This window comes from Centruroides vittatus, unplaced genomic scaffold (assembly GCF_030686945.1).
Source record: "Centruroides vittatus isolate TY-2023 unplaced genomic scaffold, ASM3068694v2 contig_979, whole genome shotgun sequence".
In the NCBI taxonomy this organism is placed as follows: Eukaryota; Metazoa; Arthropoda; class Arachnida; order Scorpiones; family Buthidae; genus Centruroides; species Centruroides vittatus.
This window is the reverse complement of record NW_027122650.1, coordinates 2,100,623-2,239,180: the sequence shown is the minus strand read 5'-3', so window position 1 is coordinate 2,239,180 and position 138,558 is coordinate 2,100,623. Positions and strand designations below refer to the sequence as shown.

Genomic DNA, 138,558 nt, shown 5'->3' with positions numbered 1-138,558 from the left:
ACTGTACACTTACAGGACTGACGTATTTTAGAGTCATGTTTCTGTTTACTGACCTTTATTGATCTTTTTTAAAATCACGCGCGTTTGGAAACGAATAACTTTATAGTTTTTATTATTAATCTATGTTAATTAATAGACAGAAACTAAAAAATCTCATATCAATACAGGGGTGAATCTAGGTTTTTCGAGGCCTAGGGCTTATGGAAGTCGGATGGGACCCCATTATTTGTTATATTAAGAATCTTTAAATTGGGGTTTAAAATTCATTTTTACTAACATCAAAATCAGAGTTGAAATATATTATAATGAAAAACTATTAAAAATTTATGATGATAATTTAATTTTTATGGGCCTTGGTACTTGGGGCCCAGGGCTTAAGCCCTATTAGTCCCTGTGTAGATCCGTCCAAGGATCGATAACTTACAAACTAAAATTAATAAATGAAATAGAGTTGAACACATTTGTCTGATTCGTCAATAGATTTGAAATGATGAATCAAACAATGGGCTTAAAATACCAATAGTACGATTGTGTTTTAAACGAATGCTATACATTTAATAATCGGTTTTTTAAAGAACAGGGTTTGTCAACTACATTTAAATTAGACGCCCAGTGCTAAGTACGTTAGCTTGGCGTTGTAAGGATCCACATTCGAATCTGACTTGTGAGCTAATCCCCATAATTTATCGTGCTGGTTAACCCATTAGAGAACAGATAAAATCATGGCTAGCCTTAATAACATTAATGATAATTGTAATCTCTTTGGTTATGGAAGCATGTGGCCCGCGAGCCGCATGCTTCCATTTGGAGTTTTCCCGCGGCCCTTCCGAAATGTGCAGTTACCTATGTATTTTACATTTTGTTATTCATAAAATTAAAAGAAAAATCTTATTGAACGCAAGTGGATTTAGCTAGTAAAACGCCGTGAGCGAGTAGGTCATGAGTGTGTCCGATATCAACCAATGACAAATGACTGAAGATAAGTCCTATGTATGTCAAGGCGAACTGCTTCCACTCTGCTCTAGTTGGATCTTCCGCTTGGATCAGCTCATTCCACAGTTTTTCGAAGTAGCAAGCATTATAAACTTGATTTCCGATTGATGGATATCAAATTCCATGAAGAGACCAAACTACTGGCCGATTCAGTGCGCGCTAACTCTGCTCATTCGTGTCAATTGTTTCTGTGCTAGTCCGATCTCAGTGTGCGTGCTACTTTATTAACTGAAGCATTGTAGTTCAGTTTCATCTATAAGAGGCGTATTTTTAATAGTAACAAATATATCGTGCATGAGCGAAGCCAGCAAAAGCACGTTACAAATTAGTAGGTCAATATGAGAACGATGGACCATAAATACATATATACGAGTAAATAAGATTTTAAAAAAAGCTTTATTTTGTGTGATCGTATCTGCTCGAACTATGGATTTTTCGTCAGGCACGCCAATCGTTACTGCAATCAATTCATTGAAGCATTGTCAGTTTCAAAAATGTCGTCGCGAACTCGAATTTGATTTACTATTTTACGCTAAAATTCGGTGGCGAACAATAACTTCTAGATTTATGTTTTCTAAGGCATATAACAATGAAATTAAACGAACTAAATCAAAAACTTCAAGGTAAAAATAAATTGAATACAGACTGTTATAAAAGCGTTCATATTGAAAATCAAGCTTTAGGAAAGTCAATTGAGGTCAAATAATGTTATCCATTTCACGCTATTAAATGACTTTAATAGTGACCATAAAGATTTTTTCGAAATATGCAAGCGAAGTCACAAAATTTGCCAAAGGATTTCCAAGATAGATTCTCAAATGTGCAAAAGTATACGGAAATTTTCAAAATATTCTTAAGTCCATTTAATGTTGATGCAATTAGCATATTCAAATTTACAAATGGAATTAATAGACCTCCCAACGACATATTACTAGTAAAATCGGATAAAAGTTAACGTAGAAACTAGCGCCGCCCTCTGAAGCCAAAGTAAGTAGGTGCCGTCATGACAGTCTAAGGCAGTGATTTTCAAACTGGTGTCTTGCGAGATCATAGGTGTGCCGCGAAAATTTTTGAGTTATTAAATAAATTATTTTCGAAAGAAACCCAAACAATAATAAATGTACATGTCAAAATTAAAACCTCTTTAAATTGATTATACGAGTGTTTCATTGTTAAATAAATAAATGTATACATATTTATTCGTATACATATTAAAAATATATATTCGTACGCAAAATTATATGTGCATAACATTGGATTATTTCATTAAAAATGAAATTGTCTTTAAATCAAAAATGTATCTATAATTGTCCATATTTGTTTCAAATTATTTTAACTTAGTTATAGTAGGTTTTGGACAGGGTTCTAAAGGCAATTATCATGCCATTTTTAAAAGAAAATTAAGACTTAATTGCTTTTCTTATGTAAATGAAAATTATTAATTTAAATAACTATTGTTGTAACCTGTAGCTATTTTAAGAAACAACAATACTGTATTGTTTTATTTAATTCACAAAAATTATAGACAAAAAAGAATAAAGTTAAGCAGCAAGTAATATCACAACAGAATGTTTACAAACAACTTCAAATCCTTTGTGCCATCTAAGGACACCATAAATGATATATAGAGCTCTTGAATACTGGAAAAAAATCTAAACATTTTAACAAAACTTGAAAACATAATACTTCAGTTTATTAAATTCATTCTTCATTCATTTCTATCTACATAATTTTATCTTACTGTTCAAAATATTACAAAAGTATTTAATTTTATATATAATTTAATAAGAAGACAACTTTTTAAAATCATACAACATAAACAATATCACAAAGAACTCATTTATTATTTAGATGAAGCTTAAGTTCTTCTATCAATCTTTCTCTTGAAATTTCAACCTAATTTATAAAAATTTAATTATTATCTATTTTAATGTAATGTAATTTACATAATATTTGAATTATTTTTATTAATTAGTATACAGTAATTCTCCTATTTACATTATTAATCGGTTCCACAAAAACAGCATGTAAATAAAAATCACATAAATGGAACCAATGAAAGCTGTTTAAAATAGTAATCTGCTTCATACTCTCAAATACAGTATTTACCCTTATTGGGGAAGAAAAGTTTTAATTCAAGTTTTTTTAAGTATACTGTACATCTATATAAGAGGTCACTGATAGTAAAAAAACACACTTTTAGATGTAACTATCATTTATTTCCATAAAGCTGATACTTAAAATGTAAAAATTTTTCAACTGCATTAATGTAAATTTCTGTAAATGGAAAGCACATAAATGGAGGAATTACTGTATTTTATTTATACTTAAAATTATGCACTATGCATACATCACTAATGATATATTGTAATTTCTCAGCAGAATCTCTGCTAGTTTGAAATTCTGATTATTATATATATTTAAACAAGTTGATATGAATGTAGCTTTATTTATTCATTAGTTGTCATCTATGATTTATATTTACCATCAAAAATCTCAAATTTAAACAGTGAATTTCATAAAATGAAAACAAAATTTATAGTTAACCAATAATAAAAATTTTAATGTGATCAAGAAAGCTTTTAGAAATGATACTACTAGGGATTGCAATCCAGCAGTGTTTTCAATCCAGCTGGATTTTTGCTGGATTGAAATCATTCCAGCTGGATCCAGCGCGGATGTATTTTTGGTGCAATAAAGTGTTATCTGTCTATCTAGAACTCTACTAATACACTTATTTGGAAAGAACACCTCTTACGGTATACTCTGCTTCAAGACTCAAGTTCTTGAATTCAAGAAACCCTTTTACATCTATATCTAAGGACTCAACTAGTTTGTGAGCCTTACTCGAATGTTTCCCAAGAAAATGCTATCCGGATCTTTGTAACTTTGGAACACCCACTTTACAATCGTTGCAAGAACTTTTGGACAACTAAATGAAATGAACTATGCTAGTCAACAATCGACATCTCCTGGCATATATTAATTTGCAGTGCAGAATGCACCATACTATGCACTGCCTTTCTACGACAACCATTCCAAGTGTTCTCTGTATTACGGCATCTCACAATGCCATCGCCATACGGCCACGTGCATTCAATATATCACCATCTGTACTACGTATCCTGGAATTATAATACGTACAGTAATCTAGCGCTATTCATACTTGGCTCATTAACTTTCTTTGGTTGTCATGCTTTAATTTTTTTTTTTTAGGTTAAGTTTAATTTATTTTTAATTTAACTATTCTTAATGTAATATTGTATCATCTTATCCTAAAGTCTAGTTGGAATGAAATGTCTACTGGAAATACCCTATATTGTAACCTTGCCTTCTGGCAGGGTACCCAAACCTCATGCCACTACCATGTATCGTAACAATCTTCACCATCTATTCTACTCTGTCCATCTGTAAACAAATACCAGCAATTCAATCTGTCTTTTTGTATAAATTATGCCTTATGTAACTACTCACTCTCATCTTCTGTAATTCCATTACTTATTACAACTCATGTAACAACTATGGTACAACCATTTCATCTAGGTGTTAATTCTTTCTTTATATTTATATACCATAAATACTGTAAAAATGTTACACTCAGCTATGTTTTGACGGTGCGTTAATAAAAATTGAATGAATGAATGAATGTCTATCTATCTATCCAGCAATTTATGTTTTTTTTAAAGAAATAAAACATTTTTAAAAAATACATAAGAAGCTTTTATTATTTAGACTGGTCACTATAAATCAGTAAAACTTCTTACACATTTAGGTAGAAAAATTAACTTTGGTGGTTCGGTTTAACACTTGAGATAGAGATAGTTAACTTTAAATGTTTAGTTAGATTATAATTATAATGTAATCTTTAAGTTAAATAATAGCAAAGGTTCTTACTAATTAATTTGTATTAACATATTATAATAATGTAAAGACGGATAATCAGTGGCTAAGTGGCTATCAGTCTTACCAATTTTCTTATATAGGCTCTACATATCGGTCTGTAGTTATTTATAAGTATATAAAAAACTATGTACTGGAAGTAGAATAAGTTAAATAAACTACGCCTTTATCAATCCAGCAAAATTTAATAAAATAATAACGTTTTCAATTGTTTTTAACGATCTTCCTCGGTTACAAAAAAAATAGAACATAAAATGTGTTCGGAATAAATATAAAAATTAACGGAAAACTCCCAAAGGGACAAAATATAGATAAATAAACAAAATAAATAGCGGAAAAAAAATATATATATAAGATATAACAACGAAACCAGCATTTGTCCGTTAATAACATTAATTAATGTAAAAGGATCTCCACATGGTAGACAATGAGTCCGCATCTCTATGGTTTATACAACCAGTTGTCGTGTGCGCCTTGCAGATTTCCAATCTCTCAAGATGTTTGACCGTTTGCCTATTCGTCGTTGTTTTTATAATTGCCTCTTGATTCCATTGAACGTTAACATCCTTCTGTCTTGCATATGATGCCAGCGCAGTGTTATCAAGGTTCTTACTGATTGTATATTTGTGCTCTTGAGCCTTTGTTTTAAACTGCTCATTGTTACACCCACATAAACAAGCTTGGAATTGAAACATTGGTTGTGTAAAGGCACCGAATACATACCCGTTGTTGAATTCCGATCCTCTTTCTTTTTATCGTTTCTTAAAAGTTTGAAAACAGTGGGATTACGTCGATATACAATACGAAAATTATTAGACCTGGCAGTACATGTATGTATCTTGTTTAAAAATGGAATGTAATTAAGCACTATTCTTTTTACATTTATTCCCAACACATTTTACGTTCTATAGTTAAAGTTGTATTCTTTTGTAACTGAGGAAGATCATTAAAAGCGATTGAATACGTTATTATTTTATTAAATTTTGCTGGATTGATTAAGGTATAGTTTATTTATAAGTAATTTAATTATTAGTGTTAGTAAAGTAGTGAGAAAGTAATTAGTAGCAGTCTAGTAGTTAGCAAAGCGACAACGCGACGACTTGGACTTTTGTGCCATTATTTAGAAAGTTAATTGAGTATTTGCGGATCCAGCAGGCCGAAGAATGCGCTGGATCCAGCAATTGCAATCCCTAGATACTACATATTTTGTGTATGTTTTTAGATGACAAATAGTTTTTCAAGAAAATCAAAATAGAGAAAAGACATTTATTTGGGAAATCTTTGATTTTGACACAAGAAAATTATAAAATCAACAAATTGATATATTACTGTAATTTCATGCAGATAATCTGCAGGTTACTTATTTTTAAAAGTCAATTTGAAAGCAAATGTCAGTTATCTGCTGTTTTTAATTAGAACTCATACCCAAGTTTTCTTTGTCTAAACTTACCAATAGTACAGGAGCTTGATTATGTGCAAAGGATTTTTCATACTAAAGATTTTTTAATCAACCATCACAATTTTTCTTGAAACATCAAAGACATATATATTTCACCTTTAGTTCTCTCCCATTTATTTTCTGTACATCAATCTATACTTTAATTGAAATTATTGGACATTTGAAATTAAACTTGTGTGAAAGCTGTCATGTTTTTGTTTATTTTGCCTCTCTATATATAATTCTCAGAAAACTATGGTCAGTCCCCAAGTTACAATACACTGTATTTATAATGGTCAAAACTAGTATATTAAAAAATTATTGTCAAGTCCTAACCAAGAGCCACACTCACCGATATTGGCATGGTATAACAATTAAACATATATTGTATAACAATAACTTGTAAGTTTATTCATATTTAACGGCAACTCACATTTGGGCCATTAGCTCTCAAAAAGCAAAACTAAAACAAGCTTTCTTTGGAGATACTTGATCAAATATCATCAGATTAATTTCAATTTTATAACAACATTAAAATAAATTAATAATAAATTAAATAAAGAAAAATTGCAATTAAAAACCATTTCTTTGGCAAAAATAAGTTGTTGTATGTGATTTTAAGAAAAATTAACAATAAAAAATAAAATCAATTCTACACAAAATTAAAATACTTCTTCAGTATGATTTTTGATTCACTTCAAACATTGTCATCTCTAACATTTTTCTGTAAATGTGTGTGTTAATTAATAATTGTGGTATTATTAATAATTGATTAAAAATACCATATTTATATTCAGAATCCAATTTTAGTTTCATATTAAGTTCAAGCAATAATCAAGTAATTGGCAAATTCAAGTTTGGGCAATCAGACCCAAAAAATTTCTTGGAGTTGCGAGTCAGTCACATTAAAAATTTCTTGGAATGTAAAAATTTAATAATAAATTGAATTTACTGGAAATTCATTTGAAAATAATGAAAACCAAAACAATTCATAAATTCTAATTATATTGTAATATTTAATATTGTTTAAATAATATTCTAAATTATAAATTTATTGAAAAACAAACCTCCTTTCTAGTATGAATATGTCGTAATTTTAGAAAACCTCTCTGCAATTCATTTTCTCCAATAATAATCATCCAAGGCACATTATGTTCTTCACAATACTGAACTTGATGCATAAATTTTGGATTTTCTTTATAAGATTGTTCTGTCTAAATAACAAAAGGAAAGTAAATAACTGTGTGAATCAGTGATTAAAAATGCATTGAATACAATCAATAATTTCAATTTAACAAAGCAAAAAATACTAGATATAAATTAATTTTATTAAGATGAAAGAATTTCATTAATTTGAATTATTTATAGAATGTTCACTTTAACATTTATGTAGTGCAAGAGAGATTTTTCTAGCATAGCATGAGTATATGCATATGGTGCATTAGTTACAGTATAATAAATTAAAATTAATTCATTCATCGTACTTCACTGCAATATGCATGTTTTCCAAATGTGAGAACAAGATAGAAATAGTTTAATTAAAAGAAAACTACTAAGGGAGGGTGCCTTGTACAATCTGTCTACATAACAGTTTAAAATGATTTTTAAAAAAATGAAAAATAGAACAAAGGAGTTTGATTTAGGAAAACATAAAAGAAAGATTCTCCCAGTGACAAAAAGTTTTCTGACTGATAAGAAGTTTCCTCCCAAAAACATTTAAATTGAGGGAGAATTGGAGATAACAAAAGTGGAAGGTAAAGCTCAGAGCTGATAGCACTAGGATCTCTGATACTTGGCAAGCCTACTGATGAGAGAGAGAGATAGAGATGAGAGAGAGAGAGAGAGAGAGAGAGAGAGATATTATACTCTTCTGGGAAAGATGCTCAGGTAGAAGTGAGGTGGAATTCATAGTGTAGAGATTCTCAAGGAGATATCCAATTCCTGAAAATCATCCTGGATTGCCCAGAGCATTAGTGTATTACATGTTACACGTCATGATGTACTAAGTGCTGTATATTCTGTATAAATAAATTGTACATACAGAACTAACATGAGTATAGAGGTGTATTTCCATGAACCTGCATACAAACATTTCAAAGCTATGCTTACTCAGCTAATCAGCTTGAAGAGGAAACTTTCATTTCATATACAGGGTGGGGCATAAGTAACACCTTTTTTAATTTCTATTAGTTTCTACTGCAAAAATTTATGTGTTTTAATTTTATATGAAATTATTTTAGATATATCTTATAATGTATCTTTTCTTTATTATTTAAATTTCCTTTTAAAAGAAAAAAAATTTATTTCAAAGAGTTATTATATTTCAGTCATTATTAATTATTATATATTTCAAGGAGTTATTCAAGGAGTTCAATTTATTTCAAGGAGTTATTTCAAAGGAATTTATAAAAGAAATTTATTTCAGACATTTGATATGGCCATGAGATTAACAAAGAAACAGAGAGTGAAAGCAGTTCAACTTTATTACCAGAATAATAAAAACGGTGCTAAAGCTGCTTGATTGTTATTAGCTGAATTTAACATTTTGCAGATTCAGAGCCAAAATATTACAAGCTTAGTTAGAAAATTTGAAACCACAGGAAGTGTAAGTGATGCTTGGAGATCAGGCAGGCCAGCTTCTGCAACAAGTGTAGAAAAGTCCAATGAACTACAAGAATCATTGTTGCATACTCCTCAAAAATCTAGTAGACATCTTTCTTCAGAGTTAGGTATCAGTAAAAGGAGTGTTTGCAGAATATTGAAGAAACTTAAGATGAGATCTTACATCCCACATGTGCTTCAAAGTTTATATGATGGAGATCAAGATAGGCTATTAGAGTTTCACCAGATCACCAGACTTTTCTTTTTGTGAGGTGTATTGAAGGATCAGGTTTATAGCCTCAAATCAAAAACAATTCCTGAATTAAAACAAGTAATTGCAGAGAAATTTTCTGTAATTACCATGGAAATGTGTCAAAGTTTGTAGAAGTGTTGCTAGTAGAGTTTAGCATTGTATTGAATATGAAGGGGAACATTTTGAGCAAGTTCATTAATATTAAATCATTATATTTTTGTTGTATTTTTTGTTATTGTATTTATGTAATTTTTGTTCAATAAAATTTAAGATTTTTTAAAATTTCAAAAGGGCATTACTTATGCTTCACCCTGTATATTAAATCATTTATTATTAATAGCTTGAAAAATAATTTTTTGACAAAAATGTCAAAACCTGTATCTTCATTGAGGTTACATATAACTTATATTGCTTAAATAATATAAAGTAATGAAACTTTTCTTATAGTAGCTCTCAGACTGAAGAAAATATAATACCTAGCAGTGCTCTTTACATTCTGTTATCTTCATGTCTGCATAAAGTTTTCAATTAGTGATGAAATAAGTTTAATAAAGTAATAGTGGTGGCAGCAATGCACAGCTATAATATTGCCATACAATGCTGCCAATACAAGTAAACATTAAAAAATATTTTCAAATTTCATATATTTTGGGGGTAAGCAACTATTTGTAATTATATTTTATAAAATCTAATATTAAACAAGCTACTACAAGCATGCAAAACGTTCAGATATAATGAGTTTTTGTGAAAAATATCAGCAAAATAAATCTTTTTTAAAATATAAATCTAGGATCTACATATGACAATTCTGAATGCAATATGTTGTTGATGTAAAGAAGTAGCACAGTCAGAATTCATGCATGGATCCAGATTGCAACATCAAAGTATGTAAGTCCACATGTGATGCAGCAAGATAAAGTAGACTGAAATAGACACAAATGTATTTAAAAATATTGACTAATGTTGCCATGATATTTACCAATTCAACTGCTATCTGCAACTGGTACAATATTCAGAGGATGATGCACAATGATTAGTCTGATGTAATGCTAAATTTCTACCAGATTGAAAAAATGCTTAAGCACATTGTGATTGTTGATATATGAAATACATGACACCAGGTGGTTTTACGCTAAATATCTGGTATGACATTTGAAGTGAGCATCATCTTGGTTCCATACTCATTCATGGCATCTTGACTGGTAACTGCTATCTTAATATACAACACCAGACAGTAGATGAATGGAGCAACTGCAACATATTTGGTACAGCACAATGTTATACCAGCTCATTTCCAGGTAGACATGCATCAGTAGCTCACAGAGATTTGACAACTGATGGATAGGACAATGTGGCCCTATTCCTCAGACTTGACTCTACTGCTTTTAAGTGATCTTTCAGGTCATCTAAAAGCATCAGTGTATGATATATGCTCAGCAGACAGAAGCGATATAGACAAGCAAAAGAGACAAATACAAAAGACTTGTAGACAGATGATGCCACTATTAGCAAGTCTATATCTTTATTGAATGAAAGTATATTTTTTGTTTGAACACAACTACAACTCATTTTGAATTTTGCATTTAAATCTTCTATTCCATTTAAATTTGAATGTAATTCTGTTCAAACTCAACTGCTCAACCTTTGGAAAAAAGTCATTTAATGTTGCAATATGGATGCCTGAGGATGATAGAATTGATTCCTGTTATGTGCTTGTATTTTTTTTGTAAGTTGTTGTTTCAAAATATCGCAATTTATCATCAGAATCAGAGTTTTCTTTCAACAAACCTCTTTGATGTGAAGTACTATTGGATTTTTTCTATAATTTTATATTGCTGCTGAACTCAGTCATTTTGAACATGCACTAAAGCAAAATAAAAGCTAACTTTTTATGCAATATTGGTTTTTATCTTTACATTCAGAGATTCTTTGTACATTAAGCTAAATCTTCTTAAAATGACTTCCTTCCATTATTGTTGCACTCAGGAGAGGTGGGAAAATTTACATATTGCCTTGGAATTACAATTTTCAAATCCCTGTTTTGAATGAATTAATTTATTTTACTGTAAACATGCTATGGAATAAGGATTGCATTATTAGTAATCAGGTAAAAAAATGCATCAATAAATATACTGATAATTTCATATATTTTTATTAATAAATTTGGTAAAAAAAAGTAGATAGATAAGTAATAATTTTTTAAAGTCAAATATTTATTTGTGTACACTTTCTTATATATTTATATATCAAAGATATAGAAGCAATCAATGTTTTAATTTAAATCATAAAATTAGTTTAATAAACACTTACAGCATATTAGTGATTTTATTTGACAAAATAGAATATATTTATTTGAATATGAGTGTAACATTGGCCACATTTTAACCATGACAACTAAAAAATTATAAGTTTTTCTATTCACTTTCTTTATTACTAGTATATTTACTTGTGTAGTAGTTTTTTGAAAGCCATATAAAAAATTTTAACATGTTCAATTTTTTAAGCAACAAAACTTTTGCTTTCCAAAATAGGTAAAAGGAAATTCAATTGGTCACAGAGCATTAAAGAGTGTTTAGTTGGCAACTCATTGGAGAGTTAGCAATTAAACAATCACTAGTGCACTAATTTTTGCATTTGCAGTCAAAATTTAAAAATTACTGGTAGCTTACCAATAAACTGGGTAATGCTTTAAAAATTTATCATTTTACTGGTAACAAAAAAGTAAATTTGCAACCTGTACAGTGGAACTAATGCACCAATGCACATTCTACTGGAAAAACTGGAAAGATCTCTTTTGTGCCAGGATAAATGTTAAAATGAATACCTAATATATTTTTTTTCCTAATAGAAAAGATATTCTAAAAATATATTATAAGAATTTAATTCAAACAAAATGAATATATTTTATAAATATAAAATCTAAAATAATTACCTTAATGTTGTTATCCCAAAGTTCTTTACAAATTTTCATTCTTTCTTGAAGCATATTTTTTTGGGCAGATGCAACATAAACATCTGCACATGTGTATGCTTTTCGAATATGTTGATTATTATACTAAAATTAAAACTGGTTAAAATTAGAAAGTCTATAGCATTTTCATTTTTCAAAATACAGTCAAACTTCAGGTTTCAAATGTCTTGGTTTTCAAACAATTCGGTTCACAAACAAACTTTTGAACCCCTACACTTGGCGGTTGCCTTACAATAACTCAGTTGCCAAACAAGCTGCTTGCAAGAGCTAGCCACAGATTAGAGCATCTCCCTATAATTCCTGTATTAAAGACAGTTGACAGCCTGACCAATCAACAACAGGACTACCAATTCAAAAATTAGTGGCACCAGATTGCCTGGCATCATTATACATCACAACTCAAACCATCAATGACTGTTATTCAAATTAGATTTCAATGCACATCTGGTAAGATAGTACTTTCATTTTTTGGTATGGACCACGATTGAATTTAAATGAAATTAATTAATGAAAACTATGTTATTGGGTTGTTCGGAAAGTAATTTCATTTTTTCCATAGAAAAATAAATGCAATATTCTTATAATAAATAAATATTTTATTGAATTATATATTGACCATTTTGGTCAAATACCTGTTGTCATTGTTTCTGGTAGTAGCATAATTTCACATTCATAAAAATTTTGATCGTTGTTTACAAAAAACTGATCCAAGTGATTTTTGACATTGTCATTTCAAGTAAATGTCTTACAGTTAAAAAAAATTTGTATAGACCAGAACAAGTAATAATCTGAGTGTGCCCGATCTGGCGAATATGGTTGGTGTGATAACACATCCCATCTAAGCTATAACGGTTTCTGATGAGTTACCAAACTTGTGTGAAATTTGGCATCATCATGGTAAAACACTACACTTTGTTTGTTGATCAATTCTGGCCTTTTCTGTTTGATTATATTACTCAATTTGTTTACTTGATGGCAGTACACTTTTGAATCAATTGTTAAATTGTCTGGTAAAAGCTCAAAAACAAATTTCTTTAAAATCTCACCACAGAGAGCATCTCTCTTTAATAATGTGTGGAACCCATTTATCGAGCTTTGAAACGAAACCAATTCATTTTAAGTAATAATAAATGGTTCAATTTAACAGATTTAATCTCGTAGTGATTTCACGTGTTGTTATACGGCAGATTGCTTCAATCAGTACCTTTATTTTGTTTTCACTGGCTTCGAATGGCCATCCAGAATGTGGTGTATCTTCGTTATTAAAATTGCCAGAACGCAATTTTGTAAACCAGTTTTGGCACTGTCTTTCTCTCAACATACCTTCTCCAAACATGTACCACAATTTTTTTCTTGTTTGAATGGCATTTTGATTTTTTAGTTATAAAATAGCAAAATATGCCGAAAATGATGCTTTCGATTTTCCATATTTGATGGGTCACCGAAAAAAAAACAATTGTACAGAATCAAACAAAATTTTTTCACAAATAAGCCTTAAAATGTCAGCTGTCGAAGTATATAATGAAAATGTGGTTTAAAATAAAATTGGCTGGTAAAAATACATCTAATTCTTCTAGTAATAAAAAAACCAAAATTACTTTCCGAACAACCCAATAATTGCATTCATGTAATATAAATGACATCCAAAGATTCATGTTTAAAGGCATTTAACTCAAATTAAATAACAAAAACTTATTAATAAAATATTGTTTATAATAATATTAATATTTATTAATACTAGGTAGCCAGTTAATTAAAACTCTGGTCTTTATACTCAAAATAAAACTAAAGCTAAAATTAAAATTGAAATCAATTAATTGAAACATAATATTTCAGAAAGTATGGATAAAATACTTGTAGCCTGTCTTGACTGATTTATTATATTTCATCTAGGAAGTCAGAGTTGAATCTCTATTTATAGCACTTGTTTGTAAAGTATTAGTTTTAGTTTCAGTTGGCATTGATGGAACACTACTTTTAATACATATATTGCAGAAATACAGCTAAAAAGTTAAGAAAATGCTTTGTTTGGGGGTCAGGAATGGATTAATTTATTTTATATTGTTTTTTAAGGGAAAATTTGTTTCAGATTTAAAACAAATCAGTTTTCAAGCAACTTTTAAGAATGAATTAAGTTCGAAAACTGAGTTTGACCGTAAATGAATTAATAAAATATCAAAATATAAGATTTTAAAAATTAAAAAAAAATAATCTTTTTTTTACAATGTGTTAAGAAGTTTCCAAACTATTATTAATTTTTTCCAAGATCCAAAAATAACAATTCAATGATATTTTTCTTGTCAAAGGAAGATTAATTTTATGAAAAATATATTGAAAAAAAAAAAAACAGATTGGCTAATGCACAGGCAATATCAATGTTCAATAATAATAATAATAATAATAATATCATTAACAATGATGATTGAATAAAGACACTCAAGATTTCAAAACAATTTAATAACAAAACTAAAATCTAACCACTGAAACAGAATAGTATATTTTTACTGATTCCATTATGTAACTTTTCCTTAAGTGTTTTATGTAGAATATCAAGCATTATTTTGCATTGAAGATCTCTATTTGGTGCTCTTTTCTATTATTTAAATGGCCTTTTAGGCTGTTAGTGTTAAAAATTCAACTCTAGTAATTACTATAAACTAAATTAAATTTTTTATAATAGAACACATTTGTAATGATTAATCAATGTACAAAGTTTGTGATTTAAGCTCAGAAATAGCATTGTTGTCAAACAACATGTACTTTTGTATTTTATTTTAACACAATCTATTTGATAATGAAAACTTTTTTATATTCATATTCATAAGACATGAATACAAATATAAAAAAGTATCATGTCTTTGGAAGTTTTTATTTTTATTTATTCATGTTTCACTGAATGTAATCAAAATAAGAACTACAACATTATTTTATATTTTTTAAGTAAATCATTGATAAAATCTGGATATATCATTCACTATTAGTTTTCCTTTTTTAAAATTACATTAAATTTCTTATTAAGAATTAAAAAAAAATCTTTAAGATTGTAAAAAGTAGTTTTTTTAAAATCCATCTTAAGAAATGAAGCAATAACAAATATGTCTACTCTAATAACCTTAAATAGCTTCGCAAAGTATAGTTATCCACAAACGTTTTCGGTTCCTTGGGACCTTCTTCAGATGAGTTTAGAACATAAGGTCACTCTCTACTCAGATCCCACCTGAAAAAGGTCCTAAGGGACCGAAAACGTTTGTGGATAACTACGCTTTGCGAAGCTATTTAAGGTTATTAGAGTAGACATATTTGTAGTTTTTTTAAATCAGAAACAACATTTTTTTGTTTTAAAAAAGCATTGCTTTTTATCTTTGGTTTTAAATAGTGTTTTAAAATATGTGAACTGTGTTTATGATTAATTTTGCAATGTTTAAATATTTAATAGTTTACTTTTGTAGAAAATACCTGAGTATTCTAGATATAGCATATACAGTATTCAGTGTGCCCAGACCTGCAATTCAGCACTGGGCTCCATGATACTTTTGTTGTACACATGTATTCACAGAAAAAAGTTCTGTTTTTTTGAGCAGTGCAGAATTAAGCTAATTTTGGTTTTTACCAAAATTAGCTTAATTCTGTATTATTCAAAGCATGTTGTTTTCTGTTGTCTAAAACAAACAATTCTGGAAACCACTTAACTAAATTAATATTCTATAGATAACAATTATATATAAATAATATATTAATATAAAATTTATAAATTTGCATTTACTTGTTCTGTAGCATCCATTATTGAAAATAATCGCTCTAAACCAATGCTAATGCCCACACAAGGAACATTGTTCGTGTTTGAATCCAGCGTAGCTATCAAATTATCATATCGTCCTCCTCCAGCAACACTTCCCACTGTAGTTTCATCTTCATTAATATAATTTTGTTCTAAACATAAATTAATAAATTAATTTTATAAAGTTAAATTTCTATAAAATAAAATTAATATAATTTGTAATATTTATAATGGCACATATTTTATATATTTGTAAATAAGACTTAATCAAATATATTTTGTTATTTTTCTTAAAGAAATTAGAAAGTATCAGTTAGGAAGAAAAATGAAACATGAAAAAATAACATTCTTTTATTATTTAATGAAGTGATAAAAATATTATTTACAGACATATGTATTTATTTAGTAAAAACTTGATTTTTACAAGAATATAGAAATCAAGAATGAATAGAATTTAAAATAATATAAAGTTCATAGTAACACAAAAATAATATAATTTTTATAATATGATTGATATTGTAAAAATTTAATGATAAATCAAAAATCTGATCAATTTTCTGTTTTATATTTATTAATTTACATAAATATTTGAATATTTAAAAAAAACCAATTAATTAGAAAAATATAAATAAATTATTTGAAATACTGTTTATATAAACATTTACATCTATAATTTATTTCTATTAATATAAAAAATAATTCAGTAAAAATAAAGAAAACAATTTTAGTCAATAATACCTGTAAGTATAGCTTCACATATAATTCCTGTATAGTAATCTAGACCTCTTGCTAAACTAAGATCAAATGATATCTAAGAGAATATTAAAATATTGTATATATGTACATATAATAAGTTTTTAAATATTTAAAATTATACAAAATTTCAAATAATTTAAATTCATTGAAAAAATATTATACATTTGACCAATAAACAAATTCTAAAAAATTGTACCATTAATTAATCATGTAGGTAATGTGGATAATCAGCCTGGATTATTTTTAATTTATTAATCTTAATTTTAACGATAATAATTATTGTGATTAACAAATTCATTTTCCCATGAATAAAAGTTTTTAATTTTAATTTTAAATGTAACCAATTTCTGAGGTCAAGGAATGAAATTTGAAATATAATATTAATAATATATATAAAATTTGAAATATAATAATATAATATTAAAATTTCTATTTTCTTTAAAGTATGCATAAATATCTCGTCTTTTTGCAGATTATAAATAGTATTAAAGTGTTAAATCTGAACTTGTATCATGATTTTTGGCTTCTCTAACAATTCCAAATTGCATCAATATTAATAAATTAATATTCATTCAAAAGCAAATTCTTTTTGTATTACCTAAACTTTATCTTTAAATTAGAAATTCACAAGATTCACTATAAATAGTACAAATTAGAATATTCTAGCAGATCATCTTTTTCTAGAGTTCTGCATAAATAATATTCTATATTCAACTTACTAATTTCCTCAAAACAATCTTTGAAAATGATTAACAATATCTACAGACAAACTAAATATTAATACATATTGCATTATTTTTTACTCAATAACTTCAAAATATAAATATTACTTCATTTTTTAACACAATTCATTTGTTTTTAATTTTTATTTAACATTTATTGTAGTTATAACATTTATTTTTATACTCACACTATACAATAAATAAATATTAAACTATACACCTGAAATTCAATTATTGTAATTTTCTAAAATCTGAAAAAAACATGTAATTTTCCATTCTGAATTTGTTCTAAATAGCTTTGAATAATCACAAAATGTATTGTTTGTTCATTAATTTAAGATTTGTATAGTAGTAAAAGTTTAATTTATATGATATATGACTATGACTAATTTTGGCTCTATGGAGGACTTAACACACATTATTGACGTAGTTGGAGTAATCATACAGAGTTCGGTAAACACAGGTTTCTTATAATGATGGTATGCATTTTGGACAGATTGTCTGTTCCTCTTCAGCTGTATTTGCTACAATACTCCTAAAAGTTAACTTATAGGAGAAAACGGAACATTTTCTGGCTCTTATCTAATGCAAAAGACAGGTCTGATGACAAGAAAGCATCAGGGGTGTACCACATTCCATTGCATGACGAACATTTTAATAGATGTATAATATACATCGGATCCATGTACAGATCACTTGAGGCTAGAATACGGGACCACAAATATGATATGTCCAAGAGGAAATATATAGTAACACTGCACTAGCCAGTATGCTACCAAACCCAGGGTTTCTCCTTGTTGTGATGAAGTTATTCTTTTACACAGAGCTTTCGACTGACACGACTTACATTTGTTGGAGGCTCTTGAAATTTATATAGGCGGGCATGAAGGGAGGTTGCATTAACTCTGACTATATTCTGGTTCCACAATTGTGGAAGTATTATTTACAATGCCACAAAGCATAACGATAATTTTTGACATCCTTTATATGTTAAAACATCTGGCTAACTTTTACAATGCCATATATTGTATTATTAATAATTTATTTATAGCTTTATTTAAAAAATAATTTATTTATATGTTGTAATACGTAACGATCTTTGTTTTGATCATCGTTTGAAACATTTAAAAAATTGGAACACAGCTATGTTCGAAAACTAAGGCTTTTCAAACAACAGAACTGTTTTTTTTTTTTTTTTTTTTTTTGTTTTTGCATTTTTTCCTGATGAGGGCCTCTGAAAGACGACTGAAAATGTTTGGAACATTAAAGATTATATGCTGGAATTAGCATTTAGGTGTTAGTGTTCTGTTTAGTATAGGAGATAGGACAAGTCAGCCAATAAAAATTTTTATAATATATATGTGCTTTTACCCTCATTCCTTTGTATAGGCTTAACAGTACAAAATTTTTGTATTTGCTGGAGGCTATGAGGATGGGAAATAAGGGCAGTTGTTAATTTTGATGCTTCTATAGCACTTTAGTAAGTTCCTTAGTGTCATACTGAGTAGAGTTAACTGCAAAACTGTGAGATGGCAAGAAAAAATAACAGTTTTACCACACAGTATAAAATTAAAGTAATCTTCTTTGTGAAACAGAACAGAAATTGACAGGCTTATGAAAATTTGGTGTCAGTGAGGCACTTGTTCACTACTGGCACAAAAAAAAAGAAGCTCTATGCAACACAAAGTCCAATGTGAGGGCATTTCATGATCCCAAGACAGGAAAGTATCCCCAATTTGAAAAAGAACTGTTATGGTATGTTGAAGAAACATGCAATGACAGCTGTGCTATAACATGTGATAGGTTCGCAATCATGGGTTCACAATATTGCTCAGACACAAAATATTTCTTCCCTCAAGTTTAAGGCTAGTAAAAGATGGATCAGTAGATTTATGAAGAAGAAAAATCTTTACACATCTATCAAAACGGTTGCTTGCTGTTTGATTTGAGAGTTCAAAATATTCAGAATATGTATGCAAAGATTTTAAGATATTAAAACTATCTTATATAATCATAACTTCCATTAATTAATTAAGATTTCTTGTAAGAATAAATACTGATTTAGTCTACTTTCAAAAATAATTTGCATATTTTTTGCATCTCAATTTTTGATTAGTAAAAAATGGAAAAAAGTGCAAAAAATACACATGGAAATATGGTGTCTTAATATTAGTTTATTGAAAAATAAATTCTTACTTTATTAGTTGTATTATATATATCACTATAAATAAAAAACTTCTTCATAGCATCCAAAGCTAGTTTTACTTCTTCAATTTTTAGCAATCTTTCATCACTTAATAATTCCTCTAATACTTCCAGACTACCTAAAACATAATTGATTGTATTTATTTGCTGTTTTCTGAAAAAGTATACAATTTGATAATTTTTTATAGTGAAAATAAGTACTGACCATACTGAATGTTAAAATATGAATATTGATTTAAATATAATTTACGAAAAGTTTCTTAACTAATTTAAGATACTGTTCAAGAATTTAACAGTAATAATTCATGATGTATCTATAAAATACATTCTTTGACAAAAACTTACACATCCAGATAAAATTGACTGTTTATTGCAAACTCAACATACAGATACTGTATATAAAAGATAGGTTAATAAATGATTACATTTGCAGTCCAATTGTATGTGAGATAATGCCACCAGAGTGCCTTAAAATTGTTATCTGTGTGAGCCAAATGTGGTGTAGGGCCCTTTTGTTTGATGTTTGTTTTCTACAAAAATTTTAGAAAGAGACAAAATGGAAAAATTTAGTCGAAGACAATTAAAATTGTTTCCCATGGACTTGTTTCCCTCTTGAAAATGACACATTCAATGTGTCACCCAGAACCTATGAGTGAAATTTCAACTATTGGTCCCAATGTACTAAAATTCTAGTAAAGTCATGAGAAAACCCAAGAAAAGCCACCCCTAATAAAAGGGAGGAGGAGGTGATAATATAATATTGGTTATGTAATTAAACTAATATAAATATAAAACTAAATATGGTATATATAATTTCTCAATTGAAATATTTTCACTATTTAAGAAATAAAATTTTTGTTATTAATTATATTAGATATTTAAACTTATGAGAACCTGGACTTCAACCAAATTATAACATGATTCTGTCACATTATTTTGATAATTATTGTTCAATAATTATCAATTACCACCTGAGAACATCTCAATTTACATGTTCTTGACAACAAAAGTGACACTTTCCTGTGATCTCTTAACCTCCCAGCCTTGCACTACCAATTGTACCAATATCAGAACTGATAGCCCAATGAGTCAGGCATCACTAGTCCCTCACCCGATAACATTAACTTTATTGCCTTCAAAACGGATTATACTATCGGCTCTAACCCGGAACATTAGTGTCTTTAAAATGGAATACTTTGTCATTGCCAAATTGGAATACTTTATTACCTCCGAATTGGAATAACTTCATCTTCAAAACTTGAATCAATCCTAGATTCCATCAACTGCAAATTTACTCCCAGAACGGGACATTTACCATGTATAATACATCATCCAGAACTCTTCTAAAAATCCAACCTTCTCGCTTATTCAACCTTGTAAGGGACAGACCAAAACCTCTTCTGCATCAGGTCTACAAGCAAATCCTCCAAACCCCAGATATTTATGTCTACGCGAGATTTCATGCAAGCTCTCTCTCTTTTGCAACTACCTACGGTTTACCAGTCTGTTTATTTTGCTATAGCACAATAAATATATATATCTTTTCCTTCTCAAATAAACAGGTATTTGTTTGTTTAACTGGTATCCAAGCTAGCCTCTTCCACCTCACTGTCTAGCCAACTGCCTCCATCTGGAATCTGGTCGCTAATACACGTGACTGCTCACATGACCTAGTTAGTAACAAAAACCAAGTTGCTGTCACGTCTGTGTCAACAGGACACAGTGATGTCATCCTGATGTGGTATCAAAATGGTGCTGACTCTCTGGTCAAACTTATTTACCAAAAATTAAAAGCTATGATTATAATTCTAATTTTAAATGTTTAAAAATTTATATATATTTCTTGAAACACTCAATTCTTCACAGAAAATTTTCACATTGAAAATGTACTTATTATACTGAAATCTATAAAAACAAGATTAACAAAATTTAACAACAGCCTAGATCTATTCATGAAGATTGATATCTTTAGAATGTTTTGAAATACAGTGGAACCTCGATATACGACCTTAATCTGTTTCTGATGTTTGGACTTATACCGAATAGGACGTATACCAAACCAACCTTTCTCATAAGAAGTAATGTAAAAATGATTAATCCGTTCTCATGTAAAAAAAAACCCTCTTGGTATTATATATTAATGGGGTTGTAAAATAATTTAAACACTGAGCACATTAATAAAAAATTAAATTTTATTATAGATTTTGATAGATAGTATATTGTATTATATTATTTAAATCATTAAATCAAATCAAATCAAACTCTCCTTAATACTAATAATATGTTTAGAAATTGATTAAACTCCTTTCGCAACATTAGCAGATTTAATATTGTCTTTATTTTTCATGATTGTCGAGGTACGGTATGCAACAGTTAAATCTCGAACACCCATGCCACCTTCATATTTCTCAACAATCTCTTTTTTCAGTTCCATTGTGATTCTAGTCATTTTTTTAGTTTTCTGTTGCTTTTCATTTGCCTTTTTGTAATTCATGATTAATAAAAATAATAAAATTTTACTTACAGATTAAAATCAGAAGAAATTTAACAAAGTTATAAACCGTGGGACTGCGAACATCTAGTCTGGTCTAGTACACCGATAGTGCTACTTGTTCATAGATGGCGCGTATAATTGAATTAAGTTGTATACCGAGCAAAATTTGTTTTGTCGAAACAGGACGTATTCCGAATTGGACATATTCTAAAGCAAACGTATACTGAGGTTCCACTGTAATTTCTATGGATTCTGAACAAAAAACTTCTCTTTGAAACTATAGAAAAATCCTTTATGAACAAATAATTTTTTTATAAAGAATTTTATGCTATCTACTGAATATATTACCTAAAATTTATTATATGAAAAATATTTAACAAAAGTTTTAAATATACCATTTTTTCTTACATAACTACCAATCATATCAACTGTTTCATAACTAAGTTGTCTTTCTTCAATTAATTCTTTTCTAATGTCATCCCAGGAAATCTATAAATAATGTATACAATATGTTTCAATATAACAAATATAAAATATATATAATTAAACACTGAATAAAATCTTTATTTATGTAAATATATTTATTTTATGAAGTTAGAAACAAAACAGATCATGCTTTCTATATAACTTATGTTTTAATAAATATAGCATTTTTTTTAAATATTTCATAATAATTCAACAACTTAAAATTTATAGTTATTAACTTTAGTAAAAACTCAAAAATAAATAGCATTTCAGTAAACACTCTTAAAAAAATCCTAATCTAAATAAATTTAAATTAAGCTGAAAGTGGAAATTAGAAAGCAAATGAGGACTTTTTTGCAAACATTTCAATTTCTTATAATTTTGTTTGGATTTTAATGTTTAAAAAAATGCAATGTCAAAAAATTTTCATGTTAAATCAGAGTTGTCAATCTGAGAAAAGGGCCATCAATAGCAAAGGATCATATATCATGGTTGGAGAGTGAAAAAGGGAATAAATGAGGGAGCATTTCCTCATCCCCCATGATATGACATGATATGTCTGATATGACATTATTGCTCCAATTTTATGATATTCATAAACTATTTTAATTTTATTATAAGTACGTTCTAATGTTATCAAATAATTATCTGAAACAAGCTATGTTACTTTGAGGGGCTTTGCACCCTTGTTAAAAAATTTTTATGATTATTCATTGATTCCTCATGCCACTATTTCTATTTTTTTTCTTTAATAATGAAAAGACATATTGTAATAATTTTAATCTAAGTGTTTTATATATATAAAATATATAATTCTAATATAATCACTACATAATCTTTTTGCTTGGGTTTGTCTAGTGTGCCTGACCTAGAGTTGGAGCTGTTTTGGAGGATTTTTTCTTATCTAAAAGTGAATTTGGAGATGAGTTAAATTTAGAGGTGTTTTTAGAGGTTTGTTTCTAAGTACAATTATTTCTGTATGTTATAAAAAACTTTTGTTGTTAATTAATAAAATTCAAAACCAAAAGTAAAACTTATTCTCTTTGGTATAATTTTACTTTATTGTCATTGGTTAAGAGAACAGTGAACAGATTATAATCAGAATTGCCAGGGTTTTAGGGTCATTTAGGGTTTTCTCCAAATTTATTAAATTTAGTGCAAGTTAATGAAGAAAAAAACCTATTTTTTAATGTTATGTACAAATTGAAATTAAGAATCAAAATCTGCTATAATTTTGTTCCTTCATAATGAAAAACAAAAAAATTTAGCAGCACCAGAGTCAAGAGCATGTAAATGGAAAAACTGACAATTTTAGCATTGAAATGTTAATAGAAAATGACATCTTAATTATTCAATTAAAATGTTTGATATTTTGAATAGTACATAGTTGCAGTTACTGTTATTATTTAAGTTGTTTATAATTTTTTGAAACTCAGAATAATTTAGAAAATACCTCTAAAAAGGCCTCCGTCATATTCAGAGATTTTTGGAGACCAAAAAATAACCTTATTTTTACACCAGCAACTAATTTTGATGAATATACAAACATTTGACAAGGCCTATTTATAGATCAAAAACATTTGTATATTCTTTAAAGTTATTTTCTGGTGTGAAAATAGATTAATTTTTGTCTCAACAATCCAGTTTTTGAGTAATTTTTCAGATTCTTGGAGGGAGTATGTTCCATGTTTGGAAATAAGATTTTACACAAAATGGCAACATGGCCTCACCATGATGTCATAAATGCACATCATTTTTAGATGCAAACTTGAGTAATTTTTTGACAAGGTTTTAGCACATCTGTACAACTCTGTTGTGCACAAGAGTAATTTTTAGACAGACCCTTAGTTAGCCACTTGAAAACTGGAAGCATTCCATATTATTGGTATAAATTGCTGATTGGTTTGAGATTCAGCATATTGGTGATTCTATGTAGACAAAGAACTAACTAGCACCTACAAATGTTATATTAGCATGATTATTTGAGAGTATAAAAGATCATTTCATAGTTTTCAGAGAGTTAGCTATGAATCTATAATTTACATGTGACTATTTTAGAAAGTAAGGAAGATCTATAGTGGTTGGCATCTTGCCTAAAAAATAATGTTTTAAATAAATTTTTATTAAAAACAAATGTTTGATCTAAATTTGCATTCTTATTTATTTGTTTTCTTTACAATTTTAACTCAATTACTTCAACTAGTATTGTTCTTTATAATTAAAAAATATATTTACTTAAGAACAAATAAATTCAATTTTTTCTTACCTTATCAAGTTTATCAATAGTTGAGCAAACTTTTTTAAATTTATCAGAAGGAACTCCACAAAGGGTTAATATACCATCAAGTATCTTACGATGATTTACCTTTAAAAATAAATTTTTAAATAACTCTTAAGGATAAATATTTACAATTTAAATTTTAAATATGAAATTTCTTAACATTAACAGTGATATTTAATTTAAATTATTATTATTAAATACTGTAAATGATTTTTTAGAGCAATAAAAAAGTAGTAAAACGAAGTTTCCACATTAAAAATGTGATTATTGTTTATTTCCTGAAAATAATTCTTATTTGATTTTCAATTGTCTAATTTATATAAATCAAGTAAAGCTGAAAATTTAAATACATTTTATATTGCAATTTGAAAAATAAAAATAAAAAACCTATATATTTAAAAATTAATATTGTTTAATTTGTTTCATTTTAATGATTATACATAGCAAATTAGCAATTCTCAGCAAAAATATTTTGAGATAATTGTTTCTTAAATCTTGAAAAATAATAAAAACATAAATGCAGAGTTTGTTTTAAAAATTTAAAGAAGTTGCAGAAAATAAAATTAATCTGGACTTTTTCGTCGATTCTGGTATTACACTATTCTTAAAGATTAAATTCCATTCTATACATAACAAAAACTTTGATTAGGAAAAATTTTATGTTATAAATAATATACTGAATTTTTTCTCTTTTGATAACATTTTAACCTAAACTTTATGCAAATAAAATCTAAGTATAAATCAGATTGATATTAAGACTGCACTTTAAATAAATGTTCTTTACAAGCACATTATGAATAAAAATATAGTTGTAAGCTTCTTGCCTCTAATAAACTAAATTAAATGATTATCTCAAATAATCAATTGATGGAGATATATGAGGTTTATCAAATTGTAATGGAGTCAAGGAAATAGATTTTTTATGTGATCTTGATTTCCTTGGTTCCATTACAGTTTGATAAGCCTCAGGTATCTCCACTAATTGTTTATTTGGGATAATTATTTAACATTGAAAATAATTAGATCATTTATATTATAAAAATGTATGTAATCTTACTTTTATTATGAAGTGTTTAAAATTCAGTTCATTTAAAATCTCAGCAATTACTACAATACATTCAGCATCAGGCAACATGAGATCATATTTACCAGCTATATCAAAATCCTGAAATAAAATACATTATCTCTAATATATACTTTATATCAGATCTTTTAAATCTTAAAAAAGATTGCCATAGAACAATCTAAAAATGTAAACTCACACATTGATAAAATTCTCGATATCGCCCTTTAGCAGCATGAGGACTATCACGTCTATAAACTTTTCCAACGTGATAACATTTGTAATTTGATATTTTATTCATTGCAAGAAACCTTGCAAATGGAACAGTCAAATCATATCGTAGAGAAAGATTTTCATCTCCTTGATCTGTAAGGTGATAAATTAATTTGTTTTCTTCACCATATTTTTCAGTCAATATTTCCTAAGAAAAATTTTATTTATTGTTTAACAATTCATTAAAGTATAATTCAATATATTAAAATTGTTATAACAACCTAAAAATTAATCATATTACAAAGGATATTTTAATTATTCAATATAAATGATATAAATAATAATAATCTAAAATGATTGTTATTTATATTAACTCTAAAAACTGTAGGAAGAAATGAAATGAATGATTAACATAAGGAAGGGCAGTCTAAATTAAATCAAAACATTTTCTTTGTAAAAAAATTGATAAAGATTTTGGCCACTGTGATAGATTTTAAACAATCTATCACAGGGGCCTCTCATATTGAAAGCAGCAAAACAAATCTGTTTTCTTTCTCATCTATATTATGCAGCTTTTTGAATATTATCTATTTTGAAGTGCCAAACAACCAAAAACTGAAAGTCACTAGGAGTATGGTCCAGGATGTAATTAACATGAAAAAACATTTAATATATTTTATGCTACTGCTATGTGACTTGCTATGTAAATTTTAATTTCAAATGTGCTTCCTGTTCTATTCATTAATACCATTCTAGAACCTGAAGATGGCTATTGTACATGTCAAAAACATTTGCTCTGTTAATAAATGTTCTATTTTTACTGGAGTTAAGGTTTTTTTTATATTAATTTTATTAATTAATAATATAACTACAAGAAAAACTTTCATATAAAAAAAATCATATTTTTTACATTTAAAACTTACTGATCATAACTTAAACTACAATTACTGATAAAATTTTTTTGTTAATATCTATTGGTATTTTTCTATTTTGACTTTAATACAAGACAACATAACAGTTTGATTCAGAAAACTTTCATTCATTTCATTGAAACACTTAAATTCTTTGAAAAATATATAATCATTCGACATGATGAAAATAATGAGTTATTTTGTAACACAATATCTAAACATTGCAAAAATCATTGTAGAATTCATGAAAAGTAATATAAATGATGTTAATGCTTTTAAACAAATTTGTAATGCCTTTATGTCTATTAGCTCTTGTTCTATATTTTTAATTCTTGCTTGTATTAATTGCTTTAATTAATACCTTGTATTCTATGTTCCATTCTGTTAACTATTCAATCCTAAGATGGCAACCCAGTCAGCTGAAAACATTTGATAAATAAAAATATTTCTACTGGAAGAGATTAGAACTGTTATCATACTTTCCAAATATACAAAATTTTATTTTTTCAATTTTTTAGGTATTTCAACAAACAGAAAATCTAATCAATTTCTATTATGCTTACATATCAAAAAATAACTTTCAAATTACAGCTGACCCTTGATAATCCGACAGATATGGGACCAAAGGGGTGTCGGATTACCAAAAGTGTCTGGATTACCGAAAGTGATTACATATTTGGCATTGTTTTGGTAGCAGTAGCCTACAATATTCCTACATTTTATGAGTAAAATGCTGCCTAGGTTAATATGGAAATAAAACACCAATTTCGGTTAACTAAAACATGTTTATTAAAAGAAATATGGAAGCCAATAAATGTACATACAGTATGTATAGGTATAAATAATAAAGTACGTACAGAACTGCTCACGGAAAACACAAGAAATGTGTGTCATTGTGTAGGAATTGGGTGGGGAGATTCATGTCATGACATCCTTCTGTGCAAGCAAACACGTAACAGGACGGGGACTACGGTGACCTTGACGGGAGATGTGTTGGATTATCAAGGGTCAGCTGTATATTTGTTTTATATTGATAACTAGTGTTTTATCTAACAAGTCCAATATTCAAAAACATTACCAAGATTTTTAAATTATTTGTAAAGCATTTGACATGTAAAACTATTAATACTCCCATCTCTATTATAAAATCTGAAATTAATAGGTGAAATGAAAATGGTCTAATTCTCTCCAATACTGAAATTAAATTAACAGTGCTGTATTAAATATACTGTCTCTAAATAGAATGAAAGATTAATAGAGTTCTGATTAAGTATTGATAGAAACAAAACAAGTAAAACAGCAGAATATGAAAAATTAGCATACATCATCTTTATAGTACAATATCTAAACTTTTTAAGAGACAGGATCATATCATTGTTGCTCTCAGTTTTTCAATTTGAATCATCAATAATAAAATTAATATATTAAGTATCAACAAAAAAGAAGAATTATACAATAAATTATTAAAATACACACATTGTAAACAACCTTTAAATTCCAGTAACAAAAATATTTTAATAAAAAACTTTTTTCTACTTCAACCAAGTCTGCATCAGGTCATTAAATTAATGAAATTTCAAATTAAAATGCATAAAACAAATTTTAAAATATTATTTTTACAAAACTGGAACAAAACATAATGCATATATAACAATAAAAAAATTTAAACAGCAGTAAATTTCAAATTTAACACACATATAAAGCTACTGCATATATAAAAAAAATTTTTTTAAAGATATAACTTAATACCAAATTAATAAAAATGAATTTATGTTGGCCTTGGGCAGTATTTTTGTAAAAGTTGTGCCATGCATATGATACTGTTTTACTGTCCTTAAAGTTAATACATTTGCAAGTCAGGCCAACCTTGTATATTCCCAAGGCTCTTAATATGACCAGTTTGAAATGACTGCCTTATTAACCTGGCATTTTTGAGGTCGGCTCGCACGTCAGGCTCAGTGGTGTAAGTGGTTTGTGATTCGTTCCAGTATTAAAAAGGTAATTTTAATATTAAAACAGATAATAATAAATTAGTTTTTCTTATTAATTCTGATTAAATGAAATATATATATATTTATATAACTGGAGAGAAGAATCATGAATCACTTTAAGAAAAATGATTGTAATTTGAAACTTCACACAAATAGAAAGTTTATATAAGATTTTATCACTATCAGGTTTCATAACATAAGATTACTAAAATCTAGTATAGTGTTTCAAAATAAAACAAGTAAAACGGCAAGGCCATATTTGGGACAAGATTATATCTGGGAGACTCATTACTAAGCAGGATCACTTCGATGCTCATGGCAGGTCTCATTCTCATTCTCCAATCTTCTTTGGTATCACTGGTTTTGAGTGCGATCGTTCAAACTGCACTGGTCTCAGCCACAGCCACAAGGTTGTCCATAATGCATTTTTGGTGAAATTAGCCTATCCAATGTTAAAATTTCTCTCCATTGCACGTTGCCTCGGGTTGGAATTTTGTCGATGCCTAACAAAAATTTCCCATTCTTGAAAAAATAATCATGGCTATTGTAACGTCCGAAATTATTTTTTTATTTTTTATTTTACAAACAAAATATATATATTAATGAATGTAAAAAGAAAAAAATATTTCGGAAGTTGGTTTTAATATAAAATTATAACTACTAGCGCCATCTACTTTCAAAAACGTTCTGATGTTGAAATGAGACATCTCAGGTCAGCCTGTCAAGGTCAGCACATCCAACCAGAGATATGTCAGGTATAACATGAGATAGGTAAATGGGTTTTTTCAAAGATTCGTTTGTTAAAATTTGATTTTGCAACATTCGCATTTCCAACTTTCCAATTAACAATGCATGTGCAATCTCATACTAGTGCCTGTTTGTAGAAAGAGTATCACCATTTTGTATTTTATTTTGACTCAGTTCTTGGTCCCTTGAGTACCTACAAGTCCAACTTTTTTTATGCATGCATGATTTGGGCACCAAATACTCTGTGCCAAATTGCAACTCCTGACATGTACTCCTTCATACCTCTAAGCTGGTAAGCCAGGACGGCAACACGATTTTATAAACAAGACGTAGTCTTGGCAATTAAACAAACAGATTTGAAAATAAAAATTAATTTATATCAATAAATTTTTAATTAATTTTACCTTTAATTCAAAAACAGGAGTATCTATAGCTCCAGCACCATGATTTTTAAAACAATTAATTACTTTTTTAAGAGCAGTTTCTCTTCTTTCCATCTGCTCAGGAGTAAAATCTTTTGTTCCCTAATAGAAAAAAAATATATATATTTTTTTTGTAAAAGATTAATTATAATAAAATTATACTTTGTTTCAATATTTTGATTTACTATCTTAGTAACATTTAAATTAGTTCAAGTGATTTAATGGAGTCAAATTGCCCAGCCTTACAGTCATGCAAATTAATACATCTATTCAGTGTTAAAATGTTATAGAATTTTCTCAACAGACATTTATTTTCTAAAAGAATAAAATTTTTTAAATTAAGAAATTATATTTGATACATATTTATAATTATATTCCTGACAGTTGATAGTCCTTTTTAATTCCTGTCTATAAATGTATATTTAACACATTATTGGACTGCAATTTGAAAAAATTGTAGACCTATAAATTCCCATTGTCATCTGTTCGTCCATCATTCCTTAATCTTGAGAATGGAATTAGATACATGAAATTTCATTAATGAAAATTAAGACTATACAAACAATGAGTCTTTTTTGCCTATTTTTATCCTTTTTATTACAGTCCAGGAATCACAAAAACAGTCAGCCACTTTAAGAAAAACTTCTAAAAATAACAGATGAATACAATCAAAAAACTTACAATTAAAAATGATCTCGATGTTAACCCTTTTTTGTAGGCTATGATATCTAAAAATATTAAAAACTGTTAAAATTCTTCATGACAGCATTCATGTTATATAATCGCATTTAAGTTAAGAGTCCTCTGATGGATTTTCGAGCAGCCTAGAATGATTTACATAATTGCACATAGAAGCCCAGGATTATATTGACTAATTTCAGGGGTCAACATCGAGATCATTTTTAACTGTGTATAAGTTTTTTGATTGTATTCGTCTGTTATTTTTAGAAGTTTTACTTCAAGTCGTCAGCTGTTTTTGTAGTTCTTGGACTGGAATAAAAAGGATAAAAAAAGGCAAAAAAGGACTCAAACATTGTTTGTATAGTCTTAATTTTCATTAATGAAATTAGTTGATATAATCCTGGGTTCCTATGTACAATTAGATACATGAAAGTCAAGACCAGATATAGAAAGCTTAGAGGCAAGAGGCCCCAATTAACTACATATGAACTTCTGATGCAAACTGGAAGTCATGTTATTACAGTTCAAAAACTTTTTCCTGAAAGAAGTTATAGATAGATGACCAGCATGACTCCATTGCTAACAGAAAAGTATGATGTACAGGGGCAACATGCTACAGTACTAATTTGAGATGAAGAGCATATATTTTAAATTTAAACAAATTAAAAACATGATTAAAAATTGCAGCCCAGCATTGTGACAATGTCACAATAAATAATTGCTCATTACATAATGTATACATATTTTTTCAAAATTCATTTGATGTTTAAATTACTATTACTATATGTACTGTACAAATATATACTATATGTAATTAAATTTAAAATGCTCATTTGATTAATTTTCATTCACAAAATCTTTGCCATAATAAAAGTAAAAATAGATACTTAAATAATTTTTTGTTAATATTAACTTTGTGTGTTAAATAAGTTTGTTACCAAATTTAAATTTAATTAATTCTTCTAAATTATTACATAAAAAATATTAATAACGAATAGTAATGTGACTAACTGTGGAGTATTTTCATTAATGAATTATCTGGCTATCAATAATAATTTGTAAATAAATTTAATTAGAAATAAGACAAACTATCTTATTAATTGACAAATATACACCCAGAAATAAAAAGAAAATTACATTAAATTAATTGAAGTTAATTAAGAAGTGTTTTTGCAAGTATTTTATTCTATAACTTAAAAGCATCTTAATGATTTATCATAACAACAAATAATAATATATAATTGAGAAAACAAAACATACTTTTGGAGTTCTAAGAGTAAATTTATGTTGCCCATCTTTTTTATTTTCTGATATATTTTTCTTTGGTAGTTTCACCTATTGAAAAAAAAATCAGTTACTTCATTTGGAATTCATTTACATTTCAAAAAGCAAATGTTACAGATTAAAATCCACTTTCAAAACAGAATATACACAAACACTAAAAAATAAACTCCAAACAGAAAGCATCCAAATATCTGAAATGGTCATGAACTAACCCCTCCCTATCTTGTACTTTAAAATTTTGTCAAACTAATAGAAATATATCACAGATTTATTCAACAGCCAGAAATTATCTTTAAGCATAAAAAAGCTTTTCATTTATAATAATATCTGGTCTAATAATTTATAATAAATATCTATAATATTTAATAATTTCTGACTGTTTGACTGCTCAATATATGTATCAAGCTAGGATTTGTTACATATTTAATTTATTCAAACTCTAATTATAATACCTTAGTTAAGAAACTAATTAAAATTATAGCATATAAAATTAAGACAGTATTAACTCTAAACATGAAATTGACTGAAATTGGCTTAATCCATTCAAGACAAAGTCAGATGAAGTTGTTTGCCTGGTTTTTGCAATACAAATTCTTGTAGCCTGAGGGGTAAAAACAATTTCATCTCTGGGTATACAGGGGAAAAAATATATTTTTTTTCTTAATTCTATATGCTATAATTTTGAATAGTTAAACCACTAATACATATAAGTTGAAGTTTTAAACCTGAAAAAAATTTCTGCAAAATTGAAATTCACCTTATTAATAGCATAAAATGCAAACTATCAGAAAGTGGCAAACAACTAACAACATACCTAATAATTACCATAATTTCAGCAGGCAACCCAACACAGTTGTTTGCAAGTAAAGCTCATTTGATGAACTTAATTAGCTTTTTAAACATACATAGTAATACAATAATAAAACTGCAGTATAAATAAACACTATACTACACACTGATTTCAACAGTTGATGCACAACAATGCATAACTGACATCATGTACTTAATGTAATAATATCATCAGTAAACATAATCAAGTCAAAATTGACAATTTCAATAAAATATTAATATACACAGCATATCACACTATATATACTATTAATATTTTGACTTGAATGTGTTTACTGATAGACGTGACATACAATAGAATCCTTATTAAGATAACTTCAGATTTTTAATACAGTAATACCTTGGTTTTCATTGACTTCGGTTATCGGCAATTTTTTTGCGAAAAATTTGTCTCGGTTTTTGTCGATTGCCTCGGATTTCGTCAGAGTGCCCAAGTGACCTCGCTGCTAATTTTGCGAAAACAAAGGGCAACCCACGCGTTTTCTGGCTCAGTGTGGCATTATTTCTTGTTCTGTGAGCATTACCCTGCGACGGCCTACCATTGGCCAACGGTTCTGTTCCCTGAACACTGGGAGTTTGGTTGTGGGTTTGCGCTTCGCCAGGGTGGGCTGGCCTCGTGAAGTTTTCTGGGTTTTCTCCACGTCTGTAATGTCTGAATAGGGCCAGTTACCCTTAAACAAATTTCCCGAAAGGCATTATTCCCCTCAATATGACTATCATAAATGCATACAACTATTATTATATGATAATTATGTCACACTTTACCACGGCACGATATAGGCTAGAAGCTCATGTCCAACTAACTTCTACAAGACAAGACATTACCCCACGCGTCTAGCCAAACAATTTCATTGTTTTCCTTTAAATTAGTTTTTTTTCTGTTAACTTCTTATTGCTTTTAGTATTTAATGCTATATTAATTCTCTATAAAATGTGTTTTTGGTATGTATTTTGGAGTGTCTAGAACGAATTAATTGGATTTACATTGATTCATATGGAAATAATTGCCTTGGTTTTTGTCAGTTTCAGATTTTGTCTATTGTTTTCGGACGAATTATCGACGAAAACCGAGGTATCACTGTAATTGCTTTTTGCCCTACATAGCTCCTTTTGCATATATTCCTTTTAGTATGAGTTCTATCAAAAAACTGTATGTGTAAAAGTCTATACTCTCTTCATCTTTACATTCAATATGAACCTAAAATTTGATCCTTGAATAAATGCAATAAATCCTTTCCTTTTTTTGCTCTTTACATTTATTCTTCAAATTATTGAGAATTCTGCTTGTTTCATCTGGAATTGGAGAAAATTGTTTATGTATTTTCTGGAAATCATTGAAGTTTACACCATAGCTTAGAAAAGAAAACAAAGTCCATTGATGTAGATTTTTTTCTTAATAAAATGCATTTTATTCTGTCCAGTACTGGGTGATCCATATTATCTGGTATTGAGAAAGTAACATGTTACAATATACTATATATTCCCACTCTGTAATAATACTTTCTTTAATTTTCTATTTCTTATTGTATCTGCTACATCATATAATAAAATATGTAAAATATAATAAAATGTTAATTTATCCCTCTGTAAAACCAGAACAAAAAGCAAAACTTTAAACACTGCATGGATGCAACACAAAATGCACCTTCACACACCAATATCTTCTTCCAGATTGCCTTGACTACAAGTCAAAACCTGTTGTCTTGCATACCAGTGGCGTGCCGTCATTGGAAGCGATGGAAGCGCCGATTCCACCTTCCAATGACTTTCCCTTGAATTTTATAAAATATAAATTTTCATATTTTAACGTACTTTGAATTAATTAAAATTAATATTTTATTATAACTGCATTATGTATCTTTTACAAATTTCTATACTACATGTGAAAAAAAACGATAAGATTGCTATTGTATATTCGAATAATTCGGTGGCGGAAGGAATGTCGAAACCGGGTCAGTCTCCAATCAGCCAGATTATATAGGCATTAGCACATGCGGTTTACAGTGCACCAACCTCACCCGGCTAAACCGGGTAAGCGACACACTCGTAAAGAGTACAGCTTTATATCCCGGAGCGGTTGTGGGCTGTTAGCCACCTGCCTGTCAACTTCCAAGCAGCCAGATTATAGGCATTGGCGCATGCGCTTTACAGAGCACCAACGTCACCCGGTTTAGCTGGTGGATGCTTCACACATAAAGCTTCTAACTTTATATCCCGGACCGGTTGTGGGCTGTTTAGCTGCCTGCCTGCTAGATATTCGGCCGCTCTCGCGCGATTACGTGAATCACGAGTAGACTAGATCAACGGCGGGCAACCCCGGCCCGCGGGCCAGCTACGGCTCGCGAAAAGTTTCTATCCGGCCCGCGAGATCTTTAATAGATTATTAAATTGGAAAAATAACTAATTAATAGTTAATTTTCCAATTCTTTGTAATTTTCGAAAACGATAAGAGAAATAAATGTAGTAATTAACTTTTTATTTATTTATTTCATATTTGCAGACTAAAAAAATTACGAGTCACAAAAAGGCGTCAATTAACTACTACGGCCCGCGGAAAAACGTAAAATTTATTCTGGCCCGTGTTATAAAAAAGGTTGCCCACCCTAGACTAGATTTATAACTTAACCCAACCGATAGGAGTTTACTGGCATGTTTTTATGATAGTTCTGTATAGTTGACGGGAGTTTAAAAAAATCCATTAAAATATTTGATATATTTATTCCGCTCTCCCATCTTATATTACTTACGGGTTTCAATGTTAAACCGGTGATATTACGATTATAGTATGTCCCATCTGTAAGGGAATGCAGAAAAAACGTGTACAATTCTTGTATAATGTTAAAAAATTAACTGTTACTTTGGCATCATCATTTACAACCAAATTTAATGAATGAGACGTACAATGGTACAAAAAAAGCTCTAGAATTTATTTTCCTTAAATGTACGATCTAAGTATCGGTTGTCATAAAAATTTCTTTCCACTTTTTTCCCAAGACTACAGATATTCGAGTACAAAGTAACTGGTTTCGAGTTATTTCTACTAAGAAGTAGTTAAATAATTAAGAGATTAGGGAATGGTGACATAAGTAAAACCCTGCTGACTTAAACAAAAGCTTAACCGAAGCAATTACTAGCTCAGTACAGTGGGGAACTGATTTCCGTGTACACCTGGTACTAAAACGAATTGCAGTAGTTAGAAAACAAATGACTATTAAGTTTAACATATTTACATCTATGGTGAGAAACGTTTAAAATTTACAACGGCCCTGTCGCGTCCTTTGAGATATACTAGTGATGCGACAAAAGAGGCATTTGACATTGACCGGTATCGGCACCCTCGGGATTTGTCATGCATGCATTCACTGTACACCTACCAAAATCGTCTCTGTTTCCATTCGTGAGCCACTCGCAGGGAGCAATTTTAACTCAGTGGATTGTTTAAATATTTAAAAATAAACAATATTTTATGTTATTTTTATATACGTTTCTTCGCAAAAGTATATTCATACAATTGAATATTTTGTACCAGGTATGTATAATTGTATATCCATTACAAATTTTATTTTACCAAGTAAGTTTTAATAATTTTATTTTTAATTTTAGCCCTTATATCATGGCTAGCGATTTAAACTGTAATTGTGATATTGAAAATTTACTTAAAAAAAGTTTTGGCTCAAGACAATATAATGAAAAAGAAGCCATAAAGAAGCCAACGCCTAAATTAAATATAAGTACTTCGACAAAAAAATTTGTTCGACATTTTCACGATAAAATTTATCAAGACGTAAACTGGCTTTGTGGATGCATAAAAATGCAAAAATTGTTTTGTTGGCCTTGCCTATTATTTTCAAATGAAATTAGTGTGTGGAATAAGAATGCTTGAATTTAAATAATTTGAGTAAAGCTAGAAAAAGACACGAAAATCGTAAATGTCACATCGATTCTTTCGTAAAATTGAAGCAATTTGGAAATCAAAATAGAATAGAATTTAACATTAGTAAACAATATAAAATTAATATTGAAAATTATAACAAGATAGTTACGGCTAATAGATATATTGTATCTAAATTAATAGATATTACATGCTTTTTAGCAAAGCAAGAATTGGCATTTAGAGGGCATAGGGAATGTATTGAATCTAATAACAGAGGTAATTATATTGAACTCGTTTCTTTATTAAGTACGTCAGATAATCAATTAAAAATGCATTTAGAGAAGTCTACAGTTTTTACTGGCTTATCGAACAAAATTCAAAATGAGCTCGTCAATTCGTTAGGAAACGTTTTATTGCAAGAAATTAAAAAAGAAATTGAAAACGCAAAATTTGTTGCTATAATTGTAGATGAAACAACGGACATTAGCCACAGAGCCCAGATGTCGACTGTATTTCGTTACGTGAAAGAAAACGGTAACGTCGAAGAAAGATTTGTGGGCTTTACTGATGCGAGTGAGAACAGAGACGCAAATTCGTTATTCACTCACATTAAGAGTTACTTAGACGAATTTCGATGCACTAAAAAATTAGTGGCACAAACATACGACGGTGCTGCCGTAACGGCCGGACAACATAATGGTGTCCGAGCTAAAATTAAAGAAATATCCAAACATGCTATTTTCGTACACTGTTATGCTCACAGATTGAACCTAGTTTTCTCTCAATCTGTTGGATATATAAAAGAATGTAAAATATTTTTTCAAACTATGACAGGATTTTCTTCATTTTTTTCTAAATCTTCTAAAAGATCTCACGCCTTAGATCTAGAAGTCAATAAGCGTTTTCCTTCAGCCACACCTATTAGATGGAATTACAATAGCAGGATTGTAAACTGCGTTATGGAGTATAAAGAAGAATTAAAACTTTTGTTGTTGAATATGGTTGAAAGTCCAGAACAATGGGATTCTGATACTACAATTGCCGCAAGAGGATTATACCATTATTTAATAGATTTTGATTTTCACTTTTTATTACTAGTTTTTCATCAAATATTTGCACATTCAGATATCCTTTTTGATATATTACAAAAAAAATTTTAATATAGCATATTGTATTACTAGAATAAATCACTTTATTGATTTTTTACGACAGAAAAGAAATGATTTTGATTTGATTTGGGACGCTTTGAAAAAAGATGAAACTTTTTTAGAAATTCAACCAAAAAGAGGAATGAGACATACTGATATTGAGTCTAAAAAGGATTTATATAGACGTCTGTTTTATGAAATAATGGATACATTGATACAAAATTGTATTGACAGATTTGCCGACATAAAATCTCTAGAATTTTTATCACTTTTAGATTTTAATAATTTTAAATATTATGAAAAACAATTTCCCGAAGAGAGTTTTAATGCTTTACGTAAATTTTATGGAGAATTTTTTAATTTATGTAAATTACGTAGTGAATTGCAATATTTATATTCGTGTCCGGACTATATTGGCAAGTCACTCTTAGACATAAAAAATATTATAATTAATGATGACCTAAACAAAGACGTACTAATAGAATTATATGGTTTAATATCATTAATTTTTACAATACCATCTACCAGTGCGTCTGTTGAGCGTAGTTTTTCAACAATGAAGCGAATTCATACATTCGCCAGGAACACTCGGTCGGAGGAAAGATTGTCGTCGCTAGCGTTGCTTTCTATAGAAAAAGAACTTTTAAATACGTTGATGGAATCAACGACGAGTGACTTTTATGATAAAGTAATTAACGACTTTGCGGGAAAACATCGCCGAATAGAGTTAATTTATAGAAAATAAAAAAAAGAAACAAGTTTTTCTATAATTGTATTATGTATGTATTATTTGTATTTTAGAATTAAAGTACATAAATTGTTTATTTTTGTCATTCGCACGTACGAATGGACCCTAGACCATCACTGACGCGCAATTAACTGATTGCCCCTGAAAGTCGGCTTCTTACAGAAACACAGCTTCCCTATCATCAAATGTCACGGCACGCCACTGTTATCGTGTAAAAGTTCCCCGTTGTTGTAAAAGTTAATGGGAGAAGGAGAGATATGTGGTCTGAAGATCACGTGTTCTATTGCGTAACCAACTCCTTGGGAGGGCTACAGGTAAAGAAGGGATATGCATTCTCGATGACAACCGAAAAACCCGGATCAAGGAGGAAAGGAGGTGGATCGCGCAAGCTCAAGGGAAGAAGAGGGACTTTTTCGGAAGAAAGAAAGGGAGTGAGGACGTGTAGACGAGAGAGTCGCGAGATTGTTTTTTTTTTGTGTCTATTATAGTGGAAGGACAGAGTAGTGATTGGAAGGACTAAAATAAACCTTAAGTTCCTTGCATTGGAGTCATGGAATGTATAATTTATTTCTGTTTCTTTTTGTTTTGTTCCTGCACGGGAATACTCTCAAGATCGGATATTTCCCCACAGTACTTATGATTCACATAATCGGGCGAGGGCGGCTAACAGCCCAAAACCGGTCCGGGATAGAATCATTGGAAGCGTTATACGTGTGTAGCTTCCACCAGCTAAACCGTGTGAGGTTGATGCTCTGTAAAGCGCATGCGCGAATGAGTATAATCTGGCTGCTTGGAAACTGACCCGGTTTTCGACAATACAGCGCTTCCATTCCGCCACTGATATTCGAATATACAATAACAATCTTATCGTTTATTTCAGATGTAGTATAGAAATTTGTAATAAGATACATAATGCAATTATAATAAAATATTAATTTTAATTAATTCAAACTGCGTTAAAATATGAAAATTTATATTTTAGAAAATACAAGGGAAGCGGCGCTTCCCTTGCTTCCAATGACGGCACGCCACTGCACGATAAGGGCCCATCCCTCCTTTATTACGTGAACCACCCAAGAGGCTGGTTACGCGCCGGTTACGCAACAGAACACGTGGTCTTCAGACCACAGTATATTTATAACTTAACCCAACCGATAGGAATTTACTGGTATGTTTTTATGATAGTTCTGTATAGTTGACAAAAGTTATAAAAAAAAATCCATTAAAATATTTGATATTTTTATTCTGCTCTCCCATCTTATATTACTTACGGATTTCAATGTTAAACCAGTGATATTACGATTTCGTATGTCCCATCTCTAAGAGTATGTAGAAAAAAACAAGTACAATTCTTGTACAATGTTAAAAAATTAACTGTTACTTCGGCAGCATCATTTACAACCAAATTTAATGAACGGGACGCACAAGGTACAAAAAGCTTCAGAATTTTTTTCTTTAAATTTACGATTTATGTATCCTTTGTCATAAAAAATTTGTCTTTCCACTTTTTTCCCACGAATAAAAATATTTAGATACAAAGTAACCGGTTTCGACTTATTTCTACTTAAGAAGTAATTAAATAATTAAAAAATTAGGGAATTGGGGACATAAATAAAATCCTGCCGAAAGAGTCAAAATTTTACTTAAACAAAAGTTTAACCGAACCAATCTTTAGCCGAGTACAGTGGGGACTGATTTCTTCGTAATATTAGATAATGAAGACAGAAATTTTTCCAGTTCAATGTTCAATGAGAGTGATTAGTTAAGTGATATAAATCTACATTATTTCATCTCGAATTTCTCTCTTTTCTATTTTTCTTTTAATTATTATAAAGACAGATCAGAGTTTAAGCTTGTATGTGTAGTACTTAACCCTCAATATACCAATATTTTTATAATGTAAGTGTGTTCCAACTCTTGAAAGAGCTTTACTCTCAGCCATATGATTGAATAATTATACTGTCCTCAGGCCACTCTGATCCGTATAATACTCAGTAAGTTGTTGATTTTTTTCGGAGTGTTTTTTTTTTATTTTGCAGAATATAAGTAGTGTTTTTGTGTTTTTATTATACAGTAATTATAGTTTATTTGTGAAAATATTTTGTTCATCACATATTTTGTTTTACCAAGTAAGTTTTTCTGATAATTTTAATTTTAGCCCTTATATCGTGGCTAGTGATTCAAAAATTTATTTTAAAAAGTTTTGGCTCAAGACCATATAATAAAAAAGAAAACATTATTAAAAGAGAAAGACCAATGCCTAAATTAAATATAAATACGTCAACAAAAAATTTCGACATTTTGACGATAAAATTTATGACGAATGGCGATTCTTTCGTAAAATTGAAGCAATTTGGAAATCAAAGAGGAATAGAATTTAACATTGGTAGACAATATAAAATAAATATTGAAAATTATAACAAGATAATTACGATCAATAGATGTATCTAAATTAATAGATGTTATATGTTTTTTCTCAAAGCAAAAATTGGCATTTAGAGGGCATAGGGAATTTATTGAATCTAATAACGGAGGTAATTATATTGAACTTTCTTATTTTTCTTATTTATTACGTACGTCAAATAATCTGTTAAAAATACATTTAAAGAAGTATACGGTTTTTACTGGCTTATCGAACAAACGAATACGAACGGGCCCTGACGCGCAATTGATTGATTGTCCCTGTAAGTCGGCTTCTTACAGAAACACAGCTTCCCTATCATCAAATGTCACGGCACGCCACTGTTGCATACCTTACTTAAACTATCTTGACAAAAACTGATATCTATCTGCCATCAAAATTACATGAACAGAGCCTTGTCCAGTACTAGGAAGAATCTGGTACTGAGTGAACTTCACCTAATATTTTTTAATGAATTATTATTTCAAAAAATTTATTTGAAAACTCAATTATGTTAGTTAAATTAATTCATAATTCAATAATTCATTGCTAACATTTTTTATTCGTAATATTTAAAATAATTAATAAATAATTGTTTTTAAATTGTTTTTAAGTATATGATGTTAATAAACATCTCAGAAATATTTTCAGTGAAAAAATAATAAAATATTTTTAGTATATACAAAAAATATATTTAATAATGACAAATATAAAATAATTATTTTTAATTTAAAAAAAAATACAGTTAAAATACTTAAATATGCTTATAAATTAATATGAGATTTTTTTAATTAATTAAATTATTTAAAGTATAAATTTGAAGTTAAAATTGGATTTATCACAAAGCAATTATACCTGCGATTTAGTTGTGCAATATCTGAATGTTTCATTCAAATATAAGACATTTCTGGATTTACACAAAATTTTAATAAAACAGCATGTTGTTGAGAATTGAAATACCATTACTTCTTACATCTGTACTATTTTTCAGATAGCCTAGAAGGAAAATAATAATATAAACTATTCAGAATATAAACTCAATGTTAAAGCAAGAATATTTAAACAAACAAATTAAATATGAATAATTATAAGAGTGCAATAAATACAATTAGCTGAATAAATTATAAGTAAATTGTATATATGTTATTGTATAATTATAAAATTAATCATGCTAATCAAAAAGTTTTGCTTTATAAATTAAAACTGGTCAGATAAACCAAGCTTTTTAAAGAACTATTTTAAGAACTTTCTATTATATTTCACAAATCCATATTATATATTATGAATGAATAAAATTTTACAACTTCAGCAACTTCTGCAGATGATATAATGTATAAAATCCAATTGAATCTAAATATAATTATTAGAATTTCAAACCAGTTCTACAATAGAGGGATGCACATTGAAAATAATAATAATTATAAACCAGCAATGAGTTGCTCAACTTTCCCAGCAACATTTAAAACTTTGGTGGCATCATCTGTTATCATACTTTGTTAAAAACTTTTAATATTTTTAATTATTATAAAATGGCAACAAGCTTAATTTTGACGGGATGGGTTTTATAAAAAATTGTAAATGCTAATGAGTAAAATTATTATTAAGTCTGACTCTACTCTGCAAAATTTCAGAAATTTTTGACAAAAAGCACAGGAGTTATTAAACTTCAAAGAGGGTGAACAAAATAATGCCCCCCACACACACACAAACAGAAATTATCCCCAAAATTTTTGCATTTCTCAATGTTTCAAGGTGTAAGAGATCATTTAAATCACTTCTTCAGCAAAATACATTACTGTAGAAAATTTTGCTATAATTGGTACTGCAATCAGTTATAGCAAAAACTTTTCAGAATAACAGTTTGATGATTTTTCTCTAAATGTAATTGTATTTTTTAAGATTTCCACATTTTACATCTTGTTATATTACTACTACTATTAGTAATTAAATGACACTAGAGTAGGGTGACAGATGTCCCCAATTTCTGGAGCCTGTCCTCGGTTTTGCCTGCTTTCAATAAGTGTTTGTAGAATCAATCTTTGAATATAACAATTTTATTAACATGCTAATATAATAACACTAATTTATAAATTAATATATTACTTAATTTAAAAAAATAACCGAAGTTCAATAAGTTTTAAACCCCATTTCCTCTGATTCTAAAATGTGTCCCAGTTGGATTCTAATTTTATGGTCAGCCTAACTAGAGGAAAGCATTAGGCACCATCTCTTGGTAAATTTAATAATTATAATTAATATTTTAATAATTAATTTGGTCTAACTGTCAATGTGACTGAACAGTAAAAGAAGTTGTGAATTTGAGTTCTGCTTTGAGCCAATTCTTTTAATAAATTATTAAAATATTAATTTAATTATAATTATTAAATTTACCAAGAGATGGCACCTAATGCCTTCCTCTAATGCCAAATTACTTTTACATCTTGTACTAATATAAGACAACTGTGACCTAATATGTTTTTTTTAGGTACATATTTGTTCAGAAAAATGTCTTTTCTGCAACAACACTGTCCTTTAAACCTCTGAAACCCAAATGCACCCTTTATTAGCTCACAAAGTAATCCATCTAAAATACTGAACACAATAAATTACAGTATTTAAATTTTGGAATATTAACAACTGCTGCACTATAGCACTCCAGAAGTGTACAATGGCTGCAAATTTAACTCAGCACTGAGATCAAAATGCGTAAAAATCGTTGTAGGTTTGGACCTGAAGGTTGAGTAATACACCTTGTTATGCAAATTTATATACTGCTCTATCTACAATAACCATTTAAATCAAAAAAGAACTTATATACTTCATAACTCAGAGTACCAAAAATTTAAATGGCATATCATATAAAATAAATAAAAGAATTTCTATATGCTTTTAAATCTGAATAACACACACGATGATGTATCCATTTCATCAAAAATTTTATATTTTATTATATATGCATATATAATATTTATCATCCGTTTTCGAATATTAGCCCATTGTGTTATAACATCACTCTAAAATTCAATTTTATGTTTAAATTGAGAAGAAATCTTACAAAATGTACAGGTACGTTCAGCTTAAAGTTCCCGGTAAATATTCCTATTTTGTTTACATGTGAGGTTATTCTAAACTGGGTTGCCAGGTGTAATGCAGAAGCAAAAAGTTGGCTCGGAAGTAGTCCGAAGTCGCCCAAAAATATTACATAAAGAGTCTTTATTAATTAAAAATTTTTTATGACAACCAAATATTCCAAGTAATAAATTTTCATAAAGAAAAAACAATTTTTAATTAATGTTAGTTAAATTATTGGTAGCATGGTTTTAAGCATTTTCAATGAAAATGTCAAAACTTCAAAATGTTATAAAAGAGTAAATCATAAAAAATGCATGTTATATATTGGCAACCAGTAAACATTAGTTAATATTTCAATTGATACTTCTAACAACATATAACTACTAGACTCCGAATAGGATAATAGTTAACGTAGGAACTAGCGCCGCCATCTGTAGTCAAAGAAACTAGGCGCCGCGGCGCCTTAGACTTTCATAGCGGTCCAAAAAGTGCATATGCCGAAAAAGGAACAGATTCAAGATGACTACTCGCTAACGATTATACGTGAGCGACTGGCGCGATTTTCAATTCGTATCGTAAAGTTCTTCACCGTTTGAGTGTGATTCTCTGATTAATCGTGATCTTGAGTGTTAGACGTAACAGCGATCTGTTTTACGTACAGTACTTATCTATTGAGTTTCGTTGGTTTTTGGAGTTTTGGCGCAAAACGTGCTCTGAGGCCGGTGGTCCCGCAGCGTTGGCGTTTTTCTGGATTCATAACCAACTCATTACTCTCAGATAGGAGCATTTTTCGGCTATCCGGTGTAGTGGTTCCTCCACGCTCGGAGATGACGACCTCTCTGCTCAGACGTCCTCAGCCGCGTCTACCGGAAACGGCGGCGGGCTCGTTCTCGGAGGAGTTTCAATTCATCTCCCCTATCACGGAACTGGAGAAACTGGACTCCATCCGTCAATCTCTTCCCTCTGACCAAATATACACGGTCTTTTGGAGGGTCAGGACCCCTCCACCGTCTACGTCCGGCGGAACTTCATAAGGCCCTCCACCCGCACTTCTCCAATCCAAACCGGATTCTGACATTCGTTACTCCCGGGCTGGATTTCTTATAGTGAAATTCCGGGACTCTCTGACGGCAGAAGAGACTCTCCGCATTACAACCATAGCCGGGATTCCGGTACGGGACCGTTTGGCGCCAGATTGCGCCCTTTCCGCTTATCTCCTGCGCGGCGTGGACATGTCCATCTCAGCTAAGGAGATACACGATATTCTCTCCGACAACATACCGGTGATCGAAATACGTCGATTCACTCGGAAGGAAGGAGACATAGTTGTCCCTAGTTCCACTGTCTACTTCTCGGTGGCTAGTGCGGCCCCTTTGGAGACTGTTATCCTCTACTACCAGAGATATCGCTGCGAACGTTACATTCCCCGCCCGCGTCAGTGTGGCCGGTGCCTTTCTTTCAGCCATACGGCACAGTCGTGTCGAGGCCGACGCAAATGTATCAAATGTGGCGCGGACCACGAATCAGCTAACTGTGATGCCGAGTATCGTGGCTGCGTTCATTGTGAGGGGACCTCAAAGCGGACTCCCTCACTGCTCGGATTACCAGAGAGAGGCTCGATTGTTAAAACAATGCATCAACCTCCGATATTCCTATCAGGACGCAAAGGGATCGCAAAGCGGCCAACCCACGTCATATGCGAAAGTGGCTTCACTACCAAAGCCGATACAAAATGAGTTGGCTTCTCGCCAGCCCCCTCGGCAGGGACAAAAGTCTACCCGCGTCCCCTCAAAGTCAACAGACGATTTCCCGACCTTGTCAAAAAGAATCTCTCAACTAGAATCCACAGTTGAGGCGTTGCGTGTGGAGATTTGTCACCTCCACGAAGTACTTCGATCTTACCCTGCAATTCCAGACCAGGAAGCCTACACATCTGAACGCGAGCCGAGCACAGACAAGTCGATGGCGGCACCATTGCCATTCAAACGGCCATCTCAACAGTCGGGATTGACTGCACAAGCCCATCATCCGAAAAAGAAAAAAGGTCCAAAACCTCGTCAAGCGGCCGCTTCGGCTACATCAGACACAGACGGTCCGCAATCTGATATAGACCTACCTTATCCCGCTGGCCCATCTAGAGCAACCACTTTGAACGATTTAGACATTACTTCCCCGGCCGAACAGGCCAAAATACATAGACATCAGTCAAAAACTCAATCAACAAACGTCTAACATGGCTAGAAGTCAGAATAACTTCCGTATAGTGCAATGGAACGCGAGAGATATACGTCCTAAACGAGATCTCCTCCTGGCGTCGCCATGGCTGCGTGAGACCGATGTATTACTTATCCAGGAAACGTGGCAGACGCCGGAGTCGACCTTCTCTCTCCCGGGGTTCTCGTTGTTCCGTCGGGATCGCCCCTCAACCCAGGGGGAAGTCTCCTGACAGCTATAGCCAATCGGTGGCAGCCCGCCACAACCCGCCCACCTCCGTCATCACAGGTATAGAGTACCTGTGAGGTTCAGGAGACCCAAGTGTTCATAACAGGGTCCCCCCTAACTTTAGTCAACGTTTATGCTCCTCATGGAGTAAATCCAGGGATTTCGCTGGATGACCTCTTACCAGTTGATCGTCACCTCTGCCTATGTGGGGATTAAAATGCACACCATCCTCATTGAGATGCCTCGTGCATCCGCCCTTACGCTTCAGGTCAGGCATTATTCGATTGGCTCTCCTCAGCGAACGTATGCTGCTGGAACACAGGGGAGCCGACCCACTTCCATCCCAACGGCTCATTGGCCATTGACATATCTTTTGGCTCCCCAGACTTACTGGGCTCAACAACAGTGGCGTGCCGTGACATTTGATGATAGGGAAGCTGTGTTTCTGTAAGAAGCCGACTTACAGGGACAATCAATTAATTGCGCGTCAGGGCCCGTTCGTATTCGTTTGTTCGATAAGCCAGTAAAAACCGTATACTTCTTTAAATGTATTTTTAACAGATTATTTGACGTACGTAATAAATAAGAAAAATAAGAAAGTTCAATATAATTACCTCCGTTATTAGATTCAATAAATTCCCTATGCCCTCTAAATGCCAATTTTTGCTTTGAGAAAAAACATATAACATCTATTAATTTAGATACATCTATTGATCGTAATTATCTTGTTATAATTTTCAATATTTATTTTATATTGTCTACCAATGTTAAATTCTATTCCTCTTTGATTTCCAAATTGCTTCAATTTTACGAAAGAATCGCCATTCGTCATAAATTTTATCGTCAAAATGTCGAAATTTTTTGTTGACGTATTTATATTTAATTTAGGCATTGGTCTTTCTCTTTTAATAATGTTTTCTTTTTATTATATGGTCTTGAGCCAAAACTTTTTAAAATAAATTTTTGAATCACTAGCCACGATATAAGGGCTAAAATTAAAATTATCAGAAAAACTTACTTGGTAAAACAAAATATGTGATGAACAAAATATTTTCACAAATAAACTATAATTACTGTATAATAAAAACACAAGAACACTACTTATATTCGGCAAAATAAAAAAAACACTCCGAAAAAAATCAACAACTTACTGAGTATTATACGGATCAGAGTGGCCAGAGGACAGTATAATTATTCAATCATATGGCTGAGAGTAAAGCTCTTTCAAGAGTTGGAACACACTTACATTATAAAAATATTGGTATATTGAGGGTTAAGTACTACACATACAAGCTTAAACTCTGATCTGTCTTTATAATAATTAAAAGAAAAATAGAAAAGAGAGGAATTCGAGATGAAATAATGTAGATTTATATCACTTAACTAATCACTCTCATTGAACATTGAACTGGAAAAATTTCTGTCTTCATTATCTAATATTACGAAGAAATCAGTCCCCACTGTACTCGGCTAAAGATTGGTTCGGTTAAACTTTTGTTTAAGTAAAATTTTGGCTCTTTCGGCAGGATTTTATTTGTCCCCAATTCCCTAATTTTTTAATTATTTAATTACTTCTTAAGTAGAAATAAGTCGAAACCGGTTACTTTGTATCTAAATAATTTTATTCGTGGGAAAAAAGTGGAAAGACAAATTTTTTATGACAAAGGATACATAAATCGTAAATTTAAAGAAAAAAATTCTGAAGCTTTTTGTACCTTGTGCGTCCCGTTCATTAAATTTGGTTGTAAATGATGCTGCCGAAGTAACAGTTAATTTTTTAACATTGTACAAGAATTGTACTTGTTTTTTTCTACATACTCTTAGAGATGGGACATACGAAATCGTAATATCACTGGTTTAACATTGAAATCCGTAAGTAATATAAGATGGGAGAGCAGAATAAAAATATCAAATATTTTAATGGATTTTTTTTTATAACTTTTGTCAACTATACAGAACTATCATAAAAACATACCAGTAAATTCCTATCGGTTGGGTTAAGTTATAAATATACTGTGGTCTGAAGACCACGTGTTCTGTTGCGTAACCGGCTCGTAACCAGCCTCTTGGGTGGTTCACGTAATAAAGGAGGGATGGGCCCTTATCGTGTAAAAGTTCCCCGTTGTTATAAAAGTTAATGGGAGAAGGAGAGATATGTGGTCTGAAGATCACGTGTTCTATTGCGTAACCAACTTTTTGGGTGGGCTACAGGTAAAGAAGGGATATGCATTCTCGATGACAACCGAAAAACCCGGATCAAGGAGGAAAGGAGGTGGATCGCGCAAGCTCAAGGGAAGAAGAGGGACTTTTTCGGAAGAAAGAAAGGGAGTGAGGACGTGTAGACGAGAGAGTCGCGAGATTGTTTTTTTTTTTTTTTTTGTGTCTATTATAGTGGAAGGACAGAGTAGTGATTGGAAGGACTAAAATAAACCTTAAGTTCCTTGCATTGGAGTCATTGAATGTATAATTTATTTCTGTTTCTTTTTGTTTTGTTCCTGCACGGGAATACTCTCAAGATCGGATACTTCCCCACAGTACTTATGATTCACATAATCGGGCGAGGGCGGCTAACAGCCCAAAACCGGTCCGGGATAGAATCATTGGAAGCGTTATACGTGTGTAGCTTCCACCAGCTAAACCGTGTGAGGTTGATGCTCTGTAAAGCGCATGCGCGAATGAGTATAATCTGGCTGCTTGGAAACTGACCCGGTTTTCGACAATACAGCGCTTCCATTCCGCCACTGATATTCGAATATACAATAACAATCTTATCGTTTATTTCAGATGTAGTATAGAAATTTGTAATAAGATACATAATGCAATTATAATAAAATATTAATTTTAATTAATTCAAACTGCGTTAAAATATGAACATTTATATTTTAGAAAATACAAGGGAAGCGGCGCTTCCATTGCTTCCAATGACGGCACGCCACTGGTGTCTCGGGGAGAAGTTAGAACGGAAGTGGAGAGAGGACGGGGAAGAAGCAAAGTAGTGGTGGTGCGTGAGTTTGTGGGGAAAATATTCGGGAAGTGAAAAAAGTAGACTGTGAACTAAGTCACTGTGGAGATTTTGAAATTCGAACTGTTTTCTGCCCAATGTAAAGAAAAGGAAGAGGTACACTTCAAAATCATTTGTCGGTATGTTATATCCTCTCGTTACGGGAATTTTGAGCAGTATATTGTCGGGAGATTTGATGTTAACGATATTTGGTATATTGGATTGTCGGGCTCCGTACGTTTCTGTGATAATTTTTCCTAGAAGTACTGTATGTTCTCAGGAAAATTAAAGGGTTATCTTGTCAATTTGGATAGTTGTCTTTGTCAAGTCCCTGCTGACATGCGTGGATTCCCCTGCTAAGCGTCTGCTCTATCAAGCACGCTTGTTCTAAATTTGTCCTTTCGAAGAAATCACTGAAGTTCTACGTGTCGACTTGTTCTCACGTTTTATACTCTCACAAGGTATTTCCTGCAGGTGCACAGCTTTCTGCCTTAAAGTGTTATAACTGACGCACTTTCAATTCGCTTCAAAGATGGCGACTCGTTGGGGTCTAGTCGTAATATGTTGTTGCTTCTAACAGAAAATAAATTAAGATTGCGCTATATAGTGTGTGATATTTCATACCAAAAGAAGGAGTAAAGGTTAAACTATTGGACTTCAGGCGAAACGTCAGAAATGTTAACTACAAGTTTGTTCTCGGTTTTCAAAAAATTTATTTTTTCAAAAAAAAAAAAATCGCATTTTGTTGCGATAACTACAATACAAATTCTGGCGTGAAAAATGTATTTTGTTATTTAAAAAAGAGATTGGCAGAAATATTGTGGGCATAGATTGTGGAGCACACCAACATCCATAATTGTCTTCGGTCTTTTTTTTTTTTTTTTTTTTTTTTTTTTTTTTTTTTTTTAACTCTTTCCGCCCTGTGGGCACTAAGAGGGCCTCTTTTAGAAGGCCCATTATGGGTTCGGCCAGGCCCACAATGGGGCGACCGGGTGGTGAGGGACGGGGCCCGACATATCCGAACGGACCACCCCCCGAAAAATTCCTGGGGATTATTCGACCCGTTCGGATTCGATCCCGGGTCCCCAGAGCGGTAGGCTGCCACCTTTACCGCTCGGCCATCCGGCCTATAGTTGATGTTTACCTATTGAACCTATGAGTATACAGTTGATGAACCTATTGAAATCGAATCTCTTGTTGAAATATATAAACATTTTTACAATTATTCCGTTCGTGTAACTCAGTTAGAAGCATTTTGCGATTCTGTAAATGTCGAGTACAAAACATTTACAACATGGCAATACTCTTTCTTTCATTGCCTTCAACTATTGAGAATTATCCAGATCTACGACGGACAAAAGTCTTACTTTTTTATCTCAAGAGCAATGTCCGAAAGTTATACAAGATTTTTCCGAGTGATTACAGCGAAAGGAATTTGTAGTTTGTCCACGGCCAACTCGCTCTGTTCAATAAAAAATTTTATCAACGAAAGAAAGTGCAAGAGATGTTGCTGTTGAAATGAAGAAATTAAAAATAATATCGAAGAAAGATGCATTAATAAGTTTATGCCACAAAGAGCCAAAAAAATATTTAAAGTCTTCGAAGAAAATAATAAAATAAATGCTGATGTGATAATACAAGAATTTACAAATTTGTATGATCGATGTCTCTCTTACATTAACCTTTAAAACAATGCATTCGATGGAACCGAATAATTTCAATGTTTTCAATTAAAACGTAAAGTAATTTGAAACATTATGAACGCATGCCAATGTGAATGAATATAATGCAAAACAATAGCAATTGCGTTTTAAAATAAATTTATTCTTATGAATGAATTTATTTTAAAACGCAAACGCCAATAATGCATGGTCTGAAATTGAAACAACCGGGGAAAAATAAATGAAGTATTTGGAAATGCTAATATAAATTTAGATGAAATGTTCGATGAGGTGGTAATGCCCAAAAATTTAGGACAATGAACTGCGAAACATGAAAGGATTTATCTAGAGAAAATAATGGATCCAGCTTTTTAAATATTTCAATGATCAAAACATTTCGGTAGGAAATCTGAGCCGAATTATGGAATATATTTTCTGCCAGCCGGACACTTCTCCCATTGAATGAGTGTTCTCGGTGATAATTAATGTTTGGTCACAGGAAAGAGACAGAATGAATTCACAGTTAAAACTTTAATTATGTGTAAAACGAATATACAAATAAAGTGTGCGGATTTTTTTTTTTTTTGAATTTAAAACGATAGGCCGTTACTAAAAAAAATTGCGCTAGTGATAAATATGATTGCTTCAGCAAATAATTAAAAATGTTCTTTTTTATTTTTTTCAATTTTTTTATATCTTTTGTAATAACTGCGATTAATAAATTGAATTATTATCTAATCATTTTTTGTCCCGATTTGAAAAAAATAAATATGGTCAGCCAGTGTATATGTAAACTAAATTAATAATTATCAATAAAGGCATCAAAAATTTCGAACGTTTATGGTATTAAAAGAATAAATAATAGTTAACATTCCTTAACCTATAAGTTAAAAACAATCTCGAAATTAAAAACATAACTACTAGACCCCGAACCGGGCCGCCATCTTTGCGTCTGCCATGACACTTTAAGACGGTGTGGCCGTTGGCCATATTAATGTATATTTTTGTATTTGATAAATTTATAAATTTAAGTTAGGTTTAAGATTTCTTTTGTTTCTCTCCCTTTCCTGTTGACAAAAAAAAAGACTTCCTTCTTAATCACTTTACTATCTAATTGTTTTCTACCTGATGGGGAGTGATGCCTCCGATGAAAAACAGCGTTGTTAAAAACAAAGTAATAAAAAACAGAGAGGAGAGGAAAAGAAGAGAAAAAAGACAGAAGGGATCTCGGCTCTTGACGAGAAAGGTCGTGGAGCACGGGTTGTAAGTCGGAACGACATAGGATAAGAATTGGAGCTCGACGAGTGAGGTCGAGACGGTGAAGCTATCTAGTGTTAAAGTAGACAAAGACCTTCCTGGTGAACTGCCAATCTTATTGGACGGATTTTACAGTGGATTATCGACAAAGTGAACGAGAGGTACCTACTGAAATAGATGATCAGAGGCATCAGTAACCCCGCCCAGTGTCACGGAGCACCCAGAGTAAAAATCCCGGGTATTTCCACCTTCCCCTTTTTCTGTACCTATCAGTGGCGTAGCGTAGTGGGGGCGGCAGGGGCGGCACTTTTAGGGGGCGGCAAAATTTCACAATAAATACACAATACACAATAATGATGATTGTTCTTGCCGAAAAGTTCTTTAGAATTACTATATATTTTAGTATTTTAAATTGAGATACCTAAGTAAGGGGCGGCGAAATTTTCCTTCGCCCCGGGCGGCTGATACCCACGCTACGCCACTGGTACCTATATTCTCTTTTTCCTTCCATTCTTATAGTCTGTAAGTAGGTTTAAGATAGATAAGGACCCTTGTAATATTAGTAGGATTGTTTTATGTATCCTGGACGTTGTAATTTCACCGCCTACACGTTGGGATCCAGTGTAAAAGAACCCTGTAGCGTAGCGAATAAAAGTGTAGTTTTGTAAATTAACAAAGTGTGTTTGTTAATCCTCGCTTACCATTCGCTGTCGGTTATAACAACAGAAAGCTCTGCACCTACAGGAAATATCTAATACAGATACTACGACTGTTTATCACATAAATACTGTATACAATTTTCATGACTAATTTGCAAAACTAAAAATAATAAATAAAATAGTAAAAATGTTCTGAAAATTATTAAACTAATCTTAAATCGTAAATACCACAAAATTATTATTATAACAATAATTTAAATTATTATTCATGTCGGCTGAACATTTCGCAAAATTAAGGAATACATAATACAAAAAATACATAGACGCTCCTCGACTTACGAACATGATTGGTTCCTGGAGTTTTGTTGTAAATCGATGAGTATATTCACTGGATAATATACAAACGTTCATATGAATATTTGCAAATGTAGTAACCCGTCAATAAAGGTAATTTATTGACCTTTAAAAGGAACAAATTTTTTGTACATTTGTCTTACAGAAACACCATTATGAGACTGATTATTGAGTTTGATGATGTAATCGAATAGTGAAGAAATGTTAGAGCAATTTTATTAACAAACATAATAGGTTTCATTACCAAACTCAACACTTTCGTAAAGATGATCTTGTTGGTAAGAAACGTAGTTCCTTTGCCAGAATTAGCGTTTCAACCTCCAACTGACGCAGAAGATTGCTTCGTCTTTTCAAATTTCCTTCACACAGATATCTGAGCACTTGTTCACTGCAACAGAGCAAGTTGGATTATATCTTTGCTGACATACATATGCACAGATCCGACTGACTTGAACAAGCAGATTCGGCGGCATCACTATCACCTACAGACCATTGAAAGGATTGCAACTAGGATGTGTGGTTAAAGATATTTCAGATTTCTAGATTGTACGAAGAGGTGTTGGCAGATTCCTGTGAATGAAAGGGTCAAGAAATACCTCGCAGCCAGCACCTCTTACTACACATTCAATCGATTGCTATTTGGCATTGTTTTCGCACCAGAAGTGTTCCAACAAAAGCAATTTCTGAATGAAGACAAGTGTGCGAACTCCATTGTCAATATTTTGATATAAGTAGAAACGCCGAAGGAACTATTAGCCAATGTTTTTGTCGCAAGCTTAGCAACCCTTCTATTTAAAATTAATTCAAACTCGGCGTTTGCGTTTCTGCTGCGTGCTATTGTTTCGCGTTGCATTCATTCACATATTGATATGCGTTCATAATGTTTCAAATCACTTTACGTTTTAATTGAAAATCAAAAAATTAATTGAATTGGTATGAAAAACTTTAAAAATTTTTATTTTTTCGGAAAGTATTGTTTATATATATAATAGCTTGTATTCAGTGGCGTAGCGTGGGTATCAGCCGCCCGGGGCAGAAGAAAATTTTGCCACTTCCTTATTTAGGTATAAGTAATGAAAAATTCCATGCTCATTTCAATCGGTCCGAATCATATGTGCGACAAAAATATGAAATGAAATGGTTCAAATTTTTACAAGATATTACTATTTATTGTGAAATTTTTTTTTTTTTTTTTTTTTAACTCTTTCCGCCCTGTGGGCACTAAGAGGGCCTCTTTTAGTAGGCCCATTATGGGTTCGGCCAGGCCCACAATGGGGCGACCGGGTGGTGAGGGACGGGGCCCGACATATCCGAACGGACCACCCCCCGAAAAATTCCTGGGGATTATTCGACCCGTTCGGATTCGATCCCGGGTCCCCCAGAGCGGTAAGCTGCCACCTTTACCGCTCGGCCATCCGGCCTTATTGTGAAATTTTGCCGCCCCCTAAAAGTGCCTCCCGGGGCGGGCCGCCCCTGCCGCCCCACTACGCTACGCCACTGCTTGTATTAGTTCATCAAGAATATCTACTATATAAAGCTGAAAAAATGGTTTCTTTCTGTCATTGTATGCCAAAAACAGCCACTAGGGGCGCCTCCAGCTATTATTTAAATTAACAATATAAATTATTTTATATTTATTTTATATTTTTACAGTATAAAACTCAGTATATTATTATTTTTATTTGTAATTTAGTATGCCCCGATGCAGGCATGCATCGGGCCTTTCGACTTGTTTAGTAATGAATAACATTCATTCTACTTTGAAAACGTATTAACACAAACATAAAAAAGATTCCTAGCTGCAAATGTAGTTACGCGCTCAACTTTGATCACAAGCATCAACGCCCAGGATTTTTCTTACAGTGGACAAATGTACACGATCGCTCCCGTGGGAATCTCTCAGACTTCAATATTTTTTTCGAAAAGTACTTGCACAGTGAATAAAATGTCGAGTGCATGTCATCCTGGTTGAAGAGTTAGGAAAGTAGAAATTTTTCAAATTTTTATGGAATTTTAAACATAAAAAAAGTTGAAAAATGTGCGCTCTGTGACCTCACACATCTTCCGGGGGTTTTAATTAATAAAATTAATAACAGTAAAAATAATTATGAAAAGGCAATCGAAAGTGATTTATAGGGTATAAAGCGACTACGACGGACTGAACTACAAAACATTTTATGAAAAAAAAACGGGAGTCTAGAGAAATCCGAAATGGAATATACTTGAATTTTCGAAATTAAGAAAATACCAATCTCTATTTTTTTAAATTAATTTATTTTTCACTCATAATTAAAAATTCGTCTAACTTCTTAAACTAAATTTCAGCATGGACGTAACGAAAAAAAGGGGCGCTTTTCTTTTAAAATAACTGGCAACGTTGTTTTAAATCCCATATTCTAATTAAATAAAAAGTGATACCGGTCTATTAAGGAATTTTTAAATATTTCAATACGATAAATATAAATTAATTATAAACACAATAAAAATTACTTAAGTTAATTTTCTAATTAAATTTCTAACAATTACCAACCAATAATCGGAACGAAGGAACATTGCCTCCGTTTATTACTTAATTCCGTTTCGAAACATCTGGTTCTTCGGCTGTCCGTATTTAGTCTGTTGTCGGATGAAAAAAATTTAATTCCCGAAAGAAATTTTAGTAAATAAAAGAGAAAAGCATTTTATGGAGACTATTGAGAAATGGCGAACATAGCCGTTCAAAGAATTAAACGGGAATTTAAAGAAGTTGTTAAAAGTGAAGAGGTACTGTATAGGTTGTTTTCAATGCATTACGTCAACCAACGTAATGACCCTGTTTAAAGGCCCTTTGTTGTTTAAAATAACTAGTTCAATTAGAATATTTTACGATTATTTCAAAAATAAACCCTTTTATTTACCGATTTTTATTAACAACTTTATAACGAGAAATTAAACGTTATTTTAAAAACAATTTTTCGATAATGAAATAATTGTTCAATTATAGTAATTTTCGTGTAGATTTCATTCAGGTTTTAATGTATTTATATATTTAAATTTTTATAAAATCAATTTCAGATTTTAAAATTAATGATTGCTGAATATATTGGTAATTTTCCTTATTTTATATGGGTTTTTTTCATATAATACTTAAAATATTGCAGTTTAAATTAATTTCATTTGCTTGGTAATTACATAAATCTGCAATATTTTACTGAATTTGATTCATTTAATAAGAAAAACAATTGTACATTAACAAATTTCTTAACTAAATCTTTCTGAAATTTCCCTATTAGAATACACATTTTTAGAGAGTATGATGTTTTAAATAGGTAATTAAATAAACTATTAATAATTGGTTTATTTTTGTTTTAATTGTTATACATTTCTGTTATTTTAATTACTATAATTTTAACATTTAGTTTATTAATTTACTGAATGATGATTTTTTTTTACAGTCTTACCAAAATTTAACAGTTTATTAACAAATGTGTAATTAATTAATTTGGTTTTATATTCATATGTCCTGTTAATATTAACAGGATGATTTTTTTGCATTTATTAATGAATCATTAAATTAACAGATAAATTTTGTTTTATTTATGAAATTTATAACAAATTAATTCATCAGTCTTAAAAGTGTCCCTATATTTTACAATTTTTTTTAGTTCTTTATATTTTTTCTGTATGTTTAATTTTTGGTATGATTACTTTGTCTTAAGTCAATAAATTCAATAAGATTTCTTGAAAGTTAATTAAATATTTTGTAAAAACATATTTTAGAAACATTTCATTTCATTTGCTTCTATGTTTGTTTTTCAAAACCTTTGTTTTAATTTCATCACATATAAAATATTTTAAATTTATAATTTTATGTGAAGATGCCACTAGCATAATAAATTCATACAATATATTACATGTAATTGATATATTAATTAAAACTCAAAAATTAAAATTTTTAGATTATTTACAATGTCTTTAACAATTATACACTATAAACATATGTCAACATTAAAGGAAATTGTGCTTATAACTTCATGATAACTATTGTGTTCATATATTATTCTCCTAGTTATTACTATAAACTTTAAACTTGTTTTAACATGATTTTGATAATCATGATTCATTTTTGAAATCATCTCTGTTTATATTTTTTATGTAAAGATTATTTTTAGGAATGTGCCTTATTTTTAAGGTCTTTATATATTTTCATAATTGATATTTGTTTCATTTTATCTGGTTAGTACTACAGTATATCGTTTTTAGTTTGTTTTTAATAAATAGAGCATAGGTTTTTAAACTATGGCCTCTGGGCTCCTGATTTGTGAAATTTTTAGGAATGCACAAGTTATGTATGTTTATTTATTTCATATTTCAATTAAAAAAAAAGAATGAAAAATATTTACTCATCTTATGAAGTGATGTATTATTATTTAATATGTAATAATTAATAATTAATTTAAAACAAAGCTGTATCATCATATTATTCTTATTGTATTTATTGAACATAATCTGTATTAATTTCTACTTTAAAAGAAATAAAAATATCCTATAAAATATATTATAAAGCACTATTTTCAAAATTTATTCCAATGATAGACTTTTTTGCATTTATATTATTTCAAATTTGTGTGTGTCTAATAATCTTTATGTATCGGTTTTATTACTGAGAAATTTTAATATTGTAGCAAGTCTTGCACATTACATTCAAGACATGCATCATATTATATACAGTATATGCATCCACCTATCCATGATGAAAAAGTCAAAATCACTAAATCAGAAACCAATAGTTTCTTATTTATCTATTATATAATAGGTCTGATCAAGAAATGAAAACTTTTAATTTTTGTATTTAGATGAAACTAGCATCAAATTAATTACTTGTCAATCATAAGGAGAACTGAATCTAAGACTTTGATCTTGACATTACTGTTCTTTGAATTTGAATTGCAGAATTTTGAGAGATAATGATGATGTTCAAAATAAACTGAAATCATTATATTCATAATTTAATGTCTTTTTATTCCCAATATAGTTATTTATGGTTCTTATTCTCATTTCTAACAACTGTTTACTAAAATTTAAAGTTTTGATCTTATGATAATACATTTATTAATTTTTGATTCTGTCATTTTAAAATTGTCCACTGCTGGTCTATAAGAAATACATGAATGACATTGCTAACTAACAGAATCTTTATGATTTTTATTATTATTATTTATAGATTGTATGCATGATATTAACTGTCTTTTTTGTACAGTATTCAATTTTCAATCTTTTTTCTTGCAAGCTATGTTTATTTTACATTATAAACATACAGCTTAGAATAATCTCAAACATTTAGATTTATAACTACACCAGAGTAATGTAAAATGCACGTACCTATAAGCCTTTTACTGGTGTGCGTCTCTGCACAAAATGTAAAATAATATAAAATAAAAGTCCGTTACAAACATTTTCAAACCATTGTGGTTCTTCTTCAGGTAACTTGGATTAGGAAGTTCAAGTTACTTGAAGAAGAACTGCAACGGTTTGAAAATGTTTGTAACGGACTTTTATTTTATATTATTTTACATTTTGTGCAGAGACGCACACCAGTAAAAGGCTTATAGGTACATGAATTTTACATTTAGATCTGATGACTCAATAGAAACTTCCTTTTTTAATCTATGCATTTACAAAATATCTGTTTTTTCATAGAACATTAAAATATTTTTTTATATTGTAATTTTGATTAACTTTGCTTATAATAGACTCATTAGTTTAGCATTCACTTTTTATTTAAACAAATAAATGATTTACCAATTTTTATTCAAATGAATAAAGATATTTAACATTTCTTTTATAGTTAAACAACAATATTTTTGACCTATTTTGATCTATATTTGAACAAATGCTTTTGGCTATTTAGTTTGATCTTTGGAACCCAAAGACTGCTGTTTACACAGCTGAAAACATTCATTTGAACATGAAGTTTTAACAGCTCAAAGATTGCTTCTTTATAATTTATTTTGCTTAGAATAATCTCAAAAATTTTTCTGTCACCAAAAAAAAAAAAAAATCATTTTAAACAGTGGCAACTACAATCAATGAATTATCATGAAATTCTTGTGAGTAGTATATGTTGGGATTAAGGGTCAAAGCCTGTGACACAAGTAGGAGTTGAGACACCTAGAGCAGCCAGGGGAAAAATAGAAATACAGTAGTAGCACTGAGAATCAACAAATTGTTGCAAAATTTTTGAACAAGTAGCTGAAGTCCAGCAAAGCTAATAGGGAGTCAAAGTTTCCTTGTGTATATTTGTTTCAGGGATATGATAAAAGTGGGGATTTGGTCAAATCCCTAAGGGAGATGATCAATTTACTGAAAATGTTAAAGTGACAATTCTATAGAGTCATTTCCCTAAAAAAATAAGTGGTTTGGTCAAATCCCTGTACTATTTTGGTGAAAAGATAAAATAAACAAGTCAGGACTTGCATAGCACTGTTTGTGCTAGTTACCCTTGTCCCTTCAACAGGTTAGTTGCTGGCGACCTCTGGCGCACACAGTTGCACAAATCATTGTCATGATAGTCGTGCACATTTATATTTTATTTTCCTTGTAATTTGTACGATTATCAAAATAATGGCTTTGAATACAGGACAAAATCAGACTCAAACTGAATTTGTGTGTGAAGAACAGTTCAATGAAACTATCAGGACGTGTTTGAGCGAGTGGCATGATAAAGAAAAACTGTTGTGGTCTCATGAAAGAATAGAAGCAGCTATCACAGCCATTGAAAAATTTAAATTAGCACCAGTACTTAGGTTTTAACAGACAAATAAACAGTATTACTACAGAAAAAAATACGATCTAATGGAAGTAGGTACTAAAAAATCTTTGATTTTGAAGAGAAAGTCTAACTCCAATCCAGTTGTGAAAATAGTGCCTGCAGAAGAATTTTTTCATATACTTCAGGAAACTCATCAGTCAATTGGCCACAGAGGCAGAGATAAAATGCTGTATAGTTTGAAATCCACGATACTTTATACCCACTTCGGTTGTTCTGGAGTTTTTGAAACTGTGTCAGTCTAAAAAAAAATTTCCAAAAAGAGGAATCGTCGTTTGCCCAATTGTGTCCTGTGACTTTAACCATCGTGGCCAAGTGGATTTAGTTGACTTGCAGTCCACCCCAGACAGGAATTACAAATGGCTATTACATTACCAGGATCACGTGACAAAATTCAGCTTTCTGCAGTCATTGACTTTGAAAAGAGCAGCTGAAGTAGCAATGGATCTATTAAAAATCTTTCTGGAAGTAGGTTGTCCTCATATATTGCAAAGTGACAATGGCCGTGAGTTTATGGCTGCTGTCATACGAGAATTGACATCCCTGTGGCCAACATGTAAAATTGTAAATGGTAGGCCTAGAAATCCAGCAAGCCAAGGATCTGTTGAGCAATCAAATCAAGATGTCGAAGCTATGTTATGTGCTTGGCTTATTGACAATGACACAAATAATTGGGCTACAGGTTGTTACTTTGTTCAGTTTCAGAAGAATTCCTCCTTTCATTGTATGATTCAACGATCACCTTACAAAGTCTTATTTGGAACAGAACCAAAAACAGAACTCCAATCTACTCATATTTCAAAGGAGTTGCTTGAAAAACTTGTTACTGAAGAGGACTTGGATCAGCTTCTTAAACAGCAACATAATGACAACACTTTGACATCAAAGAATTTACCAGCAACTCAATTAATGAACAATGATGACTCCAACTTCAGAAGTTAATCCAGAAGCTGAATTAATAATTTACTACAATGCTTCAACTTCAAATTTAGAGGATCTACTAGCAACTGAATCAATAACACAGCTCGAACCAGTTTGCAACTCTACAATACCTGTACTGCCAATTAAAACATCTGTACTGTTAATATTGTAGAATCAAAAACAGAAGCAGTTGACAGCGAAGTAAAACTACATTGTGTTGTTTGTGGAACAGAATCTACTGGAGCCCATTCATGCGACATTTGTAAAATGCCAGTACACGCAATATGTGGAAATAGCGTAGGAGAAGAAGGATATGGATTGAAAATTTTATGCTACTTATGCCAAAAAGAAAATAAAATTATAAATCAAAGGGAACATGCCACAAAATACCTAAAAATATTAGCTGAAAAAAACGGAAGATTTTTCATTGAAGAAATTTAAGGACATGTTAGTGAATTTCACAGTTTTGGTTGATGTACCTAAGGTAAATAGAGGTCCATTAGATGGAAATAATATTATGGGGATAGTATCAGATAAGAAAAATGGTTTATATCAAATTGGTACTTCAGCTGGCATTATAAAAGATTAGCTTTCTAGAAATGTTCTTCAAATAGCTACAACCACATATAACCATGGTGTTATCTCTCTCTTTTTATATAAGTACTTCTTACTTTGTTGATTTGTTTTTTTGTCATTTTACGAAACCAGTTTAGAGATTTAATTAGGGAAATGTCAATATCAAACCTTTATTTTAACATCTTCAGTAAATTGATCATCTTCCCTAGGGATTTTATCAAATCCCTGCGACATATACACAGTTGAATCCAGCTAAGAGAGTTTCCTTGGGATTGTTGTTTCATACTCCCTTATCATATAATAAGATCATCGTGGGTATCATGTAATAGTATTTCATTCTCTTCATTTTTTTTTATGCCTTAGGAGTTCTATATAACTTAAAACACACTTGGAACATTAAAATTCATTATCACATAATTTTACTATACTTACATATTGGTTCCATTCTTATATTGTCTATTTTATTGTTCTTTCAAATAATCAGTATATTTACTAATCACATTACTTTTACTTCTCAGAAATATAGTAGCCTAGCTAAAAAGATGTGAATATCAGCTTTCTAAAATTTCTGAATGCTCTCTATGGAACATACAGTATAAAAACAAATAAGTACTGTACTAATATGCCTTAAAGTAAAATCATGTGATCTCAAAATGCTGGTTACTAATCACTTCTTGCCTTATCCACTTAAGGTGAAGATGTACACGTGATCTGCTGCACTGTTTATATATATTTTTTGGTTAATGTTACCTTAGGTTCCAAGATGGCGGCTCGCCTCTGATTCCAGCAAGGAAACAGTGGGGACGCACATTTTCCTAAACCTAACCTATTCTAATAAATTACCATAATTATTAGCAACCAAATTATTAGAATAGGTTAGGTTTAGGAAAATGTGCGTCTCCACTGTTTCCTTGCTGGAATCAGAGACGAGCCGCCATCTCGGAACCTAAGGTAACATTAACCTATTTTTTATACCTTTTTAATATGTAATTGCTTCTCAGTGTGCATCCAGTAAAAGCTGTTAAGATCCTACAAGAAATCTTTTGACTCTGTGTATTAGAGAACTGACCAATGAATTTTTTCCACCAAATCTCCACATAACTTAACGAATCATCAAACACCTGATGCTGAGAAATGTTTATTAAACAAACTAATGTTTTCGACCAAATATGATAAGCATTGATTTTCTCCACATAACATATAGTGTGCTATAGAGCAGTGATTCTCAAAGTGGGGGTCACGACCCCCTTGGGGGTCGTGAAAAATATTTGGGGGGGTCGCTGAAAAATTGATGCAGATCAATTTTTTTCAAATATTTTATAAATTTACTATGGATTCATGTTTAGAAATAATAGAAATAAAAAGTATATAAAATAATTTTTACTTAATAGATTGCACATATAAATAATAAAAACAATATAAATATTTAAATACGAGCCTAACCCCCTCCCTCCGGGATGTTTTTTCGACACATACTCATTCTTCGGGGTCCTTTGAAATTTTAAGTGCAGAAGGGGGGTCGTGGTCCAAAAAGTTTGAGAAACACTGCTATAGAGAACCTTATTGCCATGCACCCAACATGATGATTTATTGTAAGATTAAAGACAGACCCAGAAATCTTCCTGAGAATAGTGCTCCCTTATTCAGACTGCTGCTCTAAAAGTGCTGTTGACACTGCTCATTTAGACTACTCTATTATCTGATGCTTTATTAACAGAAGTCCCTGCTATTGTAAAACAGAATAGAGGGGAAAAAATGAGAACGTGAGAGAGAGCTCTCTCTTAAGCAGACTGCTCCCTTATCTGTTGCTCTATTAAATGAACTAAAGATATTACTTATATAATTTTAGAATCATTAAATTGTGGTTGTTTGTACTGAGAGATAGTAATGCCCGCGAACAAACATTACTAAGAGGAATACTTAAAAAAGATGTACAAACAAAATATCCTTTATTTCTCTCTGAACTGGTTCTTTTAGTACAGATCCCAACTTTACAGATATTAATATTACTAATTAACAAAAGGGTGGTCTATTGTCCTCTCATAAGCATATAGGTAATGCATGCATATACATACAGTGTGGTGATACACCAATATATTTTGTATATTTTTTAGATATATATATATGTTTGTCTATCCTTCCTTCTTTCTTTGTTCTGTGTTCCTTTGTCTATACTTTCTGGAACTTTCCTCCAAGTGTGGGTGGTTGGTGACCTAATTAGGGACAAAGATTAAGAAAAAGCCCAGAGGGCAAGTGAGAGAGGAGTAGAAATAATAAAAGTTAACTCATGCCAAAGTTGCATATACTTCTGATAAGTAGCACTGAGTTCAGCGTTAACGTAGATTCTTCTTTTTATTGCAAGTACTTTCGACAAAAAATTACGATTGTCATCTTCAGGCGAATGTGGAAAGAACAAATTTGAAAGAGGCACGTGCCGAACGTTCCAAACCGATAACGGAAGATTTTCGTTGGTGAATTTTTAAAAATAATGTATTCTTTTAGCGTTCGGTAACTTTGCCGGTTCGAAAGAGATTTTAAAACGGCACGATTGACGGTGCATGCGCTGAAAAGCACACACGCTACGTGTGCGCTTGTCGGCGTGTTTGAGTGTTTATGCGCTTGTAAAGAGTGACCCAAATTTCGGGCAAGTCCAGGATGGGGACGTTGCATGCCTCTGCTGTTATTGTGAGGATCGCTTCCCAGATGAATATTATTTTTCTATTGTTGGAGCTTTTTAGGAGCGCTGTTTCTGACCAAAGCGGAGTGTAACCTTGTTGTAGAACTTTTCTGGTCAGCTCTATTGTTTGCCTTCCTTTATTTATATCATCCTGGTGTTCTGCGATATGGCAGGTGATCATTCTTGCTGTTGCCCCTATATATTTCTCTATTTCTCCTGTTGTTGGATTTTCTAGTGGCACCGCGTAGACCCCCGATTTTTCTAATGCGCTGATTTTGTCTCGGTCGTTGCATATGCTTCTGCGTAGGCTGGGTAGAGGGGTCAAGGGGAGCACGAAGCCGTACCGCCGGAATATACGGCTAATGAGTATGGACTGTGCTCCTAGATATGGTAATGTTGATGGTACTATTGCCATTTCTTTTTTGTTGTGTAGCGTTGTGAACGGGTGGATGGAGTCGTTCACTCTACGCAGTACATGCGTAAATTTGGCGCCTGTAAACCCAGCGTGATGTACTGCCGTTCGTATGATTTCCAATTCATCGTTTATTAGGTCCTGCAATGAGGGAAGCAGTATCGCCCTTCTGATGAGGGCTGCTATGGCGGCATTGATATACTGTGATGGTTGGAAGGCGTCAGCTGGAGTGATGTGGGGAATCGTGTCGGACTTGTGGTATACCGCAAACCGTGGTCCTTCCGGCGATTTCTATATCCACATATCCAGAAATGTTATTGTCTGGTTCCGCTCCTTTTCCCAAGTGAATTTGATGGTGGGATAAACGCTTGATAGTCGCTGCATAAATCGGATGAATTCTTCCTCTGAATTTCCCCATACTACTAAGATGTCGTCAACATAGCGTAGGTATAATAGAGGGTAGCAAATAGTGAGCGGTGCGTTGAAAGATTTTTGCTCCACGTCCCTCATGACGAGCTCGGCCAAGACTGCAGAGAGAGGGGAGCCCATAGGGACACCCTGTTTCTGGAGATAGATTTTCTGGTTGAAGCGGAAATAATTGTTTTCAGTGACGAAGATCAACGTTTCACGAATATCTAGTACCTGCTGAACTGTGAGACCTTTCTTAAGGAGCATAGCATTGGCTAGCATTACAGCTTCAAACGTGGGGACGGAAGGGTATAGAGATATCACATCCATTTTGTAGAAGGTGCAGGTGTTGATGTTTGCTCTTGTGATGTTGGCTTCGATGGTGGTCTTGGCGTCTATGGAGGAGGGAGTGACAAATGGTGACTCCGGGAGCAGTTCTCGTAGAAATTTTGCCAGGGCTTTTTCCAGGTGGTAAGTTGGATGCGACCTTTTGTTTACTAAAGGTCGTAATGGCCAGTTCTCTTTATGCGTTTTGGGCTGAAAGAACAGCCTAGGGCAGGCAACATTTGATGGAGGTTCAAGGTGACCAGATAAAGTCAGTGCTAGTCCTGGCAGTGTTATAATTTTCCTTGCCTTTCGCAGTACTGTTGGCATTGGATCTCTGTCCATCTCCACTGAGCATGAATGTAACAGAAAGTCATTGGCTCTAGAAATAAAATCGTTCTCTCTGCATAAGACAAATCTTCTGTCCTTATCTGACATTAAGAGCCTCAGACCATTCGTGGCTAGGAATCGTGCTACTACCTGGTGGTTTCCACGGTTTTTTGGTGCACCAGATGATCGCTTTGTTGTAGCAAGCTTTGTGAAGACCTCTAGTTCCATTTGCTGATGCATGGGTGTAGGTTGGTAGGACTTTAAGGCCGCTAGGGCGGCCGGGACCAGCTGGTCAAAATCGGAGCTTGAGGGAGGGGGGATATATTTCGGACCTCGTTGCAGCATGTTATGCACAATCGTGGGCACACTTTCTTCTGTGTTCTTTCTTCTCTTTCGAACCGGCGAAGTTACCGAACGCTAAAAGAATACATTATTTTTAAAAATTTACCAACGAAAATCTTCCGTTATCGGTTTGGAACGTTCGGCACGTGCCTCTTTCAAATTTGTTCTTTCCACATTCGCCTGAAAGACGACGATCGTAATTTTTCGTCGAAAGTACTTGCAATAAAAAGAAGAATCTACGTTAACGCTGAACTCAGTGCTACTTATCAGAGAGAGGAGTGAGCCACTTTGATTTTGGACCTAGAAGAAGGAGGACAGTCAGAGAGAAGTCTCCAAGTCAGTGTTGCTTCGACTGAAAGAGTTACGAAGAGCACGTACGAAAGAAATAGAGTAAATAAGGACATTGGTAGGCCAAAGATAAAGGACATTTGTTTTTTGTATCGAGTCTCGCATGCGATCTGTCTCCGAGAGGAAAAGTCCCAAGACGAAGTCTTCCAGCAGCCGCCACCTCGATTTCCAACTCAGGTACCCATTCCTTCCCTAAAATATATTTGTTTCTCCATTCTAATCTATCTTTTCCCTTCCTTTTCCCTTTTAGATATAAGTAGGTTTAAGTTAGAAATTAAGTGTCTCTTTGTATCGCGAAAGTCTTGCTCGACTGTGAATCGAAATAGGTGTTGTTTTATTCTTTTGTTGGAAGTAAGGAACCAGGAGGTCGGAATCAACAAGAACCCTTCATGTATATGTTCACAAAATAAAATAAAGCACGACTTAATTGTTTTTATATCCCTGTCTCTTTGTGAAAAAATCGACTCTCACCATGTGCTTATTACAACAACAGTATCAACCCGATTGACTTACAACTAAGCTTATACCTATCTTAAACCTAAGAAATAAGAAAAAGAAACAGACTTAAGGAAGTATGTCAGATAGACAGAGGAAGGTAGAAAATAGCCAGACCTTCTTAAGTTGGTAAGTATCAATGTGGAAGGTGTCTCTTCAATATTATGCTTTCAGATGCCTCCCTCCTTTAAAAAAAAAATGGTGCCTCGTAGATCTCCAGTCGTGCTCACTGTCCTTACGACCCCTCTCTTTCTGTTCTTTTCAACCTCTATGGTTTTCCTCGGCTTTGCAGTCTCCTTTGTTTTTTTTTTCAAGTTCGGAGCACTGCCTTGTCCTGCCGTCCACTCTGAGATCTTGACCAAGAATGACTCTTCCGTTGACAGTTTTGCCTCCGGTCCTAGCTTTCCTTTTGTTTCCCCCAAAAATTCAGAGAAATGATAATTCCCCTACCCTTTTGTTCTACCAAGAGTTCTGAGAAAGGGTAATCCCTCCTTAAGGCAATGAGATTTAAGACAGAAGCTTCTAGAAGGAAGTTATGACAAAAGGAAAGAATTGAATGTAAAGATAAATAAAAAAAAATATAACTGAAATACATATAACAATATGGCCGACGACCACGAAATGTTGCTTTAAATTTTCAGAATCATCTATATGTTGTTCTAAACTACTAAAAACAAAAATATAAATACATTAATGTGCTTTATATATAATTATTTTAGATAATGATTTCACATTTTAATACTTCACTCTACAAGTTAATGAATAGAAACTTTGTGTACTAAAGATTGATCAAAATAAAATTAATCAAAGTATTCAGAAACTACAATAAAAAATACAAAAGACCATAAATTATTATCTACATAATCCAAACATCATTGTTTCCTATTGATGTCATGATAACTATTAAATTTTTATCATTATCATCATTGATAACAAGAGCTTTTTGATGTAATTGGTCAACAAGTGGAAGGGCTTCAAAGAATATTTAAGTAAAGAAAGAAAAATATCACTAAATATAAGAAAGTTTCTGTAGACTTTTAAATTAGATGATAAACAGACTTATAGTAAGTTGCTTATAACAGGGGTGGCCAACTTTTGTGCACATAATATCTACTTTTTATCGTAAAAATGTGTCGCGATCGACTTGTTGTCATAGGCATAGTCTAAGTGGGGAGGGGGAAGTGTGAAATACATACTATGTTTATACACTGTTTCAGTACGAAGTGCACTCACTGCTTATGAGTCGAGTCATAACTGCATGCACACAGTTGCGTTCGGTTACAAATATAATACATTAGGTCAAGACATCGCCAGCGATTGACCAAAATTGGCTTGGGTGGCCAACAAGTCGATCGCGATCGACCGGTCGATTGCCATCGACTTGTTGGCCACCCCTGGCTTATAAGGTTAACATAACTAAATTATTAAACATTTACTACATCATTAAAGAAATTACTTATTGTATAAATTTCTTTTATGATCTATTATAATACTACTACCAACTATTAAAATGAGAAGAAACAATATTAAAATTTTAAAACTTTAAATTTTAATATTGATTTAATAGCTATATTTGATATAGCAATACATTAACAATTACATAGGTAGAGATTTTACTAATTTTTTTAATGTAAGTTATTTTGAAATCAAACAACTTATTACTAGTTTCAAAATGTAACATATATTATTTCCAAATTTTTGTTTTCTTATAATTTATTTCCAAAATAGCTTAATATTTCATATTAAAATTGTATATCAGTTTCTTTACTTTCATCTAATATCAATGATCAAATGATATGAAGACCAATGTTACCAGTATTCTTTTGATAAATATTTTTTAATTACTTAATATTTTTTTAAATATTTTATCTTAATATTTTATTAAGATCATACTGATTTCAGAATCTTATACCTCAGTCTTTTAAATTTATTAAATTTTTTTCTTAATTTCTATGACATTATACATTTGATTTATGTTCATTGTCTCCATTTGCTATTTGTTGTAAGGTTATTGATAGGTTCTTTCTTTTGTATAATACAAGGGTTGCACCAAAAGTAATGATTACTTGTGAATTCTTGGGAAATGGAACTACAGTATTTTTTTATTGATATATATAGTCTTTATTATTCTCTTTGGAAAACTTGAAATTAAGTTAATGTCTCTAGTCTTGCAAAAGGTCCTGGAATATTGCATTTATAGAATATCTTGTGAAGGAGAAAAACTCACTATTTAAGATTCATAGCTGTTTTTAGCAAGCTTTCAGATTTTTCAAGTTTCAGCACAGTAAGACTGATCTGACAGTTCAAAGCTAGAGGTACAAACAGTCAATCATGTCAATCAACCATACATTGAACACCTGCAAATTGCCTGCATTGAAAACAGTGAGAAATTTGGCATGCTCATTGAGGAGAATTGAAATAGCTAATGATTAGACTACTGTCTTTGGAACTCTGTAGTGCCATTAGGCAGAGCAGAATTCCTATTTCAGAATTGTTGATATAAGATGTAGACTCCCATGCATCAGCAGTAATAGATGAGCTAATAGTTGTTTGAGAGTTATGATACCAAAGATGAAAATTTACTTCTGAGTATCATAGCAGGAGTTGAGTCCTAGTTTTGTAATTGTTATTCCTAAACTGGAAAACAAAACATGGAATAGCAACACCAGATTTACCAAAGAAAAAGAAACTGAAGCTTATGTCTTTAGGTATGAAGTTGAAGGTCTTCTGGGATGTCTCAGCATCCCAGAACACCTTTAATTTTCAAAATTTAGAAAATCAATGCTTATCAGTGTCAAAAAACTGAAAAACTTTATTGAGTTCTACATGGCAAGAAAATTGGTAGGAAAGTCATTTACCTGCATAGTAATGTGTATCCTTACATTGTACATTTCAAAAATAAGTTGTTGAATGTAAAAATTTAATTAAAAAATAAAAGAATGTTCAAATAATTTTTTAGCATATTCATTTTTCCTCTGCAGACCTGGAGTTTAATGTTAAGAATTTGCAATCCTAATTTTTATTACAAGCCTTGTATCTTTCTTTTTCCTATTTTTAAACAGGAAAAATCTCATCCCTAATCTTTACTTTTATAACATATGCAAATTCTACCAATCTAAGATTTTTTTGTTGTTATGTTGTTTATTAAGTTTGTTTTGTTTTTATTTGTAAAATATTTCCTATATGAAATCTTTTAACTGAAGATAGAATCTGAATAAATTATTTAAGCTTTGTTTCATGATGATAATTTTCATGATAAACTGTTATCATATCTGCCAAAATAGAACTGTTTTTATCATTAGGTTACAAAATAAAAATTAATTTTAATAAAAATATTTTTGTAAGAATTTTTCATTCCTTATAATTTTGTGAAAGCTAAGCTAAAGGCTTTGACATATTATTTTTTTAAAGATATTTCATTTTATTATAAAAGTAATTGACAGATCATTTTTTATGATTTGTTTTCTTTGGAGTGTTTTTGTTATTCTCTCTTATCACAGCATAACTTATACTCAACAAATCTTGAATTTTCTTATATATTTATTCATTTTCTAAAAATGTACAACCAAAATTTATAACAATCAACACTCAAAACTGGTATTAACTACAAATACTACAGATTGACATCCAAAACTAGCAAATAAACTCTAGCACTTTACTCAAACAAATGTTTTCTTACATTTTCAAACAGATGTGAGAGCCAAATCAAAAAAAAAGCTTTTTGAAAAAATTAATTTTTGTTTTTCGAGAGAAAAAATGAACAAATTATTAAAGACAATAAAAAATGTTTCCCATAGTCTCGTTTCCTTGTTTAAAGTGACACATTGAATGTGTCACACAGAACCAATGAATGAAAATTTGACCATTGGTCTTGATGTACTAAAATTCCTAACAAAGTCATGGGAATTTTCCAGGAGGAGCCCCCTAATAAAAAGGAGGGGATGATGACAATTGAGGACAGCCGTCATCAACTCGAATACAAAATTGTGTGTGTGGGTGAGCTAAGATTTCAGCCGTCACCACCCACTGTGCCCGAAAAAGGAAAAGGACTCTCCCCTGCAAGAACTGCCAACGCTTCGTTGAACTGAGCATCTACTCGCCTACTTCAAGGACCTACATCTACTTCCTAGGACCAACACGTGAATAAAGTATTTAACAACACGCGAACAATTGTGTTTTTCTCTCTCGGTCAGGGTTGCAATATCAATGATAAGCTTATCTCTTTCCCTTATAGTGTATGTACTGTACTTTAATTATGCTAAGCATCTGAAATATTATTGTAGAAACTTGTAAATAGTACTGATTAATAAACTGGTATTTTGTTAAATGACAACTTTGTGGAGTGTACTTCTTCCAGTTGTTTCCTTCTGCCTCCATTCAGAGTCCAAAAACCTATGACACGACCGCTTGTGTGAAAATTAATGTAACGACCATCAAAATTTTCATATCCAGAAGACACGGTGGTGTCAGTCTGACAAGGCATCAAAGAGGTCCGACCCTGTGGTCACACAGACATTAGTTTCATTCTGTATTTGACAGTTGTAACTTGAAGATATTCATTTAAAAATGGAAGAAAACATTTAGTTCTATTTGAGTAAAATGCTAGAATTTATTTGCTAGTTTTGAATGTTTACATATAATACCAAAATTTATTAATAATTATATCAATGCACAATTAATATTTTCTTCATATGAAGGTTGATAAATAAGGCTCCATTTTTTAAAATTTGTTTGGGAAGAGAGAGAACAATGCAATCAGTTTTAAAAAGTAGTAAAAATACTTTTTAAAATTATATACTGGGTAATTCAAATTAAAGTTAGCCTATTTACAGCCTTCTCAGAGAGAACCAATGGACAAGACTTTATTAAATTTGCACATGTTTCAGACCATGGGGAAGAGATTTATGGAAAAAAAATAGTTTCAAAAATCATCACCTGGGATGATTTTTTTTTAACCTACATAATTTAGACTTACAAAAACATTCATAGACAACCATAATTGGCTTATTCAGGCATAAATACATTTAATTACTGACAATTTTAATGAAAATTACAATTGTAATTTTTAACTGCAGCACATAAGACAAATTTCATTGGATCAATTGCTTGCTGCATTTAAGAATGCTATCTTGTACTATCAGCTGCTAGTTTTTAACCATGGCCACCACATTGACATATCCTCTGAAGCTGACACTAACAGCTTGAGGACACTTCTTTAGCTGCATTGTTTCATTCCAACAGTGCTTTGTTAATGTTGTCAATCATTATGATTATCACAATTCATTTTCTGCTATGAATAAAAATTATTTTAACAATTTTATAAAAGATAAAATTATTTGAAATATCTAATGCATTTTAGAAATTTGTTTATTGCTGTAAAAATTCAAAAATTTTTGGCACATTATTTTTTTAATAGTTTATCATAATTCATTTTCCACTATGAATGTAATACCTTTTGTTACTATTAGAATTACTACATTTTTTTTTTGTATTTTAATTTTTGAATTTCCAAATTCACAAAGAAGGGCATCAAATTAAATATGAGAATGTGAGGTAGAATAAATTATATTAACAATTATATTAAAAATAAACTTATTGGAAATATCTTCAAAATGTACTAAACTAAATACTATCATGTAATAATGTACAGTACACAATACTGCTAATTTAGGGGTATTAAAAATTAATTGATTAATTTATCATCATTATCATCAAACAAACATTTTCAAATTTCATAAAGCTAGCATCAGCTTTGATCAATATAATAGAACAGTATTTTTTAGTGTTTAAAATTTTGAAACTCAAATGCAGTTATGAAACTATCAAGATATAGAAAATAGAGCAAAAGTATAATTGCCTAACAAGACTAGTTCAGGTCTTGTTAGGCAATTATACTGTAAATTTATTACACAATTACATTTTTCATCTATTTCCAATAGAAGTGCTGATAGCTTGACAAACATGTTCAAATTTCCAAACTTTAAACAATATTCAATAAATACTTTTCTATTATGTTGTTCTAAATTGATGATGGCTAAAAGACAGTCAAAAATTAATTTTTTCCATCACTTCACTAACCATAATTAAGCAGTATTATTTGATTGCTAATAGTTAATATATTGTAGAAATTTGATACAAACCTTAGTTTGTTAATTTTTTAGATTTTAATAGCATAAAATAAACAGAACATAGCTCTTTTCTCAAAAATATAACATTTAAATTTATTGAATACATTAGGCAATATTTTCCAAATGATAAATTTTAAGTTCTTTTTTAACAAAACCCAATTGTTTAGTTTTTATAATCATGAGAAGAAAAGATGATCATTCTTTGGCAAATAACAAATGTAGAGTGTAATTTCATTTTTAAATAAAATTACTCTCTCCATTAAACCTGTTTTACAGTGAAGATTCATAATATCTTTTGCAGTTTTAAAAAAATCTTTTAAATTATGTTTAGAAATTATATTTAAACAGCAAGTGTTTTCAGCAGCACTGAAAGTGAAATAGCTTAAGTGTGTCTTGACATAGAACATATAATCTGTCAAGATAAACCAGATTTATTTTTAAAATTAAATTAGTTTAAATTTTTATTTTATTCATGTTAAATAAATTAGTACATAATATTTCTATTTATAATAGATTTTAAATGATATTAAAAGATTTTTCCTAAAATCACAGAAGTGAGAGCATAAAAGTTGAATGTTTTTTTATGAACTTGAATTCAAATAAAAATATATACATATAAGAGACTATGATTGGATTCATTTGTTGCTTTTTAAAGTTAATTTACAGATTATTATAAAGTGTAAACTCTTTTAAAACATAATATAAAATAATATAACAAAAATTAATAATGTTGTTAATTTCATTGTGCTAAATATTTATTATTAATTTTTGTTAATTTATATTTATTTTATTTCTGTTGTATTTAAATTTTACATTTTGTTCTATTCTATTTGGTATTTATTGAATGTTCTTTCTATTAAATTATGTTGTATTTTGGAATACTCAGCTGATGAAGACCTATCAAATTAGGTTGAAAACATTTTTGTTTTATTAAACTTTTTTCTGGAGTTGATTTCTAAGATGTGAATTTATTTTCGTCCATTCCCTCCAGTTTTTATATTTTGTTTTGTTACTACTAAAATAAATATTTATATATATTAGCTATAAATTTCTGAATATTTAAGAAAATAGATTAAGGATCGTATTTTTTAAACCAGAAAGCATTTTTTTCTTGAATTTTAAAGCCGGTTGCTATTTATTATCATGATTTTTTCATTTTCATGATGAACAAAGAACAGGCTTGTTTTGTTCTATTAACTAGTGTCATGGTGGAGTTTTTATCATGTAAAGTGAATATGATGAAATTTATTTTTTCACATTATATGCATTATGAAGGAACATTACTTAAGTAATGTAAAAAGAATGGAAATTTCCTATTCAAATACATATAAATTAGGAAGATATATTCCATAATTTTAAAAAAAGATAAGAATAAATAATAGAATAAATAAATACAATGTTTATTATTAAGAACTACTTTTAAACAACATTGAGTATATTGCTATTTATTATCATGATTCATATTGTCTACTTGGACCTTTTTTATTAATAGGACGTTATTTATTCTACACATGCGCAATTCCTGTTTGATTTTTCATATGTATTCCATATGTTCTATTTTAATGTTTTTTTTAAATATTCGATTTAACTGATGAAGACTGTTAAAAACGGTTGAAAACGTTTTTATGTTATTAAATATTTATTGTTGGATAGATAAAGGTGGGATTTATTTTAGTTATTCATGTTTCAGTAGAATTTTTTTTTTATTTTAGGACTTATTATATTGGTATAGTTTCTGATTAGCAAAGAGAAGAGATCTTAGTCAAAAGTCAAAACAAAATATCTTTTTTACTTGATTTACACAGAAACATACAACAACAAGGACATAGATGTAAAAAGGATCAATATTTACAACAATTAAGTTTCAGATTATAAGTAGTCTCTTTTTGGTCTTTTCTCAATCCTCATATGTAGTAATTCTTATTAAGGAGCAGAACATTATAACATCTTACTCCTAACTTGTAGCTCATTTCCATGTTTGGATAGTCTTTTTCAAAGATCACAAGGAAGGATTCAAGATAATAAGATCTTTTGATTATTTCTATGTAAATTGGAAGCTTGATAAAAAAAAAAACTGTGTACTGATGAAAATTGATACTGCTACTCAGTGCTTTTTCTAAAAAAATTAATAAAAAATTGCTGCTAGTATGTATAATGCATATATGATGACTAAAAATAAAGCCCTGTTTTAGAAAAATTAAAACAATAACTAAAAACAGTGTTTAATACCACTAATTTATTTATTTTTCCTTTATAAATTGTACATATTTATATTGTAGCATTTATAATATTTTCCAAATTTTCTGTTATCTCTGTCTACACTTTCTTCTCAGTTTCTTGTTTTGGATTTAGTGTCAGTTGCTAAATGATGCCTTTTTAGTAATATGGTTTTTATCTTTTCCTTTTAAATTATTATCATTAATACTTGTTTGTACAGTACCTTGTTTGTTGACAAGAGCATAGTGTGGACAGACAACTACCAGACAATATTATCTGTTCATTGAAAGATGGTCTCTGGTGAAAGGGGGGCTCCACCCCATTTGCTTTTTGAATCATCTCCAATTGGCTCATGGCATTTGTTGTGGGTGTTAGGGGTTCAGTTTATTTTTTCATTTCTATTATGCTAGTTGTTAGACTTCTCATTTGAGCATATAGAATTTTTGTAGTGAGCAATTGCTGGTTTTATGTACTACTGACTGTCTTTATCTTTTTGCTATCTTCCACTGTAGCATAACTTGTGTGTTCTAGCTGAAAAATACCACTGCTACTTCATTATCATAATGCATTGTTATAGTTTTTAGATTATCACTCAACTCAAAGATTTAAGTTAATTTTTCATCAACTTCATTAGGGTAGATGCTGGACCATCATAATGCTATTGTTAATAACAGTAATAGTTATGATATCTGACAATAGAGCTGCCATATTTATTGTGGAACTGAGAGCAGTTTCTTCTATATTTCATTCTTATATTTCTATGATTTTATTCCATACAGTCTTGATATTCTCATGGAGAAATTTTCTTGTAAACAAAATAAATATTGAAAAATGAAATGATGAAACTTTGAAATCATATTGAAAAAATTCATGTAAAAAGAGAACTCACTGTAAATAATTACATCACAATTCTAATATCTATGTTAACAAAATCAAGTGGTGCTTTCATCTAATAGATAGAATAATTTTAATCAGTTTAATTTTTATTTCTTATTAGCTTTGATTTTTTTTTGTTTAAGGAATGCTGTATATCTTAAACTATTTAAATGTATCTAAATCCTTAAATTTTAGGTATATTTAATCATGTTTAAGTTTTATATTTAATTTTCCTACAAAGAAGTCTTTAGACTCTTCAAAGACATCTAAAAACAAACTTACTTTTTTCTTTACTTAAAGTGAACATTGAATCTATCATTATTACTCTATTTTGAATATACATATATACTGTATTTACTATAAACTGATTCATAAAAATAATTTGCCATATCACTTTCTGAAAATTACTTTATATTAGTAATTAATTGCTCTGTAAATCAAATAACTCCATAACTTCAAAAATAATGGTTTAATGGAAAAAGTAGCAAAATGAGAAACATTTAAGTGCTTTTGAATCATTTAAACTTATCAGAGATATTTACAATGATATGTCTGTTAACATGTGATTTATGGTAAGTCACTAATTAAAATTTTATTAAAGTACTGGTACAATATATAAAAATTATTAAATCAACCATGTGAGTTACAAGTTATTAAATGATTATGATAAAAATGCAAATCAATAGAGCACAAATTTCCTAGAAAACATTCTGGTAGTGTACTAGTAAGCCATTTACATGATATAGGCAGACTGTCAGTCTTTTATTAATTATCTTAGGTTACAAATTTCTTTCATGTCATACTTAGTGAGTCATGAAGTCAGTTTAGTACATTATAAAAGAACTGTATGCTATGGCAATCATATTTGAACAAAAATTATTACGGACATTCTTAATGAGTTCAAATGACTCAATATCATTTGGATGACTTTTTTCATTTGTTCTGTTTTTTCCCTCTGTGTAAAGTGTCCACCAGTGGCCAAGTGGATAGAACCACTGAACACTAGTAGTTTGTCATGGGTTCAGGCCTTGCCAATTGGCTGGCCATGTTATTTATTTATTTTATAGTTATTATTATTATTGTATTGTTATTATTATTGTTCTGAAAGGATAAACTATTTTGTTTACCAACTTCAGTTACCAACTGTCTGGATTTATGTTGTAATTTTTAATTATCATTATAGAATTAAATAAAAATGTTGTCAATTTTCTTTTCACCTGTACAACTTTGTATATTCTCATCTTTTGCTAATGGTCCTCTGAATGCATCAGTTAATATAAGCCCTGGTTTCCAAGGTGTCACAATACTTTTCATAACAATTTTCTGTACAAAACCTACAGGTGGTCCTTGAAACTCTTAAATTAGAAGAATCAGAAATATCACCACTTGATTTGAACATTGTTTTGATAATATCAGAATCCTGTTGAAATCTATTGATATCTTGCATCCATATATGTGCAGGAGAAACAATGATTTGCTCATCTTTCAGCACCTGCCTGTATGGTGATGACCTAGGGGATATCCATTTCTTTTTTTTTTTTTTTTTCGTCTTTGTGTACTATCATATTGCCTCTGGATTATTCTGATTTTGAAACAATCACTAGGAGAGATCATAAAAATGAGTTGGCCAGAAGTGAAGAAATTCCAGTCATTCCTGGCTTGAACCTCACAGAGAATGGTCTTGAATGGAAGAGGAAGAGCTAAAAACAATTTTTGTAAATTTGTGGTTCAAATCATCTCTATAACTTTTGAGACCTAAGATAGAGGATTCTTCTGGCAACATGGGATATACGGTAGATTCTGTCATCTTGCATGGGAGAGATTCAGATGTACTCTGTTACAGTGTTATGGGTAGGAATAGAACCCATTTGTTTTAAGATAAGAAAGTGGAAATATGACAAACTATGTGGATGCTATGCAACTTCAACCCTTGACCTTATTGGTTTTTGATTGACACTGGTTCCTGTATATTAGTTCTCTGTTTCCCTTTTTCCTATCCTTTCTAGCAACCAATCATCTCAATTTTGTTTTTAGTTTTAAGTCTAATATACAACAAAAGTAATTAATAAATTTGTAATATTGTTCTGGGATGGGAATTTCTGTAGCCTACATGGTATGGCCTGATTATATGATGTGAAACTTTGATTTAGTTGTAACAGTGAACTATATTGAATGCAGATGTTTGATTAGGGAGAATCTCAAACATAATCACAAACCCAAGGGCTATTATCTTTGTTTCTATAAGTGATATATATATATTTTATAGAAACAAAAATATATATTTATATATATTTTTTCCCCCTGTTATTTTGAGTACTAAGTCTCGTGTTATTTTTTAATTATTTTTGATTTAAATTTGCTTTTATATTCTGTTAAACAATATTTTCATAAAAAAACATACACAATTTTCAAGAACTTGGTAAACTTAATTATAAAAATAATTTTATATATGCAGAATATTTAATGTTTTAAAATAATTGTTAAATACTCAATTTTAATTTTTTACATTTATTTAAACTGTTTAGGTTGCTAAGTGTGCTATCAGAGTAGAACTTGTAAATGATAATTATACTGAACTTAAAGGAGAAATAGCTGGTCCTCCTGATACTCCATACGAAGGTGGTAATTTTGTTTTAGAAATCAAAGTTCCAGAAACTTATCCTTTTAATCCTCCTAAGGTAAACATTTATTTAATAGATACATACTTTTTAAATGAAAATATTGTGCTAGTTTATGACAATTAATAGTATGATATAGTAATATGTATATAAAGTATCTTTGCAAGTAATAAATATATTCTGTATTGATTCATTATTTAAACCTGATCAATTAATAACAATTTTTTAAAATTATATTTTTTAATCAAAACTCACTAGTTTCTTAGGATCTGACAACTGATAAGCAAAAGTAAAAACATACTTAAGGTCATATATGAATAAAAAAAATATATGTGTATATACAGTGATATACTTGATCTATCATTTCTGTATCAATTGTTTCTCACATCTATTTATTGTGTCTGTAGTCTCATATAAGGACCCATATATATATATATATTGTTTATAATATAATATATTATATAATATATATAATTTTAATTTTTCCTGTATTCTTCGTTCCCACGATGTTTGTTCTATATTTTAACTGAAAGTGATATGTTACCTGCATCACTCATTTTACTCACAATAGAGTGTGCTAAATTGAAACACTGATTTTTGTGTATTAAAAATAAGAGCACATCAAACCCTTTGACTACAGCTAACCAGTTTTTACTGTGATTTTTGGTTACTTTTTGTCTACTTCTTTATAAAATACTGTACTTTATTGGCAACATTTCCTCTTAAAGCCTGGCAACATTGATAAAAATTAGCATGTTGTCTCAGGTTGCCATCTGTACAATAATTATCATATTTGTATGATTATTTCGGATGCCATACGATGTATTTATAGGTAATTTCATAAATATGCCTTACTCTGAAAACAGCTACTAATTATTGAAAAGAATCAATTTGCAATCACTACTTTTATATGTATCACCTTTTCATTGATACAGTATTTAGTGTTTTTTTGTCACTAGGGGGTTACTAACTTTTCTGAAATTTTTAGATTGGCTACTATTGTATATTCTTGATTATAAGGCACATCTTTGTCATACTTTTCAAGACTGCTAACTGCTATACTTTTAGACCTACTGATAAAATGCTCAAATTGATGTGAAAAGAAAATTTGTGCAAATAAACATTCTGTTGAAATGCCATTATTCTTCTACTTGTATAAAATGTAATAAAATGTATTAATGTAGTACCTATAGAGTAGTTTCCATCTAGTGAACTGTCTAGAACTGAAACATTTTTGGCATAAGGAGTTGCAACCACTCAAGGAATGGACTAAAAATTTTAGATGGTCTCAAAAATTTGGAAAAAGTAAGGTTTATGCATATGAAATAAGTATGGCATATAAAGGAATGTGTTACATATTTGTTAATAATTTGTTAATGTTTAGTGTCAAAATTCTATTAAAAAAATGTAAATTTTAGCTTATGCCATTTCAGAGGATTGTTTTGTATCATACATTATAAGGGAGAGTATTAGTAAAAACTTCATTGTTAAATAGGGTCTAAAAGTTTGTTGTTGTAAGAAGGGATCACAGACAAAAAGTTTGAGATTCTGACTTAGGGCAAACCTTGTTAATATTTCTACAGATAAAGGGCATAAGTATAAAGGATTGAGCTCGATGTATGATAATTTTGAAGGGCAGATATGATGTTTTCTCCTGTAAGGTTGGCAACTCTGCATTGTCTTGTGGTAGGGGAGATCATATCTGGACAAGTGAGAAAAGTCAGAACCCTTTTCCATAAGAGAATCAATACAAAGTGACAAAAATTTATAATTTCACTAACATCTTTAACACTTCTAAGGTATAATCTTCAAGTGCAAGAAAAAGTCAATACATTAAATATTCTTACCAAAAGAAAATAGAACAAATTTTTTAAATGTAGAATAAACGAACGTCCATGTGCATGCTCCATACTGTTTAGTATTACAGAAAGCCATCATGTAAACCTGTCACTGGAAAATATACGTTTCATATGAGATAAACAATAAAAACATCATAAATTTCCCATGTCAATCATTTTCCCACATCAGTCATTTTTTTCACCAAGTCCCATCAAAAATGATAGACTGAGAATCCACTGTACATATTAATTCCTTCTAGTAATTAAATATTTCAACTAACATAAGCCATAAAATATAAACAACTAGTTATCATACCAGTGAATATGAACAAAAAATTTCTTAAATTTATTTTATATTTACAAATGAATAAAACAACTTCTCGCTCAATACCTGGGAAGGATAAATCAACACACTAAAAACTTTTTTTATATCCCAGTACGAACAGCTTTAGATAAAAACTAATGTTTTGATCAAAAACTTGGTCTTCGCCAGGCTATTGACCAGTATAAAATTCGAAACTGGAATTCGAACGCCGTGTTTAAAATTATTTTAAATTCCAAGTTATTTAAAAATTAGAAACTAATTTTTGCCATACATGCTACTGAAGTGATAAAAAATATTGTTACATCCTCACAAATAAATAATACAATGTATTTGCTGGTGTAGAAATGTTAGCAACGTGCTAGTGTTGTTCACACTTTTTTCTCATAGCCCAAATTTTTTTATTCATTTATTTCATATGCATGGAGATGGTGCTATTTCCCCAGTAATTGATTATAAAGGTGCATACTATAGTAATTGTGTTTTTTAGTGTAATGTTTGAGTCAATCCTTCAGAGGTCTCAATCAACTGTCTAAGGCTTGGTTATAGAAAATATGAAAAAGATAGAATTTATTGTACTGCATTTGGGAGATAACATCAGTTTATTTAATTGCAATATCTTCATGGTTATTTAAATCTTTTAATGTAGCTTTTATGAATTTTTACCTTGTTATCTTTATTGAAACACCAACTGAAGAGGGACTTTTTCAAGTCTGAATGCATTTTGGGTGTATTGTATACATATTAGATTTAATTATTGTAAAGTTTCTTTATTCATTTGTAAATTTAAATAAAAAAAAATTTAAGAAATTTTTGTTCATATTCACTGGTGTGATAAGCCCTAACATATAAACAACTGGTTATATTAGTTGAAACATTTAATGAAATTAAGGGCAAAAAGCAAAAAACATTCCTTCTAGTAACTTTATATAAATCAGCACACACCTTACTTTACTCAGAAAGACACTTTAATTGAAACTTAGCTAATGTTTTTGGCCTTTTTAAAGGATTGTTGATTTCCATGTCATTTGAAGTTTCAATTTATATTTGAAATGTGAACCTCAAATGAAATGAAATAACAAATTATTTCAAAGTGCCATTGATGAAAATAACCTACAGATATTGTTTTTAAACTATTGACTAACGTATTAAAACCAATTAGGTATTCACTTAAACTAATATAAAATCACATAACAATATTATAGACTGTCTGTTTCACTATAATAGTTTAGGAATTTTGTATAGAATTCTCCAGGTCTTAGATATGTCTTAATTTATAGATTTCCAACATTTCTATATGCTTCAGATTGACTCTTTCTCTCAGGGAAAAATAAGAATTACCAAAACTGGATAAGTATCTGAATGAAATAAGCAGTAAACCTTGAATAATTCCAACAATAAGGTTTAAATAGGTCAAAAATGTTTTTGTTGTATTCAAATTTATTGCTGGAGTTATTTAAGAAATGCTGCTTATTTAATTTCTTCAAGGGCCCTATAAGTGTGGCTTCATCCCACTTCACAGATACCTCATCCTCCATAGTGCACCTAGCAAGTGATATAGAAGGTATTTATGCTCTTTAATTTTATTCAGCATAGATTTTGCTATGGCACCAACATATTAATGTTCTCTTTTGTCTCTATCATCTTTGAGAGGTAGCTTTTATAAATCAGGTATTTTCCTATACACTAATCAACCTTTGTTATTTCTCATAATTTTATGTGTGTTGGGCTTTCTTCTATAAAATATGTTGGTATCAGTGGACCATGCAGTCTCCCTATAGACATTATGTAAATATGTATTGTAGTCTGCAATGTTGTATTTCTTATGGTTCCTGTCATCTTTAGTGATTGTGACTGCTGTTGGAACTCTTAGTATTGTGTTTGTTTTTCTCATATAAACATGTTATAATATTCAAGTTGTATCCTAGCTTTTTATCAGTCTCAGTTAAGTAGCAAATTTGTTCAGACCAGTCTACAATACCTGTCCAATGTGTATATGCTCTTCATACTAAAGCTCTGAATGCTGTCAGTTTAAAATACATAAGATCATGGGATGTTCTTAGTATAAAGAGTGGGTGGTACCCTGTATTTATATATATTTTCATGATATCTGACCTCAATTAAACAAGATGAAAATGTCTATAAAGTATATACATAGATTACCCTCTTGTTCCAAGCAAATCTTAAGCCATATGCCTATTAATGTCTGAAATAGTGTTGAATGTCTGGTTTCTTCCTCCAGATGATCAACACATTGTCCATATACCTGGTGTGTACACGTGTCCTGGCTGTACTTAGGGAGAATGCAGTTTTCAAATGTTTATAGTACCATTTCACAAAGTACCTCTAATAAAAGGCTACCTGTAAGTACACCCCTCTGCTGTTTGTACTGTACATAACATTTATCAAATTGAAAAAATGAGAAGAAAAATACTAAATCTACCACTACAAAATTTGCTGCTGGTATTTTCATCAGTTTGTTTAATGACATATTTAAAAAAGTCACATCAGATGGCAAAAACAAGGCTTCAGAAAAATTTATGACTGTGTTAAGCTTTGAGGCTCTTTACCCCTCAATTTTAAGAGATGAATTATCTTATGATTCCATTCATACAAAAATGATCAAATTTTGGCTTTATAAACTAGCAATTTTATGAACATTTTATTTATTTTAGAGTTTCAAATGTTTTCCTCTGAATCCATGATAAATGTTCAAGATTCATATGACAATATAGGGCACAGCTGGTTCAAAGCATTTTCAAGTTCAACTTTGTGTTCTTTGTGCTACTTCTGACATGTCCTCTTTTTGTTTGTTCATCCAATATTAAATAAACATCACATATACCTCAGCATTTTAATAGGATAAAATACATATTAAACTCTAAATATGTATTATATTTCAGAATAAACGATAATGTATTTATATATTTTTATACAGTTTTTATAGGCCTAAAAAATAATGTTTTTTAATAATGCAAATATTTAATAAAAATCAATTTTTACTAAAATTGTTATATTGTGTTTAGAAATAATAAATTAATTGAATTTTATGACAGGTTCGATTTGTTACAAAGATATGGCATCCAAATATTAGTTCTGTAACTGGAGCAATATGTTTAGATATACTGAAAGACCAATGGTAAGTTAGTTTGTTTATTTATTTATTTAATTTATATATAATATTTCAAAAAGTAAATGTTTGAGAGTTGCTTAAAATTATATTAGATATAGTAAAATTGAAATTAATACATAATAAATATTTATTTTATTATAATCTATTACATTAGAGTTTTAAGTAAAAGTAATTTATTTTACAGAAAGTAATGTTTTTATTTTTACAGGGCTGCTGCCATGACATTAAGAACTGTACTTCTATCATTACAAGCATTGCTAGCAGCAGCAGAACCAGATGATCCTCAAGATGCTGTTGTAGCAAAACAATTTAAAGAAAATCCAGAAATGTTTAAACTTACTGCAAAACATTGGGCTCAAGTTTATGCTGGAGGTAATGCTAATTTTGTATAATGTAATATTTGGAGTTTTACTAACTTAATTTTAATAATTTTATTATAATTAAGTTATTCATAATAAATTAGTTTTGTAATATTTACATTTTGTTTTTTAAACAACAATCTGTTAAAAACTCTGTTTACATAAATTAAAAATTAGCTTTTGTTTGTCATGTTTTCTGAGTTCCCTTGCTAAAATAATTGAGAGACTCTCATTAAAGTCTGAGGTTAAAAACTGGCATTAAATTTTGAACAATTGGTTTTCTAAACAGGTTGAAAAAATGTATAGTCATTTCTAGAATGTACAACAGCATTCTAAAACTTTGTTTTTTCAAACCAATTAATTCTTCTTTGTAATTGTATTTTTTCTTTAAGCCCATAAAGTTCCTTAAGCCCATATATGGCAATATAGGTTTAAAAGTTGATAAAAGACACTCCAAACTGGAAGACAAAGAGAGGTTTTATTTAACAGACTATACAGCGTGAAAGCAGTAACAAAAGAGAAAGGGGTAAGAAACACGTGGCAGTGTTGCCGGTGTGTAGACTACATAGCGCACCCTGGTGGTGGAACCCGACATAACAAAAAATTAAATATTTTTCTTTAACACTCCTCCTAAATTTTTACATTTTTGTTACACTCACTACAATCAAGACTTAAAAACACAAAGAAAAAAAATTAGGAGACAGGTCCAGAGTGCATAGGAAGCGATTTCATTTAAATTTGCAGACTCCTATGCAATTTCTAAAGTACTCAAATTTAATCCGAGATAGTGGTTTTGTAAATATATCACCCAACTGTTCGTTGCTGTCTATGTGCTCTACCGTTATTTCTGTTCCTATCTTTTCCTTCACAAAGTGGTATTTAACGTCAATATGTTTGGTTCGTTTAGAAGCTTTCTTATCATCTTTAGTAATCATGTGAATTGCACTGTTGTTGTCAACATACATTATTGTAGGTTCCTTACTTAGCATTTTTAGTTCTAATCCGAATTTTCTCATAAACAGCATTTCTCTAATAGCTTCACTGGCAGAAACGTACTCTGCTTCAGCAGTGGATAATGCAACAGTTCTCTGTTTTCTGGAGTGCCACGATACTGCTCCTCCTGAATACATTAGTAAGTATCCTGATGTGGAACGTCTATCCTCCAAGTTTCCAGCAAAGTCTGCATCACTATAAAGAGCTAGTTTTTCATTGCCATTGTATAAGATTCCATAATCAGTAGTTCCTCTTAAGTATCTTAAAATTCTCTTAGCTTGAATCCAGTGATGGTGTTTTGGATTTTCTACATGTCTACTTAGGTAATTTACAGCAAACGTTATATCCGGTCTACTAATAGTGGACAAATATAGGAGGCCACCTATTAGTTCTCTGTATGGCATACCTTTAGCTTCCTTTGTGTCAGCTGTTTCATCCTTTGATTGTTCAATTGGAGTAAAGGTAGGGTTTGATTCATCCATATTGAACAAACTAAGTAGTTTTTCAATGTATTGGGACTGGCAGATAAAGATAGAACCGTTGGTGTGTTGTTCTATTTCCATTCCAAGATATCTGTTGACTTTTCCCCATGTTATCTCAAATTTTCTGTTTAATTCTTCCATCAATTCTTTCATTGTTTTAAGGTTGTCACCAATCACTAATCCATCATCAACATATAGGACAACTACTACTTTAGATTTCATATTCACAAATACACATGGATCTGATTCTGTAGCTATAAACTTCTTAGATTTAAGGAATTCCGAGAATTTTTCATTCCATTTTCTGGGGGCTTGTTTCAAGCCATATAGACTTTTCTTTAGCAAGTATACTTTGTTTGCTTGACTTGACTTAATAAATCCTTCAGGCTGTGTTATGTAGATTTCCTCCTCTAGGTCACCGTGCAGAAAGGCGGTTTTCACATCAAATTGAAGTAGCTGTCGTTTTTCTTTTGCTGCAAAGGCCAATAAAAATCTGATTGAATCATATTGCGCTACAGGGGAGTAAGTTTCTGTGTAATCGATTCCTTGTTTTTGTTGAAATCCACGCACTACTAAGCGAGCTTTGTACTTCTCGACTGAGCCATCTTTCCTGTATTTAGTGCGAAATACCCATTTGGTTGTTAGAGATCTTTGACCTTCAGGGAGGTCTACTAAGATCCAAGTATTATTTTTATTTAAGGCATTTATTTCCTCTTCCATTGCCTTCTTCCACTTTGGTTGAGTTAAGGCTTCTGAAGCAGATATCTGTTCACAATCTGCAATCATTGCATGATGATCGTACCTTGATGGCAGTTTAATTTCATTCTTACTTCTTAAGTTGTACGTTTTGTTTTTTGTTTGACTTTCTCTATTTTCCTGTTCCGTTTCTTCACATGCTTCTTCTAAAGCTGATTCAGATTCTTCTTCTTCAGTATCGCTTTTAACAAAGATTGAGTTTTCTTCATTAAGATCTAGAGTTACGCTCTCTTCAGTTGGTATTTTATCTGACTGTGAATTTCCAGTTTGTTTTTCATCATTAAATTCCACATCACGAACGATCTGGACATCATCATCTTCGGGAAAGTAGATTCTGAAGCCTTTGGTGTTATATCCATAGCCCACAAACAAACCTTTTTTACTCTTAGCGTCCCACTTTAAACGCTTTTCCTTAGGTACATGGACATGTGCAGTTTCTCCAAACACACGTAATTGACTTATATCTATACTTTTGTTGTACCATACTTCATATGGTGTTTTTCCTTCAACACTACTCCTTCCGGTTAGATTTATAACATGTACAGCTGTGTTTACAGCTTCTGCCCAAAGTGACTTGGATAATCCTCTTGCATGGATCATTGTTCTAGCTGCTTCAACGATTGTTCGCATTTCTCTTTCTATTCTGCCGTTTTGTTGTGGTGAGTATTTACAGGATAACTGATGAACAATTCCTTCTTCTTCTTCGGTTTCTTTGATTAAACGGTTAACTTCTTCTTTACCATTGTCTGTCCTTATTATCTTGACTTTGTAGTTTAAGTTATTTTTGATGTATTTGATGCATTTTCGGATTCTATCTTTGGCTTCATTCTTTCCTTTTAAGAAGTATACAATTCTGAAGTGACTTAGGTCATCTTTTACAAGCAGGAAATAGCGAGCTCCTCCTACAGATTCTGCCTCCATAGGTCCACATAGATCGATGTGTAATAATTCACCTGGTGCTTTTGCTCTTGAAGTACTTAACTTGAAGGGAATTCGATGTTGTTTTCCCTTCATACAGGATTCACAAAAGAAGTCAGGGTCATCTTCGTACTCTATTCCACATTTCTTTAAAATTTCTCGAACTCGTTTAATGTTTTGATGAGCTAATCGTTCATGGAATTTTCTTATGTTTTCCTTCTTCCTGTGTGTTCCAACGAAAGCTGTGTTTTTCAGGTATTTTTCAAAATGCATATAGTATAGCTTTTCTTTCTTTGTTCCGATAGCAAACACTTCATTGTCTCGAACAAGTCTACAACCTCTTTTGTTGTAAATCATACTGAAGCCTCTGTCTGATGCTGAGCTGATTGAGAATAGATTAAACTTCAGATCTGGAACGTATAGGACGTTGTTGAGACTTGATAAAATGTTTGATTTGCCATTGTTAGCTAAAAGTTCGACTTTGCCTGATCCATAAGCTTTCAGATATGATCCGTCACCAATCTTTATCAACTTTGGTTTATCAAATTCTGAATAACTAAGGAACCATTCTTTCTTTGCGCACATGTGATCGCTGGCTCCACTGTCTGCAATCCACGAGTTTTCACTTGGTGCTACCTCCGCCATATTCACACCGATGAATGCTGCTTTCCTTCTATCATTCTTTCTTGTTGTCCTCTTTTCTTTTTCTTTTTGTAGTCTAGCTGGACACTGAGCTATGAAATGACCAATTTTATCACAAAAATGGCATGGAAATCTCTTATTGCTCGACCTGGCTTTGGTATTGTAGATTTTATGAGATGGAAGTGCAACATTGTCCAGTTTTTCTTTGTTGGAGTTATTCTCTGTAAGTCTACTCTCTTCAAGAAGCAGTCTGGATGTTAGATTGTGCAAAGTACGTTCTTTTTCAACGACAGATTCCCAGGCAGTTACAAAGTGTGCATATTCAGGTGGCAGGGAAGAAATTATTTTAGTCATAAGCATGGTTTCAGAGATCTCATCATCTTGTGCCTTCAATTTTGCTACAATGTTCTCTAAATCAGAGATATGCGTTCCTAGTCCTTTGGCTTGAAATTCGTAGTCAAAGAATTCCTTTTGTAAAAGATACTTTCCGATAGATGATTTGGGTTCAAATAGACTAGTCAATTTCTTCCACATTTCAGATGCTGTTTTACAACTTATTAGATGGGACAAAACTCTGTCTTCTACAAGAGATACAATAACATCTTGCACTCTTTCGTCTAGTCTCAATCTTTCTTTGTCTGTCGGTGTTTCACGCAACACGTCTATCCATCCTTTGGACCGCATGTGAACTTCTACTCTAAACTTCCATAAGTTCCAGTTTTCAGCACCGTTCAGTTTAGCAATAGTAAAATTATTACTTACAGATTCCATTTTCAGTAAGACGGCTTGATCAATAAAGTTCAGATACTTAATTCTTCGATTAAAAATGACTTGTTCTGACGTAGCCTGGGCCCATAACCTGATAAAAGACACTCCAAACTGGAAGACAAAGAGAGGTTTTATTTAACAGACTATACAGCGTGAAAGCAGTAACAAAAGAGAAAGGGTAAGAAACACGTGGCAGTGTTGCCGGTGTGTAGACTACATAGCGCACCCTGGTGGTGGAACCCGACATAACAAAAAATTAAATATTTTTCTTTAACAAAAGTTTCTTCTATTCATAATAGAAGATACTTTTTCAATATGACCATAAATATCTTTATGTATAGTCATATTTGCCAAACTTTTCCAGAACCAATAACATCATTGTTTTATGTTTGCTATTTGTAACCTTTTTAGCTAATGAACTTTAAGAGCATGTTATATATGAATTTTCTTTCTAGTCTTGACACTCTTTGATGATCTTTTTTTAACTAAATAAAATTTTTAATATAAGAAGTCTATAATAATCAAGAAGGATTCAATAAAAATAAAAAAGAAAGAAATTAATATAAGAAATTAATATGTATAAAAGAAAATGGTTTGAACACCTAGAAATTATGAAAATAAAATCAGAAAAAAAGACTAACAATATGACAATATAGGTTTAAAATGTCTTGGTATCATGGTATCCCTTTATCAGGGATAAGGAGAGTAATTAAGCAGAATTTCAGTGATATATAAATCAATATCAAAAGAATAGAAAGAAAGAAAAAATAGCACAAACTTTTGTAGAAAAGCAGTAAATCTGAAATATATAACATTAATAATAACATAAAATTTCAATTTAAATACATGGCTAATATTGACAGAATTAAAAAGTGAGGATAACTACAGAAATCATTATTGAAATACAAATATAGCAGCTCAAGTGACAATATACATATAAAGAAGGAACATGTATATTGTATTAATAAAAGGTAATAGAACCTCTAGAACATTTTAAGAGGAAAATGAAAAAATTCCTGGAGTTTCTTATATTTAAAAATTTTTAGAAAATCTAATATACCTTTTAAAAATAATTTTGGATAAAACCAATAGAAATGAATGTAATAAAAATAAAAATTAATGTAGTTGTAAAAGACATTTACTTTAAACTGAAGAAGAACAGACCTGTCCAAAATGCATATTTAATAAAGTAGAACAGCCATGAAAAAGTCTCTTGGTGTCCAAGTTAGAATATTCCCCAAAAGGTGTGGTAAAAAGTTTTCAGACTAGAAGCCAATATATAAGCTTGATAAACATTAAATGAGAAATCTAATTTTTTTTTTCATCATGATTGTATGGAAACAGTACTAGTTATTAACTACTAAACTCAAGAGTAAAGATATCCTATATATTATACAATACAATAAAATGAACTTTTTAAACAAACTCAACAGTGATACATTGAGATATTAAGATAATATATAAAATAAAAACTCATTATAACAAATACATTTTTTTTTTCACTTTATTTAAAAGGTTTTTTTCAAGTGACATATCAGAAACACAATTTTATAACATTCAGATTTAAATATAAAATAAATTATTTCTGAATCTTTTTAATATTATTAATAATTTATTTCAAATATATTATAGTTGAAATAAATTACTTTTTATAATGTTTGTTGTTTTAATTAGTTTATAATATTGTGTCTAAATTGGATATATTTTATATATTTTCATGTGTGTGTGTTATTTACATTGGTAATGTGCAATGAAAATAAAACCTTTGAGAATCCTTTCTATATCAGTATTTGTAAAAATAGAAATATTTTTCAAACTGCCAGATATTTGAGAAATATTACTTTTTTTTTTTTACTAAAGTCATATCTTCAATCAAGTATTACCTGTCAAAAATTAATCAATAGCTTTGTATTGTATGTACAGTAAGTTAGTTACTGTAAATACAATTCATCTTTGTTTTATCAATGTGGAATTAAGAAATGGCTTTATCAAGGCTGTAGAAACATGATCATAACGTTAATCATCAAAACAATATCAAGGTGTCTATTACTAAAGGAAGACAGCCAGGAAATCTTTTAAAACACAACAGGGTGTTTACTCAGAATGTAGTGTATAAAGTAATTTTATAAAGATTTTAATATTATTTTAAAGTCTTAAATCTGTTTGTTTGTGTAAGTGAATACTCTATAATTGTTTTTATCAGCTTTAGGTGAAATTTTTGTTTTGTTGCTTTTTATGTCACAACACAGTATAAACTACTTCATTTGTAGAAATATTAACAACTCTTGAATTTCTTGAATCTCTATTCTTAATTCTTCAATCTCTACTTTCTCATAAAAAGTATTTTGTCATGCTTGATGGAGAAATTTTCTAGTAATTACATATTTATATAAGCTCTGATCTACAGCATATCACCAATATGTCACTTGTAACTTTCTTTGAAGTAAAATATTAGTAAACTTTGAATAAAGACTTGTTTAAAGCATTTCATTCACAATCGTTTCAGAATAAGTTATTTAGTTAAAACCCTTTAAAAAACATTGAATTTAGAAACATAGTATTTTATTCTATTGTTATTCTGTGCACAAAAGTAAAATATGGTAAATTAAATTGCATTCAGAAAAATTCTGAAAATACAGTTGAACTTGTCTATCTCAAACATGTTTATCTTGAAAACCTCTATTTTGAAATTTATTTTCCCTCCTGCATTTGCAGCCTAAATTCAATATATTTCCATGTTTATCTGAAATAATTTTCTCCCATAGCCTCTATATATCAAATTATGGACTGAAGTGTTGACTACAAATTTAAAACTCAGCAATTACATTTTGATAGTATAAATTACAGTTGAGAAACATCTTTCAATAGATTACATAGTTGCAAATAATGGTGTTTTTCTCTGATTGGCTAAGAGTTTTGGCTTGTGTCTTATTGATTGAAGAAAGTCAGGCATCAGAAACTATTGACGAACTATTTCTATTAAGGTATATTAAAAATGTTTTATTTATATCTAATTCGGGTATGTTCTGTACTTGCTATTGTATTAATAAAATGTCATGTCTCCAATTAAATCTATTAACTTATTACTGTTTACTGTGTATGAACCTCTATATCTTGAAACTAGTTTATCTCAAATTTTTTTCTTGTTTCCATGTGATTCAAGATAGAAAGGTTTAATTGTAGCTACTGAATAACAATAACATAGACAAATTTGCCTTCCTTATCTGCCAGTTTTGGTCTGCCAGTCACAAAGACTATCTGCTATACATAATTAAAATTAACATATAAAAAGAATTTATGAGACTAATAGAAAATTTGCTAATTGTATAGGAAAATAATATATAAAAATTAAAAGTATCATGAAAATGTGAATATTAGATAAAGACAGAAAAAGAATTTAAATTGATTTAAAATGGAATAATTGTTAAGTAAATAATGTTGTGTAAAGTTGTTTAATATCTGTTAATTTCAAAATACAGTAGACCCCCTATAACACAGGTTCATATAACACGAATTCATATAACACAGCAAAAAAATTGCGATTGTGTTTGTATAACATACTAAAAAAGACTTGTATAACACGGTAAAATGTCATCGCCAACTTGTGTCGTGACAGGATTGGTCGAATCTGGACCAATAGTGAATATTGTACAAACTGTTGAGTTTAAACGAGCAGCAGACCTACTAAAAAACATTTATTATTCAATGGCCATAAAAATTATATTTTTATTAATGATGTCTCCAAAGTTCAGCAAATTTTTCGGCGAAAAATAACTTATCAGGAAACATGTGCCCACCATTCGATGAGCCGCTCCACGACGAAAACAAGCTTAAGCCATGGCGTCATCGAACAGTGCACACTCGGTAAGTAATCCTACAATTGTTTGTTTATAGCATAGTTTATATGGATTATTCCCAAAAAATTATATGTGATTTGGAAATGTTGAGTCAAATTAGTCTAGAATTGATTAATTCTATGGAAGAAAACCTTTCAAACAGCCGTAGCCCCTAAACTGCACAAGTGCCGGGCTGTGATTGGCTCATGTATTTAAGTGACTTGTACAACACGGAATGTATCTACCATGTTATAGGGGATCTACTGTATTGTTTTAATCAAGTTGCTGTAATAAAACTAAAAAATATTTTGTTGTAATTTTTTTCCTTCCCTGTGGGCACTAAGAGAACCTTTTTCTCTCATGCTCACCATGGTTTTGACTAGGCTAACAGTAAAGGCAACTGGGCAATGGGAATGGACCTGACATATCTGAAACAGATTGCCTGTGAAAAATTTTAGGGTTTTCCATTGGGACTCAATCCTGAGAGCAGCATGCTGATGTCTTATTTACTTCAGCCATTGTAATTTTTCCATTAATAGAATTTGCCTATTCCAAGAAGATTAATATGTTAATGACTTATTAAAGACCAAACTGAGAATGCATGAATTTTTCTGTTATACATAAATCAGATAATTTTTAATTTATTGTGTTAAAAAATAAATAAAAACAAAATTTTATATTTGGAGATGAATTACCTTTATACAGAACATTATGTAGTCAATATATTTAGATTTTTATAATTTTAAATTAATTTATGAGCAATTCTTAAATTATGAGTTTATTGAAGAATGAATTAAATTATTTTCACTTTTTAAAACTTCAATCAATCATATAATGTTAAAATATAAAGTAATAATAGAAATTTTTTTTAAATGTCTGTTTATAAATTTACTTAATATTTTTAGAAATTTATATTATCTAAGAATATTTAGAAATAATAATCTTATGTAATCTTTATTGTAACTGTTTTCATTAAACTTTCATTTTTTTGAATCATTATATTCTTATGAAAATTTGTTAATATCCATTTTACCCAAGTTATAAACAAGTGTAAATGTATTTCAAATAAAATGTATTTCATTATATTTCATGTTATATTTGTTGTTGATAAAAAAATTTATATTTAAAGAAAGATTTTGAATAAATATAAAATTTGTAATAATAAATATTTCAATGTAACTTTCAAATTAAATCTTATAATTTTAAATATTCATATTTCTTTTTCCTATTTAAAAAGATTTTACTATAATTCATTACATAAAAAATTAATTTTTTATAAAATAAAGAAAAATATATTTACAAACATCAAGGAATTAGTTCTTTCATTACAAAATTCTGTAATTTAAAATGTAGGTGTAATAAAACAATACATATGTTACAGTAAGATTCTAAATCTTATATTGAAAAGCAATACAGTGGGTGATTGGTTAACGAACAGTTTGGATTTGCAAACAAATTAGACAATGAACACTTTTGCCAAAGATTTTTATGTTCGGACAATAAACACATGTTCAGATAATGAACACCCGACAAATCAAATGTAAGAAGTGACGCTGCATTTAATATCTGTAAAACTATATTTTAATGGCATCTATGCATGGTTTATGAAACAAGACTTTCACAGTTGTATACATAACCTTTTTTGCACTAGTTAATTTTTATTCTTTGAATTTTTTAAGTGCTTTTCTGAACATTTTATTTAAAAACTGATAATATTATGGGGCTTAAAAAGAGTGGAGTGTCAAGAACTGTGTTCACTGTAGAAACTAAGCAAAATATAATAGCCAAGGTAGAGAGTGGGCATAAGATGTCTGATATTGTAGGCAGATGACTTCAACAGGTCTACAGTAGATACAATCTTAGCTAAGAAAGATATAATCAAAATGACTCAAGCAGATAAAGGAGTAACAAAAATTGCATCTGAGAAACAAAGATGTGCCATCCATGCGAAAATGGAGAGATTGCTTTTAGTTTGTTATTACATATAAATAATCATAGTAAAAAAGTATATAATTTGTTATTTATTTTTTGGGGTCTCCAGAATGAATTAATCAAATTCCCACAAAAATTTATGGTAAATTAATAATCGGTTAACAAACAATTCAGATAGTGAACATGGTCTTGGAATGGATTATGTTCATTAACCAATCACCCACTGTATACTTATATCCCTTGTACAACATGGCACTTCTACAACACTGTTTGAAAATTGGGGATATTCCCCCTACAACACTGTTTCCAGTTTTGCTCTAACAGGTTCAAGAATTTGGGATCCTCTGTGCAAAATTTCACAGCTTTTAAGTGCAACCTCTGTTGTTCAATATTTTTTTATTCAAGTAAGCATGTGTATTGTCTCAAATTTTTCCACAAATTTTAGAATATTGAAATTTTCAATTTGTTTTATGCCTTTCATCAGGTTTACTTTAATGAAAACTGATAGTGCAATTTGGTTTTTCCCTGTCCTAGCTTTCCTATCAACCAGGTGTTGTTGTCATTGTTTTCAGACTTTAGCCTTTAAGACTGTCACTGTGTTTTGTTTTTATAGATTAATCTTTGTATTTAGTAAAGTTTATTTAGACATTTTTTTGGTAAGTGTTATTAAACTTTCTTTTTAACCGTATGTAAGTAATCATTCATAAAATGAACAAAATACAGCAGTGTTTTGGTATTCGAACTATTCCCAACTCCAGCAATTCAGTATTCGAACAAAAATTCAAGAAAAAAAATCTGACTTTGATTGAACAAACACAACATGCTAGAACAAACTTTCAATTAATAACATAGAAACATTTTATGAATGATAAAATAAAAATATGATAAAAATTTTTAAAAATGTAGATGTTGCTGATATTTCTGATCAAAATCAACAAAAAAACTCGGATGATGATACTTTGTAAAAAGAAAACTTATTTAAACTTAAAAAGAAAAAGCCTTATTTAATTAATATTAATGTGTGTTACAGTACTTTTAATTGTGATTGTTGGTAAATTATCAATTGGAAATAAATTATTGATTGTTTTAATGAACATATTTCTCTTAGTAACAAAAAAAGAATAGTATATTTTTGTTGACTTTTGGAACCTAATCCTGTTTTGCACCAGTCCTTTGTTTTGTATAGCATGGATTTGCATAACACAGCACTTTTTCGGAATGTACTACTGTATTATACGAGGGATACCTGTATTTTAATTATTTTACTTTTCATTATTATTTCAATAAATAAATTTTAAAATATTTGATGATAGCATAAAAACATGCAATGCGATTTCAATCAATGGCTTAAATTTTGTGTCTTGTTACATAACTATACAGTAGAGCGTCGATAAGTGGAACCAATTGGGGACTGGGGTCCTTCCAGTTAATGATTTGTTCCAGTTTCCGACTTTGTACGAAAAAATACATTAACCTGTCCGATGTTCAAATTTTTCTCCGTTGCGTGTCGCTTCCTGTTGAATTTTCGTCGATTTTAAGCCTAACGAAAATTTTTATAATAATCATCGAGGCTATCGTATCGTTAAAAATTATTTCTGCATTTTGTACAAACAAAATAAATATATTAAAGAATATAAAAAACATGAAAATTATACTTTAGAAGTAAATTTAGTATCAAAAACATTCGATTCAGCACGACACAGTCCGACTGAAAATCGTTCCACTTTCCGGCCATTCCACTTACCGACGTTCCACTGTACTTATGTATTTTTCATTATTTATCTATTTACTTGATCATGACAAAAATAAATCATTCAGAGGATTTTTTCCAATAAAGTATTAGATAAAACATTTTTTAATAATTTTAGAATAATTTAATATTGAAATTTTAAAAATTTATTTAATTATATGACAATATAAATAGTAGTTTTAAAATAGTGCCAAAATTTTCAAAGTTTTCAATATTATCTATTGTGAAGTTGAATAAAACTGAAATAAAATGGATTTGTAGATATATTAGTCATAAATTTATATAAGTTTTTTTAAATTCAAAATTGTCAATTAACCCAATTTTTTCATTAAAAAAAAAAGTGGATTTTGTAACAACAAAAACAAATGAATTTATGCTGAAAAAATATTTTTGGTTTAGTGCAAACTATTTAATACTGTGTCATTCAGTATATTATCAGATTTTTTAATTTAATTGTTTTCTTTTAGCTTTCAGTTACTCTAATCACTTCAATGTTGTTCTAAGTCTAATAAATATTTCTATATTCCTTTACCAATTATTAATAAACCATCTCAAACTGTCTTAGTCAAGCATATTAAATGAATTCAACCTGAAATTTATTTAATGCTTAAAAGCAATAATAGTGGCATATATTGAAGCAACAGTGATAGTCAGTTGGAAATGAAAATCTTTATGAAATGTAGAATGCGTTATAATTGATAAGATCAATTTGCTAGTTTATTAGTTAGTTTTTTCTTGATTCTTATGAAAAAAATGAGATGAAATTTACAAAATATTTCATAAATTATTTTTTTTTAGCACCTTCAAATACACCAGAATTTGATGTAAAGATAAAGAGGTTGGTTGATATGGGAGTAGATGAGGTAAAAATTAATTTTTAATTATTTTATTTCATATACATAACAGTTATTCACATGTAATAGTTTGATAAATAAAGTAGAATATAATATTAATCTAATGTTTTTGTATTCTTTAGCTATATATCCATTTTGATACAATAATTTTTATCTCATTATTTTCATTTGAAAAAAGTTTCAGAATCTTTTAAATGTTAAGAAAATTTTATCTTATTAATTTCTTCAAAAAATTTAAACTTATCATTAATGTATGATATTGGTCCAATATTTTTTTTCCAGTTTTAAAGGGGCAAAAAATTGCTCTGATTGCAGTTTTCTTTGATTTAGGTAACTGTCTATGGTACATGCTGTGCAGGGTTAAACTGATACTAAAACTCATTGCAACAATTGTTAAGCAATGCTAAATGCCAACTAAGTTGTGACCCATCATGCTGCTGCAGCCAACAAAATATGCACAGAAATTAAGTGTTTGGCATGATTATAAATAATCTATTAGTTGACTGTTGAAAAACAATCAACAAAACTGAATAATTGTTTTTATTGTATTCAACAGAATCAGTCAGTTTTGGTAACTTCTATAACATTTTCTACAAAGTATTAAGATCCCATTCAACAAGAAATAACTGTTCATATTATATTTTTCAGGCCTACTTGCACTATGAATTTGTTTGTTTCCTTAACTGGCAAGTTCTTATGACAGTGCTCATTAACAGCATTGGTGAGGCTGTGCTGGGAAATAATGCTTAGCCCTTTGGTGGATGCATTTTTTCAGAAGCTTACGAGAGGGTGCATTGCGACTATTACACCACATACGTAATATTACTTGATTTTAGCCAATAATTAACTGTTGTTTTGAAAATATGATCAGATATACGAGGAAATTAATTTTACAACTTTTTATTGAACAAATTGGTTTCAAAACATCTAGATGATAAAAAAGAAGTCACTCCACTTCCATCTAGTCAGTTTTTAAAATTGCCTTCGCACGTGGCACATCTAATAACTATATTACTATGCTTCTTGCAAACATTTCTACCACATTCCTGACAGACAGATTTTGTTCTATTGTTTTTGTGTCTGCCACAAATAAAACAAATCCCAGGTTTTGCTATTTCTTCATACAGCTCTTCATTCTCATATTTTTGGGAAAATATAAGGAAAATCTTCGTAGGGAGTGTTAGCATCATAGATCTTTCTTTTAAATGTTTTTTCTTGAGATTTAGGGCAAGTTTTTTTATAAAATATTGTCTTCTGTCCTTGTTATCAGGATTATTAAATTTAAATATATAGTATTACAACTTATTCCAGCAATGTTGAGGTAATGATAAAAGAGAGCTAGTGGCCATTGCCTTGTGATACAGGAAGTAGTGTAGGATGAACACATCTGATCTACAGTGTCTACACCACCTTTAGTAACATTGTAGTCCAAATTTATCACAGCCTTGTTAGTTTTCTGATCAACTTCAGAAGTATTGTGCATAGTGGAAAGAAAGATTACAGCTTTGTTCTTTTTAGGTAGTATTGAAGCAATACAAAAATCATACTGAAAACCAAATAGACATGAATTAATTTGTCTGGTTTTGTTTGCAAGGAATTCTGGGTGTATTTGTTTGTTTTTCTTCATTCTTCCTAAAAAGATAAGCCCTTTATTCAATAAATTACAGCAAAAGGACAGTTACTGTAGAAATTGTCAGTAATAATGTTTCTTTTTGTTTTTTTCTTTTGGTATGATTAATCTCATCTCTATATCATCAACCTTGTTTGATCTCTCTTGACCTACTTTCCATAATAAATCTCAAAATTAAGAGTATAAAAGGTCTTAGCATCACATAGAGCATATATTTTTGTCATATTTAGCAGGCTTATTAGAAATATATTGTACAAAGTTGCAGCATCCTCTAAAAGGATGAAGCATCTTGTCAATTGTCACAAACTCATTCACATTGAAATTGCATATACAATTGTTGACAAACTCTTGATGAAATTCTCAAATTGGTGCAAGGCTTTTTAGTTGTTTTTCATTCATCCCTGGATTCTAAGTTTTCAAATCTAAGGGCACAAAGCAAAAATCGAAAACGTTTATAACTGAAAAGTCCCTCTAAAAGGATCATTCCTGTACCATTGGAAAACCAGAGCTCTCAGCAATTAGTGTGACTCTTTTTTTTATACCAATCAAATACAACACTCCAAAAAAGGCTTTTATTTCTGTTTTGGTGGTATCTTTGTAGTCTCTATCTGTTGTATACTTGACTTCAGCCCTTTTTTTCTGAATATATCTGTTGATTTTTGTTACGATTCATTTTGATCAGTAATAAGCAAGTGGAATGCATTTATTTCTTTATTTGTATTTTTGGCAGTAGCTTTTGGTCCTGGTAATATTTTTGTAATGTTTTTTTTTTTTTTTTTTTTGCCTTTGTCTATCCAGAATAAAGAGATTTACTTATCCACAGAGTTTCCTTGTCTTTTCTTATGAAGAAATGATAATAATCTTTTTTCTTCTGCCATATTCACTATTTTCTTCTACAACAAAGTTATCTATCTCATTTGCTGATTGTTCAGAGTCACTATTGTGACAATTTTCTTCTATAACCTCCTCCTCTTCTGACTCACTTTCAGTGTCATAATCAATTTTTTCTGACTCTTTTCTTTCTTATATCAATTCTCTCAAAACTTGTTCCAAAGCTCCTTCCAACTATTTCTGATTTAGAGGTTTATGAAACCTAGAAACATCAAGAACATATAGATTTCCCGAAAGCTGATTGGAATACTTTCAAACTAATATAAGTTTAAGAATTTATAGAAACCTATGACATTGTTCATTTAACATATTTATTCAATAAATTTGAAAAAAGTAACTTACTTTTGTAAATACATTAAGAAAAATAAAAAGTATATATTCCATTTAATTTTCTGTCACAGGTTGTGTAGCAGCAGTTACACTGCAGATATGATACCACCTAACTCAAAGCTCAGTAACAACTAAATGGTTAGTAAAACTGACCCCATTTCACATGTATGTTGTAACATCTGGTATGAATAGAGAATATTAAATCACACTTCCACAGTAATTAAATACAACATCTAACAAAAGACTTTATTTCCTTCTTGTAACAATTTTCCACAGGCATGTCACCAAAGGGTTAAGTTCAATGTAGTAATGATTATATGTAATAAAGCATTTTTACATTTATTTTTTGTACTACACATGTAATCATTACAATTGGTGACTATAGCTTAAATATCCTAGTTTGCAGATCTGTTGAATGCTTTCTGCTATACAGCCAAACCCTATTTATGTGTTTTTCAAGAAACACTGAGAAAAATGTACAAGTGAAATTATTTTTGAATTACTTTCAGAGTGAATATAATTATTGAAAAAGTATGTATCAGTTTAAGTTAATACTATACAATTGAATTTGAACTTGTAATTATTGACAAAGAAGTTCAATTTACTATAAGTATTGTATAATACATTTGAACAACATATAAAAGGAAAGTAAAATGATGTAAAATTAAGTCATGTAATTTTAAAAAATTGATTAAGTTTGTTTTGTTTTTTATTTTCTTTCAATAACATTATCACTTACTGGTACAAAATGTGATATTGGGGTTGTCTCCTCCTGCCAAAACTCTAGTCACATTGAAAGATGAAAAAGTCATTTTAAAGGTTAGCAAAAGTTCACACTAACAATGAACAGTGAAAACACATGAGAAATCAAAAAATAATTTTTATTCACTTTGTGAAATTGGTTCACAGTACAAAATGTGGAAGGCAAAAATTTTCAACATGTTGGATTGGCAGTGTGATTTGCTAAACAAGAAAATTTGTTGAAACCACATCATATTATATATTATTTGCTCTGCTTTTTGAATTTTCTGGCAATTTACTGTCAGTGTGGACTAAGCTGAAATGAATTATTATTATTATTATTATTTCTTTTTTGCTACATAATTTGCTTATTTGCTTTGTTTTCTTAACATTTTTCCATTTGAAAGTGAATAATACATAATTGAAAAACAAGTGCTGTAGAGTACTAAAAAAATGCAATATATAAGTGTAAAATTGTATAAATGAAGAATGTATTGATATAAACGAAGTGTTTTATAATGGAGAAAGTACTGTACAGACAATATTTAATATATAATTACAAAAAACATACAAATGAAAAACATATAAACACTGTTAGACTGTATATCATAAGTGATGCCAGTGATATGACTTCAAGTTAGTGGGCCTGAAGGCAAAATATAGATTTTTGAATCGGACACTTCCTGCTAATATGAATAACTCATGTTTTAGGGATCCAACTGCCAATCATCCTACCTAATATTTCATGTAAATCACTCAAGGAGACCAAAGTTTGGTGTAAGGCATGACTCTGCTGCATACCTATAGTTTTATATATGATATATGTAAGTTTTAAAACTTTAAATGGTTTTAATATGTACAAGCTTTATGCTTATGTGCCAAGGTAATAAATTAAAATCTTCCATAAAATTTTAAATTACCAACTTATATTAATCATTTCATTAAAATTATAAAGACAGGTAATTTTAATAAAATTATTAATATAAATTTGTAATATAAAATTTTAGAGAAGATTTGAATGAAACTGGAGGAATTGAGAAAAGCACTGGAAGAGAGAGGCATGAAGATCAGCAGACCAAAGACAGTATATATTACATCTGGTGGAGGGGATAAGAGTTGTATACAACTCCAGGGTGAAAAGTTAATAACAGCTTCCATATTTAAGTATCGGATCATATATAGCAAGTGATGGAGGAATGAGTGCAGAAATCTGGTATAGAGTTTAGAGTAGAAGGCTGAACTGGAGAAAGATCAGTGGGATACTGTGATAACAAAATAAGCTGTAAAATTAAAGGAAGATTATAAAACCATGGTAAAATCTGCAATGATGTACATGGACAATTACAAGAGCCCTTTAAAAGAAGATGGAGACAGCGGAGATAAGAATGCTGAGATGGATGTGTGGTGTGACAAAGAACAGAATTAGGAATGATTACATAAGAGGAACAGTCAAGGTGGATCCTATAAGTAAGAAGATGCAGGAAAGTAGATTAAGATGGTTTAGATATGTGGACAGAAGTGAGGACTAAGTTGAAAAGAGGATTGGGAAGTTGAAAGTGATAGGGAGGAGGAAGCGGACAAGACTGAAGTTGAGATGGAGAGAGAAGGTGGCAGAAGATTTGGAGGGAGGGGATGAAGGAGAAAGGATACCCTGGATAGAGAAAAGTAGAGAAGGCAGATTAAAGATGGGAATGCTGATTTCATATAAACATGGGAAAACACTAAAACAAAGAACAATAATATTAATAAAAAGAATTACTTCCAAGTCCACCTGACTAAGTGCCTTTTCTGCCTTCCCTGTAGTTATGCCATTGGGTGATGCAATTTCCATAATTACTAGTGTGTTTTATTTTTAAAATTGTAAATTTCAGAAGAAAATTAGGTATTATAATATATTAGTATTATAATTTGTATAATTACATATTTTATTTAACATTGCATTCTGAAAAATATTTGAGAAAATAAATTTTCCAAGTTTTTAAATAAATTAAATTAGGGGAGAAATATGAAGTTAAATGTGCATTATGCATGAATTTGAATAAAAGTTTTCTACATAAAATGGGAAGTTATAATAATTGATATAATAATAATATACTATAATAAATAGTACATAATGTATTACCAACAATCAAATTATAGCCCAATTAAAGATTGGGCTATAATTTGACTAATTAAATGATTAATATAAAGTAATTTGTCATTAGAGTGAGGCGTTAGGTGCCATCTCTTAACTTAATTATAATTTTTATAAGCTAATAAATAATTTAGTGTTTAACCAGTAAGGTTATATCTAAATTAATATATTTCTGGAAGCAAAGAGTTGCTAGGGGTCAGGGTGGTGCAACTGGCAAGTGTACCGCATAGCAAGCAGAGGTTTAGGGTTCAAGCCTTGCCCCGGGTCAGTTCTTTTATTCCAGAAAGTTCTAAATTATTTATTAATTTATTAAAAATTATAATTATTAATTTAGTTAAGAGATGGCACCTAATGCCTTACTCTAGTGACAAATTACTTTATATTAATCATTTAATTAGCCAAATTATAGTCCGATATTTAAGGTGATCGTTGTTAATTCATTATATGGTCATCAGGCTTAGAGATGTTTATTATCAATAAATAGTACTTAAATTGAATATTTGCAATGATTTTATTTGAATTCAATAAATATTTTGTAAAATTTATTATCTATAATATCAAATTTTGATAAATTAAAATATAATGCTTTCATGGAATTAAATTTCAGATTTATTTTTCTTTGTAGCACAGAGCTAGAGTGGCCTTATCATCATGTTCCTGGGATCTTGAAAAGGCAACAGAAACATTATTCAGCTAGATAATATTTACAGTTTAATAAATTATCCTTATAGGACTTAAAAATTTCACGCCAAAAAATAAATTTAACTGATAAAAAAAAAAGTTATTTTCTGCATTTAGAATGCATATTGAAGTATCTTCCATTTAGCATATCAGACACCTGGCAGTAACCTTGTTGGTTACTTTAATTTAAACTTAAAAATTTATTTGCATTTTTATATTTCTCAACTGTAATTTTAACAACTACTCTAAATTAATATGTTAAGATCCTAATAAACAATTGTGGTGATAGATTTTTTAAATAAATTAATCTCATCTCTAGCCCATGGAGAAAAATCTTTTTATAAATATGCTACATTGCCAAAATGTTTCAGAATGTTAAATAAATGCATTATATTGTTAATGGTTTTTCAATGATTTAAGTGTATATCAGCCACTTCACCATTAGTTGTTTTAATTATAACATCTTTTTTCATAAAGAATATTGCTGATACAGGACATGCATCACGAAATGTCGATACTTTCAGATATCATTTTGTGTTTGTGTCTCTGTAAACAATGTAAAGAAAATGAAATATATGAAAAATGAGATAGATGTATAATGAATCACACATTCTTACACATTGTAAACAATATATCATTTAAGTTAATGTCAAATAAAGAAAAATAAATGACAGTTTTTATATATGAGTTTTGTTTTTTTTTTTTTTACATTTTCAATTGCATGAATCATTTAAATGTACTTTTTATTTTCAATCAAATGTTTAATGCCCATAGGGCAGGATCAAAAATGGAAAGAAAAAAATCTTTCATTTTTACATGGGGGTAAATTCCAGAAGAAATTAAAAAAGTGACCAATTATTAGAAATGCAGAAAAAAACTGAATTCATGAAACTAATTTTTACCCAAAATAAAGATGTTTGGCTCTACACACAGTGAAATATTACTATATCTATGCAGCATAACTTTCTTTGATGACAAAATTGTACAATATTCATTAAGGTTAACTAGCAATTGGGATAACCTGTAAGGGTTCATTTGAACTATTAAATATTAATTAATACACAGTAAAGTCACCCAAGACTTTACTGTGTATTAATTAATATTTAATAGTTCAAATGAATTACTGTTAATAAATATTTGTATTTTTTTTTTTTTAATAAAAACTTTAATGCAAGGCCAATAAAATATATCTGCTGTTACCAATCTAATCTAAATGAAGGGAAAGCAGTCTGCTGCCTATGTATGGTTGATGCTTTATTCTCTTACTCATCCAAGATAGAAATTTAACCTAAATGAGGAAGGATCTGTTCTATTGCTTTTGCACGACAAACAGCATTGACGTTTCACCAGTTATCCTTCTTCACTGACATTGAATGGGCATTTGAATTATCTTTCAGAACTGAAGAGTTCTGAAAGATAATTCAAATGGAAGGGACATCCAGACTGGGAGTACTCTTTGGTCATAGCCTTTCGTCTTTATCCTATGCAAGCATTCAAAACTGGAAGAGTCCAGTCCCCCGTCTATCTCTGATAACTTTCACATCTCATCTTTACCCATAGGATGATGATCAGAGCCCTATTAATTCTAACTGACAGCCTTAAACATTCCCTACTCACACTAGATGTATGTACAGTACAGTATAGTACATTTAAACCTAAATGTCTTCCTTAATATTGATCCTTGATTGATATTGACATGACATCCTATTTGATGGATGATGATAGATATATTTACTGTTCTTGTATTGGTCTGGAGCATTGAATTTCTATATAGGTATTCAAAGCTCTAGAGCTTTTCCTATCCCTCTTAGCAGGCAAAAACATTCCCTTCATCCTAAGTGGGCATTGAGACTTGCACTTTCCCTTTTTGATGGATATCAATATTTTCTCTTTGTCCTACATGAAAATTTAGAATTCTGGAACTCCTCCTTCCTACTTTGAAGAGGAAATAGCAAAAACCATTAATCTAAGAGCACATGCTCAAAGCTGACTCATTGTGCTTTAAGAGCACAATGAGTCCAACAATCTTTTTAACAAGCTTCTGAAATCCTTTAGCATAGAAGCCTTTTAAATTGATGTCTGAGCCAGTGTCAGATCTGTTCTCCAACCATCTCTTTGCTTCAGAAAGTCTTCACCTTGATATTCTTTTAGGAGTGCAAACCAGATGGAAGGCATTGGCAGTCAGGTTGAGACTAAGCTGGATATTCATTCTAATTTTTGTATAGTAACAAGGATATTGTATGCAGCATGACGCCTGGCATTGTCAATCAGAAGTAACACTTCTGTCAGCAGCTTGGATCGTTTCTTATGAATTGCAATACTTTTGTCATACAACATTTAAGAGGAGGTGATGCTGTTGACATTGTCATCCATATTGTTAAATTTTATCAGGAGAATTCTTTCAGGGTCCCAAAAGACAGTCAATATGGCTGAACTTTTTGGTTTCTGACAAGCTTATGCTCTTCCACATCATAACCACATTCAGCCAAAGTTAAAATGTGCATTTATCAGTTGCCACCATAGCATTGTGCTCCTCTTTTGTTGTAGTATACCAAATTTTCTAGGCAGGTACCTATGTGATCCTGTTTTATTTTCAGTGTAAACTCTCTCAGTTCATCTTACACACATTTTAATAATGCAACTGCTCTTGCATGATTGTTTGCTAACTTGATGAAACATCCAATTTCTGTAGCCACATAATTAATTGTTACTTGTATAGTGCACCATATCATCCAGTTTTGACTTCTTGTAGATCAAAATGAAAATGAGGTGTCCTGGCTTGCCTTCATTGACAGTTGTGGAACAACTTTTATGAAATTTCTCAACCCAATTTTCTTGCAGTGCTACAAAAAATGGACCAAAAAGTTTTCATTTTTAGTCCTTTTTTTTTATTATTATTTAGCATTTTATATCATTTTATAACAGTATCAGTATATCAGAGTTCTTCAATGCAAATGCTTTCTTAAAACAATTTATTGCAAATGTTTAAAATCAAATCATAATGAGGAAAATAAAGACTATTACTGTTTGCAAACATCTTTATTATGAAACTGAAATAATAGCAATAATAATCAGTTCTGAAAGAACATAGTTTTTGTTGATCTGGCCATATAAGTTCTGTTACTTTGTCTCTAAATGACATATTCACTGTACATGAATGACATAGTGTAGAAACTGATTGCATATAAAACACAATCAAAATGTACAGAACAGATTATGTACTCAATTTGCATATGTTTAATGAGGTTACATTTTCTTATTTTAAGTAGTCAAGTGAAAAAACAACCTTAATAAATAAAATTGAATTAAAATTTAACATTTATAAATATGCAATATAGTACAGTGATGCTGAGTAATAAAAACTAATATAATAATTCTCATCATTAACTGATGTTTTTGATTATTTGACATAAAATTAAGGATGACAAAAAAATCATTAAATTATTAAGAATTCAGTTTTTCCACATTAAATGAATCTATTATTTATTTCTCATCTATAATCTAATCTTTATCAAATTTATTTCTAATCTATAATCATATATCCAAAATTTAGCCCGATCATTTACGGCAGTTGTTGGTGTATTTTGTTAAATGAATCTACAAAAGTTGATATTATAGTCTTGAATTATAGCATGCGTATCACTATTTGCAACACTCTTTGTTTACTTGTCTAATTGAGATACAGTATTTTGTCTTACACAGATTTTTTGAGCTAATATAGAAAAGTATAAATCAAGACACTACACCAGTGGTTCCCAACCTTTTCTAGGATGCGGAACGCTTTTGTGAGCAATTTTCTTTAGTGGAACACTTACTTAAGTTAATATGAAATACATAAGCTTGTCATCAGTTATTTTATTAGAATTGAGCAGTTATAATTCAAAATCTCTGCTCATATTATTAATGCCAATTTTAAGACAGGAAAAAATATACCTAAATAACTTTAATGGGAAACTTGTGCCTGATGTTTTTTATATATTTCATTCAGTTTTTATTATTGCCTTTGTCTTATTTGAAACAGTAGTACACTCCATAAGTATGAGTCGTACATATATATTTAAGTTTATGAAAATTTTATGATTTTATTTTTTGATATTCGGCGGTTCGAATACGATTATACACTTTCCAATTTGCGACTAAATCTGCGGAACACTTGGGAGATGCTTACGGAACACCAGTGTTCCGCGGAACACCGGTTGGGAACCACTGCACCACACAAACTAAACAAACAGCATTGCACTGATAAATCAAACAACTTAGTTATAAGGAAGAAGTCCATTAGTCAGTGGCATGCCATCATTGGAAGCGGTGGAAGTGCTGCATCCACCTTCCAATGACCTTCCTTTGTATTTTCTAAAATATAAATTTTCATATTTTAACATACTTTGAATTAATTAAAATTAATATTTTATTATAACTGCATTATGTATCTTATTACAAAATTCTATACTACATGTGAAAAAAACGATAAGATTGCTATTGTATATTCGAATGTCAGTGGCGGAATGGAAGCGCTTCCGAGACAGCTTTTACTGCGAGAATAACTGAATGGTGTGAAGCAGCCAGAGGACATTGGCGCATGCGCTTTACAGAGCACCATCCTCACCCGGTTTAGCCGGTGGAAGCTACACACGTGTAACGATTCTATCCCTTAGCCACTGGGCAAGGGCGTCGGCAGAGGGGCAGTTGCCTCTCCCTAGACATGCGAAAAAAATTATTTAAATGCTAAGTCATTTATTGCCCGATTTATAATTCCCGCGCGAAAAACCCAAGAAGATTATGTTTTAATTAAAATAATCTTAAGCTTCTTAAAATTTATGAATCGTTTTTATTTTACCTACATACAATTCATATCCTCTATCAATTTATATCATCTTGCCCCCCTGGCCCATTGGCTGGCGACGCCCTTGCCACTGGGTAGGGAGCTATGTGACTAAGTGAATTGTTTAAGATTTAAAAAGTAAAGAATATTCAATGTTATTTTCATGTACGTTTTTTGCAAAGTTATATCTAATTATAATTTTCTTTTAATTACACTGTAATTATATTGACAGATTTTCAGACATAAAATCTTTAGAATTTTTATCACTTTTAGATGTTAATAATTTTAATATTATGAAAAACAATTTTTCCAAGCGTGTTTTAATTCTTTAAATTAAGTAAATTTTATGGGAAATGTTTTAATTTATCTAAATTACGTAGCGAATCGCAATATTTATATTCGTGTCCGGACTATATTGACAAGTAACTCTTAAACATAAAACATATCATTATTAATGTCGATCCGAACAAAGACGTACTAAAAGAATTATATGATTTAATATCATTAACATTTACGGTACCATCTACCAGTGGGTCTGCTGAGCGCAGTTTTTCGACCACGAAGCAAATTCAAACATTGGCCAGGAACACTTGGTCGGAGGAAAAATTGTTGTCGCTAGTATTGCTTTTGATAGAAAAAGAGCTTTCAAATAAATACGCTGATGGAGTCGACGACCAGCGACTTTTATCATAAAGTAATTAATGACTTTGCGGAAAAAATCGCGAAATAGAGTTAGTTTATACAAAATTAAAACAAGAAGTTTTTCTATCATTGTTTGTATCGTATCAATTTGTGTTATGTATGTATTACTACTAGTGGGAACCTAGGGGTTTACCACTAGCAGTCTGTTCTTCCTCTTCAGACCCTTCTTGGTTGGTAGCACTTAGCTCCCCAAAGGGTTTTTCACCCGCTTTCCTCCTCACTCTCACCACTTTGATCTTGGCCATGCCCCCCAGTAGTGCCATTGCCACCCTTTTGGTGCCACTACGTCCCCCCTATCACTGTCCGGCGTGCCTACCCACATATCGTGATTATGTCGATCATGGTGGGCTTTCTAGGCACTTACGCCACATTCACGGGGGACACCTCCAATTTGAATGTCGCATCTGTGGCATACAGTCTGACAAACTGAAGGAGGTTAAACTGCACCAGGCGAGAAGCGACAGCTGTTCCTCACAACTACCAGCCCTCTCACCCAACTCTACTAGAGACCCCAAACCTCGTGCCCGCATCTACAATATAAATGTTGCTGGTGTCTTTCGCCGTAATAGGGACTACGGTATAGATGAGGCCTATCTCGCCTCACAAGGCATCGATCCTGCTCCCGCCGTTGAATCCTCTTTTTCAGCCACCACCACCACTTCACCTGATCACAACGGCAAACTTAACTTTGGGACCATTGAGGACCAAACCTCAACGCCGGCTCAACCTAACTCTACCGCTGGTGACACCCAGGGACTAACACCGACCCAACTCGACCTTACGGATAGCAACAACCGTGCCTCGTCACCGGCCAACGACGACCTACCTCCACTGGTACGACGTCCACGCCGCCGAAGACGCCGAGGTTCTACTACTCCATCGCTTACCAACCAGCCTCCACCTAGGCCTACAGCTGCTCCGCCTACCGACCAGGTAAGCCCCCTTGCTCCCAGTCTCTCAACTAGTCAAGCAAGCTTAACAAGCCCATCTGTGAGACCTATCAGCACCATGCCCCTCGCTCCTGATGACGACCGCTTGGCTCACTGCAGTACCTCCAGCAACGCAGCAACCACACCTCCTGCGCTGGACACCATCATACCACCTGACAGCATCAGTCAACAACCTCCTGTCTCACGCAAGATGCCGGAACCTCCTCCCTGGGTCATAGCCTGGCGAGACCGTTTTGATTGCGCCATGGACGAAGATATGCTGGAGGTAATGGTAAGCGACCTGGTCAACCTCGCTCGAAGCATGATGCCACAACACCAGTCGCAACGCCAGCCGCAACATCATCGCACCCGTCGACAACAGGCACATCGACCTCAAGTCCAAACCAACAGGTCACGCCAATACGACTCCGTTGCAGCCAGTAGAATCCAACGTCTGTTTCGGATCAATAAACGCAAGGCGTTTGACGAGCTTACAAAGGGTACTTCACGGTTTTGCCAAATCGGTAAGGATATGTTAACAAACCACTTTTCTACCATCCATAGCCCATCAACTACCGATCCGTCGAATATCCTATTACCACCGGCCCCAACGCCATCATCGGATGATCCACTTATCCATAACTTCACCCCCCAAGAAGTTGCGACCAGACTCGGCAGATGTCACAACACCGCCCCAGGTCCAGACGGTATTCGTTACTACATCTGGAGACGCCTGGACCCACAGGGACACATCCTGTCGGCGCTCTTCAATGCCGTCCAGCGTGTGGGAGCCATCCCCCGTGCATGGAAAACTTCCACTACAATATTACTCTTTAAAAAAGGTAATCCCGATGATCCACGCAATTGGAGACCCATCGCCCTCGCAAATACCCTGGGCAAAATATATTCTGCATGCATTGCCAAACGCCTACTCCAGTGGTGTGAAGATAATAACATCATATCTAACTCCCAGAAGGGCTTCATGAGGCATGAGGGTTGCTCGGAACACACCTTTACCCTTCAATCTGCCATCCAGGACGCCAGACGCAAGAATAAGGAATGCCATGTTGCATGGTTGGACCTTGCCAATGCGTTTGGCTCTGTTCCCCACCACACTATTTTCAGCTGCCTTCAATGGACTGGTCTCGGTGCCGCCTCCATCCAATGCATCAGGGATCTCTTACTCAACTGCCACACCCGTGTCCGCACCAGCTCCGGATTCACCGACCACATACAAATTAAATCTGGTGTGAAGCAGGGCTGCCCTTTGAGCCCAATTCTTATTTAACATCGTCATGGAACCTGCGCTTCGCCTTGTCACCAGCCAACAGCTTGGATACCAACTTCACGGTCAATCCATCTCTACGCTCGCATATGCGGACGACATCACCATCATCAGCGCCACAGCTCCAGGCCTACAAGCCCAACTTAATCTGCTTTCGTCCTGGGCACAAGGTTGTGGTCTCAGCTTTAACCCAACAAAGTGCGCCTCCCTCTCCGTGGCAAGCAAGTATTGTTGCAATGAAGAAATCAACTTTACTATTCAAGGCGGCAGCATCCCTCGCCTCAACAAGAACGACTACTAAATCCACCTAGGGATACCGACCGGGTTTACGCTGGGCCTAACTGCCATCGAAACCGCCGACAGTATCATTAAGGACATCAAAACCATCGACAGCTCGCTTCTGGCCCCGTGGCAGAAAATCGATTGCGTGAACACGTTCCTAACGCCAAGACTCACCTTCTACCTTACCTTGGGCACGGTACCGAAAAAGAAACTCGACAAAGTCGACAAAACCCTAAGACGCGCCGTCAAAAGGTGGCTGCACCTGCCCCAACGAGCCAGCGTAGAAGTAGTGCACATGCCGCACAGCCAAGGGGGCGCTAACGTCGCACCTTGTAACATAATGGCCGACATCGCCCAGGTAAGTCACGCCACACATCTTTTTTCCTCTAGGGATCCTACTGTCACAAGCCTAGCCCTTAGGACCCTGCAACTTGTCACAGAGAAACGTATTCGCCGCAAGCCCTCCAGCACTGACCTTTGCACTTACCTCTCCGGATCAATGGAAGGCGAATTTGGTTGTGATCCATATGACATTCCCTCTTTCTGGACCCGTCTTAGAATGGCCACCAGACGTCTACAAAAGCGGATAAATCTCGTTTGGCGCCCAGGCGAAAACGACACGCCTACCTTATTTGTCAATGGACGACCAGTGTCAAGCGCCGCTTCCTCAAAGGCAGTCACAGAAGCCGTCAAGTCGACATTCCTGGATTCTCTACTACGTAAGCCCGACCAGGGTAAGACTTTTAAAATTATTTCAGGCAATCATAATAGCAACCATTTCCTTAGCGACGGAAAGTACACAAGATTTGCAGATTGGCGCTTCATACATCGGGCCAGACTCAGCGTTGTGCCACTACGTGGGCTCCGAAGATTCGGCCATGCCAGTCAACTCTGCCGGAGATGCCAGAAGCACCGTGAAACGCTGGCCCACGTCATTAATCATTGCCCGCCAAACTTCGCTCAAATAACACGTCGCCACAACGCCATACTTGACCGCCTAGTCAACTCATTTGACCACAACAACCTGGAAGTATACGTTAATAAACAAGTCCCTGGTTACCCTGGCAACTGTCGCCCTGATTTGGTTGTGCTCAACTCCAGCCCCAAGACGGCGACTGTCATCGACGTGGCAACGCCATTCGAAAATGGTGCCGACGCTTTCAGCCGTGCCCGCAGTGAAAAAGTAAATAAATACCGTGAACTGACTGAATACCTGAAATCCAAGGGCTACGACACGTTCACCGATGCTTTTGTTGTCGGTGCCCTCGGAGGTTTCGACGCCGCAAATGAGAGCACACTGCAACGTCTAGGTGTGAGAAGAAACTACGCGAAGATAATGAAAAGACTCATGGTTAGTGACTGCATTAGAGGCAGTAGGGACATTTATACGAACCACCTTTGTGGACAGCTCCAACGTCAACACCAGTAACCACTCCTACTTCTTTTTGTTTGTTCCCACCGTAGCTGGCTATGCGCCCTTGTATCGCGTATTTTGCGTTTGAGGCTCTGCCTCTTTCTTTGTATTATTACTTACTTACTGGGTTAATCACCCCATAGTATCTATCACTGGCAGGCTAGTGCCCATGTGCTTACATTGTAAATACCTCTTGGTAACTTTTGTACATTTTTATTTGATCCATAATAAATGGCTTTTGAAATTTGTATTTTAGAACTAAAATACATAAATTGTTTATTTTTGTCATTTCCAGTATTTGTTTAAAACTTTTTATGGAAATGTGATGTACCGGACAGGTCTGACCCGTCATGAAAGACGCAAAAAAACGGTTAATTTAGAGAAAAATTTATTAGTTTAAAAAAAACATAGGTAAAAGTCGTTTGTAGTCGGACACCCGTTGTTTATATCAAACTGCCAGGCAGAAACCATAAATTGCAGAAGGAAGTCGTCCTATGATCGATGGAAGATCGAATTTGTCTTCGATTTTGACTTTTCTCCTGCTCCAGGTAAGAGTCTTGTTACATTTAGTAACAAGGGACCAACCACTCGGGAAGCGTGATTGAGAGAGAACGACCAATCAAAAAGGATGAAAGGAAGAACGGAGATTGATATAATCTCCGACAATCGAGGACACCTGGCACTCCGTTAACGTTCCGAATAACCAAAACGCCATATGTCAACGCGCAAAAAAAAAAAAAAAAATACAATTTCTCGTCTATTGTGCCAACCTGTGTGAAGATCCTAAAATGGCGCCGGGAATTCGGTTGTTTACAAGATCGCTACCTCGGGAAATTTCGGAAAGTCAATCGGAGCGAGAACACGCATCGAGCTATAAACCGGACCATCTGTAAAGCATTTCTTCTAAAACAAACACAACGCAGTAATAAACGACGAAGGGAATGTCGCGGTGCTCGTATACAAGAGTCGAGATGTAAACAATTAACAAAAAGGGGAGAAAGAAGAGAGACAGATGGTCAAGGACACCTGTTAGACCATATGAGCCCGAGATCGTCTCGAAAGGGGGGCAGCCACAGAACGTTTGGCGGCTCGGTTCAGCCAGATGTCCGCGAGAGGGGGGCAAACAGTGTAAATTATGTGAGTAGCTGTCAACGCCCGGGCGCCGTCCCCGGCCAAACTTGGTTTGCGTCTTGCTTAGAAACAGTAGACTGACCAATCGAAAAAAGGAAAAAGGGACTTAAGACCAATCAAGAGGGGAAGATTCGAGGGAAAATCGTATAAAAACCCCCGAATCAAGGTCGAAGGGGAGACGACGGAGCTTTCTACCAGGAAGTGGACGACGGGACTCCAACCAGCCACCTACTCCTTCGCCGACGTCCGTCACCGACCCCTCGGACTCTCTTACCCGACTGCCCCGGGGCTTTACCGACGACTCCGACAGCATTCTCCGATCGCCGTCATCCGGAGCTCCTTCAGCCACAGACGATCTAGATCGCATCTTGTATTGTAGGCCTACTTTGTAAGTTTGTTTTGATGTTAAAATAAACGGTTATTGTAAGACACTTGTCATCTTTGCCTCTGCCGCCACCACCCACATACGATCGGTCCCTAGGTTTTTCCTGACGTGCAATTAACTAATTGCCCCATATGTCGGCAACTTACACCTGTAACCCGTGCCACTTTGGACTTAGACCGTGTCCCCGACTCCAACGGACGAAGTCTCCCCGTGCCTTACAGACTTGTTAACGCCACTGTCCCGGGGCCACCTTCGATGGACCATCAAAGAACCACATCGACACTCAGGACGTCCGAACGGCTGATTGTCCTAAAGCAGGGGTCGGAAAGTGTGGCTCGTGAGCCACATGCGGCTCTTTGCATAGATGTTTGCGGCTCTTCGGACATAAACTCCAATCTCACCTCATCTCAAGCAGCTTTATAACTTATGAGTTTATGAGATAGAGCCGCCAAACAAACTTCAACTCGTACGGCATACTCTCTACTATTCTTTAGCTTGTCCGCACAAGACCACTCACATTGATCAATATGAATCGCATGCGAGTGGTAGCATTTCCAACTTCCAACTTCTTCAAATTTAATATGGAGATTATAGCCCTTGCGACTCTTTCTCTGACCAACGTTGCCAATTGCTAAGCGAAACGACTGGTGAGGCTAATATAGTGCTCCAGCACCGCTACATGGTGACTAGGGGTGATGGAGGCCGGCGGCCAGTAGATAGGCGTCAGCGTGCGCACCAGAGAGTGGTAGCATCTTCTTCTTCTTCTTTTTTGTTAATATGGAGACTCTAGCCTGTTGGCTTTTATCTCCGAGGCGCACCGCTTAGTTATTAGGCGAAGCGGTTAGATCGATACACAAAACGTTCCAAGGCTTCCATGTGTTGATGGGAAGGGAGGTCGGCTCGTGGCGAGTATATGGGAGTTAAGTTGCAAACGATGGACAGGTCCAAGATCAAGGAATGACCCAATTCTTGGCGGGCCCCCTTGTACTGCGGGCAAACTAGCCAATAGTGAGAAGAAGTTTCAGACAAGCCACAGTGGGGACAATCAGGCGAGACGTGCAGGCGTCGATAGTAAAGAAACCCGTTCAACGGGGCTGTATCAGTGCGAAGACAGGCCAATAGAGTTTCAGTGTGACGTGACAATGCGTAATGATAGATCCAAGGGGAGAAAGGACAGAGATGGTTGCGACCTTTACTCCGGAGAATAGTGGACCAGGTGTCAGTGTAAGTATGGATTATCAATTTCCGCAAATTACGATGAGGTCACGTGCCATGAGAGGCCTCCACCAGGAGCCGGTGGGAGTGTTATTGCTCGCTGCCTGGTCAGCGGCTTCGTTAATATGGATACTGACGTGACCTGGAGTCCATTTGGTTTCAAGGGGTGTGGGATGTGTACTGATTGTGGCAGCAAGGTTGATAATGATCTCCGGGGAAGAAAAACTGACATTGGCAACAGCCTGGAGAATGGATTTACCGTCCGAAAGGATGGCCGTCAGACTGTTAAGACGGGTGCTGATGTGGACAGCCTGTTGAATACCGAGAGCTTCCGTGCCAAAGACGCTGCAGTTGGTGTGCAGTGACCATGTTTCCTTGACAGTGTGGGCCAAAACAACCACACCGAACGCTGTCCATAGGTGGGATTTTGAGGCATTGGCTCCAATGAGAGACCAACCCCGCCAGGTGGTTGCTTGTAATTCGGCGAACCGAGCACTCAAGGCTGCCGGAGGATCGCTGGAAGAGTTCGGGAAGTCGTCTAGATGTATGTGAGTAGCGATGCTCACAGAGCTTGGGGGCACATGCCTCTGACAGTAGAGGTGAGAGATAGGAAGGCCCTCCTGATGGATCTGGGAGAGAACTCTGGAAGCATAAGGGCTCTGGAAAGGGCGCCATCAGTAATAGTCTAGACTAGAGGCACTGTGGAAGATCATGTGTAGAGGGCTATATTGGCCTCTCGAGACGTGAGTGATGGTGTGCGATATGGCCCTTTGGTGCAGTCTGGACTGGAGTGGAATATAGCCGGACTCAGCATATAATGAAAGAAACGGTGTAGACTTGGACACTCCCAAGATAGTGCGAAGAGCTTCGTGAATGGGTTTTTCGATACAGTGGATAATAGTTGGGGGAGCTCCGTCCAGAAGAGGGGCTCCGAATTCCACCATCGGACTCAAGACGGTATAGACTAAGCGGAGAAGGTCGGCCCTCATGGCGCCGTTACGGCGAGAAGCAAAGAATTTAAGGAGGGAACCACCAAAGAATTTAAGGAGGGAAATGTTTCCTGAGCGAAGGGCCGAAGACTATAAGGATAAAGGACTGTGGCACAGCCGACAGAAAAGCTGGAAAACAAGTGGAAAATCACTGGAAATCAAGGAGCGAGGAAAAACGCACCAATACGGCGGTCGAATTTCGCGCCCTCCTCTTCCACTCTCGACGCTCCGGCCACAAGAGTGGTAGCATTTAAAGCATATCTATACAGGGTGGGCCAACGAAAACGAAATGACAGTGTTCGTGTTCGTCCAAGCAAATCGCTCGGACAGGTCAATTTTATTTTCGAGGGGACATCTTTTACAATAAAGTTTTTGCGATTCTGAATACAACAGACAACAAAAAATTTTAAAAACTCATTTATTTTCTATTAACTAAACAAACATTTATTACGAAAAAAATGTTTGTTTAATTAATATTCAGATTCTCAAAAACTTTATTGCATAAGATGTCCCCTCGAGAATAAAATCGACCTGTCCGAGCGATTTGCTTGGACGAACACAAACACTCTGCCGTTTCGTTTTCGTTGGCCCACCCTGTATATACCGTATTTTACAGACTTTAAGACGCTATGGACTATAAGACGCACCTTAATTTTTAAACAATTAAAAAAAATAATACCTATAAGACGCTACGGACTATAAGACGCACCTGAATTTTGGAGGCAATTTTTCGAAGAAAAAAGTGCGTCTTATAGTCCGTAAAATACGGTATATATAACCTATTGAACGCGTGTCCGTCCGTCCATGTAACGTTATGCCGAAAACGGCCACTAGAAACGCCCCTGTCGTGTGTCATATTTCGCACATTTAAATTAACAATATAAATTATTATTTACATTAACAGCATAAATTGTTATTATTCATTTGGCCAATAGCCAATAACAATATAAATAATTCAGTATATTTGTAATAGAAATTTATTATTGTCACGGAATGCCTGTAACGTGCACTAGGGGGCGTCCTTCAACACAGTTGGTCGGCGATCGGCCAAGCAGTTAAGTCTTAATGCGGCTCTCTGGTACTTTTGGTATCTTGTTTCCATGACGATTTGGCTCTTCTCACTTGACAAACTGCCGACCCCTGTGTCCTAAAGCAAACTATTTTGTACATAGTATACATTTATTTTATGTTAAAATAAACGGTTTTTGTCAGTTACTTGTCGTCTTTGTCTGTACAGCCACCACCCATGTACGAATGAACCCTAGCCCGGGAGGGGTCGCATGACCCATTCTGACCCGCACTTCCTATTTCATGATCAACTGAATCGTTAATAATTAAGTTTTACCGATGTGACTTACAGTAGCTTCCTAAATTTATTGTTATTATCGGAACGTATCGCCGTTACTCAGTTTCTCAGAACGCATTAAGAGATATTGGCTCTTTTGGGTCATGCTGACCCACAGCGACCCTTGACGTCTGCGTAAATTTGTATTATTAATGTAATGTAAATAAAATAAATATAATTTTTTTAAATCATAAAGTGACATACATTTTCTATGATAAAAATAACTTCTATCATCACTAATTGTTTCATGTTTTTTTAAATAGTTAAAATTTTTCAGATACTTATAAACAAATTCCCCAAAATTTTACATGTAAATTCGAATGTTAATAAATAATTAACTAAGGCTTACAAACTAGCGGCCGGATGGCCGAGCGGTCAAGGTGGCAGCCTACCGCTCTGGGGGACCCGGGATCGAATCCGAACGGGTCGAATAATCCCCAGGAATTTTTCGGGGGGTGGTCCGTTCGGATATGTCGGGCCCCGTCCCTCACCACCCGGTCGCCCCATTGTGGGCCTGGCCGAACCCATAATGGGCTTTCTAAAAGAGGCCCTCTTAGTACCCACAGGGCGGAAAGAGTTAAAAAAAAAAAAAAAAAAAAAGGCTTACAAACTGAACATATATATTTATTAAATTACTAAACAAAATGAAAAATAATATTTAAAAGAAAGTGAAAAAAGTTGAACGGTTAAGAAAAAAATTAATATCTAAAATGCGGGTCAAGGTGACCCGCAGCGACCTCTATAGGTTGTTGACCTTTGCGACCTCACCCGGGCTAGACTATTACTGACGCGCAATTAACTGATTGCCTCTGGAAGTCGGCTTCTTACAGAAACACAGCTTCCCTATTATCAAATGTCACGGCACGCCACTGCCATTAGTGAGTTATGGGCAGAAACAGCAATTGCCTGGGGCCCTCACCACAGGAAGACCCAAACAAATCTTTTAAAGAAAATATTTCCCCCCAAAGAAAAATGTGTGAAGTCAATACTGTACAGGAGGCCTTCAATTCAAATTTCCTTGGACCCCATGAAGCTATAATGCATCACTGATGATGTTAGAATGTACACTTTTTAGACAAAATGAACAGAGCTATAGAGAGCAATCTCAATCTATCACTGCAATACTCACCATTTTGACATACACATCCCTGTCAACAATTTATTTTTTCACATGATACTTAATATTCAGCTACATGATTCTTAAGTTCCTAACTTATTTTTTTTTATAATAAGTGTTTCTCTTTATACAAGTGTTTGCTTTATAAATTATATTTTATGTAAGGATTTCTAAATTCTTGCAGGTTAAAAAAGTCATTGTCATAAGGTGTCAGAATTTTGCATTTTGGTTTTGACAGTTAACTTGACTGTTTTGCCATCTTAGTCTTTGTCTTGATCTAGCAAGTTAGGGCCTTGTTTAATATCTTAAGTACTATCTATCAATAACTTTGCCCATATTTGTTTGCAAAATCTTCAAAAACTATGAGAGTAAATGTAACTGTTTTATAATCATATATAAGCTAATAATTTTTATCGCCATCTGTCGCCGAAAATTTCTTTTACATTTCTTCAAAAGCAAATATGCAAGATTTCTTTGTGACTTACGTATTAACGGCAGTCAGTTTGATTGCCTTCTTTACTATTTTATTTCTTTAGTTCTATCAGAATGCTATTATAAAATCACATAATTAGACTGCAATTTGAAAAAAATTGTAGATCTATAAATTCCTACTGTCCTCTGCCCATCGACTGTCTTTCCTCACTCTCGAGTATGGGGTTAGATAGATGAAAGATGGGATCAAATATAGAAACTTTAGGGGCGGGAGGCCCCAATTAATTATATAAGAACTTCTGATGCAAACTGGAAGTCATGTTATTTCAATTCAAAAATTTCTTCCTGAAAAGTGTTAGATAGATGACCGTCATAACTCTATTGTTAAAGGAAAAGTATGATGTACAGGGGCAAGCCACTACTAATTTGAGGTGAAGAGAATATTTAAATTAAAAATTGCAGCCCAGCATTGTGACGATGTCACTATAAATAATTGCTCGTAGCATTATAGATTTTTAACAAAATTAATCGAAATTTTATCTGTTTAGGTAGGCTAATGGAGTGCAATAAAAGGTTTAAAAACAAGTGAATTTTAATAATTATAAGTTAAATTATCATTAAATAAAAATTTATATATTCCCCAATTTTTCCTTGGAGAATAGGCTGTAGAATTTACCACAAAATTTTCCTATTGTAAAATTCACATTTTGGGAAAAACCCCAACGTGGCAACTTGTAAGTGACATCACAAGTATAATAACATCGTACGATTATCTAAGGAAAATAGTCACGTGGAATCGATAAGATCGATTAATTTGTGCTTGGCGTAACAAATTTTCGTTACTTCAGAAAGCATGGCTCTAAATCGAGTTTTGCAGCAAAAATCGATAACATTACTCACTGCGTTTTTACTGTCGCGTAATCATTTCTCGTGTTGTCGACGATGACAATTAATTTATGCGTCTTATGTACTGGAGTGTTATTCGCCATACGTCAGAGATATTGACTGTCTTCATTGCGTGATTAGTGCTAGAATAAGAAAAAATTAGGTCTAGTTCTATAGTCTACGACATGCGTCGGCAACCTTTCGGCGGTGTTGTGCCGAACCTAAGTTATAGTGTTATTCCAGGTGCCGACATGATTCTTCTTCCAATTTTGTTATATATATATATATTATCAAAATTAGCCCGACTATAATGGACTTCAAAAATATATAATTTTGAATTTAAGTTATTAGTTGTATCATGTTCTTACGTGTGAAGCGCATGAACAACACGTATTTGGCGACACGGAGGTAAACGAATGCGTTGTAATATACAAGCAAGAGATTCATTTATAATGTACAAGGGCAAACACTGAACTATGGCTTCCATTTAAATGTGTAATTAATAATTAAAATATAATTTTTAGTACATTTATATTCAATCAGAGTGCCACTGAAAATCGTCCGTCCTGCGTGCCATAGGTTGCCGACCTCAGGTCTACGATATGCTGGATGGTGCTCGTTAAATAACATCAATTGCAGCTGTAGGCGCACAAGACAGTGGACTAGGGGACCTGCCCTGATTATAGTGATATGTAATTAGATAGGGTGACTACCCATCCGGATATTTGTTTTTATGATAATTTCTCCGGGGTTTCGTTGATTTTTAAGCATTCAAATTGGTTAAAATAATAATTAAATTTTCAATCATGTTATTCCTTTTCGCAGTATTATTTTTTTTTTCTTTTTCCTGCATGAGATTCTCCCGAGGATATAACATTTTATTTATTTTTAATTTGATAATGAATATTATGAAAATATAATTGTGGTACCGAGGAGGGACGACGAGGTCAGCCCTCTGTCTAATTTCGGCTAACAAGTCGGAGGGACTTGCCCACGTGTCAGGGATGGCTTATTTGCCGGTAGGGATCCCGTAGGGACGGGACTACTTTTTATCCGGTCGAGTGTAGGAGGGAAGGTGGAGTCGTGGTAAGGCGATAAGCGAATATTCGAGCAAACAAGACACCATTTAACAGGATAACAACGATTTAATGGAAAACAAAATATACGTTACAAAAATCTGACATAAAAGGGGTGACATATAAAAAGCTATATATCCCTATCACGCGAAGGGAGAGAGAGAGTTCACATAAGTGGGTTCCATACCTCTTAGACAATCAGTATTTCCAATATTCTGCCGGTCACAAGGATCGGTAATTCTTTTGAAGGGAAGGATCGGTAACTCTTGAGGCACAACGTAAAATATTCCCTTAGGCACAAAGGACAAAAATGGACGAGATCGCGACTCGATCTAAATCGATGATTGACTCCCCAGAGGGGGGGAAGGAAGCATCTTATATAGCTTTTTGCTGGGGAATTTGGTCACGTGCATGTGCTTAGGCCATAGGTGTTCCCGGGATTGGAAACAATACGGCGAATTCGGGCGCTAACTATAAACTTAAGTTGCAAGATGATCTGTACTCAGCGTAAGAACAATGGATAGTTGACAGCTATACGGCCGGGGACGCATATTTTCTCGTCCAGGACCGTTTTTAGGCAGGATGTTTATATCCAGGACAGTTTTTAGGCAGGATGTTTATAATAGGAAAATTTTCGATTCGATATAGGGAACAATTTTATTATAAGTCGCATTATATTCGGATTATATCCGGATATAAGAAAGGGGTAATTATTAATTCGGATATAATTTATTAAAACTTTCGTTCAAGGGGGGTTTCCAGATCTCACATAATTATCTAGAAATAAAAAATTTTATTTGATTTTAAAAGGTTTATTATCGTAAGCCATAATAAATAATACTTATATATTCTACGATATTATAAAAATATGTTTATTTAATTTTTTCTTTGTCTCAATATAGGTGAACCGAGACCATTTACAGGTATACCTCGAGTTACGTCGTTTGTCAAAAAAGTATATGGAAAAATAAAAATCAAGTTTAAGTCATTTTATTCGACTTTACATCCGTCCGCCACAAATATTGAAGTCGTAATATCACTAGAAAAGCGTTAAAAGCACATAAAATCATATTAAAATATGTAAATTTACAGTAAATGTTAATATAGTCATCATAAATACTAGAGAACGAAACACGAAAACATGTTTCTGTGTTGTCGTCTTATTTAGTGGTCTTTAAGTGCTCATTATTGGCGTTTTTCACCGTAGTTTCGACTTACGTCGTTTTTCGACTTACATCGCCTCTCCTGGAACCAATTACCGACGTAAGGCGAGGTATACCTGTACCTTCCGCATCTGGGTTCTCTAATACAGTGTTCCGCAACCTTTTTCTACTTGCGGCACACCAAAATGTTATTATCTTAAAATACATATGATATGATACTATTAATAGAATTACATAATGACATTAACCTATTATTATTATCATTCTTTTTCTTTTCTTCTTCTTACTATTATTAAACAGACATCAACACTTGTGAGCAAATTTATTATACATTTAATTTCTTAGAATACATAAAAATGCGTGGCTTGTAATAAAGAATAAACAAACATCATCTTATTTCATCAGTTCTGTGGCAGAGAATGAAATACAAGCATAAAAACAGCAACTGTGTTAAAAATATATAAATAAAACTTGACAATTAATAGAATATGTAAAAGTTCACGTCACACTTTTCATCTTGTGACGACACACCGGTTGCGGAACACTGCTCTAATACATTTGCACATCTCCGTCTTACATTCGGACTTGCTAACATCATTGAGTGAAGATCGGAATAGAGGATGTCTATAAATTACGACCGCATTTTTCTTGAAATTTTACTTCCCCTCTCCCTCTTGTCCCAGTTTGTCCAAGTTTCCGTAACTCCCTTCCCTCTTCGGACGTTCATCAACTCAATTCCCTTAAAACCTTCATCACTCTATGAATGATAGATACCATAAGTAGAAACTAAACATACAAGAAACTTTGAAATAAATATAATACAATGCATAAACTGCATAAAATTTAATGAAATAAACGGACGTCTACGAAGCTCGACCCTTTCCCTCCCCCTTGACGGACTTGTCGTAACCCCCTCCCAATGCAGACGTCATTTATGGACAGCTCAGTAAAGATATTAGACGAGTAACAATAGGCCACGGCATAGTCACACGATTAGTAGGGAGCAGGTGATAAAAATAATCTCCGGCCTTAGAGACCTTCAGAAGTGGTCACTTATACCGTGTTTCCCCGAAAATAAGACCTAGTAGAGGTTTTGCTGAATTGCTAAATATAAGGTCTTCCCCGAAAGTAAGACCTAGCAAAGTTTTCGTTTTGAAGCATGCAGCTGTGATTCTTTTCAGCCCGCCACCGTTGTCCCCAGGGCCGGATTAACCCACTTTGAGGCCCTAGACATTTTCTTCTTGCCGGGCCCCTTCCTTCTCCCACAAGAAGAAACATAACACATTTTCTTTAGATTTTAGAATTTACAATAACCCTATAAAAAGCAATATACAGTAGAGCATCGATTATCTGACCCCGATTAACCGACTTATCGGTTAACCGACCGCGTTCTAGTCGGCAAATTCAGATGTCCACTAGCAGAGTCGGTAGATTAACTGGTCTTTCGACTAATAGTTCAAACTTAGCTAGAGACAATATTTGCCGCTAGTTGGCGCCACTGTTCGCAGAAGAGCGTTGTTCTTGCTTTGGATTTACGGAACTCAGTGATTTCGACCTATAATAATTGTTTTTTTTAGCTACATAAAAATGCCAACGTGCTTTGTGCCAGGATGCAAGGCAGGATATAAGTCATCGAACGAGAAGAGACATTTCTTCCGTGTTCCTAGCGATAAGATTGAGAAGTGGATGCGATGCATTCCACGAGACGACAAGATGCTAACAAGTAAATGTTATGTTTGTGACGTACATTTTGCGAGTAGATTTATTTTAAAAACCTACTCCCATGTTATAAATGGAGAGAAAGTAGAAATTCCACGAGATCGCTGGGCATTAACGTCAGATGCATATCCATCAAACTTCCCTAATTGTCCTAAGTACATTAGTAAGTCTGTACCTCAAAAACGATCAACGCGATGTCTCACAAGAAATGAAGAACCATCTACGAAGAGATACCGAAAAGTCAATACCAAAGGTAAATATTTATATGTTTTTTATGTAATCTTAATCCTTAGTGAGCCATGTAACTTTTTGCCCTTGCCTGAGTTGCAGTGGGTCTCTCGGACCCTGTGTTTTAATATAAATTTTTCGATTGGAAGCTTAAGACATCTAGTCTAAGTAAAATCAAATAAAAAAAAACGTTCTAATCTCATGTTGATCGGGCCGAAAAGTTGAAAAATATAAATTTTTTCAGTATTTTTAAGGAACATTTTATATTTAAAAAATGCTAACTAAAGATTGAGCTGGGTTTGTGAGACCCACTGTGATTCACTGAGGGCTATCTCTCTGTGGCCTAACTTTTCTTATAAATACTTTAAGATTAATTGTCTGATTTTTTTAATATTTTTTTATCAATCATTAGATTTGCATGATACACACTCTCAAGTAACAACTGTAGAAAATGAAATAGAAGAACCCTCCACATCTGAAGCAGCAACTACACAGCATCCTGAGCTGTTATATGTCAATAAAATCTCTGCTTTGCAGTCTGAATTGTTAAAAGTCAAAGAGGATTTGTATCGGTGCAGAAAGCAAAAGATGATCTATAAGAAGAAACTGAAAACTCTTCAAACAGAAAATCTCAAGCTTCATCAAGAAAATGCTGAACTTAAAATAAAACAGTTGTCAGCTGATAAACTTGATTCCTTACCACCGAGACAGAAACTTGTAATAGAGCACATGCTGAAAGCATGCCATATAAAAAGCAAAAAGGGTATGAGATATGACATTAATTGGTTACTTGACTGTTTGCTTTTAAAAATTAGGTCACCATCTGTCTATGAATTTTTGAGAAATAATGATTACTTGCCTTTACCTTGTCAGTCTACACTGCATCAATATATCAGAGGCATTAATGCCAAATTTGGATTTGATGAAGATCTTTTTGTTATTTTAAAGTCAAAATTGGAGACTATTCCACAAACAGAATGCCAGGGAGTTTTAATTTTTGATGAAATTACACTTCAAAAACATATAGAACTTTCAAAAGCTACTGGTGAAATGATTGGACTTGTTGATTGTGGTGATAATTCTGTGTTGCGACAGAGTGAATTTACAGCAGGTGATCATGGCCTAGTGTTTATGTTCAGACCTCACTTTGCTAGTTGGGTACAATGTATTGGCACATTCTGTTCAAAAAGCTCTGTCCCAGGTACTACTGTTGCAAAACTTATTTTGCAAGCAATTATTCATTTAGAGCAGTGTGGCATAATAGTCAATGCAATAGTTTGTGATGGTGCCAGCACAAACAAAGCAGCTTTAAAAACTTTAGGAATTTGTGCAGACACAAATAATGTACAATGCTCATTTACAAATCCTGCTGCAGATAGACAAGTACTGGCAATTATTGATGTACCACATATTTTAAAATGTATGCGAAACAATCTTTTGAAAAGTAGATACTTTCAGGTAAAACTAAGAAAATAAAGTGTTTTCACCTAATTTATAATATAAGCCATTGCATTATTCTTCATTTTTACTTTTAGTTTCCTGAAGGAAGGGTTGAATTACAGCATTTTAAAGCAGTTGTTGATGAAGATTCCAAATTACCAAAGGGATTAAAGGCATGTCCCAAAGTAACTGAAATACATGTTAATCCGAATAACTTCCAGAGAATGAGTGTATTGCTGGCAGCTCAAGTAACACTTTTTTTTTTTTTACTTATATAATCTGATTTGATAAGAATACTTTTATTTATCTCATTTCTTTATAGATATTTAGTAATACTTTTGCTGATGCTATGCTGTTTTATAAACAGCGTGAGGTTGCTAGCCTAAAGAATGCAGATGTTACAATAAGTTTCATACGTCGCATCAATGCTCTTTTTGATGCTTTAAATCGCAGATTGCCACAGGATGGAATCAGACATGATTCAAATGATCTCAAGGTAATAGTAATGATTCACTAGGAAAAACTATAAATGTTTTAATAAACAACTTTTTTAAAATAGGTTATTGAAGAATCTCTAGAATGGTTAAATAGATGGGAAACATTCAGATTACAGATTGAAAGCAGTGATCAAAAGGGATTTTTGAGCCACCAGACAGCAGAAAATCTACGCTTGACGCTAACTAGTATCTCAGCACTCATTAAACAATTGCTTCCAAACTCATATTATATCTTGACAGCTCACTTTAATCAGGACCCATTAGAGGTAAAACTGACTTAGTGTAATGATTATATAATCTTGTATTAAACTCTTAACTTATGTTTTCTTTTCAATTAGCGTTTCTTTGGAATGATAAGACAAGGAAGTGGAAGCAATTCTCATCCCACAACAGTACAGTTCTTATACCTGTATAGACTGATGACTGTGTACAGTTTGGTTCGTCCTCCCAAACGAGCATCAGTTCAAACTGATCCTGGATCTTCCCTTGTTACTTTAAAAAATCTTCTTCAGAGTCATAAAAAACCATTTAAGGAAGTTCAAGAACAATTGGAAGAACATTTACAAAATTTGCTTTGTAATCCAAGCCTGCCCTGTGGAGATCCTACTGATAATGAATTATTAGATCACGATTATTGTGCACCAGAAACATTTAAGTTTATTTTACATTATTTAGGAGGTTACATTGTTCGTCATCTGCTGCCATCACTTGGTTGTGATGAATGCAAAAATATATTAACAGCAAAACCTGAAGATGCTGCACCAGAGAAGACATTTACATTCATCAAATCTCGAGGAGGTTTGTTATATCCAAGCTATAAGCTTTGCCAATTGATGTACTGGGCAGAAAGCAAAGTATGTGAACAATTAACAAACCCAAACATGAATGTTTATTTTTCAATAATGGATATTATATTAAATCAGTGTTCTGTTACATTGATGATAGGATGCCACAATGCTGGTCACAAGTCCTACTTGACCTCCAGATTTTTGCACTTTTTTGTTACCTGTCGATTGCATTTTTTCACGCGAACGATTAATCAATCATTTATTTCATCAATTGAAAGTAAAAAACATAGAAAAATTTCTCACTTAAAGTAAATTTTAATAGCGCAAATAATAATAATTACTATTATAATTATAATTATGTGTAATATAATTTGTTTGTATGTATAATAAATTTTTAACGTATAATAATTGTACTATTATGTCAGTTTTGTTCCTTGTCATTCATTTAACTGAATATCAATCTTTATTAAATAAACATTTCTCAGCGATGGAAGGTGTTTAATGTTTTATTAAGTGTCATTTATTTATCCATAAACCTGGTTTTGGGTTTAAATAAAAGCCTTTTCATTCTTATAATAAAATTCATAGAAAATTATGAAATCGAACTCGAAGGTTATATATAACTTTCAATAAAAAAAAAAATATTCGACCTCACTGAGATTCGATCTAGCGCTCTTGTAGTGATTGCAATGCCCCTGGTGGTAACATTTGTCTCTAGTTGATTTTAGCTACTAGCGAAGATAGGAAGTCGAAAGACCAGTTAATCTACCGACTCTGCCACTAGTGATGTGGCGCTACAATATTTGGTTATGTCTTGGCTACTTTAATATTATTTTTGTTAAATTTTTGCGTGTTTTAGCTGGCAACACTGTCTCGACCATGAAAGGGAGGCCAGGATTTAAACCAGGCTTAATTTTCTTTTTTGTTCTTATTTTTGTATTTATTTTGTGGAAAATAAAGAAATAATTTTTCACGATACAATAGCGACGATTATTATTTTTAAAAAACTTTTTGTTAGGCTTAACATCGTTAAAAATTTAACGCAAAGCGACGCACAACGGAGAAAAATTTCAACATGGAGTAGGTTAATAGCGATGTACTAATATACTATACTAATAATGTACTGTACTTTTTATACTTTTCGGTTATCCGACCAACCCCAGTCCCCAATTAAGTCGGATAATCGATGCTCTACTGTATTTTTGTTTATTTGTTTATTATAATATATACAGTTGTTCAACAGAAAAGTAAACTATCTTATTTACAAATCTTTTCAAAATAAGACAGTTTGACCGGGACCTAGACATTTGTCTAATTTGTCTATGCGATAATCCGGCTCTGGTTGTCTCTTACCTTCATCGTCCGTTGCAGAGCAGCTGCATGCAAGACATGAAGACAGTCACTTACCGCCAACCCCGATGTTCCCTTCCGCGGTCGTCACTTGTAAATGTGCAGGCAAGGCATCGAGAGGCCCGTTGCCTGTCGCCATACTATACGCTGTCCCTGCTGTGCTGTACGAGTGTGCCGTGGTGAGCTCTTCACGGTGGCCGGAAGCCGCCATACCATACGAAAAATAAGACATCACCTGAAAATAAGACCTAGCACTTCTTTGGGAGCAAAAATTAATATAAGACTCTTATTTTTGGGGAAACAGAGTATGTAACATTTTACTATAGTTCTGTTCGACTATGTCATTTCATTTACACTCGTCTGATTGATGGAATTTTGGCTTTTTTTTTTTTTTTCCCCCACAAAGACAAGCTGAATAACTTGTCTTTTTTTCAGCCTGAGATTTCTCTCCCTGTGGTTAGCAGCTTTAGTAGGCATAGAAAGATGGCCGGATGGCCAAACGGTCAAGGTGGCAGCCTATCGCTGTGGATACTTGGGATCGAGCCAGACGGTGGTAGTCCAACCGCATATGTCGGCCCCGTCCCTCGCCATCCAGCCGCTCCATTGTGGCCTAGCAGAACCCATAATGGGCCTGTAAAATAGATCCTCTTAGTGTCTACGGGGCGAAAAGAGCAAATATATATATATATATATATATATACATACATACATACATAGGTACTAGCGGATGGCCGAGCGAGTGGTTAACCGCAGAACGGAGCGCATCGGAGGAAAGGCGATCCGGCCAGAATCTTCATATTAACTAACGAAAGAAAGAAAGATTGGCGTTCCGGGCGTTCGTCCTATACAAAGTCGGAAGGAAGGCGATGTCTCATAGAAGAAATTAGTGCCCCGGAGTAGACAACGACAAGGTGCCAAGTTTAACGACTTCCATGAACGGACAGCCCCGGCCCATGCAAGTTGCCGAAGGGAAGACTCGCCATACGCTCGCCAATTCACTTCGAACTTTCTCTCTCTCTCCGATCGAGCGAACGTCATTTAATCGACCAACGAACTTTTGAGGTATCTGTAGATTATTTTGTCGCACCACTCCATAGGAGTTTGTATGTAACCGCATTTAAGCGCATCTAATCATATATTTTGTATATGTATTTTAGACTTAGTTATATAATAAACTTTTATTTGTTATTTGATAAACCGTCAACTTGTCTTATTCGCATGAAAGGACACGTATGGACTTGCTCGCCTCCCTTCCACTCGATCGTTTAACGAGCCCTCCTAATTTTAAGTGGAGTTACGAATCGCGAGTTAGGACGCCATTTAAATTATTCAAAAAATTTAAAAAACCAATGGGATCGGTAAAATTTCAATTCTAAAAACTTTAAATTAAAATCCAAGTAAAAAGCTACTCTTTAAAATCCGACTTCGAGTGAGTTAAGAAGACAAAAAAAGGACGAAAAGATGCTATACTTTCATAATTTTATTAATTCCATTTCCCAAATGCATTTCGCAACGCCTCATCAGTGGGTAGTTGAATTTTGGTAACCTCCGTTCCTTTTATGCTGGATGATGTTTTCCCAGCATGCATCTATCTGCATACCGTCATTCAGATTGATTAAATTTGCATATTCTTTTATACAAAAATGTTCTATTATTCTACGTTTTAAACAATCTTCTTCTTTATAAAGTATTTTTATATTATTTCTGTCTATGTTACAAAAATTATTAAAAATTGTTGAATATAGTTAATGTCATAAACAAAGATGATGCCAATATGTTAAACAAACTTGATGTTGCAGGTGTAATTTATAAATTATCTTGTACTTGTCCACAAACGAAGTCTTACGTCGGAGAAACCGGAAGGAAGTTAGAAGTACGTTTAAAAGAGCACGAGGCAGCAATAAGATTAAAAAGAGAAGAATCGCCGTGGTACCTACATTATAAAAATAATTTTTGTAACATAGACAGAAATAATATAAAAATACTTTATAAAGAAGAAGATTGTTTAAAACGTAGAATAATAGAACATTTTTGTATAAAAGAATATGCAAATTTAATCAATCTGAATGACGGTATGCAGATAGATGCATGCTGGGAAAACATCATCCAGCATAAAAGGAACGGAGGTTACCAAAATTCAACTACCCACTGATGAGGCGTTGCGAAATGCATTTGGGAAATGGAATTAATAAAATTATGAAAGTATAGCATCTTTTCGTCCTTTTTTTGTCTTCTTAACTCACTCGAAGTCGGATTTTAAAGAGTAGCTTTTTACTTGGATTTTAATTTAAAGTTTTTAGAATTGCCATTTAAATTATTCAACATTTATCCTAACTGGTGTCAGCATCCTGACAGGTCAGAGATCTTGCGATCCTTGGCCTTCATATCATTAAAAAGCCATCCGACGACTCGGAGATTGGGCTTTATCAGCCCGTGCAGAGTAAGTGGTCATTAGAGATCGCCCCCAGTGGCCCCCTGACTATCTCACAACTGCATATAGTAATACTAATGCACAGATGCCGGTTCAGATGTAGCTATTGTCAATAATAATATTACTCTTTTTGTCATGTGAATATTAAGAGGGATTAAATTAGTTGTATACGGTAACATGACACGTGGGGAGGAGTACCTCTCGGGAGAACATTCAATGGGAAACTGACCCCTATTTAGGTGTTACAAACGTGAAGAAAACTCGAAAAATTCTACGTTGTCAGCCTGTCGGAGAGGCGCAAACTCACGAAAAACTTCAAATGTTCAGTGGTTTTTCCACTCAGACACTGGTTGGCAACTCTAAAAAGCCTTCAGTCCTGTTCATTGTGGGTTGGACGATACCCACAATGGTAGGTATAGTCCAACCCACAATAGTGAGGGACTGGGTTCAACGTATCTGAGGTAGAGCTTTCATGAAAAATTCCTGGAGTGTTGCTCGCCCGCATTCGATCCCACACCTCCAGAGAGGTGGGCCAAGACCTTTACTGCCATGACCATCACCCTTTAATCATTATTACACAGAGAGAGATTCATAAATTTTAAAAAATAAATAAATACAACCAAAAATTAATCATTAAAATTTCTATCTTCTTCAATTAACGCGTAACAAAGAAAGTCAACAATTGACCTGTGATTGTTTTAGCTCTTTATTGCGAAGAGTGCGGTTTGTGAGAATTTGAAAAATGTTTTCTGATTCTGTGAGTTATCAACCATTGCCTCAACTTTTGGAGTAAGAGATTTTTCACATTTTATTGTTATTTGTGCAAATAATAAATTTATTCGGAAAATTAATGGCTTTATAATGAAATTTCTCGGTGCAAATGTTAATTAATTTAATTTGATTTAAAAATTTCGACTCTTCGATATTTCTGAATATAGTTTTTAAGTAAATATTTTTGTGTTTTGCTGTATTCATAATCACTTTGGTATTCACAAGAAAAGGTTGGATTTGCATGTGATTTCAACAGCATAGAGTTTAAAGTCTCGGGCTAAGTAAATACATCTTAGGGCTTTTACATTTACTTTACTTAGAAAAGTAAACAGATTACGTTTTTAACTCCATGAACCTAATTTAATAGACTTATTTGTCAATATGTAATTAGCTTCACATTTTTTCTTTAGGTTTTCCTTTATAGTTGTATGAATTATCTGTAGCCTTTTCGGTTCACTACACATAATAGATGAATTTATTGATCTATTGTCATAAATTAATAAATTAGTAGTTAATAGATATATTAAAATTTAACAACTTATAAATCATATTTTGTTTTATAATAAGATGATTCACCCTTATGTAAGATTTAAGTTTCGTTTATAAAAATCTCTTTCCCTCACCCAAATTAATGTAATTTCACGAGGCCCTTAAGCGATGCTTTGTTTCGCTTACAGTTTGATAGGAAATTTTGTGAGACATCAAATGAAAAGTTTTTTTAGAGTATAATAATTTCTCTAAAAGTTTATGAAAATATTCATTGGCAAATTTTTGTATATTCGATTTTAAAATTAGAAGAAAGGTTTTGGAATTTAAGATTTATTGTGTTATATGAATTTTTTCTTTCCATATTCAGGGCGAGATCGAATGGAGGTGCGGGATTCGTAAATCCAAACAATTTGGATTATTTTAAATTTCGAGGCAAGAAAAAAGGCCTCTTTGAGCAGGATGAACCCGCACGAAGTGGATTCGGAAAATCCATCTTGAAAAATCATATAAATCCTGCCTGTAACCAGGTTACGAACGAGATTCGGTCATTATACGAGATTTCGTGCGATCGCTTTAACAGGTAAGTTATATTACTGTTTATATGTAATACAGTTATATCATGTTGATCTTAATTACTTATATTATACTTTTGTCTACTTTGGACTCGTTATAATGAGGAAAAAGAAACACATAATTTTCAATTAAAATGTATTTACTGTAACTTAATCTTATATGCTACTACAATGGAGCATTTCGGGTCAACGTTTCTTCTCGGCAGACGTTACCTTTTTATGTTTATATTTTAATATACCCATACAGCTGTAGAGTGAGTGGTGTAAGCTGGATAATTATTCCGTGAGATGATGGGTTGTTAATTCGTTTAACGAATTAGTGATGTTTAAGTGAATGGAACTGTGCTGTAATAATTACGAAAATATTTAGAAAAAGTTTTGCTGGAAAAATTTAAAAAATGGCATTTTAAAGGTCTATTCCGAAAATGTTTAAAGAAACATATGGGTATATTAAACTATAAACATAAAAATATAACGTCTGCTACGGAGGAACGTTGACCCGAAATGCTCGATTGTAGTGGCATATAAAATCTTACATGTACAGTACAGTACGTACAGTAAATATATTTTAATTCAAAATTGTGTTTTTCGTCCCTCATTATAACAAATCATAGTATACAAGAACGTCCAAGGCGGACAAAAGTATAATACAGTTATAATATAGTACGGAATGAGCCGCTAATCGACGGGGACGTACTCTGAGAATATTGCACATTTGTATTAAAATAAAATATAGTAAGGAATGGTCATATGGACCATTCCTTACTATACCGTCAGTGATTTCAGATACATCTGAAATCACTTACGCAGTGACGTAGCCTGGGTATCAGCCGCCCGGGGCAGAAGAAAATTTCGCCGCTCCCTTATTTAGGTATCTCAATTTAAAAGACTAAAATATACAGTAATTCTAAAGAACTTTTCAGCAAGAACAATTATCATTATTGTGTATTCTACAGGTTCAAATTTTTACAAGATATTATTATTATTTATTGTGAAATTTTGCCGCCCCCTAAAAGTGCCGCCCGGGGCGGGCCGCCCCTGCCGCCCCACTACGCTACGCCACTGCACTTACGTAAATTTATATAGTATATTCTACCATTCGTATAAGTTATATGTACAGGACGAACACACGTCTCAATTTTCTCTTGCTTTTAGACCTCAAAAATATAAATAGGATCCCTTAATATGACTTGTAATTCAATGTGAAAAATTTATAATTGCTGCATTATTTTTACTTTCTCGGCTCTGTTATAACATAGCCGAGAAAGTAAAAATAATAGAGGAAAAGTATGGCGATCGGTCAAAAAATCATTCCCAAGACTTTTACATATCGTACGTTTTACAAGACTCAGGAGACCTTGAAACATCCAGAAATGCAACAAAAATCGGAGCTTTATCTGTACTTATAGTTGGATATATGTGTGTGTTTAAATGTGTGTTTGGTGGGCACGATTTGTTCATCTACTTTACAGCTTAATAACACCTCGTGTTTTTTATTGAAAATTTTAGAAATTAAAGAAGATTAAAGAAGTCATGTGTCTTATCTTGAGTAGAGTCGGATCTAACAACGGTTTTACTCTTTGTTAGCATTTACAAATCATTTATCAAACCCATCCCTATCCTCAAGCTTTTTACCATTTTATAATAGTTAAAAATATAAAAAGTTTATAAAATAAAATATCATAGCGGATGTTACCGGGAAAGTTAAGCAACTCGTTACTGGATTTTTAAAATTAACTTTAGTTATTTTTAGACACATTTTTTTCTTATTCTTGAAAACTCTCTTTGTTCAGGCGATGAATATATGGTCATTCCATATATGTAACGCAATGATGATAGTTATTTATATATCTATCTAAACCTATGTACACGTAGAAAAGATACAGGCGGCTATGTATTCTTCGGCTCCATTAAAAAAATATGGACCTCTGTCGTGATGTTATTGAGTATATCGTTAAGCGACACATACATCTTCTGTATATATTCAAAGTCCGATAGAGCGCCACTGTCCACCTCTGAAATCGACACTAAACCGAAAAATCTGAGAGATAAAAATTACATACAGTAAGGAGTTTTGCACATAACTTTGAATTTGAACTAGGGGAGGCCCTACACGTCCACAAAATAGTAACAAGTTTAATAACGTGAATTTCTAAGGGATCGGAAGGCATTGGAACTTTAATCGTGAATCAGAAGGCATCCCCCCTAGGCAGATCGCCCAAGTGTTGCGTTGCCATAACTTAACAGACATCGAAGCGATAATTTGTTTATTTCATGGAAAATTTTGGGAAAGATTAAATAAAATGTTTCCCAAGAAATGTATTATAATTTCTCTATAAGTTCTATAAATACAGTCAAACCTGTTTTTATGCGCTCTTTTTATGTGCGATTTTTATTTGTGCGATTTTTTTAATGCGAATTTTTAATTTGTGCGGTATAGTTGGCGACTAGTCTCGTGCGATTCGTCATGTCTTACGTTGACTTATTATAGCTAAATAAACTTATTATAGCATAAATGCACTTATTATAGTAATATTATTGCATGAATATGCGAAAAATGAAATAATTTACTTTTTAAGTCAACAAAACACCACCTGGACAAAAATATGTAAAACAGACGATAGACCAGACGATGCAGTCAAGTGCTGACATCTGTTGTCAATAAATTCTATTTCGTACGGTTTTGAGTTATTTTCTATGTGAGACTTTTTTTATGCGGTCCCTGTTGACCGCATAAAAAAAATATTTTTTAATTGTGTTGCGAAAACTATTATTTACAGCCATTCGTGAAGTTTCGTGAGATTTTTTTATGCGTTTTTTTTAATGCGGTCCCTATCCCCCGCATAAAAACAGGTTTGACTGTATTTATTGCATTGAAAATTCTTTCTTTTCACTTTTAGTGAACGACTGGTTGAAGAAAAGGAGGACTATGAATTGAATAATGACGTTATGGGTCTTCCAACAAACATCAAATTGAATAAAGGCGTCAGGAAGCACGAAGATTGCACGAAAAATACGAACACCATTGGTTATAATATTGGATATACCATTGGATATGCTATCGGATGTACTATTAGAGATAAAAAGGGATTGAAAAAAGCTGGATCTTTCTTTAAGGCAGTATGGAAACCAGTCAAAAGGTAATTTTTTTATATACAAAGTTCTATTTAGCTCTGTCATTTGTTCTCCTCTACAATTCTCACTAAATACAGTTTGATGCTAAACCGAAGTATTTCAAACAAACAATTATTCATAGTATTAACGTGTACACAGAGATTTGAGCTTGAAAACTTCGTTATTTTATGAGAACGGCATAACTTTCCTATAGTTTTGGCGCTATATCGAGATTTAGCAAACTAGTTTTATTTCTAATTCAATGAAGAAATAAGTTACAAATAAAAATAATAACGAGCAATTATTTATTGTGATATTGTCACAATGCCAGGCTGCAATTTTTAATCATTTTTAATTAATTTAATTTAAAATATATGTTCTCATCTCAAATTAGTAGTAGCTTGCCCCTGAACATCATACTTTTCCAGTAACAAGAGAATCGTGCTGGTCATCTATCTCAGTGATTCTCAAAGTGGGTGTCGCGACCCCCAAGGGGGTCGTGAAAAATATTTGGGGGTCGCTGAAAAATTGATGCCAGATCAATTTTTTCAAATATTTTATAAATTTACTATGGATTCATGTTTAGAAATAATAGAAATAAAAAATATATAAAATAATTTTTACTTAAATAAATTGCACATATAAATAATATTTAAATACGAGCCTAACCCCCTCCCTCCGGGATGTTTTTCGACACATACTTATTCTTCGGGGTCCTTTGAAATTTTTAAGTGCAGAAGGGGGGTCGCGGTCCAAAAAGTTTGAAAAACACTGATCTATCTAACACCTTTCAGTAGAAAATTTTAAAACTGAAATAACGTAACTTACTGTTTGCATCGGAAATTCGCATATAATTAATCGGGCCTCCTGCCCATAAGGATTTTATATCTGGTCTCGTTATTCATCTATCTAACTCCACTCTCGATATTAAGGAATGACAGACAAACGGACGGCCAGACCACAGTGACAATTTACAAGTCTACAATATTTTCAAATTGCAGCCCAACAATTATAGAGCTTCTAGAATAGTAAAATTGAATTTAAAATATCGCTGAAAGAATATCATTTAGAATGAAAAGATGTAAATTTTTAAAAATTATCAATATGATACAATGTAATATTTTCAGTCAATTAGTATAAATAGATACTGAGAGCGAACCTCGATATTCGCTCTCAATATGATTTGATAAAATTCAAATTCAGATAGAAGTTTTCAATAAATAATTATATATTTTTTTTTTTTTTAACATTCAGATCGGTGCAGAAAGTGTGGAATAGCATGAAAAATGGAGAAACTGAATACGTTCAGTTTAAATAAGGATCTCTTTTTTTCCATCATTGCATCAAGTATCCATCTGCTTGATTTGGTCCGAGTTCGTCTCGGGTAAGTGTTTAATCAGAATATTTTTGTATTTTACATTTAACACTTAGAAGATTTTTTACTCTTAATTTATAAATTAAAAATCATTTCTATCCCCGATATACCTTCAACACGCAATGGCCAGGTAGAACAGGAGAACAGGAAACGTGTATTAACGTGGAGATACATCATGTTCTTTATAAGATTGAGATTTTACATTTAGACAGACTAGAGCAGGCTTTTAGGGCACTGGGATTATATATACTGTATATATATTCTTGTCCAAGTATCGACAAGAATATAAAAATAATAATAATAATATTTATTTTCGTAATATGGGATGATCTCGTTACAAGGGGGAACATAATTTAAACATTTGATAATTTTACATTAATAATAGTATATATCTTGAATTACAAAAAAATAATTTTGTTTATATCTCGTTACCAGATTTGTTGCTGGCCTTCTCGGACAGTTTAACATATTTAATGAAAAAATTGTACTGTACAATCTTGTTGTTAT

The 138,558-nt window shown here is 32.1% G+C and overlaps 4 protein-coding genes across 5 annotated transcripts; 3 read left to right on the top strand and 1 right to left on the bottom strand.

Annotated features, from left to right (window-relative positions):
• Positions 1–2,669: 2,669 nt before the first annotated feature.
• Positions 2,670–44,311, bottom strand: LOC136985788 (histidine--tRNA ligase, cytoplasmic-like). Its single transcript, XM_067283144.1, has 14 exons — positions 44,245–44,311; positions 42,045–42,185; positions 32,146–32,220; positions 30,187–30,306; positions 26,120–26,341; positions 25,915–26,022; positions 24,843–24,941; positions 22,507–22,600; positions 19,609–19,736; positions 16,673–16,745; positions 15,920–16,086; positions 12,118–12,240; positions 7,399–7,545; positions 2,670–2,889 (listed from the first exon to the last, which is right to left on the bottom strand). The coding sequence occupies exons 2-14, from the start codon at positions 42,150–42,152 to the stop codon at positions 2,830–2,832; spliced, it is 1,524 nt and encodes a 507-aa protein (XP_067139245.1). The 5' UTR covers positions 42,153–42,185; positions 44,245–44,311; the 3' UTR covers positions 2,670–2,829.
• An 11,766-nt stretch (positions 44,312–56,077) lies between these two features.
• On the top strand, positions 56,078–104,785 carry LOC136985843 (ubiquitin-conjugating enzyme E2 K-like). 2 transcript variants are annotated; one of them, XM_067283213.1, is made up of 6 exons: positions 56,082–56,398; positions 79,023–79,175; positions 84,332–84,414; positions 84,617–84,780; positions 97,643–97,707; positions 104,050–104,785. In XM_067283213.1, the coding sequence occupies exons 1-6, from the start codon at positions 56,336–56,338 to the stop codon at positions 104,119–104,121; spliced, it is 600 nt and encodes a 199-aa protein (XP_067139314.1). In that variant the 5' UTR covers positions 56,082–56,335; the 3' UTR covers positions 104,122–104,785. The 2 variants fall into 2 exon arrangements, with proteins under 2 accessions (XP_067139315.1, XP_067139314.1); XM_067283214.1 differs by lacking the exon at positions 97,643–97,707 and having other exon boundaries at positions 56,078–56,398.
• A 7,068-nt stretch (positions 104,786–111,853) lies between these two features.
• Positions 111,854–113,554, top strand: LOC136985815 (uncharacterized protein T26G10.4-like). Its single transcript, XM_067283175.1, has 2 exons — positions 111,854–112,064; positions 112,155–113,554. Exons 1-2 carry the CDS (start codon positions 111,854–111,856, stop codon positions 113,552–113,554), a joined length of 1,611 nt encoding a protein of 536 aa, XP_067139276.1.
• A 15,470-nt stretch (positions 113,555–129,024) lies between these two features.
• On the top strand, positions 129,025–138,122 carry LOC136985813 (uncharacterized). Its single transcript, XM_067283174.1, has 5 exons — positions 129,025–129,029; positions 129,735–129,932; positions 133,358–133,570; positions 136,463–136,702; positions 137,931–138,122. Exons 1-5 carry the CDS (start codon positions 129,025–129,027, stop codon positions 137,992–137,994), a joined length of 720 nt encoding a protein of 239 aa, XP_067139275.1. The 3' UTR covers positions 137,995–138,122.
• Positions 138,123–138,558: the final 436 nt, after the last annotated feature.

Bases quoted from the DNA above. Each gene is read 5' to 3' on its own strand.
- LOC136985813 (XM_067283174.1), top strand. The intron at 129,933-133,357 runs GTAAAATAGATC...TTCCATATTCAG, and splicing joins GCAGAACCCATAATGGGCCT to GGCGAGATCGAATGGAGGTG. The intron at 136,703-137,930 runs GTAATTTTTTTA...TTTAACATTCAG, and splicing joins GTATGGAAACCAGTCAAAAG to ATCGGTGCAGAAAGTGTGGA.
- LOC136985815 (XM_067283175.1), top strand. From the start codon at position 111,854: ATGGAACCTGCGCTTCGCCTTGTCACCAGCCAACAGCTTGGATACCAA. The intron at 112,065-112,154 runs GCAAGTATTGTT...AAATCCACCTAG, and splicing joins CGCCTCCCTCTCCGTGGCAA to GGATACCGACCGGGTTTACG.
- LOC136985843 (XM_067283213.1), top strand. From the start codon at position 56,336: ATGGCGAACATAGCCGTTCAAAGAATTAAACGGGAATTTAAAGAAGTT. The intron at 56,399-79,022 runs GTACTGTATAGG...TAAACTGTTTAG, and splicing joins AAGTTGTTAAAAGTGAAGAG to GTTGCTAAGTGTGCTATCAG. The intron at 84,781-97,642 runs GTAATGCTAATT...ATTTTTTTTTAG, and splicing joins GGCTCAAGTTTATGCTGGAG to CACCTTCAAATACACCAGAA.
- LOC136985788 (XM_067283144.1), bottom strand. From the start codon at position 42,152: ATGGTATTTCAATTCTCAACAACATGCTGTTTTATTAAAATTTTGTGT. The intron at 16,087-16,672 runs GTATTATTGACT...ATTTATGTTTAG, and splicing joins ATGTGAAGCTATACTTACAG to AACAAAATTATATTAATGAA. The intron at 12,241-15,919 runs GTAAATGCAAAT...TTTTAATTTTAG, and splicing joins TAATGGATGCTACAGAACAA to TATAATAATCAACATATTCG.